Source organism: Engystomops pustulosus, chromosome 3, assembly GCF_040894005.1.
Source record: "Engystomops pustulosus chromosome 3, aEngPut4.maternal, whole genome shotgun sequence".
In the NCBI taxonomy this organism is placed as follows: Eukaryota; Metazoa; Chordata; class Amphibia; order Anura; family Leptodactylidae; genus Engystomops; species Engystomops pustulosus.
This window is the reverse complement of record NC_092413.1, coordinates 185,472,802-185,576,440: the sequence shown is the minus strand read 5'-3', so window position 1 is coordinate 185,576,440 and position 103,639 is coordinate 185,472,802. Positions and strand designations below refer to the sequence as shown.

General features: G+C 43.1%; 1 protein-coding gene across 1 annotated transcript; it reads left to right on the top strand.

Annotated features, from left to right (window-relative positions):
- Nucleotides 1-53,907: 53,907 nt before the first annotated feature.
- Nucleotides 53,908-103,318, top strand: GPC1 (glypican 1). Its single transcript, XM_072143315.1, has 9 exons — nucleotides 53,908-54,539; nucleotides 89,002-89,160; nucleotides 90,204-90,598; nucleotides 91,700-91,865; nucleotides 93,721-93,851; nucleotides 95,060-95,179; nucleotides 99,026-99,159; nucleotides 100,565-100,740; nucleotides 102,661-103,318. The coding sequence occupies exons 1-9, from the start codon at nucleotides 54,374-54,376 to the stop codon at nucleotides 102,864-102,866; spliced, it is 1,653 nt and encodes a 550-aa protein (XP_071999416.1). The 5' UTR covers nucleotides 53,908-54,373; the 3' UTR covers nucleotides 102,867-103,318.
- The last annotated feature ends 321 nt before the right edge of the window (nucleotides 103,319-103,639 follow it).

Below are 103,639 nucleotides of genomic sequence, written 5' to 3'. Positions count from 1 at the left end.
GGGTAAGGACTAATGTTAATTTGTGCCAAAACTTGTGCCTAAATGGAGATTTGCGCCAAATTGCAAATCAAGAATTCGGTCACATTTTGAAAACTAGTCTATGCAAATAATGATTTTGGCGTAAGCAGGGTCTATTTTAAAGTGAATGCACTGTCCTATGTTCATTTGGAAAGTCACAAAAACAGCATTTGTACCACAACTGTGCCAAAACAACACCAAACATAGACAAAAAAAACAATGATAAATCACCCTCAATATATCCATATAACATGGTGCAAATATAGCCTTAGTAAGACCTGCCATAGTTATACGTTTGCAGTGGTAACTAGATATCTGTGCTCATAATGCCAGACACATGAATATTGCAGCTGCCGGTACAGCTCGGAGGAGTCCAGGGACACCGGATTCAGAGTCGTGTAAATGAGTGACAGACTTCTCACCTATAAACACTGCGGAGAGCCCAGATATATACAGGCAACATGGATAGAGAGTCCCTCAGGGAGATTGTCACCTTGTTAAAAGATTTCACATGAGATGCATCATCCCCAGGGGGTTTCTATTCCTGAAATGAAGTCAGACATCCCTCCAGGCTGGGATTTGTGGAGAGCACACACAGGCCTGGGATAGTGAGTGGTAGGAGCGCAGTGACTGTGTACTAGGACTTTACTGTATTCTACAGAGAAAAACTGACCAGCTGTAATAATATTTTATTTAATTTTAAAAATTCTTAAGTTATGGCTTATTCTCTGAAGAGATAGATTCTACCATTGTAATGGACTTCAATAATCAAGTGTCACATAAGGTTGTTATGATGTTATGATGCTTGTTATGTCTGAGCTGAGGTGGAAAATTAGGAGAACAGGACTCATAACAAGATGCCCCCTACTGGTATTTGTTCCAGTTAGTCCAAAGCCTCATAACTGAATAGTCAGGATCGACATGCGCAGTGCTCTTATTGGGACTCATTTACTAAGGGCCCCACGAACCGCACTTTCGTCAGACATCCCGACAATTTCCATTTTGCGCCGCTGGGACAGGGATTTAAAAGGGGTTTTTGGCGCAAGCGATCGGATTTTGGCGCAATTTTGCTTTCATGCGACAGAAATCAGGGGACGGGCAGTTGGACGATCCAACGGATTCGGACAAACCGCGGTATTTAACTTCAAAATTGTGTCGCAAGCCAAGCACTTACATGCACCGGCGGGAAGATGGTGAACTCCAGCGGATCTGAGCGGGGAACCGACACATGCAGGAAATCGGGTGCACAATCTTAGTAAATCGTGGCACAGTGCATTCAGGACGGACAATGCACTTTCAGGAACTCCGATGGACCGGGTAAGTAAATGTGTCCCATTATCTCTTCTCTGGCCCTGTGTGTGTCTAAAGGGAGAACGCGCACTGAGCATGCGCCGCCAGCTGTGCACTTCGATGCCACATACCTCTGTTGGACCCCTTTTTGCACCCAGAGATGAATGTGTGTCCATTCTGCATCATTCATCTCTATGAAACTGACGGAGATTGTCGACGTGCTGCTCTCCGCAATCTCCATCAGCTCCATAGAGATGAATTGAGAAGATTGGACATTTTCATCTAACATCTTTAGTAAAATAAATAAACAATTTATCTCAGTTGATCATCCCACTACGCCAATATTTTATCATGCCCAAAATACATAAAGGCTCAGAGAACTACCCAGGCCAACCTATAATTTCGGGCGTTGATTCACTGACATGCAATTTATCTTATTTCATTATTAATATTATTTTTTTTGAGTTTTAAAAATTATTTTATTGAAAGTAATGAAAGAAGTCTAGAACTAGAAAGAACTTTGAGACAGCTTGACATAAGATCAACTCATCTTCCGGGAGATATTCTGCCAACGAACTACGAAAGTAACGTCTTATGATCCACTCAAGTTTCTTATTGATACATCATGTTAGTGGGATAACTATTTTGACCCCTCCCAGCTTCCATAGCATCAGAGGTTGCTTAGTATCTAGATACACACTAAGCCCTGTGAATAAACGTTACATATAATTTTGACCTTCTACAGAGCAAAGAGTCTGTCTTAGCTCTCCCCTCTTTACCACCAGCTTTCCCTAGGGGGCACAGGTCTTTCATCAGAGACAGAGTGACCAGAGAGATAGTGTGTAGCACACCTTAAGTGCTGTACACAGAACTCAGCAACACCCAGGACAAAGCTGCAGCTTCCACAATTGGACACAGCTACATCCCAGCCTGCATCTACTACCAGCGAACTACTCCTGAGGATCGCTCTCCAGGACCACTCCAGTAATCCGGAATATCCAACAATCCGGCATCTGTTACAAGATCCTTGCAGTTGTTCTAATAAAGAACCGTGAGTTATTTTGCACAACGTTGCCTCCGTCTGTTCCCTGGATAAGGCTGTACCACCAAGGGCTTCCCATCCATTACCTAGGGACATATATTACAGACATTAAGGGGTTGCCCCAGGAATATCAAGTACATCAGCCTCTCCCTCCATATTTCTTGCACACACCACCTGCTAGAGGGTAGGAGGCCCACAAAATTTGCCAGTCGGGGGTCCCAAATTTCCTATTGCCGACCCTCGGGATGACTGCCCACCAGATACGGAGTTCCCAGGTTTTGATCAGTAACCCAAATAAATAGATTTCCCCCTAGGCCCAGCAGTCTCCAGTAGTCACATAGACAGGGAATTGCTCTGAAATTTCCATCACTCCCATACTACTGAATAGAGCAGGATGGACAGCCCCAGCTCTCAGACCCTTTCCAGGTAACTCTTAAACTCTTAAATTGTCCACATTGCTCCATTTTTTGGGAAAAAATCGTTTTTGGAGACCTTCTAAAGTCTAGTTCCACTGTGAGGGCTTTGTTTTTTTTTACAGAAGATAAAGAGAACTTGTATAAGGATCATGGACAACATCTTAATCTTTATTATATGGTGATATATTTACAGAATCACAATACCAATACAAGGTTTACAAGGTTTTCATGAATTTACAGCTGCATCAATTTTCAACATTGGAAAAATATACCAAACTCTTATGAACTGTCCAAAATGTATTCACGGTTAGCAAACTGTAATCCAATATACAATGCCTCTTAATATTTTGCTGGTCATGTTAAGTTTCCATTTCCATAGCAAGCAGGGCCGTCCTTAGGTTTCAGTAGGCCCCTGGAAACAGAGCCTCAATGGGCCCCTTTGCAGTAAACTCATGTTGCAGCATTAAAAATTCTACTGTACCGTAAAATATTCCCTAGTTTAACTTACTAAACAGCCCCCTCATGGATATTTTATATAAAGCCCCCCTTACCCCCCATGGATTCCTTATGTACAGCCTTATGTGGTATGTGGTACCAGCACTTGCCTTGGTATGCCCAGGGCTGGCACCGGCCCTGATAGCAAGTCATGGTGGTGAGGAGCTTTTCTGGGGCCAACATTAAGGTTCTTAGTGTTTACAGTACATATAATGGGCAGTTCCACACAACGGGTCATGAAATAGTCAGCATATTAATGTTTATCTCCAGTGTTTTTTGCCTTCTTCCTCTAAGGCGATATTGATGCAGTGTAAGAAGACAAACAAATGCTTTCTCTGCCCAAGCCCCGTAATGTCTTAATGACTTGTGGTTTGTACATGATTAACTGTACAGAGAGCACATTATGGGTGCAGACACAGCACGGCGTGTCCCGGTTCTAGGGTAAATGTATGACACGGGGCAGGGAATCATCAGGTATGATGTATTTTTGTGGTATGATTTGCACTTACCACAGGACGTTGTATAATGTCTACATTAGACATGGTAACCACAGACAGCTGTGACACATCTGAACTCAAGCCTGACATAGTCTGATAAATGATTACTATGGGGCAGTACAGGCAGAAAGCGGAATGGATTCAGGACAGATGTGAGCCATGGCCGTGGTGCACATATACAGTCAGAAAGCGGAAGGGATTCAGGACAGCTGTGAGCCATGGTCGCGGTGCACATATACAGGCAGAAAGCAGAAGGGTTTCAGGACAGCTGTGAGCCATGGTCGCGGTGCACATATACAGGCAGAAAGCGGAAGGGATTCAGGACAGCTGTGAGCCATGGCCGCGGTGCACATATACAGGCAGAAAACGGAAGGGATTCAGGACAGCTGTGAGCCATGGCTGCGGGGCACATATATACAGTCAGAAAGCGGAAGGGATTCAGGACAGCTGTGAGCCATGGCCGCGGTGCACATATACAGACAGAAAGCAGAAGGGATTCAGGACAGCTGTGAGCCATGGCTGCGGGGCACATATATGCAGTCAGAAAGCGGAAGGGATTCAGGACAGCTGTGAGCCATGGCCGCGGTGCACATATACAGGCAGAAAGCAGAAGGGTTTCAGGACAGCTGTGAGCCATGGCCGCGGTGCACATATACAGGCAGAAAGAAGGGGGGGCGTGGCCTGATGCCGAACTAGGAGGACGTGCGCCGCGGAGCTCCCGGGACCCGGCACCCTATCACCCTTCCTAGGCAGCCATCCTCCACCTGTACCCCCTCCAGCCTGCTCCCCGGTGCCGCGGGTACCTGCCTCCACACTCCGGTGCCGGTATCGCGGAGGTCTCCGGCTCCGTGCGGCCCCCCCGCACTCCAGCTCCTGCAGCCTCCCACATGCCCAGCGCGGCGGCGGGACCATAGCCGCCCGACATCGCGGCTGCACACCGGAGCGGTGAGGGAAACCCCCCCCCGCCTCTGGACATACGGAGCCGCCGACCCACTTGTAGGATCGCGGCAGCGCTCCAGTCAGCCCTGCAGCCTGCCGGAGGCGCCACTATACTGGATTCCCCTGCGCTGCCTGAGGCCTAGGCGCGCAGGGTTAACCTCTCCCTTGCCGGACTGAAGCCAGGAGTAAGGTAGGGAAGTAATTCCCCTGCTGCTGCCCACTTCTCACCTGGGGACCCCAAGCTGTGCAGCCCAGCACTGAGTCCTCCATACTCCCAGTGACCCCCTGCCCGGGTTCTGTTTTATATTAACCCTTGCAGTGCCGCTGCAATTTCCCACGTGGGCCCTGATTCTATTTCTGCTAATTACTGGACGCTAGGCTCCTCGATTGTTTATCACTGGCCCCCTCTGCCCAGACGCCATGGGTAACCGGAGGAAGACGGCTAAATTGCTCAAAGCAGCGTCCGGGGTGTCTGCGCCTCCATCGGATGATGAATCCGTCCATGAAGATCCTCCATTCCAGTCCCTGGAACCCCTGGATGCGCAGGAATGCTCCACATCCCAAGCCGTTCTAGCACAGATTCAGTCGAACGCTGCCAAAAAGTTGGGGAGATTCTCCCGCACACAGCCCTGCTCTCCTCAGGGGTCCCCAAACTCCTCTCCCTCCCTCTTTGAAGGCTCCCAGAGCCCGCCACAGCTTGTAAGCTATGAAGAGGGCGCTGATCCGCCTGACGTGGCCACTGAACTGGACCGCAAATTTGCAGAGGTGCTGGCGGCCATTAACGGTTGCCAATCCAAACTGGTCACCAAGGTGGATGAGCTGCGACAGGACTTTGTTCTTTTAAGACACGATGTCCATAAAGCTAAAGAGCGAATCACCGAAACTGAGCACAGAATATCTGAGGTGGAAGATGTCCAGAGGCCTATGCCGACACAGATAAGAGAGCTTCAGCGCCAAATGTCTGCATCCATCGACAGAGCGGACGACCTCGAAAACCGCCTGCGACGGAACAACGTCAGAGTGGTCGGCCTCCCCGAAAAAGTGGAAGGGTCTGACCCTGTATCCTTTTTTGAAAATTGGCTCAAAAATTTGCTTCCTGCAGATACCTTCTCCCCGTTCTTCACAGTGGAAAGGGCCCATCGTGTGCCATCCCGCCCTGGCCCTCCAGGGGGCAATCCAAGACCCTTCCTGGCCCGGCTGCTGCACTTTAGGGACAGGGACTCTATCCTCAGGGCTGTCCGTACCAAGGGAGAAATCCTCTATGCCAACAGCAGAGTGTCCTTCTACCCTGATTTCTCTGCATCCGTCAGGAAACAACGCGCACAATTCACTGAGGTCCGTGCCCGTCTCCGTGACAAGGGGTATAAATACTCCATGATGTACCCTTCCAAGCTCCGAATTGTGGACGGACAGAAGACTCGATTCTTCACCTGCCCAACCGAAGCACTTCACTGGGCTGATGCAGCTCCACGGGCTCCCGCTGCAAGGCCCGCACCTCCTGAGTGACTGGACTCATATATCCTTTTATCTGATGAGCTATGACATTGCTGGACTTAGTCCTGTATTGATGCTTAGGGGTCCTAAATCATTGCTCTAATTTTCTAATATTGCTTTACATTGGGGCGCACGCCTCGTATATGGTGCCCCATAACTGATGTGCTATCTCTTTTGGTCAATTTGGCCTGTGCGCCACATATGGCACTTATTTCTCTTTCCCCTCCCCTTCCCCTTCTTTGTACCTACTCCCCCCCCCTCCCTTATCCTCTTACCGCTCCCCTCTACATATTACTCTTCCCTTATCCCCTCCTTTGCTCTCTTTAAACATGGCTGCCTAAATACCTCCTGTTTATATATACTCTGAGGGTTAGGGGTCCCGGGACAAATGGTGTAAGTTTGTCTTGAGTTAGGGACCACTGTTCTATTCTTTGATTGTTATTGGGTATAGGTCTGCACTACTGCTGTTAGGGTGTTAGACAGGGGGTTTATATTCTTGGGATTGTTAGTACAGTTCTGGTTATATTTGTTATGCTCACTGTTGTCTGTCTGTCTATGTCTTTGTGGTATGAAAGGATGAATGCTTGGTTGCTCACGTCTCCTTCCCCACACCCCTTTCCCTTCCGCTAAGATGTCTTCACTTAGGGTAATGAGTTGGAATGTGAGGGGACTCAACTCCAAATTCAAGAGGGCTCTGATGTTAGACGTCATTAAGCGTCAGGCCCCTCACATTGTATGTATCCAAGAGACACACCTTACGGGTCAGAAGGTCCTCTCTCTGAAGCGGGCCTGGGTGGCTAGAGGTTATCATTCCTCCTACTCTGTCTACGCCAGGGGAGTATCCATACTCATATCCAAAGCGCTTCCCATAGAGGTCATACAGGTAGCACCGGATCACTTTGGCCGGTACGTAGTCATACATTGTGCCTTGTGGGGCTTTACTTTCACTATAGTGTCGGTCTATGTCCCACCTCCCTTTGACCCAGCTGTATTGCACCTAATCTCCAGTAAACTTGCTTCTATGCCTCCTAGTCCGATCCTCTGCATTGGTGACTTCAATGCAGTCCCTAATCCCTCCCTGGATCGCACAAGCGGCCTAGACACAGGCTCGGTCCGTCTGAATGAGTGGCTCACTTCTCTAGACCTCGCCGATGTTTGGCGTAGTAAACATCCTCAAGAGAGAGAATATTCATTCTATTCCTCTGTGCACAAGAACTTCTCTCGGATTGATCTGGCCTTTGTCTCCCCTGATATGATGCAGCACGTTGATCAAGTATCCTATTGCCCGCGCAGTGCATCAGACCACTCCGCCTTGCTTATCAGTCTCCTTATAGGCCCCCCCAGCGACTCCCGCTTATGGCGCCTGCACCCGGCCTGGCTCCTATCCCCAGCGGTCCAGAGTACTGTTAGGGCAGCGCACAGCGAGTTCTGGGATGTACACTCAACCCATCCTGATCCTCTTCTAGTCTGGGACTCGTACAAGTCCTCAGTGCGGGGAGCATTCATGTCAGGTGTAGCTGGCCATAGGAAGTCATTAAATGCGCAGGAGGAAAGGCTGACCGCCGCTCTGGTGACTGCAGAAAAGGAGTATCTAGAGAAACCTACTCCGGGGAATAAAAAGACTTGGGCTCAGGCGCAGAGGAACCATCTAGCTGTAGTGAAGGAGCGCACCAGCAAGCGCCTGCAAGCCAGGGAAGCGTCCATCTTTGAATTCGGAGATAAAAATGGGAAGCTGCTTGCATATCTCTCGCGGGCTGAACGTCCGTGTGCTTCCGTTCCATCTATCCTTGACAGTAGCGGAGCCTTGAACACAGAACCCCGGGCCATAAACATGGTTTTTCACGAATTCTACTCTTCTCTTTACAGCTCCAGATTGTCCGCCTCTTCCGTCGAGATTTCCAGATTCCTTGGCAGTCTTCCACTTTGGAGGCTCACACCGGCACAGTCATCGGAGCTTGATGCCCCGCTCTCGGCGGAGGAGGTGGAACTGGCCATCCAATCGTTGCCCCCCGGTAAGACACCTGGACTTGATGGGCTGGGAGGTGAGTGGTATAGGGATAACTGTGAGACTCTGGTCCCCCATCTCCTTAGCCTGTACTCCGATGCGCTCGACAGCGGTTCCCTCCCTGATTCTATGCGAGAGGCCCTTATTGTAGTTCTTCCCAAGCCTGGTAAGGACCCTCTGCATCCCGACTCATACCGTCCAATTTCCCTCCTAAACTCAGATGTTAAAATACTAGCAAAAATTCTGGCAACAAGGCTTAATAAAGTAATATTATCCTTGGTTCACCCAGACCAGACAGGCTTTATGCCAGGGAGGGGAACTGACATAAATATACAAAGACTACACCTGAATATAGCAGAGGCAGAGAAGTCTTCAGACCCTGGGTTTATATTATCCTTAGATAATTGCAAGGCGTTTGATTCTGTGGAGTGGCCCTATTTGTGGACCCTCTTACCCAGGCTGGGTATTGGCCCTCGCTTCACAGCACTGGTTAGGTTATTGTATAACGACCCTAGGGCTAGGGTAAGGACCAATCTTAATATCTCACCTACTCTCCCTATGGCCAGAGGCACTAGACAGGGTTGCCCACTATCTCCCCTCCTCTTCGCACTTGCCATTGAGCCCCTTGCTGTGGCGATCCGTCACTCTGATAGCATTAAGGGCATTGCTAGAGGTTCTATCATTGAAAAGGTATCTCTCTATGCTGATGATACACTTGTATACCTTGGGGATGTGGGCCCCTCTCTGGAATCCCTTCTGTCCCTGATAGAATGCTATGGGGGGTTCTCAGGTCTCCGGGTTAACTGGGACAAATCGGCCCTCTTTCCCTTATCAGATATAGGGGTACACTCCCTTCCCGTCCCAGTCCAGGTGGTGTCCACCTTTAAATATCTGGGAGTCCAGGTGTCACGCAAGGTCCAGGCATATACGGAGTTAAACATCACACCCCTGATAGCTGCAACGGAATCGCGCCTAAAAGCCTGGTCCACTCTCCCCCTGTCTTTGTACGGGCGTATTAACATATTCAAAATGATCTTCCTCCCCAAATTTCTATACCTTTTCCATGCTTGTCCTATACTGCTTCCTAAGAGTCTGTTTAAACGCTTAGACGGCATTCTCAGGTCCTTCTACTGGCAGAGTAGCGCCCCGCGATTCAGTTTAGCGCTGCTTCAGGCTCCCAAGGCTAGGGGTGGACTGGCTGCCCCGGATCTGTATCTTTATTACCTGGCTTCCCAGCTAGTATATGCCCAGTGGTGGATAGATATAGACATGGGTAATGCAGCTACTGCACTGGCTGGTGCCCTGGTAGGTTCCTACGAGGCCCTTACAAACTTGCTGTACAGGTATAAGTCCCCATCTGATACCCCACTCCCCCTACGTACGGTAGCGGTGTGCTGGCGTAGGGCACAATCCCTGGTAGAGCTAAACAGCTCCCCCCCTCTCTCGCCTAGGACTCCATTGTGGCTCAATCCGTGGCTTTCTCACTTCCTCTCCCTCCCGGGCTGGACAATGTGGGGGGCGGCGGGGGTGAAATTTGTAGGCCAGCTCTTATCCCCGGAAGCAGAGTTACTCAGCTTTAACGAGATAAGGGAGAGACATACTGTACCCAATACGGCCAGCTTCCATTACACGCAACTGCGACACGCATTCAAAGCCCAATTCGGCTCCTTCGGCCTGACAGTGAAATTCTCCAAACTAGAGACTCTGATGAGTACCCCGGACCTCCCTAAGCCACTCACTCAGTGCTATGCTCTCCTACAAGAGCAAAAGTCCAGACCGTTTGATAGAGCCTGTGAACGCTGGAGACAGGATATCCCTGACCTGTCGGATGATGACTGGAGGGAGGTCGAACTGTCCTACTTCACATCTGTAGTGAGCGCGAGGGACTTCCTGATCCAATCTAAATTCCTCCATCGAGTATACTTCACCCCTGCTAGACTATTCCGTATGGGAGCAATGCCCAATGATCTTTGCTTTCGCTGTCAGGCTGAAGTCGGATCCTTCCTGCATTGTGTCTGGTCCTGCCCTAGGGTCCATGTCTTCTGGTCCGAAGTGCTGGAATTCCTAAATCTACACTTTGATTTCCCACGATTACTGTCTCCCTCTGTGTGTCTGCTCGGTATCATAAATGAAGTCATCAATGGCCACTATGACAAAATTTTCTTTAGGTTTGTATTATACTACGCCCGAAAAGTGGTGGTGATGACCTGGAAGGACCAGGAGCCCCCTCCATTAAAAAGATGGATATTACTTATTAACAGCGTCATTCCCCACTACCGGTCCCTGTATGTCAACAGGAAGTGTCCCCAGAAGTTTGACCGCATCTGGTCCAGATGGTGCGCGACTCCCCATACTGCCCTATAATCACATGTGATATATACTCCTCTCCATGATGACGGAGACTGAGCGTGCTGGTGTGTGTGTGTGTGTGTGTGACTGATTGTCTATGTGTCAATAGTTATTTGTGTTGTATCAAGATGTCTGGTTACAATATCTGCTGTCACTTATCGCGGTATATCCCTTAGTTAATATTGGAACGCAATAAGATCCTGTTCGTTACCACGGATGCTATTCAATTATTCTGTATTGTGGGGAAGAAAGTATGTAACAGACAATCTTGTTCTTTGGTTTGTTTATTGCAATTGTTAAAAAAATTTTCCAAAAATTTGCAAAAATAAATACTTTAAAAAAAAAAAAAAAAAAATACAGGCAGAAAGAAGAAGGGTTTCAGGACAGCTGTGAGCCATGGCCGCGGTGCACATATACACAGGCAGAAAACGGAAGGGATTCAGGACAGCTGTGAGCCATGGCTGCGGTGCACATATACACAGGCAGAAAGGGGAAGGGATTCAGGACAGCTGTGAGCCATGGCCTCGGCCACGGTGCACATATATAGGTAGAAAGCGGAAGGGATTCAGGACAGCTGTGAGCCATGGTGGCTGTGCACATATACAGGCAGAAAGCGGAGGGATTCAGGACAGCTGTGAGCCATGGCCGCGGTGCACATATACAGGCAGAAAGGGGAAGGGATTCAGGACAGCTGTGAGCCATGGCCACGGTGCACATATATAAGTAGAAAGCGGAAGGGATTCAGGACAGCTGTGAGCCATGGCCGCGGTGCACATATACAGACAGAAATCAGAAGGGATTCAGGACAGCTGTGAGCCATGGCTGCGGTGCACATATACAGGCAGAAAGCAGAAGGGTTTCAGGACAGCTGTGAGCCATGGCCGCGGTGCACATATACAGACAGAAAGCGGAAGGGATTCAGGACAGCTGTGAGCCATGGCCACGGTGCACATATACAAGCAGAAAGCGGAGGGGTTCAGGACAGCTGTGAGCCATGGCCGCTGTGCACATATACAGACAGAAAGCAGAAGGGATTCAGGACAGCTGTGAGCCATGGCCGCGGTGCACATATACAGGCAGAAAGCGGAAGGGATTCAGGACAGCTGTGAGCCATGGCCGCGGTGCACATATACAGAAAGCGGAAGGGATTCAGGACAGCAGTGAGCCATGGCCGCGGTGCACATATACAGGCAGAAAGCGGAAGGGAGTCAGGACAGCTGTAAGCCATGGTGGCTGTGCACATATACAGGCAGAAAGCGGAAGGGGTTCAGGACAGCTGTGAGCCATGGCCGCTGTGCACATATACAAGCAGAAAGCGGAGGGATTCAGGACAGCTGTGAGCCATGGCTGCTGTGCACATGTACAGGAAGAAAGCTGAAGGGATTCAGGACAGCTGTGAGCCATGGCCGCGGTGCACACATACAGGCAGAAAGTGGAGGGGATTCAGGACAGCTGTGAGCCATGGCTGCCGTGCACATATACAGACAGAAAGCAGAAGGGATTCAGGGCAGCTGTGAGCCATGGCCGCGGTGCACATATACAGACAGAAAGCGGAAGGGATTCAGGACAGCTGTGAGCCATGGCCTTGGTGCACATATACAGGCAGAAAGCAGAAGGGATTCAGGACAGCTGTGAGCCATGGCCGCGGTGCACATATACAGGCAGAAAGCAGAAGGGATTCAGGACAGCTGTGAGCCATGGCCACGGTGCACATATATACAGACAGAAAGCAGAAGGGATTCAGGACAGCTGTGAGCCATGGCCGCGGTGCACATATACAGGCAGAAAGCGGAAGGGATTCAGGACAGCTGTGAGCCATGGCCGCGGTGCACATATACAGAGAGCGGAAGGGATTCAGGACAGCAGTGAGCCATGGCCGCGGTGCACATATACAGGCAGAAAGCGGAAGGGAGTCAGGACAGCTGTAAGCCATGGTGGCTGTGCACATATACAGGCAGAAAGCGGAAGGGGTTCAGGACAGCTGTGAGTCATGGCCGCTGTGCACATATACAAGCAGAAAGCGGAGGGATTCAGGACAGCTGTGAGCCATGGCTGCTGTGCACATGTACAGGAAGAAAGCTGAAGGGATTCAGGACAGCTGTGAGCCATGGCCGCGGTGCACACATACAGGCAGAAAGTGGAGGGGATTCAGGACAGCTGTGAACCATGGCTGCCGTGCACATATACAGACAGAAAGCAGAAGGGATTCAGGGCAGCTGTGAGCCATGGCCGCGGTGCACATATACAGACAGAAAGCGGAAGGGATTCAGGACAGCTGTGAGCCATGGCCTTGGTGCACATATACAGGCAGAAAGCAGAAGGGATTCAGGACAGCTGTGAGCCATGGCCGCGGTGCACACATACAGGCAGAAAGCGGAAGGGATTCAGGACAGCTGTGAGCCATGGCTGCCATGCACATACACAGACAGAAAGCAGAAGGGATTCAGGGCAGCTGTGAGCCATGGCTGCTGTGCACATATACAGACAGAAAGCAGAAGGGATTCAGGACAGCTGTGAGCCATGACCGCGGTGCGCATATACAGACAGAAAGCGGAAGGGATTCAGGACAGCTGTGAGCCATGGCTGCCGTGCACATATACAGACAGAAAGCAGAAGGGATTCAGGACAGCTGTGAGCCATGGCCGCGGTGCGCATATACAGACAGAAAGCGGAAGGGATTCAGGACAGCTGTGAGCCATGGCCGCGGTGCACATATACAGGCAGAAAGTGGAAGGGGTTCAGGACAGCTGTGAGCCATGGCCGCGGTGCACACATACAGGCAGAAAGTGGAAGGGATTCAGGACAGCTGTGAGCCATGGCCACGGTGCACATATACAGACAGAAAGCGGAAGGGATTCAGGACAGCTGTGAGCCATGGCCGCGGTGCACACATACAGGCAGAAAGTGGAGGGGATTCAGGACAGCTGTGAGCCATGGCTGCCGTGCACATATACAGACAGAAAGCAGAAGGGATTCAGGGCAGCTGTGAGCCATGGCCGCGGTGCACATATACAGACAGAAAGCGGAAGGGATTCAGGACAGCTGTGAGCCATGGCCTTGGTGCACATATACAGGCAGAAAGCAGAAGGGGTTCAGGACAGCTGTGAGCCATGGCCGCGGTGCACACATACAGGCAGAAAGCGGAAGGGATTCAGGACAGCAGTGAGCCATGGCCGCGGTGCACATATACAAACAGAAAGCAGAAGGGATTCAGGACAGCTGTGAGCCATGGCTGCGGTGCACATATACACATAGCTCCCAACCGTCCCGATTTTGACGAGACTTTCCTGTTTTTCGTACCTCTGCCCCGCATCACGGGCAGCTATGAGATTGTCACGGATTCTCCCCCCAGGTCCCGCTGTGTCCCGGCACTGTGTCCGCATAGTAAATACTTTGAAAGTCTGAACTCACAGTACAGAATGGCTTCTACAGACATCGGGAGGGAATCCTTTTCAGAGAAGTGTCGGGCTTAGCGCAGAGCAGGGACCACGTCATCAGCTTCAGATCAGCATCTGTCCATATATGGTCACTGCATCTCCTAGGGTTCCCCAGAGCAGACATCGGGCAGGGAATCCTTTTCAGAGAAGTGTCAGCTTAGCAGAGAGAGCAGGGACCACGTCATCAGGTCAGATCAGCATCTGTCCATATATGGTCTCCAGGGCTTCCCCAGACACAAGCTCTTTATATAATTAAATTAAATAAAGTTTTGCCCAGGCTGAGATTTGAACCTGGGACCCTCTGCACCATAGACAGGAGCTTAACTAACTGAGCTATAAGCCCAGTTATACAGAGCTGAGGATTTCTGGTAACTAAGAAGTGTTATCTGCCAGTGTTACATTGTGATACAGACTAATGCACTGATCTATAGAGAGGGATCTTCTCAGAGATTATTATTGTAATTATTGAGACTATTATTATTATTATTATTATACATTTTATTATTTTTATTATTATGGAGATGATTATTAATAATGGTAAAAATAATAATAATCATCTCAATAATAATAATAATAATAATAATCTCCATAATAATAATAATAGTCTCAATAATTACAATAATCTGAGAAGATCCCTCCCTATATACCAAGGCAGTAAATCTGTGTCACAGTGTAACAAAAGACATAGTTCTTAGTTACCAAAATTCTTCACCTCGTTAATCACAGAGGCTATAGCTCAGTTGGATGAGGCGCTGTGTTATTATTGTATATGGACACTGCAGGTTCTGGGTTCAAATCCCAATGAGGATACTTCTTTTTTTTTTTTATTGAGATGATTTTTATTATTTTAATATGGCTAAAATTTGGGGCGTGGCCAGGGAGTGATTGGGGGTGTGGCTTAGGGGGATTTTGTCCCTCTTTCCTTTTCACAAATGTTGGGAGGTATGTATACAGGCAGAAAGCGGAAGGGATTCAGGACAGCTGTGAGCCATGGTCGCGGTGCACATATACAGACAGAAAGCGGAAGGGATTCAGGACAGCTGTGAGCCATGGCCACGGTGCACATATACACAGGCAGAAAACGGAAGGGATTCAGGACAGCTGTGAGCCATGGCCGCGGTGCACATATACAAGCTCTGCTTTCAGATGTCCTCTACTCTGCAAAGTTTATGGGACAAATAAAAGCAACTGGCTCAGACCGTGGATGACTGTGGGCAGCCTATAAATATAGGGTACAGGGTGAGTCACACTGTAATTGTCAAAAAAGAAGATCATATAACTACACATGCTACTGCAATCTGGCTTTAACCCTTTACATTGCTTTTATGTAAACCCGGTTGAAAATGCAATTCAACAATAAATACTGTAGTATCAAGCCTGGGCTTCTTGGGTCCCTTTAGAAATGTGTTCACTTCCCTTTTTACTTTTATTTGCATCTATAGGATTCACATCTAGGGTGCATCTATAGGATACAATAAGATCCTACGATAAGATAAATATTTACCCTAATGACAAATTTCATCCGTTTTTATGTATCAGTTGTTGAGAACCAAAACAGTTATAGGGGCTGCTCCGTAAGGTGGATATTATAAATAAGCTTTTGTGTTGAGAAGATTCTTAAGTACAGTTTTTTGCGGAGTTCTTAATAAGTTTTTAATCCCTGAAATTTTTTCAGAAGTACGGGGTTGTCTATGCCAGGTGAGGTTGGGTTGCAGCTGCCTCTTGATCCCCCATTTACACAATGGAACCGAAGTGGAGGCCAAGTCCGGAGGTGGCATGTGGCACAGTGAGATGTGATGCACACTGGAACCATCAGCTGAGACCTTAGATGGCATGTGAGGCAGAGATTGACGTTAACAGCATTAAGGAGAAGTCCTGAGATGTCCGTGACCACGGCCGGGAAAAGCACCTGACATATGTCGGGGACCAGAGCTGCTGGGTGGGCCCACTTGCGGCCACATCTTATTCCCTAGCAGCCTGGAAGTGCATGGGTGCTGGCACCGTAAAACGGCGCTCCAAGTGCTACAAAATGTCGGCCAGTGTCTCTGCACTGTGCGGCTGCTGGAAAGAGGACCCGAACTTCAGCGAAGGACTGAGTTGAGTATTACTTTATTCTATGGGAGGAGCCCTCATATAAAACATGGTGGGTAAGGAGGCTACATATAATTAATTCATGGGAGAAGTGGGGCTGAATATAATCCGCTGTAGTGTTCGGCTTCCTGTAGTAGATGCCTGTCTGGGACCTGTAGGCGACTCTAGACCATACTTACATTGAGGAGGCAGCCTGCATCGCTGTGAAGTCATCTGCAGGGACTCTCGTGGTTTGGGGCCCACTTACCACCACCCGGCAACACATGTGACCAAGTGACCCAACTATTGTCCTAGAGACTAGGGATTCTCCTTGGCCATTTGTCTAGGCCTATCGGTCTCCTGACCCTTGCAACCCCTGCGGCCCTGGCTGTTATAGGTCGTACATAATCAGCGGCCTCTATGCCGCCCTCTAACCCCCATATATTTCCCACCCCCCCCTGCTGGCCCTGTGGCACCAACTTGCACCCTCCTTTCAGCACCAGGGGATCAACGTCAGCAAGAGCTCCTCCATGCTCCATGCACGTTTGGGTGCAATAGAGCGTAGTATGGCTATATATAGTGATCCATTAGACAACCTAGGGTTAAAGTACCCTAGAAGGCCTGAAAAATTGTAGAAAATGAATAAATAAAGGTAAAAAAACTAAAAATTTAAATCACCCCCTTTCCCTAGAACTGATATAAAAATAAATAACAGTAAAAATCATAAACGTGTTAGGTATCATCGCGTCCCAAAATTTCTGAATTCAAAATATAATAACGGTTAAGCATTTAACCCTGTAAAGCAAAATATCGCCCAAATGTCTATTATGTCACTTTTAACCATTTTGCAAAATATAAATAAAGTAATAAAAAGCGATCAAAAGGCTGTTCATTCCTCAAAATGGTAACAATGAAAACACCATCTTATCTTGCAAAATAGGACGTCTTACACCGCTCCGTACACTAAAGTAAGAAAAGTTATTAGCGCCAGAAGATGGGAAAATGTAGAGACTGTTTTAATTAACAAAAATTACCATATTGAAATCAAATCTGATGTTTTTTTATTTTTAACATATGTGCATTGGAAGAGGGGTAGTCTTATATCGTGAGTGTATCCCAAACTGGAAAAGTTGGGGGTCGTCTTATACACCCAGTTGTCTTATACGTCGGCAAATGTACTCAGGATAACAAAATAACACATTCTCTAATTCATTGTTATTAACAAAAATACAGTATTTCACAGATATAAGTCCAACCTGTCTCTATCAGTCCTGCTGTATACAATTTCAGTTGCCCCTAGACACGACCCTGTAACTTCTGACTTAGGCTCAGGCACCATCTTGGATGAGATCGTGCAGATGAGATTTCTGTCTGTCTCTGCTCTGAGCCTGTTGCCACACCCCCTGCTCAGAGACACTCACTGATTCACATCCTGTCAGAACATGGTGAGCAGAGAGAGAGGATGCAAACTACAAGCTACAAGGAGATAAGTGATCAGGGGGAAGGGGAGGCAGGCACATAGCTGTGAGATGTAGAAGAGCCCAGAGTGTAACAGTGTAATGGTCTATCAGCTCCTGTGTAATCATCTCATGCATCTCTGATCTGTCTCATATCTCTTTCTATTTGTCGTCAGTGTGTTAGTAGAATGTCAGAAGCCAGATGGATGTGCATATACACCTGATGACAGACTCATTAGGGGACTAGGAGCCTTAAAATGTGCAATATCAACCAGGACTAGAAAATTTACATTATAGTTTGGTACATAGTTTGGAAAACAGTGTTTCATTTGAATTTCCATTGCAGCCATAAGAAGTACAAATTGTTCTTCCAAGTGACCATTTAATATGCTGAGCAATGTACAGGGAAGCTGTAATAAAATGTCATTTGTGGGGGAATTGACAAAACACTTTTTTTATTTAAAGAGGACCTGTCACTCAATTTATCGGCACTAGGAGCTGCTTACTAAATTAAGCAGCTCCTAGTGCTTGAGCAAACGCCGCAGTGTAACACTATCAAACACTGCGGCGGGGTACAATGTAATTCATGAGGGGGCGGGGTTGGGGCGTGGCTAGGGGCGGTGACAGCCACCTAGTGCACGGCAGTCACTGCCGGCCTATGGAGTGAGCAGGGCGGTCCGCGGAAAAGGCAGCACCTCAGACCACCCCCTCATGAATACATCGGACAGCTTTGCAAGCTGTCCGATGATTACACTGTACCCCGCCACAGTGTTTGATAGTGTTAGCGTTAGTAAGCAGCTCCTAGTGCCAAAAATTTAGGTGACAGGTCCTCTTTAATTTCTGATATTTTATTTTTTAACGTATGGTTGTTTGAGCCCTAGGGGGTGTAACGATACACAGACAACAGAACTAGGGTTTCTCTTGGAAGAGTCCGGAAGGGGGAGACTGTGGACCAGTGGCCCCTCTGGACCAAGTGGGATGGTCTTGCTGCGGCGGGGTGCCACCACTTCGTTCCACGGGTGCGACTAGGCCCGCGGTGGCAGCCAGGGAAGCGGGGGTGTAGGACACATTCCGAGCCTGGGATGACAACAGGAGTACGGCTTGGAAGGATGAGCTGGAACTCACGGTAGGCAAGCAGGCAGCTGGCACACAACCCAGGCGAACAGAAACGGATGTCCATGAAGGAGAGCTGGTGGCTTGGAGACATCTGGGAACACGGGAGCCACCAGGAACGTCTGGGAACGCTGGAGACACACAGGAAACAAGGAGGTGTCTGGGAGCACTGGAAACAGGAAAGTGTCTGGGAACGCTAATGGGCTTTCTCTTACTTAGGAGCAGCTTTAGGAAGCTTGGCCTGGAAACCCTGGAGGATCCTAGATGAAGATATAGAGAGGCAAGAAGAGAGGTGCCGGATTATAAGGGCGAGCCGGATTAACCAGAGCCAATCAGGAGGACGCTGGCCCTTTAAGGCGCGCATGCACCCTAGAGAGCGGGAATGCACGCGGCCTAGTGAGCGAGGATGCGGCCTAGTCGGGAAGAAGGAGCATTGGAAAGGTGAGTCCGGGCCAGGGGTTGCCACGCCACATGGAAGGGCATGGGTGTACGGATTGCGGGTGCGGCCGTGACAGGGGGTTTGATCAATTATGCAATATACTGGAGTACTTTTGTATCACGGTATATTGTGTTTTCTAGCAGTTCCTGTCTGCAGACTGCATCTGCTGGGTAAACACATAGATGCTGTGGGGGAGATTTATCATACATCGGTGCTCCGTGAGTGATCACATGGTGAAACACTGCCCCTCGGGTGCCTTCGGATACATCAGGAAGCTTCGGCCTCCTGATGAATTCGGTGGGGCGGCTGCGCTGGTGTACAAATCAGATTTGCGCTCTTAGCCTGCAATCGCTCAGCTTGAATGGTTGCAGGATGTAGCGAGTGTGCAGGTACATGGCAGGAACACCAAATGTCTATCCACTCCGCTGCCTGCGGAGCCCCCCCTTCAAGGCCCTTCACACCTACATGAAGTGGAGTTGGTGTAAAGTGAAAAAATAATTGCAATACCTGGTGGTTTGCAAGGCATTGCGATTGTTTCAGGGCTTCTACGCCAAAAAAAACTCCAGTGCAAATCCTGATTAATCTCCCCCGCTCACTCTTTGTTTTCCCTTCCCCTCAATAGCGTCTATGTAATCTGATGCCACTTTGAGCTTATGTCCATCTTGCTAGCAGGACAGCGTTCAGCAGGGATTTCTGAGAGAGAAAAACAGATTAGAAAGGAAGGAGTGATGATCACAAGAGCCTAAGTGGACAAGTAAAGACTTTACAAACCACTTAAGTGTATTCTAACATTTCCTAGTGTCACTTGCATGATAGATTTATGCAACTTTGTTAAAAAGTTAGAAACCATCTGAATACAGTATTTGATTATCACCAGTTGTGAGTGACGGAGGGGTCCGGTGGTGTAATAAAAAGTCACAAGACATGATACAGCAGAAAAGAGACAGCTGCTAGAGACTATCAAGACATTACTGAGGAACTGAGATGTACTGCCAAGTGTGATGAGGCCCATTAGGGCAGCTGAGAATGTTGTTACAGACTGCAAGGTCCATATGAAGAAGAAGCAGCCTGACTAAGAGAATAAAATGGATGTTCTGGCTACCCACTGGTGGCAGGTGGACCTGAGAGACATATAGTGGAAAGTGGATAAGGAGGAGCGTCCCTGGTCACAAAACAGAAAATCAGTGCATAAGCAGGTTACAAACCATTAGACGGGAGGAGGTGATGCACAAAAGAGTAAAGCAATGGTCATGTCATATTGCTGTGGCATGTGATGACCTTGAACATGCACTATTTGAAATGATTGATTGAGGGTGTAAACTTAAAGCACAACTACTTTCATTACCTGTCCAGCAGTTACCTTGTTATCCTCCTCGGTTTATCCCATCACTGCAGTAGCTCCAGTCTCCTCTGGTTGTACTGCTTATGTCTCTGATACAGTAGCTGCTTTACATGATAGATTCTAACTGCTGAAGGGGTGGGACTCCTGCTTCCTGCTCACTATGGAGAAGGGGAAGGTCATGAGATGCTGCTCTGTGTAGCAAGAGAGCCTTGTGTCTGCAGCTATGCGCATGCAGAAGTCTCCTGCAAATAGTGAGGTACAAAATCTTCCCTGTTCCCTTTCAGTCCCTACATCCCAGTCTGTGATCACGGAGAAATTTCTCAGTCTCTCTCTCTGCACCTCTAGCTTTATCATAGACTTCCCTGTATGACCCTTCCACACATCCTGGTCTATGGTCACCATCTACCTAGCAAGGAATTTGTTGCCCCTAATTTCTCACTCAGCACAGAACATCTATATCATGTTACTATTTTACTACTGGTTTCTTCACTTATTCCATGCTCCATGTCCTCCATGTGAGAAAAGCTGCCAAGCAAGTCACCATATAGATCATGTATGTACATTTTGCAGAGCTCGGTGGATTTGCTGTTATATTACTTCATGAGAGAACAGAAAGCATCATGAGACATGAGGGCAGCTTATAACTGACTTAGCTTTAAACAAAAAAAGGAGGCGATTAAACTTTGCCCACCTCACTGCTGCTGAGGGAGATGTCTGACAAGTAGCTTAGGACAGAAAATGCCATAACATGGGCAGCACAACATGGGCTTCATTCAAGGGGAACCACACATGAAAATTTGGTAAAAATCATTATGGCATTAAAGTTTCACTTTAAGTCATGGCACCCTAGAGATGTGCCAAAAGGAGATACTAATATACAGTTTAGTGTTTAGAATCAGATTGATTCCCTGCTGATTACTAATGTCAAAATTCTCTATTAGGACTATCATGTATCTCCATTTGAACCCTCTGTAATTGCCCAAGGAGCACAGTGGGTGGGTGGGGGGGGGATTGTTTATTTCATTTATGTCAGTTATTTGTCTCCAAAATGTCTTATAACTGTCATATCTTCTGTTTTGACCCAAATTTGCACCTTTTTTGACTGTTTCCAACAAAATTAGCGACTTTTGTACAACTTTTAAACTAAAAAGCTGCATATTCACTGCATGTGCCACATTAATGAAGCCGTGGGAGTCACCATAATAAAACTGATTTGTGCAATAGACAACTAAACAGCTTCTCGTTCACTCCAAGATCTGGAGTACATGTGTTTTACATGTCTAGTCTTTCATGTCCTTTGCTTTACCTGCACATGTCTAGTACAGGTATGGTTTGTAATACTGGGGGGAATTTATTTTGTCTTTTTATTTAGGGCAATCCCATGGTTTTTTATTTGTGCCCGTTCCAACAGAATTACAGAGTTGGTGCCACAAACACAAAATCAATTTTCCAGCACTCACAAATTTTTCTTATTTTTGGTGCTCAATTTGGGGCTAACTTTTTTCAAGACGCTTTTCCTGCACTTTTAGTTTCTCGACACCTATTTTTGGCTCACATTTAGACCAACGAAAGCAAGTCTACCAACTTCTAAACCCTTTTGTGGATGTGGAGTGTCATTTCTAAAGCCACTTTTTATTCTTGCAGTGCGCCAATGAATTAATCCCTTGTGACACACTGAAAAATCACAGTCTGAAAAAAAGACACTTAAGTCAGGCACCAGAAAACAGTACTTGCACCACAAATTGATGAATTCCCCTCATGGCTTCAACATCCGTAAAGGGAACCTGTCAGAAGAAACAGACCTAAAAAAAACACATTGGGGCACATTTACTAAGATTCCGCGGACCGAATTTCTGTCGAGTTTCCCAACTATTTGCGATTTGGGACGCATTTTACAGGGGGTTTTGGCGCATGCGATCAGATTTTGGCGCAATCGCACCAACTTTCATGCGACACAAATCGGGTGGCGTGGCCGTCGGACAACTGATTCGGACTAAGCACAGGATTTAGAATTCAAATTATGTCACAAGACATGTATTTACATACACCGGGAAGAAGATGGTGGACTCCGGCGGACCTCAGCTGGAAAGCGACACATGCAGGATCTCGGGTGCACGATCTTGGGGAATCGTGCCGGACTTCATCCTCGCCGGACAGTCCGGATTGGGATCGCGACATGACCGGGTAAGTAAATGTGCCCCATTGTTATCTAGCAGCTGAACACCTTCCAGATCCTGTTTCTCTCATGTTCCATGGTGGTGTCATTGCTTGTAAGAAGTTATGGAGGCGGAGAGTATAGCACTGAAGTCAAACCCCACCCCCCAAAATAAATGTCCCCTAAGCTATGATTGGCATCATGGACTAGGCATAAGGAGTGCCAAGTTGTAATGACCATGGACATTGGGACATTGTGAGGCAGAAAGAACTCTACTTCTGCGCTCTATGGGGCAGATTTATTTACCCGGCCCATTCGCGATCCAGCGACGCGTTCTCTGCGCTGGATTCGGGTCCGGCCGGGATTTATTAAGGCAGTTCCTCCGCCGTCCACCAGGTGGCGCTGCTGCACTGAAGAGCATCGGAACGCACTGGAATACACCGAGCCGGGCTGAGTGAGGGTAAGCGCAATTTTCGCGACACATTTTTTCTTTTTAAATGCGGTGGTTTTTCCGAATCCGTCGGGTTTTCGTTCAGCCACGCCCCCCGATTTCCGTCGTGTGTATGCCGGCGCCGATGCGCCACAATCCGATCGCGTGCGCCAAAATCCCGGGGCAATTCAGGGGAAATTGGCGCAAATCGGAAATATCCGGGTAACACGTCGGGAAACCGCAAATCGGGCCCTTAGTAAATGACCCCCAATGACTCTATAGTACCAATTTACATCTCCCTTTAAAGTTGATTTTCTATATGAGGTCGACACACTGGGCCATGAAATAAATATGATCATGATCCCCCTGATAACATACTGTTAGTGGTTTATTAGGTCACTCTCAGCTGACAGATTCCCTTTAAACACTCAATGTTTTGCACGTATTTTACTACCTGTCACAGTTCCTTTACATTTCTCTAACCTCTGCTCCGCTGCAAGCCAGATGACAGCTGATTGCTTTTATTTTTCATCAACATCTTATATAAAATTAATCAACCAAAGGAAAAGCTTGCAGAAGTTTCCACATGGCCCTAATATAAATATACAAAGGGAAAGATGGAAAATACACAGAAGGGTGAAACCACTTCTCTAGGCCTGAAATGAAAGCACACAGCCCGTGTTTTCCAAGTCGGGAAGCAATGAAATATTTAAGGTATGAAAGAACAGCATTTACTTAATTCATTTTTCTTGCAGAACCCTGTAATTTCCTGGTAATTATTGTTTTTAAAGGGTGGTATACAGAAATAGACGGGCCAGCTGAATACAAATTGTCTATTTTAAAGATTGAGGGTTTCTTAAATTCCATAGATTTCAGCACCAATGTCTGCCAAGGGAAAGGGTAGACTTGGTAAAATCAGAAATAGTTTCTAAAGCTTTAAATTACAGAGGGGCTGGAGAGATGAGCGGTGTCGTGTGAGAAGTGAGGAGAACATGCACTATGTAATTCATATGCTGACATAAGATGATAGGTTCTTCTCCGTGTGGTACATGGACTGGCATCTTACACAGGATGTGGCTTTACATTGTCTGAACCTGCAGTGTAGTCCGGACAGGCCCCGAGTGTTGGCGTTGTGTCTTAACCATTGAAATCACAGCGTTTGTAAGAAATGACAATTACGTGACAGCTGGAAAAACATTCTGGAATCATAGAGACATTTCAAAATGTCAAAATTCCTTAAACACTGTAGTTTCCCAGGCAGAAGAACAACTCCTTTTAAAACTTGAGATTTGTGAGATTGGTAACTGCTATCCTGCAAGAAAGGAAAAATGGATATCATGTAAGCGAAACCCATCGCAATAATCACTCGCATCACACTCGTAACGCATGCTGCCGGGAACGCACGGCCCGAACGCTGCACCGCGGGAGTGAACTGACATGCTGAGTTCACTCCCGCAGTGCAGTGTTCGGGCCGTGCGATCCGGCAGCATGCGTTGCGAGTGTGATGCGAGTTCATCGCATCACACTCGCAAGTGTGGAACGAGCCTAAGTGTGATCTGTATGCCTTATGTTACAGAGCAGGGATAGTTCACAGTGTCCTATCTGCAGGCAGTATTGTATAGAGCAGGATGAGCTAAGAAGATTGTACATAGTGTCCTATCTGCAGGCAGCATGTTATAGAGCAGGAGGAGCTGAGAAAATTTTACATAGTGTGCTATCTGCAGGCAGCATGTTGTAGAGCAGGAAGAGCTGAGAAGATTGTACATGGTGTCTTATCTGCAGGTGGCCTTTAAGGTGGCCTTAATTAGCAATCTCTCCTTAAGGAGAACACCTACTGTCTGACCCTGGTCAATAGCCTCTCACCCAGCCAATCCAGTTCCCTACACTGTACTAAGGAGACCCAACCAGGTCGAAACTGCGCTGTCTACAGTTGGGAGTCTGTTCCTTCTGGAATAGATAGACTGGTTTGGCTTAAAGGAAACCTACCATTTCAAATGGTAGGTTTAAGCTGCAAACACCGAGCACCAGCTCAGGGTGAGCCGGTGCTTAGTTTCGTTAGTGTTAAAACCGCGGTATCGCGGTTTTAACACTTTTTAAACTTTATAGCAGAAGCCGCTTCGGCGCTGCGCGCGACCGTGCGCGCGCAACGCCAGCGGCATTTCCTATGTAGTGCGCACACAGCGCCGAAGCAGTTTATGCTATAAAGTTTAAAAAGTGTTAAAACCGCGATACCGCGGTTTTAACACTAACGAAACTAAGCACCGACATCAGCTCACCCTGAGCTGGTGCTCGGTGTTTGCAGCTTTAACCTACCATTTGAAATGGTAGGTTTCCTTTAATCCCTAATCATATCTTTAGACTTCTTGTAGGTCATACTTAGTGTTAAGGGGGCTGCCTTTCAAGGTAGCAAAGGGAGGCATTGTTTTACATTTAACACCTTGGAAAACGTTTTTGCATACTTCATAGAGCAGGAGAGGCTGAGAAGATTGTACATATTGGGGGTCATTTACTAAGGGCCTGATTCACGTTTTCCCGACGTGTTACCCGAATATTTCCCTGCCAATTTTCCCTGTATTGCCCCGGGTTTTTGGCGCACGCGATTGGATTGTGGCGCATCGGCGCCGGCATGCACGCGGCGGAAATCGGGGGACGTGACCGAACGATTACCTGACGGATTCGGAGAAACCGCTGCATTTAAAAAAAAAAAGTGTTGCGGGACACGTGCTTACCTTCACCCGGAATAGGATTGTGAACTCCAGTGCGTTCCGATGCCCTTCAGCGTAGCAGCGACACCTTGTGGACGTCGGACGAACTGCCTTAGTGAGTCGCCAGAAGATCCTAATCCACCGCAGAGAACGCGCCGTTGGATCGCTAATGGGCCGGGTAAGTAAATCTGCCCCATTGTCCTATCTGCAGGCACCATGCTATAGAGCAGAAGGAGCTGAGCAGATTGTACATACTGTCCTATCTGCAGACAGCATGTTATAGAGCAGGAGAGGCTGAGAAGATTGTACACAGTGTCCTCTCTGCATGTAACATGTTATAGAGGAGGAGCTGAGCAGATTGTACATAGGGGCACATATACTAGGGGTCCGAAACGCGTTTTTCCGCCTGGTTTTCCGAATTTTACCTGTTTGCGCCGAATTGCCCCAGGTTTTTGCTGCACGCAATGGGATTGTGTCGCACCGGCTTGCATGTGATGAAAAACAGGGGGCGTAGCCGTCGGAAAACCCGACGGATTCGGAAAAATTGCGCTATTTAAAAAAAAAGTGTCGCTTGACACACACTTACATGCACCAGGAATAGGATGGAGAACTTCGGCGCACGACCTTAGTGAATCGCCGGAAGACTTGAATCCTCGCCGGAGAACGCGCCACTGGATCACGACAGGACCGGGTAAGTAAATGAGCCCCATAGTGTCCTATTCTGATGGATTTATGTGTGAAAGCAATGTTTGGTAGAAAAGTGTGGCGTCGGCACAGTCATTCTAATTTATTACATATGGATGGTAAGTGTTCTCATTTTCAGGCCTTTAGAGGGTATCTGGAGGCTATTCTCCTGTACTGCGGTGTGCTTTATATGAGCCCATTTCACAGAGGTATTCTTCATCACTACATACCTGACATACTTCATTCCCAGGAAGAAATGCTGACTTGTACTTCTTGCCATCTGGAAACACATGAATTGGCCACATCCACCTCCACAGACAGCCAATTATACAGTAACTTAGAGCTACCCACAAGACCAGCTGCCTCAGCTATTTCCAGGCCGCTCATGGGATTCTTAGTGTACGCTTCTCCTATGGGCTAAACCCAGACAGCAGAGGAGTGTAATGTGTGCGGCTCTGCTCAGGAACACACTGCTGCTGCTGGGAAACAGACTGTGACCTCAACAGTGGGACAGTGAGCTGCAAATAATCAGGAAAGATTAACATTTGGTCATGGTATTAACCCCAAATCAACGTGTTAATCTCAGCAACGCTGACAATCCAAAGGGGTTAAAACTCACCCAGCATGAAGTGGCTGGAGAGGACGCATTGGCAAATATGGCTGCTGTCTAATCCAGCTCTCATTTGCCAAGTATATTTGTTATATAGCGGGCAGAGAATCCACTGCCATGACAGTTCCTATTCGCTGATTAGTGTGAATACACATGCAACAAAATTATGTTACACAAGTTTACGCTGTAGAAATCCATCCCATATAAATCAATGACTTTGTAAATAAATTCCTGTTTAGATGAAATACAAAACAAAGCTGACGATCTGTGTAACCATATCTTTGTGTGATGTGTTAGTAGCAGCAGGACTGTGATAAATGGATTTACATTCCATGATTGTAGCAAGTCCAAGTGGAATCCATTTTCTTAGATGTCTGCATTTAAACTTCGCTCCTCCCCTCTGCTGTAATATCTAACCAGAAGCCTGCAACATTGAAAGACATATCATTGCTGTCAGACAACCTAAAGCTGCACTGAATACTAAATTTTTAATGGATCAATGCAGAAGTGCATTAGGAAAAGAGCCCACAGGTCCTAATTTATTAGAATGTCCAAGAGCAAAACATTTCTAGTTGCACATGGAAACCAATTAGAACTCACATTTCATTTTATAAACTGCTGTAGGAAAATGGCTCCTTGCACACGACTATTGTTGGTCTGTAAAAACTGAACATATAGTACCCAGATTTCACAGACCAACCACAGTGCAGAGGATGGGACATAGTGATATATGATACAAGGAGTCCCCCCCCCCCAAGTGCAGTACCAATCTTATCATGATTATAGCAGGTAAGCAGGGACTCCTTGTCTCATATATAACTATGTCCTGTCCTGTCCTCTGCTTCTGTCCTGTCCTCTGCTCTGGGGTTGGTCCATGAAATCCTGCCAACACAGGGCTCTTTTTTCATGCGCCTACCATGGCTGTGTTAATCCAGGCTTAAGATAACTGACTTACCTACCTTGTTTTTATAGCGGCAAAAATTGTGGACTCCATGCAGAATTTCCATCAAGGTAAGTGAGTTTGATGTGTGCAATTTGCATTAAACCTGTATTGTGTCGTGTGCTGGCTGGAACATCCAACCCGCACGCTTACAACGCGCATCGGAACTAACATGCTGGGTTCAGTTACGGTTTATTAGCATTTGGGCCTGACATTCAAGTCAGCACACAATGTGAGTATGATGCAAGTTGTACATGCAACACCCCTGCCAACGCATAGGCAAGGTGGTAGTTGTGGAAAGCACCCTCTCCATGTCCGGATATATCTGGGGAGCTTAGTGATTGCAGTTGTAGCCACTGTCTCGTAAGGCAAGAGTTAATAATACATAATGCTGTTGTCAAATGATGTTCTTGTAAAGCAAGCTGGAAGCTGAGTGGAGAAGTGCTACCACCTGATCAAGGGAGTATATAAACCCCTGGTGGACGGGAGCACATGGTCTGAAGTCTGTCTTAGTCTCAAAGAGCAGTAAGGAGAGAATCAAACCTCATGGTCTGCCTGCGATAGCAACCGTCTTTATACAAGGAATCAGAGAAACCTTCTGTTGTCGTTTGGCCGTTTCCTGTTGTCTGCTGTTGAATAAAGAACTGTAAGTTAATTTGCACAATGTTGCCTCCGTCTGGTCCATGGATACAACTATCTACCACCACGGGCTTCCCCATCCATCACCCAGGGAGAAATCAATACATTAGCCTCTCCCTTCTTATATCTTGCACACACCACCTGCTGGAGACCTGCCAGGCTGTAGGTCAACCCTCCGATGCCCATACCAAGCACAATGACCACAGCGTGCCCAAGGCCGCACTAGCCAGCCACTCCGGTATTTTGGGCCCCAGCTGCCTCCAGGCCCCGTCAAACTTGCTCATGAACAATAGGTCTAATACAGTTGTGTGTTCTCCTAAAAGACGGTGTACCCTTCTGCAGGTCACTTTGAGAGGTTTCATTTGTGGCAGGTAAATAAAATTGTCTGTATCTCAACCCCACAACGTTGCTTCTGTAAATTGCAAGAGGTTATCCTTCAACCTAGTCTCCTATCTAACCCTCTACCACCCAACCTCTTATATTCCTAATCTTATCTGACTCTGCCAGCTGATGGTTGTCAGGACGCACAGGCATAAGTATTTATACACCAGATTGGAGACCATTTTTCTCAAATAACAAGTTTAGTCCATAGGTTTAATGAGCTAGGAAATTTGGCAAACTCTGTTACCACACCCTAGTATTAGAAAATGATGCTATGCTCTGCGGATTACAGAGATCTTCAGCCCTGATTCATATCCACGGTGAGAACTGATCAAAGTAATATGCCAACCATGAAATGATTCCCACTTATAAGACAGATGAAATAAGTGTCAAAATCATTTTAGCCAGCGTTACCCTGTCATACTCTCTCTTAAAATAATTCACAGCAGAAGTGAAAAAATGGTTTGATTCCAAACACCAGAATGACTGTAACCTGTATTATGAATCTAGACGACCCCTCGCTTGACATATTATCCCACATCCTTACATTCCCAGTGCATCGCATGGATCCGCTGGCATCTCATATTGTCACTGTCATCAGAATATGATATCTGCTGGAGGAAACACCATTGTTCATCACAGGTCTAGAATGTGAGCAGCACGGTAATCATGGGGCGGCTGAGAAGACCCTCCTCCTGCATCTCCTTACAGCACACGCAGCCTGCATCGCTCTTCACCAATGTCAACTAATACATTCAAGAAGAAAAAGGTTTTCAAGCTGATCCAATTTACAATGTCACAATTAAAGGTAATATGTCACCAGAAAATGGCCTGTTGTGTGCAGAAAATATTCATTGCATGTCAAACATCATTTTTAAGAATTTATTCAAATTGTTCATGTGGTTTTCTGTATTAAAATATACATTACGCAGGTGGACAAAATTGTTGGTACCCCAGGTGAAATGAAAAAAAAAAACCCACAATGGTGACAGAAAAAAAACTTGCATTTGACTAAAGTAAAAATAAATTACATTTCTGTGAAAATGAACAAATGAAAGGCAGACATTGCTTTTCAACCAAGCTACCACAGAATTATTAAGTATATAGCCAGCCCCCTGCCCCATTATATAGCCAGCCTACCCCCAGTATATACCCAGCCTCCTGCCCCAGTATATAGCCAGCCCCCTGCCCCATTATATAGCCAACCTTCCCCAGTATATACCCAGCCTCCTGCCCCAGTATATAGCCAGCCCCCTACCCCATTATATAGTCAGCCTTCCCCCCAGTATATACCCAGCCTCCTGCCCCAGTATATACCCAGCCCCCTACCCCATTATATAGTCAGCCCTCCCCTAGTATATATCCAGCCTCCTGCCCCAGTATATACCCAGCCCCCTGCCTCATTATATAGCCAGTCTAATTATATAGCCAGCACTCTGCCTCAGTAAATAGCCAGCCAGCATTTCCCCAGTATATACCCAGCCTCCTGCCCCAGTATATAGCCAGCCCCCTGCCCCATTATATAGGCAGTCTAATTATATTGCCATCCCTCTGCCGCAATATATAGCCAGCCAGCATTTCCCCAGTATATACCCAGCCTCCTGCCCCAGTATATAGCCAGCCTTCCCCCAGTATATACCCAGCCTCCTGCCCCAGTATGTAGCCAGCCCCCTGCCCCATTATAAAGCCAGTCAGCCTTCCCCCAGTATATAGCCAGCCCTGTGCCCGATTATATACACACAATATTATGACAGCTCTGACTGATGTCACGGATCAATGAGAAGACCTGCGGGGGGTGTTGGAAAGGTGATTATTGACATTCTTTTTTTTGAGTTTTTTGTGCTGAAACACCATATTTTTTAGGTACAACTTTATTTCATTTTTTGCTTATGCAGTGCACTACGAGTAGATAAAAACCATTGAGTTGAGCAGGTTGAGTATGTGTCCTGCTGCTCCATTCAGTACTATAGGTTTTTATGGGAAATTGCAGAGCACAGCACTTTGTTTCCTCCAGAATTCTTGTAGATAGTCATTTAGAGTCCTGGAGATAATCAAGCACTGTGCTCAGCAATTTCCAACATTCCTATACTACTGGATAAATGTTTGTCTTGCCACATATTCTAATAGTGAGAATGTCACCTCCATTTTCCACATTGCTGGGTGTCCTATGTGATCCTCTTGTGATCCCAACTGTTGGACTTCCACCGATTAGATTGTTATCCCCTATCCTGTGCTAGGCGATAGTATAACCCCATTAATATTAAGGTAAATATATCCTGTAGCTTATATTTATTCACATTGGGTGAATCTTTTCCACCACTTTCAGGGTAAAGGGATAATAATGTGGGATTGTCAGGGTTGTTAGTGGTTCTGGCTCATCCGGTCAGCTGAGAAAGTAGTCACAACCTTATGCTATTCCAACTGTACTTGGCTTATTATAGGAGTGATGTAAGGGCAGACAAGGATCAGCAGACCTTGCACAATCTAGACAGTCAGTCGGGACAGGACACAAGGGAACAAACAAGTTACATTAGATAAAGAGATCCAAAACAACGGCAGCTATTATGTCAGGATGTTCAGGATTTAATGAAGCAGATTAAACAATTGTCATTACGTCCGTGCAATAACTTCTTGTGTTTGGCCCTGTCTCCTGCCAGCTTTCACCCTTCTTCACATGTGGTAAGGTGGCCACAGATGGAGAGGTACTGGAAGTGACCACGTCTGCATCCTCCCCCAGCGCACAGACACTGCTCTCTATTTTTGCTGATGGATAATCCCGCAGAAGCAGCTGACTTCCAGGCACACTGGGCCTAGCAGCTGACTAGCAGAAGGACTGATCAGAGATAAAATGCAGACTGTAGCACAGGGCTCCCAGTCCACTCATAGCATTTCACATCATTAGGAGGTTTTCAGCTGTCAGCCAGATAACATAATCACATTCTGCACTTGTAACCCTTTCTGCTTTCATGTAAAGATGCCCATAGATGATAGATAACTGCGGGCTGATAGTTGTATGGATGCCACTTACCAAGTATTTTCACCTAATAACATGATGAGAAGTAGTTGGCGCATAAAAATTGCTTGCAAACAGCTTTAGAATGCTGTAAAATATCTATAGCGAGATAGGAAGATATGGCAATTTAATAACAGTGTACAAATACTTTATACCTAGGCCTGTAACCATGACAAGTGGGTATCCTAGCAAGTCACACGTCCATAGAAAAATGGCGTAGAAGCCCAGAAATCATCTCAATTGCTAGCGAAACAGCCTAGGGCATGGAGTAGGGGGCATGGAGGGATGTGAAGGAATCACAGCCGATGAAGGAATGGACAAGCCTTCCTGCCCTGTGCCTGGGCACTAGTTGCACAAAGTTCACCTGGTGTAAAAATAAACGCTGCGCAGCCCTGCCCAGAGATACATCAAGACGCAGAATGGAGGGGTGGGGATTTTAATCACGAAGAGAAATAAAACATGCCCTAGTTGGGACCATTTCTTCTGAGCATTTGTCCAACAGTAGCCAATGGAGCACATTTACTTACCCGGTCCGCGGAGTTCACTGAAAGTGCATTGTCCGACCATAATGTACTCTGCCGCGATTCACTAAGATCGTGCGCCCAATATCCTGCATGTGTCGCTTCCCTGCTCAGGTCTGACAGAGTTCACCTTCTTCCTGGTGCATGTAAGTGCATTGTCTTGCAACACAATTTGAAAGTAAAATCCGGCACTCAGTCCGAATCAGTCGGATCGTCTGACGGCACGTCCCCCGATTTGTGCCACATGGAAGCCACCGCAGCTGCGCCAAAAACCGATCGCGTGTGATACAATCCCAGCGCAGACACCAGCAAATACCTGTCCAAGCCGTGCATTCCCCCAAAAAAGTGCAAAGTCCGACACAAGTGCAGCGCATGATCGTTAGTAAATGAGCCCCAATTAGTCAGTATAAAAACAGATACAACAAGGATACAGGTTGCCCATTATAAACAGTCGGATGCTGATCAGATACCAATTTGGCCTTGAAAAAAAATACTTGAAGTTATAGCATGGAGGGCTCTGGTAATACCCCCCAGCGTCCTTTTGGCATAATTTTAAAAGTTGATTTTTAGAAAGAAATATACCATGAATAACAAATATAAGAAGATTACCACAGTCATATTGCCTGGATCTATGAGTAAGTGCCCCTGGTTCATCATGCTTGAACTTAATGGTAGACTAACTTTAAACTGCACATGAAAATTTTTTTTTGATGAAATACATTTTTATTAAAGACTTAAATCAGTTTCCGTTTTTTCAGTTTTTAAAACAGAGACATAAAAAGCAAATAAAACAAAAAGAAAAAAGAACAATACAGCAATGGAAATATGGAATATTCAATATTCAATGGAAAGCCTACGTTCCTAATCTAGCCCACCTCTAAACAGTCTATCTGTACTCCTGTGAATAATAATTCCAGTAGTGGGTCACTACATAAACCAAGCAATTTCAGGAAAGTGCACTGATGATCTTGTGTGATGGGATTTCAGCAGCATTTAGTCCCCCTATGGCCCCAGCCTAAACTTCCATGCACACGAACATGCATTTTGGCCATGTGTTAGACAAGCATAGTTGTTGCACGATTATTTGCCACATATTCTACTGCATCCTAAAATTAAAAGGGTATTCCCTCACCTGGGCATTGAACTTTAATTTAATTTATCTGCCATATATATATATACATTTCATTAATTGGATGTTATTAAAAAATGATAATGTGTGAAAATAATTTCCCATAGATGTATTCATATGGTCCTTTAGAAATTGAGGACAGCTGTCCTTGGATACAACCAATGCTGCTAGAATGAATGCACATAGAAAACAGTAGTTCTCATATGAAATGACCATGATTTACGACATATTCAATATTCAATTTTATTGTTATTGGACATGGAACCGTGGTGGGTGAGATCTCTTCAATGCCCTGCTGCATAAAGGGGTTGTACAGCAGTACAGTGAAACAGCGCAACAGCTGCAATCCTGGAATATGAATCCTAAAGGTACTTAAAGGTATGGTAACATCTTAGGGAGCAACAAGGGGTCCGACAGAGGTACACTGGACCCCCTGTTCTCCCGATATCTGAGGGTGTCACCAATGAGAACCCCACCGATCACCAAGTTAGATACTACCCTGTGGAAAGGACCTAAATTTTTTCCTAGGAAAACCCCTCTAAGTAGTCCAAAAGACATCAGATCTTCTATATTTGGACAAACTACATGCACAGGTAAGCATTAATGGCTATGGATATCCTTACCAATATTGATGCTTTTTATAAACCCTCTCATTGAATAAGCTGAATTTTCACTGGAAAACAAAGATCTGACCTGTTTTGGATTTAAAATCCGTACCCTAAGAAAGTTCCCACATCTAAAAAAGCTGCATTGGCTACATGAGCTATTAAAGGAAGTCTACCAGGAGTTATTACCATGTGTGTATAAAAAGCGTTAAAAACAATGAGACTTTGAAAAATGTATTAATATTCCACTGTTGTACCTGGAGTGGGGGGGGGGGGGGGTTTCCTCATGCTGCTAAGATTGATCTCTACATTCAAACATTTCACTAGCACTACCTCTACTGTTATATCTAGCCAGAAGTATGTTATTGCTGTTACTCATAGCAGAGGGGAGGGGTTACTGTAGCAGTTTATTGTAGAGATCTCATGCACCCTTGTGCAGCTACAATCCTGGAATATAATGAAGTTTCTGAAAGTCCTGCTGCTACTAATACAACACACAAAGGTATGGTTAAACAGATAGCCAGGACTGACTACTACCCAACATGGTTCATTAGCACTATATTGTGTGACCGGTATAACGTTTCTTCAACTTGTCTATTCTAATTGTCTTGATTGTAATATTATATCTAGTGTCCTTCTGGCTATGTGTTCACCTGTATTGTGATATTACTACTACAGGAATGGCTATGCACTTTTTTTGTCCACCAGGGATTATTTTAATGGGCTGGTTTTTAATCTCGGTGATCTTACGTTTGTAACTTTTGTGTATTATTCATTAATAAAACATATATTTTGTCAAAAATTGTTGTCTACTTAATTTGATGGCTTTTATGAGGTCTGGATATAGGCATAATACTACAACATGGTCCGCAGCTACTGCCCATCTAATTTATCCTTATCTCTCCGCTGGTTACCCATTGCACAGCAAATTCAGTTTAAAATACTAACCATGATTTACTAAGCCGTCCACAACCTGTCCCCTCTATATATCACTGAACTGTCAAGGTAATACAGTTCCACGCGTATTCTCCAATCATCACAGGACCTACTGCTTCACTCTATTATCATCCGTTCTTCTCCAGGACGTCTCCCGTGTATCTCCCATATTCTGGAACTCTCTACCAAAATCTGTCAGACTGTCCCCCACTTTCCAAACCTTCAAACATAACCTGGTTATGTGGTTATGCGCCTGAAATCATGAATGTGTAGCATCCCCGCACTGGTCCGACAGAGTTCACCAACTTTTTTGTGGTGCACCTTTAACATAGGGCGTGCAATACAATTAAATTCCATGCTCAGTACGAATCAGCTGGACCGACCAACGCCCCATCCCCTTAATTTGTGTTGCATGGAGGCCAACGCAGCTGAGCAACAAAAGGCCACAATCCCAGCGCACACACTTCTTAACTTGAATACCTGTGCAAGCAGTTTTAGTCATGAAGAACGTGAACAGTCCGACTAAAGTGTGTCGCAAAGCCCTTAGTAAATGTGCCCCAATAACTTTACTGCTAAGTTCCAACACCTCGTGTCTCCATCTACCCTCCAATACAGATTGTGAGTCCTCATGGGCAGGATTCTCCTTCCGCTGCTTCCACATTTCTGTTGTTTTTGTATTTATTGCTAATGCTGTGAATTTATCACATTGAAATCTGCCCAAATATTTTATGTACTGTAATCCTATGTGTATGTAGAGTATAAAGGTTTCTTCTCTACTTATCAATAACTTTAAGTGCTGTTCACAATAAGCGATCAATATTATGGGAGCATTTAGGACAATTGCTCCACTAGCTAAACTATTTACCGTATATACTCGAGTATAAGCTGAGACCCCTTATTTTAACACAAAAAAACTGGAAAAAACGATTGACTCGAGTATAATCCGAGGGTGGGAAATGCATTGGTCACAACCCCAGTATATAGCAGGCCCCCAGCCCCTGTAGTATATAGCCAGCCAGCCCCCTGTAGTATAAAGCCTGCCCACCCCCTGTAGTATATAGCCTGCCTGCCCCCTGTAGTATATAGCCTGCCCGCCCCGTGTAGTATATAGCCTGCCCGCCCCTGCCCACAATATAATGCATGTGGGAAAAAAACTAAAAGTTTACTCACCTTCAAGCGCCCCCTGGCAGGTCCTCTTCTACCATTCTCGGCTCCGGCATCGGCTCCGTGTCCCCGCACGGTCCATTGCAGGCACCATGACGTCAGTCGCTTAATAGTCATGATGCCTGCGACGGACTGGGACATGGAGCCAATGCCGGGGCCACGATGTATGGAAGAGGACCTGCTGGGGGGTGTCGAAAGGTGAGTACACATTTTGTATTTTTTCTTGACTCGAGTATAAGCTGAGTTATGGTTTTTCAGCACATTTTTTTGTGCTGAAAAACTGGGTTTATACTCAAGTATATACGTTAATTTATCTCTAGAAATCCCTGTGTTTCATATAATGCTTTTCCATTACCATTAGCTGGAGAGCACTTGAGTACTGCAGATTAATTCTCAAAGCCATTCCAATAAACAAACAACATTAAACTGTGGATAATACTGGTCAGACACACAGGCTTAAAGTTTTACATCTATGGAAAAGCTTAGTTAACACTTAGATAACACAATTGCACTTTACATACATAGTCTACAAGCAGGTAGTGCAAGACAGGTGTTACCTGCAGATACAGCACCATTCCTGCACATGGGATTTGCGGCTAACGATATTCACTATTGTGACTTTCTATGAGCTATTCTTAAACTAGACCATCATATTTCGAATGGTGGGCGTCTCACTATTGGCACCACCAACGAACTAGCATAGTACTTATATGTCACAGGTGCTCATGCGACCCATCTACCGGGTCGCAGGCGCACCCATGCCCTTTTCTGCTGCTCCGGGTCCCACTCATCTCTCCACGATCCAGCGATGACTCTTAGGAGGCGGGGATGCAGGTGGCAGCTTCAAGATATTTGGAGGGCCGGTGTGCCGATAATTGGCTCCGGCCGGCCAGCCATACTGCTTTGATTTCCAGCCCCTTCCTGTGCCCCCTGTCGGATCTTTGTGCTTCACAGCCTTAGAGAAAGCTCCCTAGTGATTATCCTGCATTCCTGTGTCTCCTGCGTTCCTGTGTATCCTGCTCCCATGTGTTCCGGGTCCTGAGTTCCCGTGTCCTTTCTGTGTTCCTGTGTTCCCGTTCCCATCTGCCTGGACCTCCCGTTGCTGACCCCGGATTGGACTTGACCTTGCATCTCTGCCCTGCCCTGACCCTGTGCCTGGACCTGACCACAAGACTGTCTCCTGCTGAGGTACCTCGACCTCGGCTGCCACTGCAGGCTAGTTGCACCTTTGGAACGACCTGGTGGTACCCTGCCACAGCAAGTCCAAACCGCTTTGCGACGGGCTCTGGTGAAGACCAGGTGCCACTTAGACTCTGGTCTCAGGTGTCTCCCGCGGTGGTCCAGTGGATTCACGCATTCCGAATCCTGACATTGTAGCTATTAGCTGCAAGAAAATCTATCACCAGGATGAAGGATTATAAACCAAGCACACTGATATACTGGTGTGTGCCCCCTCTGCCAAGATCTGCACTTTTTTTAGCTTCTTATGTCCTTGTTTTAAAGAAAAAAAGGCTTTAAATTATGCAAATGAGCTTTGCATATTTTTGCGTCTTTTTAAGAGCCTTTTTTGTAAAAACCAGGGCTTGAGAAGCTAAAAGGAGGCTAGATCATAAATAGTAAAGTCAGAGAAAAGCTCTTTAAAGTAAATTATTTACATTTTTTTAGTGTGCATCCTTTTAGATAAAATGACCTCTAATCCACCCATTGCTAGCAATTACAGTATTTTGATGTATCAGGAAATTGGCTGTATAAAAAGAAACAGAAACTGTTCATATCTAAATATAGAATGCCAAGCAGTGCCACAGGGCGCATAGAAGAAGATCTAAAAACAAGTTGTCTGCCAAAAAGAAAGCGTGCCCATCAAATAACATTTAATCATACGTGGCATCTCTTGCCAACCCATATAAAGTGTTTGGATAAATGGAAATATTCTGATCACTGAGCAAGTCTGCCCTGAGAAAAAAAGATGTTTTAAGCATAATTTGGAATTATCACAATGAATTCCCTCTGGCAATTCTATGGAAATAGGAGAGGTGGCACTTCCACCTCTGTAACACCCATCTTTGGTCAAAGTAATTATCCATGACCACTTTTCCTCCATTTCTCCAGCCACCTCTTAGCTGAAGCTGTCAATGTCCCGGGGAATTCCAGGAAAAATTAAATATTTAAAGGGAGTCTATCAATGCTCCAGCTATCACCACCACCACCACCTCCTGCCATAGTCATCAGTTCTGTGCTTCAGGTCAAACATCTGGACAATGATAAACAGTAAAGGATAACAGGAATAATAACAGTATAATATTGGAATGTCATCACACTTCTTTTGTCTGTATAAAGAGCTTTATGGAGCTTAATGGATCCAATTCTTCTACACTATGGGGTAAATTTACTTACTCGTCCAACTGAGTTCACCTAAAGTGCATTGTCCGACAATAATGCACTCTGCCGCGATTCATGAGGATTGTGCGCCCGATATCCTGCATGTGTCGCTTCCTTTTCATGCTGTATGTATGTGCATTGTCTTGTGACACAACGTTAAATCCTGCGCTCAGTCCGAATCAGTCGGATCGTCTGATGGCACGCTCCCCGATTTCTGTTATGTGAAGCCAGCGCAGATGCGCCAAAATCCAATCACGTGCGACACAATCCCAGCGCAGACACCTGTTAAATACCTGTCAAAGCTGGGCAAATCCCAAAAACGGGGAACAGTCCGACGAAAGTGTGGCCGCGACCCTTAGTAAATAAGGCCCTATGTAGATCCACACTTGATTGAGTCCACATGATGTTGTAGATTCCTAGAAGTGCCAAATAGAGTAAGATAGACCCATAATGCAGCTCACACGAGTAGGTAAAATCTTTGTTTTTAGTACACTCACAAAAGTCATGGAAAATCAGAGCTTTTCATAAAAACAATCCTAGAGAAAGTGCTGGCCAGAGTTAAAAAATAACAACATTGGATGACAATGTCTTCATTGGAAGTGGTAGCTTGGTGTTTCTTTTCGGCAATTAAAGAGGATCTAGCCTCCCCCTTCCCGAGCCAAATACAGGAGAGGCCTCATGGACACCACTATTTGCGTATCACCAGCAATAAGTAACGGACCACTTAGCATTACTCACCAGGCTGATGTCAATTGGAACAGACTCCCCAGACCGCAAGGATAACTAGGAAAAGGACCTGTCCTATCTTTGTGCTCCGTGCCTCACCGTTCCATGAACGTGCCCAATAGAATGCTATAGTGCCAAAAGTTAGCCACTGTTTAGATGGCTAGCTCGTGGCCTTAGAACATGGTTATGTTCGTGAGACCTAACACCACCATGTAATAGATGCCGTCACTCCACATCACCTGCCATAGTAATAGTATCTAGCGTATGCGCAATGTTTGGGCAACCACATTGTGGATAGACCAGACCCTATGACTTTATCAGGAGGTGTGAGATGGTGAAAGAAGGCCTGGGTAACTGCAGATAGAGGATGGGAAGACACACAAGAGCCGTTCCCCAAGAGCCATGTGCCCAAACCTTATTATAACATATATCTTCAAATGTAATTTCCTGGATAACACCAGGATTGTCTGCCAGCATAAAGGTGTGTTTGGGAGATACATAAGGGCATCTATTACATGGTGCTAGCACTATATAACTGGGGAAGACTCGCTTTAAAGGGGTTTCCTCATGAAATTCTCAAATTTCAATCCCTTAGTGATATTAACACAATAAAGATCATTTTTAACCTTAAACTTCACAATTTTACTCAGTTTTATTGCTGTTTTAGCTTCTATCACTCAGTGATGGTCAGTGTAAAATTCCAGGATGTTGGGTGGGCCTCTCTAAGCAGACACATTATTATCAATCTAGTTCTGTGAGCTAAAAATGTGGTTAGATTATCTGGGTACAGGGTTTATATACACTTTCATTTAGCTTCTGAACATTGTACTAGTATCTGACACATAGAAAGATGATGAGATCCATGAGATGCATATTACACACAATGACAGTTAGCTCTCCTACATCTCTGCTATTCCACAACACGCTGCTAGATCTGTTGTGCCTTCCTCTCCCTCCCCAGATAAGAAAACTTATCTGTCTGTAGCTTGTGTCTGTGTATCAGTGAGAGCCAAGTCATGGAATGGGAGGGGCTAGAGGCAGGGAGCAGAGAGAGAGAGAGACGGAAATTTTAGATCATCAAACTGAAAACCAAGATGGCTGCCGACCCAGAACTCAGAAGTTACAGGGTCCTGTCTACCACTGAAATTGTGTACACCAGAACTGATAGAGACAGGTTGGACTTATATCTGTGAAATGCTGCATTTTTCTTAATAACAATGAATTAGAAAATGTGTTATTTTGTTATCCTGAGTACATATAAGAAACCTGTCTTCATGGCAATACCCCTTTAAGCAATGGATATGCACTGGATTTACAGCACAGCTATCCTTGTCACAATCAATATTACAACAGACTTACATTTAACTCATGCAGATTTTACTAGAAATTTACAAAGGATTTTGGTGCAGAATTGTGTCACAATCTGTGGCAAAGAATCCACTAGCGAAAATCTGTACTAGCGGCAGCTATATCAATAGTCTCATTTTAATAATATTAATACAAAGTAACTACTGGTAACTTTGGATCAATATTAATTTTAATTCAATTAATTAATTATTTATTATCATATTTGTTATATGTTTAGTTTGAGAACGTGAAGCATTTTCCAAGTTTTTTGATTTAGAAATTAGCAAAATATTTAAAGAAAAAATACAAATCTAGTCTCAGGAAGAAATCCCTCATATGTCAATCAGATTTCCCGGTGACATAGTTCAGTTACACAGAGCAAATGTGAAGACGCTGCAGCTGTCAGGGAGAGACATCGACTGTCAGTGGGTAAAATGTTAAGACAAGAAAGCGCATTGTAGAAGTGACATAACTTCCATATGCTACAGAAGGCTGTCAGTATTACTACACAGTACACGGGATCATTTGTCTATTATAACACGCCATTTTACAGGAAAGACGCTGCATTGCTGAATATATCGCTCTCATAGTGTAACAGGTCCTGTCATCTTTTCTAATGAACCATAAATACTGTATATTAAAAATTTAGAAAGTTTTACAGAACAAGAAAAACATCTGTATAGTCATTCATATATTCATTTATAGGCATTTGATATGTCATCATTATATACATGCACTGACCACCATAAAATTCTACATTTTGGGTGTGAACATTGATGTGGACCCTTATTTGTATTCACACATTATGCCTATGGCTGAGGAGAAAACACAGATGAGATATCGACAGATATAGAACTTCAATAATTGACAACTTGGTTGAGAAATTAACTATTTTAAAGATTTTTGCACATTATTAATTCATGCTAAAGCTTTTTTGATGACGTGTTCTACTGTAGCGGTAGCTCTCCCACCTAAAGCCTACCTGATGTATCTGATGGATCTATTAGCCGCCATAACATAAGATTCTACATTTTTTGCTATTGACACAAAGTCTTGTGGACACACTACGAGGGATACTCATTAATATTGTCCCACGGTCCGTTATTTTGGCACCCAAATTGTGCGGTACATTACACTGGGATGTTAGATTGTGGCGCAGGGGTTTAATGAATTGGTGGAAGACCAAAAAGGGTCTGAACAAACTCCACATTTAACTTGGTAGACTAGCTTATTTTGCAAGACAAATTGTGCCGAAAAAGGATCAGAAACCTAGAAGTGCAGTAAAAGTGATGGAATTCCAAAGCTGTCCCTAAATTGAGCAGCCAAAAAAAGGTGTGAATGTCAATATTGTGGCACCAACATCTCATAAATATGGTGCACAAGGTGCAGCAAGAACAAAAAAAATCTGTCAAAAAACTAGCGGAAGGCCGATAATAACCGACTCCTCTATGGTAACACAAGTTATTGGTGCTGGCATTTTCCCTAGGATCATTACTCTTCATTGATGGGGGTAAATGGTGGCTCACATGCATGGTCAGCATTAAAATGGAGCTGGTAGGGGGTGAAACCCGGACTTCTGCTTGTCCGGCTGCTGTGGCTGTTACCAGTGGGAATCAGTGTGTGGGTTTAGGTACCGAATCAAACCATCTGGATGGGTTTGGCCAAACTCAGCTAACCCCAGCCTGAAAAGGTTCGCTCATCCCTAGTTGTCATGCCATTTCCAAACAATTTGAAGTTCATCATTCTACAGTGAGACACATTATTCATTAGTGGAAAACATTTAAAACAGCTGACTCTTCCTATATGTGATCACCCGGGCAAATTCATCCCAAAAGCACAATGTGCAATTACAGTACAATTAGCAAAAGATTGGACACGTTTGGAAGGTTTGCCAGGAGAAGGTCTTTTCTTTCTTAAAAAAACATGTCAGTACAAGCTTTGTAAAGGGGAGATGCTTGGCCGTAATGCACTGTGCCACATTTGACCAAATTTAACACAAAATATCAGCACAAAGCAGGGTGAAGATTTGGGCTCCTTTCTAAGTCTGGACACCTTGCAGTCATCCTCTCCAAATATCAAAATATTCTTGAGTGAAATGTATGGCCATCTATCCTACAACTTAACCTTGGCATCAACTCCTGTGCCATGCAACAGGACAATACATTGGAGCACATTAGCAAACCTACAACAAAAAGTCTTAAACATAGAAAAGCTGAGGTTTTCCAATGACCCAGTCCTAGTCCAGAAATCACCTTGATGTGAAATGTTGTGTCCTGACCTTAAAGGGGTTTTCCCATGAAGCAAAGTTAGGCCCTATCCATGCTAATCAGCACTGAGACCCCGCAGATCGTGAGAACGAGGGGTACGACCAACCCCTCGCGGCTTCTCAGACTAATGGAGCAGACACCTGTGCCTGACCGTTCTGCTCCATTGATGTCTATGGAGCTGATGGAAATTACCGATCTCTGAGACCCCCACTGATCATTAAGTTAGGCCCTATCCCTAACTTTGCTTCCTGGGAAAACCCCTTTAAGAAAGCTGTGCCTAAACCTATGCCTACAACCTCAATGACCCGAAGCATGAGTGGGCTGGGTTCCTCCGGAGAAATAAGAAACCAAGTACTACTTACTATTCCTACTGAATGTGGTTACTGATTCATTGGGGGAATTTAGTTATTCTCATATGGCTTTTCCAGTTTTTATTACGTTTGAGGACCGTTTAAGGACATAGATATATACATAAAGATAGAATCCAATGAGGGCATACTCTCTTTTTCCCATGACTGTATATAGCTGACACAACCACACAGTACATGTTGTCAGGACGTCCCCAGTCATTTATCCATTAATCATGTAGCAGATAAATACAGCTCAAAAAGGCCAGACTTAGTGGAAAGATGCACAATATGACATGAATTAGGGTCTGTAAGCTGTCATAAGCCGGGCTTTGAAGTAATGTTTTTTATTTGCTTTCCTCCTCTAAATCCATCTTGGCCCACATTCGCTCATATGGTAATACAAAATCAGGACACAGGTCTGCATCTTGTTACATGGGTCCAGTAAGAATATTTGCATGAAATCAAGTCATATGCGCATTATGTTGTTTTTGTTTAGTACTAGGATCTACTTTCTCTAATCTGGTTACGATGGACATATGGGGATCACAGTAAGAATTTATAGCGGCGGTGGCAAGCGCCACAACAGCCACAGGCGCTGCGTTTCTTCTACTACTCAGCTTATGAAACTTAGTGGCTTCAAAGCGACGATCACAGACATCTGCAGAGATCTTTCATATTGCTGTACACCACAACAGCTGCAGCATTTGCATTCTGTACAAGGGAAACAACACTATTTCCGAACACCACATTTTCTGGGTTAAGGTATACTCCAGCTGCTATGTTAGAAGACCCCGGGGGTGTGATTGCTGAATGTTAGTAAATTTGCTGACAATCAGAAATTATTCTGTTATTATGAAAACAGAATTACATAAAATCATGAAAGCTGGGATTTTACTAATCTTATATATGCCCATCATGTATTCTCAGTCCATATGTATGAAAGCAATATTTACATATACATGTATCCAAAATCTTATCCACAGAATAGATTCTGATGGGGAAACCTCAAGGCATCTGATTCCCTCGTTACGTCTTATTTCTAGTATCAGATTGTGCTTATAAATGATAATGATATCAGTTAAAATAAACCCATAACATCACATATAATCCTACTCTATCCATGGATTAAATAGACACTACAGAGACTTTAAAGGCAACTTTTTATGCGAATTGTGAATATTATTTATGTTGCCTGTACAAAAACCAAGCCTTAAAATACCCCATAAGTGTAGCAAATATCTCAATACAGGCAGTCCCCTACTTAAGAACACCCGACCCCTAATTACAAACTGACCTCTGGATGTTGATAATATAATGAGCTTCAGCCCTGGGCTACAATGATCAGTTGTAACAGTTATCACAGGTGTCTGCAATTAAGATTTATTATTAATCCTGGTTCTTATGACAATCCAGCATTTTTAAAATCCAATTGTCAAAAAGAACAAAAAAATATTTGGCTGGGATTACAATTATAAAATACATAGTTCCAAGTCACCTACAAATTCAACTTAAGAACAAACCTACAGAACCTATCTTGTACGTAGGACGATAGAGTCCCCCATATAGGACTTTTGTCTGTAATTTCGTACATAGTTAGTAGCAGAGGCATATTTAACATCTACTCCAAACTGGATGTAAATTTGTACACATTTGTTTCACAAGCTGTTACACTGTCTCACCCTCCCTGTGCCATCTCCCCCCACTCTGTGCTGAAATTTCCTCTGCTGCAGCTGAGAGATTACAGAAGGATGAGGGAGGGGGAAGTGCTGAGGAAGCAGGGGGAGGATGGGACAGCTTGTGAAGACAGAGCACAGAGGGGCTTATTCTGGCTCATAAGCATAATTTTAAAAGTTTATTTTAGAAGGAAGGAGGATGGATAACAAATATAAGAAGATTACCACAGTCACGGTGCCTGGATCTGTGAGTAAGTGTCTCTAGTTCATCATGATGGATTTTAATGGTGTGGGATCATAAATGGAGTGATATAGTTTGTACCATATAGCAAGGATGTGGGTAGGCATCTCACTTCCCAGTTTTTCAGTTTGTCCTGAGAGAACGAGTTGCATCCAACCCCTGTGTGGCCCCATGTCCTCCATTGGCCCTATGCATAGGTTTGGTTATGTGTAAAGACCCCTGGCTGTATGGCCCAGTATATTCTGATTACAGGAAACCCATTCTGGGACTTGTTTTCCTAGTTGTTCCTCAACACTTCCCAAATAATCAAGAAGTTTGCCTCTCAAATATGCAAGTAACACTTAAAGCCGTGAAATATGGGAAATGCGATGATTTAGCAGTTTGTGAAGTGCATTTTAACACTCCTGACACAGATTTCCATTGATGAATATTCATAGACATTTAGCTTTTCCTCTGCATCCTATAACCAGTTACATGCAGAGTAATATGTCTAGTCATTTGTAATACTAAACTTACCCACACACAAGAGGTCAGAGTGCAGAGGTCATCAGGGGATATAACCAGGTCCCAGTCAGTGTGGACAGGTCAGAGGGCAGTATTCTTTCCATGGAGTCTAGTGTCTGTGTCTTCATATATTTATATCTCCCCAGTAATAGTTAGTGACTGCTTGGGGATGAAGGTCGGCTAATTCTTGCTGCCTGTGACAATCGTTGCTTCGGTTTTCGCTGCCTTGTCACTTTTAGTGATGCATGTTTCTTGAACAGAGCTGGAAATACTGAACTTGCATAAACTGCTTGTCCTAAAATCTGTGTTATCTTTAGGCAGACCTGGGGTGTTAATGTAATATATCAGCACAGTTGGCTCAGATGCCTATACTAACACTATGGGGGAATTGCAGATAATGTAGGATTTTTATAGTAAACATCAGGGGCTCTGAATGTTTGAACAAATAACCTGGTTCCACACAGAGATAATAAATATATGTTAAACACAAGAGAAAAACTTGTAAATCTTTGCACATACATATTTCAGTGTGAGATGTAGCGCTCAGTGTTTTAACTTCCTGGACACTTGCGCACCTAACGGCGGGATAAAATGTTTAGAGATGAATTCTTTACTTAGGTTTCACAATGTGCTGTGGCTACCTATCTACAAAGGGGGCATGTGCTGTGGCTAACTATCTACAAAGAGGGGCATGTGCTGAGGCTAACTATCTACTGTGGGCATGTGCTGTGGCTACCTATCTACAGGGGGCATGTGCAGTGGCTACCTATCTACAGGGGGCATGTGCAGTGGCTACCTATCTACAGGGGGCATGTGCTGTGGCTACCTTTCTACTGAGGGCATGTGCTGTGGCTAACTATCTACTGGGGGCATTTGATGTGGCTCTCTATCTACTGGGGGCATTTGATGTGGTTACCTATCTACAGGGGGCATGTGCTGTGGCTACCTATCTACAGGGGGCATGTGGTGTGGTTACCTATCTACAGGGGGCATGTGCTGAGGCTGTTGTTTAGAGATTAATTCTTTACTTAGGTTTCACAATGTGCTGTGGCTACCTATCTACAAAGGGGGCATGTGCTGTGGCTAACTATCTACAAAGAGGGGCATGTGCTGAAGCTAACTATCTACTGGGGGCATGTGCTGTGGCTACCTATCTACAAGGGGGGCATGTGCTGAGGCTAACTATTTACTGGGGCATGTGCTGTAGCTACCTATCTACAGGGGGCATGTACTGTGGCTATCTTTCTACTGGGGGCATGTGCTGTAGCTACCTTTCTACTGAGGGCATGTGCTGTAGCTACCTATCTACTGAGGGCATGTGCTGTGGCTACCTATCTACAGGGGGCATGTGCTGTGGCTACCTATCTACAGGGGGCATGTGCTGTGGCTACCTTTCTACTGAGGGCATGTGCTGTGGCTAACTATCTACTGGGGGCATTTGATGTGGCTCTCTATCTACTGGGGGCATTTGATGTGGTTACCTATCTACAGGGGGCATGTGCTGTGGCTACCTATCTACAGGGGGCATGTGGTGTGGTTACCTATCTACAGGGGGCATGTGCTGAGGCTGTTGTTTAGAGATTAATTCTTTACTTAGGTTTCACAATATGCTGTGGCTACCTATCTACAAAGGGGGGCATGTGCTGAGGCTAACTATCTACTGGGGGCATGTGCTGTGGCTACCTATCTACAAGGGGGCCATGTGCTGAGGCTAACTATTTACTGGGGCATGTGCTGTAGCTACCTATCTACAAGGGGCATGTGCTGCGGCTATCTTTCTACTGGGGGTATGTGCTGTAGCTACCTTTTTACTGAGGGCATGTGCTGTGGCTAACTATCTACTGGAGGGCATGTGCTGTGGCTACCTATCTACAGGGGGCATGTGGTGTGGTTACCTATCTACAGGGGGCATGTGCTGAGGCTGTTGTTTAGAGATGAATTCTTAACTTAGGTTTCACAATGTGCTGTGGCTACCTATCTACAAAGGGGGGCATGTGCTGAGGCTAACTATCTACTGGGGGCATGTGCTGTGGCTACCTATCTACAAGGGGGCCATGTGCTGAGGCTAACTATTTACTGGGGCATGTGCTGTAGCTACCTATCTACAGGGGGCATGTGCTGCGACTATCTTTCTACTGGGGCATGTGCTGTAGCTACCTTTCTACTGAGGGCATGTGATGTGGCTAACTATCTACTGGGGGCATGTTCTGTGGCTACCTATCTACAGGGGGCATGTGCTGTGGCTACCTATCTACAGGGGGCATGTGCTGTGGCTACCTTTCTACTGAGGGCATGTGCTGTGGCTAACTATCTACTGGGGGCATTTGATGTGGCTCTCTATCTACTGGGGGCATTTGATGGGGCTACCTATCTACTGGGGGCATGTGCTGGGACTACCTATCTACTGAGGTGCATGTGTTGTGGCTACCTATCTTCTGGGGTATGTGCTGTGGCTACCTATCTACTGGGGAACATTTGCTGTGGCTACCTATCTACTGTAAAATATTTGAATAAGTGTTTCAAACTGGATGGCAAACTTTTAGTCAGGGTATAAAGGCGAGGTACCTCCTAACTTCGCAAATCCACAGCCCATGCAACAAGTTAATACCACCAACAATGAGCTCTAAGCTAGTAATACAGAAAAGACTGTTATCCCTACAAAAACTTACATAAAAAGCTTCACCATGCAATCAGCAAAAGGAAAAATAGATTTTTGATACTCATCTTAGTCCATTAGTTCTTTTCTTATCGTTAAATTGTGTAAGCCATACCAGACACATTTGCAGGTTGTTCACCGAGAGCCCCCCATACTGTGTGACGTTTTGGAGGACACGCCTCATTCCTCAGAAATGCATGATCAAAGCACAGGTAAGTTATATTAAGGAATCTCATTACATCATTTGGTGAAATCATGGGTGAAATGATGTCATGAGATTCCTTAATATAAGCTTACCTGTGCTTCGATCACGCATGTCTGAGGAAGGAACCGTGGCCTCCAAAACAGCACACGGTATGCGGACTAAGAAGGGTGTTAAAGACTATTTTTCCTTATGCTTATTGCATGGTGAAGTTATGTTATCTACTGGGGGCATGTGCTTTGGCTACCTATCGATTGGGCGCATGTGATGTGGCAACCTTTCCACTGGGGGAATGTGCTGTGGCTACCTATTTACTGAGGTGCATGTGTTGTGGCTACGTATTTACTGGGGGCATGTGCTGTGGCTACCTATCTTCTGGTGGCACGTGCTGGGGCTACCTATCTACTGAGGGGATGCACTGGGGCTACCTATCTACTGAGGGAATATACTGGGGCTACCTATCTACTGGGGGGCCATGTGCTGCGGCTACCTTTCTAATGGGGAGCATGTGCATTATGTATGACTCTTATTGAATTACATTTTAAAATATGTGGCACTCATCACTCTCTCAGCCAAAAAGGTTCCCGACCCCTGTTCTAGAAGGTGCATCAGGTTCTAGAAGGTGGATCAGGCTGAATAAATTAATTTGGCCATAGGGCTGGTAAGTAAACATTACTACAGTACTTAAAGTGCAATTAACTTGTAACAAAATAGCATAAATAAATCTACAGAAATGTGTTCCTGTGTTCTTCTTTTCCTTCCTTTCTTCCTTGTATAAGCAGTTTGTGTATATCAATTTTCTGTCTTCTTCTCTACTCACAGCTTAGAGATAAAGGAACATGATAAAGTGTCTAATGACTTAACACCTTACAGCCAGTCCCTGGATAGTCTCTTCTCAGAGAGCTGAATCATCAAGGGACATTTAGGTATATAAGTAAAGAAAGAGATACCATTACCTTTCTTATCTGTCTAAAGTGAATGGAGCTTCAACAGGATTTCAGATACACTACTCCCTGCAGGAGCAAGAAGGAGCAAAAAAGAGAAGAACAGAGAAGATGCTTCACTTTATAAAATATATTACACAGTTTGCTCTATTTAAGTCAGGTGTTATAGTTTTTACCTGTTCTTGATACAGTAAAGCCTTTTCTATCGTTTAACTATATGTGCACACCTCACCGGCTGTTTTTGTGTAGATAATATAGAACTATAGACATTATATGATAGGTACATGGAAGATATAAATTTGATCTATGTGACATTATACATGTTCCTATATTATATATGACATTATACACTGCTCCTATATTATATATGACATTATACACTGCTCCAATATTATATATGACATCATACACTGCTCCTATATTATATATGACATCTTACACTGCTCCTATATTATATGTGACATTATACACTACTCCTATATTATATATGACAATATGCAGTACTCCTATACTATATATGACATTATATACTGCTCCTATATTATATATGACATTATACACTGCTCCTACATTATATATTACATTATACACTGCTCCTATATTATATATGACATTAATTACTGCTCCTATATTATATATGACATTAATTACTGCTCCTATATTATATATGACATTATACAGTGCTCATATATTATATATGACATTATATACTGCTCCTATATTATACATGACATTATACACTGCCCCTATATTATATATGACATTATACACTGCCCCTATATTATATATGACATTATATGCTGCTCCTATATTATATATTATATTATACACTGCTCCTATATTATATATGACATTATATAGTGCTCCTATATTATGCATGACATTATATACTGCTCCTATATTATATATGACATTATATACTGCTCCTATATTATATATGACCTTATATGCTGCTCCTATATTATATATGACATTATACACTGCTCCTATATTATATATGTCATTATACACTGCTCCTATATTATGTATGACATTATATACTGCTCCTGTATTATATATGACATTATATACTGCTCCTATATTATATATGACATTATATACTGCTCCTGTATTATATATGACATTATATACTGCTCCTATATTATATATGACATTATATACTGCTCCTATATTATATATGTCCTCCACTGGCCTCCACTGCTTCTATATTATATATGACATTATACAGTGCTCATATATTATATATGACATTATAAACTGCTCCTATATTATATATGACATTATATACAGCTCCTATATTATATATGACATGATACACTGCTCCTATATTATACACTCACCGGCCACTTTATTAGGTACACCTGTCCAACTGCTCGTTAACACTTAATTTCTAATCAGCCAATCACATGGCGGCAACTCAGTGCATTTAGGCATGTAGACATGGTCAAGACAATCTCCTGCAGTTCAAACCGAGCATCAGTATGGGGAAGAAAGGTGATTTGAGTGCCTTTGAACGTGGCATGGTTGTTGGTGCCAGAAGGGCTGGTCTGAGTATTTCAGAAACTGCTGATCTACTGGGATTTTCACGCACAACCATCTCTAGGGTTTACAGAGAATGGTCTGGAAAAGAAAAAACATCCAGTGAGTGGCAGTTCTGTGGGCGGAAATGCCTTGTTGATGCCAGAGGTCAGAGGAGAATGGGCAGACTGGTTCGAGCTGATAGAAAGGCAACAGTGACTCAAATCGCCACCCGTTACAACCAAGGTAGGCAGAAGAGCATCTCTGAACGCACAGTACGTCGAACTTTGAGGCAGATGGGCTACAGCAGCAGAAGACCACATCGGGTGCCACTCCTTTCAGCTAAGAACAGGAAACTGTTAAATAAAATAATTATTTTGGCCATAGGGCTGGTAAGTAAACATTACTACAGTACTTAAAGTGCAATTAACTTGTAACAAATAAATCTACAGAAATGTGTTCCTGTGTCCTTCTTTTCCTTCCTTTCTTCCTTGTATAAGCAGTTTGTGTATATCAATTTTCTGTCCTCTTCTCTACTCACAGCTTAGAGATAAAGGAACATGATAAAGTGTCTAATGACTTAACACCTTACAGCCAGTCCCTGGATAGTCTCTTCTCAGAGAGCTGAATCATCAAGTGACATTTAGGTATATAAGTAAAGAAAGAGATACCATTACCTTTCTTATCTGTCTAAAGTGAATGGAGCTTCAACAGGATTTCAGATACACTACTCCCTGCAGGAGCAAGAAGGAGCAAAAAAGAGAAGAACAGAGAAGATTCTTCACTTAATTAAATATATTACACAGTTTGCTCTATTTAAGTCAGGTGTTATAATTTTTACCTGTTCTTGATACAGTAAAGCATTTTCTATCGTTTAACTATATGTGCACACCTCACCGGCTGTTTTTGTGTAGATAATATAGAACTATAGACATTATAAGATAGGTACATGGAAGATATAAATTTGATCTATGTGACATTATACATGTTCCTATATTATATATGACATTATACACTGCTCCTATATTATATATGACATTATACACTGCTCCAATATTATATATGACATCATACACTGCTCCTATATTATATGTGACATTATACACTACTCCTATATTATATGTGACATTATACACTACTCCTATATTATATATGACAATATGCAGTACTCCTATACTATATATGACATTATATACTGCTCCTATATTATATATGACATTATACACTGCTCCTACACTATATATTACATTATACACTGCTCCTATATTATATATGACATTAATTACTGCTCCTATATTATATATGACATTAATTACTGCTCCTATATTATATATGACATTATATACTGCTCCTATATTATACATGACATTATATACTGCTCCTATATTATATATGACATTATACACTGCCCCTATATTATATATGACATTATATGCTGCTCCTATATTATATATTATATTATACACTGCTCCTATATTATATATGACATTATATAGTGCTCCTATATTATGCATGACATTATATACTGCTCCTATATTATATATGACATTATATACTGCTCCTATATTATATATGACCTTATATGCTGCTCCTATATTATATATGACATTATACACTGTCCCTATATTATATATGACATTATATACTGCTCCTATATTATATGTGACATTATATACTGCTCCTATATTATATATGACATTATATACTGCTCCTATATTATATATAATATTATACACTGCCCCTATATTATATATGATATTATATACTGCTCCTATATTATATATGACATTATACACTGCCCCTATATTATATATGATATTATATACTGCTCCTATATTATATATGACATTATATACAGCTCCTATATTATATATGACATTATATACTGCTCCTATATTATATATGACATTATACACTGCCCCTATATTATATGTGACATTATATACTGCTCCTATATTATATATATTATACACTGCTACTATATTATATATGACATTATATACTGCTCCTATATTATATATGACATTATACACTGCCCCTATATTATATGTGACATTATATACTGCTCCTATATTATATATATTATACACTGCTCCCATATTATATATGACATTATATACTGCTCCTGTATTATATATGACATTATATACTGCTCCTATATTATATATGACATTATACATTGCCCCTATATTATATATGACATTATATACTGCTCCTATATTATATATGACATTATATGCTGCTCCTATATTATATATGACATTATATACTGCCCCTATATTATATATGACATTATACACTGCTCCTATATTATATATGACATTATAGACTGCCCCTATATTATATATGACATTATAGACTGCTCCTATATTATATATGACATTATACACTGCCCCTATATTATATATGACATTATACACTGCCCCTATATTATATATGACATTATACACTGCCCCTATATTATATATGACATTATACACTGCCCCTATATTATATATGACATTATACACAGCCCCTATATTATATATGACATTATACACTGCCCCTATATTATATATGACATTATACACTGCTCCTATATTATATGTGACATTATACACTGCTCCTATATATTATATACTGCTATAAATCATTATATACTGCTCCATGCTCTCACACCCTTCTCTCCCAGCTCTCGCCCTGCAGCCCCGCACCCAATCAGCGCGCACATGACATGAGGTCATGCCGGGGAGTGCGGGCGCCGGTGATTGGCTGCTCCGGTCAATGTGCTGTGTGCAGCGCTCCGCGGCAGCCTCAGTGTGTGCAGGGATCGGGCAGTGAGCGCATCTCCATCCTCTGCACTGGAGGCAGCAGCAGCTCAGCCTGGGAGACACCATGGGGGAGGACCCTGCCGCTCTATAGCCTGCACCCATAGGTGATATCACTGGATGTCCTGGCCGGGCACTACAGCTCTAGGATTACTACTCCATAGAGGACTACACCCACATCATCGCGGGGCTCAGCACCCTCCTCCCTGCTCACTCCCTGGACATGCCCTGCTGTATCTCTATATCCCGGGGCTCCCCTGTGCCGCCCATGACACATGCACGCTCGGCAGCCACATACATGATGTGCTGCTAGCTGCTGCCTCCACGTCCCAAGGGCTTTTCTCCTGCTGAACTGTGCATGTTGCTTCCTTTGCCTGTGGTCCAGATTTTCTACTTCCACAAGTTTCTTTCTTGGGCGCTCTGAGTAGCCCATCCGCTGGGGACATGGAGTGGCCCTGCAGGTATTCCTGGTGGCATCTTGGAATTGTCTTCTTTGTGCATTGGGCAGCTGGAGAGATGGGGAACAAAGCCAAGAGCTGTGAAGCAGTGAGACAGGTGTATAGTGCCAAGGGCTACAGCCTAAGCGGGGTCCCTCAGTCAGAGATATCAGGTAAGTGCTGCTCTGGGGTATATAATGGGGTTCATGGCCCTGAAACTACAGTCTGGTGCCCCCTAAATTCCCATGTATGATTATTCTAGCAGGATGGGGACAACCGCTGCAAAGGGTTACATTGGACTTGTACTGTATTGTAGAGGACCAGAAGATGAGGTTCAATATGTGTATCTCCACCCCATACCATGGCATCGCTTGTCTGTACTGGCTCGGTATGATCAGCCACATCCATAATGAGTAGGAGAGACTAAGATTGAGCCATGAATTTTAGGTCATAATGGATCACATTGAGGGCACTTTGGATGAGGCCTCTCCCCTTGTTCTCCTGTAAGTGCCTCATCAGTAGAAGTAGTGTCCTTGCTTCCAGGTCACAATCATTCCCTGGAAATTGGTTTTGCAGGTCGTTGTCTTGATAGACCGGGTAATGGTTTAATCCTCTAGAGCCCCGAACAGTCCTCGAGCCTCTTAATGATGTCTTTGTCCAGGGTCTAATCATTGAATATTGTGAAGGAATGTTCTTCCTAAGATCCCATGAAGCTGATACATTGTAACAAACCCCCTGTCTACTTGGTGACTAGATTTAGGCTACTTTGTGATCTGGCTGCTATACCTGTCATGGGTGATACATTGTAGCAATATCTCAAGGGTATAAAATTCTTTGGTGACATGCCATATATCTCCTCCAAGTATGCTGCAGCTTGACATGTTTGGTGAGCTATCAGAAGTATCTCACCTGCATGCCCGGCCTGACATCTCAGGAGAGTTCTCACAGATTATTTGGTGCCCCTGATTGACGTTTTATAGGTGTGTTCTCTATGAAGATGTGTACCCAGCCTGACAGCTCTTCTCTAAGTTCTCTGCAAGCATTCCAGGTGTGTGTAGAAAGCTAACCCACAACTTGGGTCTTGTTCAGACATGTTGGTATCTGCATTAGGTTGATCTCAGGCTAGGGTTTGCTATAGCACTGAATATAGATTGTAAAGATATAGATACACCTTTTCTCTGATGCCTGAAAGTGGAGGCAAATTGGACACCAAGTGATGTGTGATGACCATGTTACAAGGATGTTCCTGCACGTTACGTGGCCTTTGTGTATGGTGCTGAACCCTATAAATGGCTGCTAGACAGTGTTATGAGCTAGAGGTCAGCTTTATGAGGAGTCCGTGGTCATTTGAATGATTTATAGGGCTGATTTATGGTTTTGAAAACTCAGTCGTAAAATAGTGCCTTTTACATTTTTTCGGTTTGCATCAGTCATTATGGTGTATTTTTTTCCAATTGCTCCAGTGAATGGAGTGCTGCGATGATATGCCTCATCCTATGTATAGATGTCTCTGCTTTCTTCTTATCCTGGGGCATCCCAGTGTCCCCGTTTCCCATGAATGGCCTGCAGCTATGCGTGTGATGTACTAGCTGGTCCTACTGTGAGGTACCATCAGCCATACCACATCTAAAGGGACGGGTTATGGACAGCTTCTTTTAGTTATATTGATTGATATGAATTTGTTTGTCTGACAAATCTGGATGGGGGGGGGGGTTGAAGTTCACCTCTTGGCTCCCCGATTTCGGTGTATCCTAAAGACTAGAGTTCTAGGATTAGTAGAAGTATTTTGCATTGCAGTAGTTCCATGGCTTTGTGCCACTTCCCCACCACTTTTTCCTCATTGCTTCCGTATTGTTGGCATATACCTTAGCGTTCTATAAAGAATGTAATGACTAGCATTATAACCGGATCACAATGTAGAAACACTCTGGACCCTTATAATCATATAAAAATAACATAAAAATCCCATGTAGACATTCATCCTTGGTTGGGTTTGACCCAAAGACCCCAGCGCTGCAAGGCAATAATGCTAACCACTGAGTCACCACATTGTTAACCCTTGGCAGACATGTCCATTTCAATATACTTTGCAATTTACACTACGGCACCGTACATTTGACTTTCCTTGTCAATATGATATAGGTAAGATAACAGTAAGATCTGCACCCTGTATGTGGATTATTTGGTGCAGGTTTAGTAGCTTGCACATCTATATTCCTTTAGCCCGGCTGTCCAGTTTGCAGTCCTCCAGCATGATAGTGACAGCAGGAGGGCTGGTGATCAGCAGCAGGCAATGATATGTTATGGCAATGCTGGAGATCAAAGCTTCTGCTGCTGGTAATCTTTTCCTCTTTAGGTGTTGCTCCTGAGAGTAGCTGACATTTACAAGGGAGAGTTGGTTAAGCTCACTCAGATTGCCCAATGCTTTATTATTCAGATTTGGGAGAAATTTGAGCTCTTTTCCAAGGTTTTACTATGTGGATGGAGAGTTCGGTAAACCTGATCACACTTTTTTCCAAAAACAAGATGTAGCTTCAGATTGATTTATGAAGAAATATAGCTTTAGGGGAAAACAGAGATGAAACAAGCAAATAAATCTGTAATCGAGGAAGTGATCAAGGGTATGAGGTTTCTCCCTGAGGTTATCAAAGGAGTGAGTACAGGAGAGGGGAATGTGTGAATCATTGGCTGTAGAGTGCCTGAGGATTGGAGACAAGAGGTGAGACTTGAAGGATTTGGAATAAAGAATCAAAGGACAAAGACGAGACCTATACAAGACCTGAAGAAGGTGTATAGGGGGCTCTGACCCTTCCATAGCCTCCGGATCTATGGTTATATGAACTGTCATTCTGAGTCATTCTTATAACATAGAAAAAGTTGTTACAAAAAATAAAGGGTTGGTTATGGGGAGAATTTTTGAGAACAATATGTAAATGCAGGCAATGATCAGGACCTTTACTAGTGGAGTCAACATTTATCTCTGAAGGATCTCATTGAATTGAAAGTAGAAGAGTCTGGTATCAGATACTGATCTGCGATTGTTACCTAATGGAATACAATAGCAATAGTCTAAGCCCAACATATGTATAAATAAAGAACATAGAGCTATTCTGGATTTTGGTTAAAACCAAGTCTATTTGGTCAGCTATTTTCAGTGCTTTCATATACTTGCTTAGAAAGTGGCCACGCATGAGCATCAAACTCGCCATTCAGCCTGGTTGTGTGAAGAGGGTCATTCGACCCCAAAGGTGGGAACTGCATCTACCATGTATTTATGAAAGATGGAGGATACATCGGGATGTTCCATTAGACATGTCTCTGCATGTATATGTCCATGTACCTTCCTTTTATCCTTTCCTTGTTCTTACCATGCTTCTCTTTCTATATATACACAACATGCTGTTCCTCACGGCTTTAGTCGATCCTATTGGCGTCATCCACTATGTCTCTCTCTCAGAAGCCCCTCTTATTTATCAGTGCTCAGACATGTAAACAAAGATCCACTGAGAGTTTGCAGACAGCACTATAGTAAGTAGCAGGAATGCTGAATCACTTGATGAACATTCAGGGATTATTATAAAGGCAGTAAAGGCCCATGGGAAATTTATGTAAAGAGTGGCCAACCCCTTTTACGTTTCCTAAGTGGAAGAAAGTTGAAGCCCTCTGCCAGTATTTTGAGCAAAAACTGGTGTCAGTTTATTGGAGCCTTGCCCATACAGCATGCATCGGCCCACACATGGACCTTTCGTTAGTTGCATTAGATTATGCCGGAGGATTTCTCTATTTCTTCTGTTTGGTGGCCTGCCACAATTTCCTCCAACTACACAGCCCTGGTTTCCTGGTCACTCTAGCAGTGCCACGATGAGTGTGGCCATTCCTTTCCAGTGCCTATCTCTCTGATCTGTAGTGGAGGAGTTTCACTACTTAGGATGTACATAAAGTGCAGCACACATTTATCTCAACTAAAATCTTGAAAGAGGACGCACAACTGTGTCTGACAGGCCACATGAGGCCCGACAAGCCTCAAGTTGCTGACCCTGCTGACATTCAGCGAGTGCTTGCATAACTGATGTAGGCCAGGTAGTGGTGAGTAGAGGTGAGAAGTCTTCACTGCTCCTGGTCGTCTCCTTTTGCCCTTCTCAGTGTCTGCACTTTGTATATCCACCGGTGTCAGAACCCAGAGCAGCCTCAGGAGAGGACCCAGGAGTGGTAAGTACTTGTCAGCTGTGCTGTACTGTTCCTGGGTCTTTTCCTGCTCTGGGTCCAGATGGCGCTGCATCTAGGAGTCACCAGTATTAGTAGTTGTATGGTCTCCAGTGTTATTATCTGCTCTTGGGTCTGCACGATTATTGTCTGCTCTGAATCTTCTATTTATTGCTGTACTGTGGTATTTCATTTCTGTGGGGACATTTTTTTCTAAATGTAATATTTTAGCTATGCATTGGTGCATTTGGGTACCGCTTACTGGTGCAGTGCCTTAAGGTTGAGCAGTATGACAATGTGGCCCTTGGAACAATAAATGTTATTCACCTCTGGCAGACAACCATAGACCAGGAATAGAACTGACATTTAAGGACATTTAATATATTTGTGGACTCCACAGCCCTGGTTTTCACACTCTAGGGATTGAGTATCTGCCATGCATCTAAGGCAAGCACCCCCTGCAGTGGCGGATTTCACGGGATTGACCACAGTGGAGAGAACCAGACTCCGAGCATCATAGTGATATATGATACAAGGAGTCCCTGCTTTCCTGCAATACAATAGCTCCAAACTGTGATCATGATTACAGCAGGGAAGAAGGAACTCCTTGATCATATATCAGTATGATGCTAGGACAGTGTGGTCAGTCGGTAATTCAGTATACTGTTTGTTTTGTGGCTTATTTCTATCTCGCCTATAGAAGCCAGTTTCTGGCTGTAAGGGTTAAAACATCCCATGTACACGAGTTGGGGTTTCTGTACACCCAGACAAGTTGTCCATGCGATTAAGTGAACATTCACGAATCATGAATTTGGAATTTCCATAATAAGCAGATATTTGCGCAGAGGATTTTATTAAAATGAATGACAAATAGCGCTCGCTGCTTCTTTTCCATTACTGTCAACATTATCCACATTTTCCATTTTATCCATGACACTGCGGATCATTATATCCCGTAACCCAGTAACTTACAATATAGACTCGTCCAGCCGCGTTGTTCTCCACAGCGGCAGTGAACTAAGCTGTGTTAGTAAACAGAGGGCACAGATGCGGCTTCTATGTTTAGGAAGCCCCATGTTTTATTCCATCCAACCACAATGTGGATAAACATCCCAAAGTAAAATCCAAGCACAGACTTGTCGGAGATTTTATATCCCTGGTATGTGAATCCTAAGTCATAAGCAATGACCTTGGTCTAAACATCTGTACATTGCTACACATATCTGTATAACATCCGTGCGTTTTATGTCAATGGGATACAGAAACTGAAGAGTAGTTCCCGGAAGGGTTTTCCTAGAACTGCAGCAAGTATTTCTGAATTATTAAGACTGAAGACCATTACTCTTATCTAAGAACCGTATAACTATAATTAAACACTTCTAACAACACCAAGTAGTCAATGTATTTGCAGATTTCTAGGAGGAATTACAGAGCCACGGCACAAAAATATTCACAGATATCAATGTTATTATTAAGTAAGGTGCTATGTCTTTAAGAAAGAGTCCATTGCACTTCTGTGCCAGCAATATCTATTAAGGAGCTATGGAATATTTCTTTCCTCTAATCTGAACTGCCTTACATTATCTAGATGGATATACATTATATACTGTAAATGGCTCTTGGGATATATCCAGCACTGACATCCCATGGATAGCATCTGGACCAAACACAACTTTGGGAAGAATGGCTATTATCATAAAGCTGATAAGATGGAAATAGTGCACTACTGTCTATAGATTCTTCTATCTGCCTTCCAGTTGTCATGTTATAACCAGACAAACACATATGAGGTTTATTACCCGTATCTATGTTTCCTCACGGAAGGGACCAGATGATGTAAGTGATTGTAGTTTATTATGTCCTTCACGTAAAAAAAAGTATTAATATAACAATATGAGGCATCGATCCTCTCTTGTTCCTTGTACATGTATATATTAATCCATAATATACATTTAAAGAGGACCTGTCGCCCTCCAAAACGGCACTAGGAGCTGTTACTAAAGTAAGCAGCTCCTAGTGCTGAAAGAGATGCAGCAGAGTTAAACTGCTAGCGTTATCAGAAACTTCCGATATCGCTAACAAACATTGTTGCGCTGTGCACTACAAACGCCGGACCGCTCTCAAAGCTGCTTACTTTAGTTCCGTTTTTGAGGGTGACAGGTCCTCTTTAATATGTTTACTGGGTGTAGCCAGTTTTGGTGTGGAAGAGGGAGAATGGAAACACCCAATTTTTACATTTTAAGAGGAATAATAGAGGATCGGCATAACCTATAGTCATATATGGGTAATACAAGAAAGGTGACATGTCTTAGGCCTCACTCGCGGTGCGGTGAGCACAATGCGTCAAAATGCACCATGATGGAGCCGGGTGGCCACACTGCAAAATATAGAGCAGGTCCTATTCCTGCCTCAATTTCCATTGCAGCTACTCGGCTCTGATAGAGATATGAGGGGCAGGTAGAGGCCTTACATTGGAAATGAATGTCATCTGTACATTGATGTTACCACACTTTATAACATTGTGCGGTCATCTTGTATCTGGTATAAAATACCAAATGACTGTGGCTACTTACTGACAGTCACCCATCCTGCTGACTGATCATATTGATGAGACAAGATACTCACTCTATGTTCAGTTTTGACAGGAGTATGACCTGATACATATCTCCGATGTGTCCTGTGAACTAAGCATATGTCCACAAAATGCCCTTTTAGCAATGGCTTAGTGGTTAGCGTTACAGCCTTGCAGTGCTGGGGACCTGGATTAAAGTCCCAGGGTCAACATCTGCAAAGAGTTTGTATGTTCTGACCTTGTTTGCGCAGGTTTCCTCCAGGTCCTCCAGTTTCCTCCAAAATCGAAAACATACTATTAGGTTGATTAGATTGTGAGTCTCATTGGAGACAGGGACTGATTTGGCAATCTCTGGGCAGTGCTGTGTAATCTGTGTGCAATATATAAATAAAGGAATTATTATTATCAATTATTATGACTTCACTGGCAAATTTTTTTCCCCATACTGCATTTAAACGATGCAAGACAACGGGCCCTGATTACCGATCACTTGTGTTTTCATAGCAACACATGCGATTAGGCCAAGGCCTGCCCCCGTACCTTTGTGCCGCGTTTGTAACCACAGCGCAAGCGTTACATTGGACCGCACCCTAAGTTTTCACCACAAGACTACGGTGACATATAACCCACAACGTTCCATCAAAAGAGAATTTCCAAACCTAGGCCCAAAATGTGAACAGCAGCATACTTCATGACAGCATTTATGGGTTGCCTGACAGAAGCCGTATGGATGAGGATGGCAATGTACTGAGTAGAAGGCCTTGATGTTCCCCTGGGATTCAAAAGCAAGACCCAAGAGACTTGATGTTACCTCAGACCCTGTCTCATTATCTCACATGAAACATAACATATGCCAATTCTTTTCTTCCCAGGACATCTAGTGCTGATGTGCACTGGATCAGGTATTTCATAGAAAGCCTTTAACTGGTCTATTCACCCCTGGAGCAGAATGTAAGATTAATGGCGCTAAGCCACCAGGAAACAAAGGGACCTGTCAGCTATTGTACTAGTGAGCAGACACAAAAAGTAACAATGCCGGGTGGAAACTCAAAAGGAAGAGGTATTAGCGGTAGAAAGAGACAAGTACTGAATGTCGGACAACACAGGCCTCTGAGAAATTGATTCTTGTGAATTTTTAGCCCCTTGAAGAGAAAGGGGACATAATGGTGACAGGGCAAGCCTAACCAGACGGCTTCCTGAGGGCGAAACCCAATAAGCCCCTCATTTTGTCTTAGATACTGAATAATAAAATATTGTCACATTAACGGTATCTCAAAGAAATGACTATATTGCCTATGGCTGAAGACTGACTTCATCTGAAGGCGCTGTGGAATGGAATAACTACAAAAAAAGGGTTAATAATTACCCCAAAAATCTGCCCGCTCTGAAGGGTGCGCACCTGCTTGTCTGGCAAATGCATTGTGAAGGGCGCACACGCTTTATAGACTCTGGAAATACCCCCACAAAAGCATCTATAGAGGAGCCGCCATCGGAGTAGGAACAATAAAGGTGAAGACGTCCCTTCAGTGCTTTCACACTTTTTAAAAAAAATAATGTTATGAATACAGGGAAAAGTTTTTTTGTGAATTATCTGTGTTTTATAGGACTAGAGGAGGTTAGATAACCATTTCCAGGACTATAGGTAATGGAAACATCAGTGCGGACCGAATTGATTCTGGCCTGAACCAAATCTTTTGAAAATCTATTTTTTATGACAGTTTTTCTATTATTATACATATGTGTTGGTGTATTACAAGGGCTTGGTCTCTGGGACAGTTACATGTGTACCTCTGACTGGCACATTGTAATGGGCATTGTTCCTGACGGAGCTACATGTTGGCATCGCTTTCATTTCAGCAATTTAATATGCAATATTTAACTTGTTGGCTCCATATCCCTTTACCCATATTATTTGTGCATGGTACATCTCATGTTAATGAATAATAGTTCTTCCTTTATTTATATAGCGCACACAGATTATGCAGCGCTGCACAGAACTTGCCAAATCAGTCCCTGTTCCCAATGGGGCTCTCAATCTAATCAACCTACTAGTATGTTTTGGAGTGTGGGAGGAAACCGGAGGACTAGGAGGAAACCCAGAAACCCATGCAAACACGGAGAGAACATACAAACAGATGTTGATGTTTTTTTACTACTGGCACTATTTTGCCAAGGTTATGTTCACATGCCTATGGCTTGTAAAGTATGTTTTATTAAACAATCTTTAGCAAACTAAGGCTAAGACACAGATTTCTTCCATGGATGTATTTGTTATACGCCCCTTTGTCATTCTACAACGTACTCATTAACCAACATGAATTTTCATTTAGTTGTGTAGTACTGAAGGTATGAACATAGCCTTACGAAGACACTACAATACAGGTTGTATGAGGCTGAAGAGATGGCCTTGGAATGATAATATGGGATGAGGTTAAAGGGAACCTGTCACTAGAATTTACCCCCTTAGGCAGGGTGTCATATGCAAATAGGGTGAGAAGAATCATGTTTTGCCTGAGATGAGGCACTTTTAGGGTATGGAATATGCAGGCACGTCACTTCCGACACCCATACCAGGGGTAAATGCTGGTGACAAAGTTACTGTGGCCTGTATATTTATGCCAACGGATCCACAAGTAGAAGGCATCAAGGGGCAAAACAGCAAAGACTGATCAATATGTATAGATCCTCGGTGGAGCTCAACTTTAAAAAGGAAGATGCAAATGCACATAGCGAAGAAACAAGCAGTGGCACTCACCGGTCGGATGAAAAAATAAGTGGATTTTATTGTTCCATGTGGCAGTGCAGGGAGGACGCCAATCACGGCAGGCAACTGGCCGTTTCGCGCAACTATGTGCTTTCTCAAGCCTATGACTGGTCAAACTGTGTATTTGCGTGAAACAGCCCGTCGCCTGCCGTGATTGGCGTCCTACCTGCACTGCCACATGGAACAATAAAGTCCACTTATCTTTCATCCGACCGGTGAGTGCCACTGCTTGTTTCTTCGCTATGTGCACTTTATTATTGTCCATGCCCTGAAGCAAGCCATTTATCAATCGCCAGGAATAAAGGGGTTAATGTGTGATTTTTTTACATTCTTGTTACTCAAGCTGGCACATATGGTGGTTGGTAGGTCCTCAAAATATCTACACATTGTGTACGTTTTCTCGTTTGGCCTGGAGATAAAAGCCTCATTGCAGTCTCGGAGGGAATATTGTGTAATAGGCAACATTTTATGAATAATATATGAGATCACATGTGTTTTGTGCGATAAAGGTCACTAATGGTGCGGTAAAGTGGCTGTGAATCGGGCGCTGGAATAGGGACCATAAGCCTCACGTGATCCTCCAGCGTAACGTGCTGCTATCAGATGCTTCCTTAATAAGGTTGCATGCCTTTGAGACGTATGTTTGGACAGACACTCAGATTTTATCTGGGGAATGTGGACAGGTTTTCCCAACACATCCAGTCAATGATAGAATACACATGTCCTGAGATAGATCCCCAGTCTGCTTTGATGATCAGGTGCATGGCATATGCCATTTGTGTGATGTAACCTTCTATAAACAATGCATCATTGTCACCTGTGGATACAATGATATGTATCAGCGGAATAGTGGGATTATAATTAGAACATATCCCCGTATTAATGTTTGGGAACATACACAAGTAAGACTGAGCTATCCCTTGCATTATTTATTTAGTGACAGTCGCCCTTGGGGGCATCTGCCGCACAAGCAACTCCCTCATCAATATTTCTGCAGTCTAAACAGCAAGCATATATTATAGTCACACACTATACAATGGAGTGGGGGAGGTAATACAATAGGCAATGGATCCTTATATCAGTGGAAATGTGCATCATTTGTATGGAGAGGTGGGTCACAGGTCATGGAGTAATTCACATGGAACTATTCTTTGATATTTCATGCATCTGGCCATCTTACATGATAATGCAGATACACCGAAGCATGAATATCTAGATTCAGTTCCATTTTGTAATCCTTGAATAATCACAGTCAGGATCACTACTGTGGAAAAAAACAAATGCTGCCATTAAAGACAACCTGTCATCAAAAACTTACCTAATACGCCACAACCAGCATCCAGGCTGGCATTAAGGGGCGGCAAACTGGGCATTTACCCAGGGCTCCTGTGCTAAAGGGCCCCACCTGCATGTGGACATTTGTGGGCAGAGAATTTGTTGCTCTTTTAATACCCCTTGGTTGAATGCCTGGGTGCAGATGCTTATCATTTATCTCCTGTCTATATAACTATCATCTATCTGTCTAGTTATATCTCTCTCTCTCTATAATGTGTCTATTTCATATATATATGTGTGTCAATCTAACCATTTATCTACCTAGCTTTTTATATATCTATTCATGTATGTATCTTCTGTATCCTATTGTCAATCAATCTATCAATCAATCTTCTATCATTTATCTACCGTATATACTCGAGTATAAGCTGACCCAAGTATAAGCCGAGGTACCTAATTTTATCACAAAAAAGGGAAAACCTATTCACTCGAGTATAAGCCTAGGGTGGGAAATACATTGGTCACAGCCTCCAGCCAGTTTAAAGCTGACCAGCCCCCTAACCCCCTTATATAACTAGCCAGTACCCTTCTCTCCCAGTATATAGCCTGCCAGCCCCTACCCCCCAGTATATAGCCTGCCAGCCCCTACCCCCCAGTATATAGCCTGCCAGCCCCTCCCCCCAGTATATAGCCTTCAAGCCTCTGCAGTATATAACCAGCCCATCCCCCCAGTATATAGCCTACCAGCCCCTGTAGTATATAACCAGCCCATCCCCCCAGTATATAGCCTACCAGCCCCTGTAGTATATAGCCAGCCAGCCCCCCAGTCTATAGGCTGCCTGCCAGCCCCTGTAGTATATAATGCCATAATTAGGGGTGTGCGTTACACCTGAAACGCGTAGGCTGGTTACCCACTCTTAGATATACGGTGGTGTTTTATTGAGGATGGACTGCGTTTTATGATCTTGGATTCAAAAATAAAGAAATTTGGAACTGAAGATTTCTCTGTGCTGGAGTGAATTATATTTCATGTGCACCTGTAGTATATAGCCTGCCAGCCTGACTTCAGTGCTAAACTCTCTGCCTCTATGAGTTTATGGATCCAATTTACATCTCGCTTCAAGTGATTTTCAGGCTGATTCCTCCACACTGGACCATGATGAAAACATGATCTAGAATGTGGTAATCTGCTTTACAACATACTGGGTGGGGTTTATTAGGTCTGCTGACAGGTTTCCTCTGACTATGCAGGCTTTTCATTCAAAACTGTTGTGGTCCCAGACATCAGACCCCCCTCCCCATAGTGTAAAGTAAGTGTAAGTTAGCAAAAGCGTAAGTTTCCCTGTCTCATGTAATATATGATTGGTCTGGGTCCAACAATAACTAGTTTCATAGCAATTGATACCTAGCAGTGGTCACAATAATATGGAAAGGGTGTTACTTTCATGAGACAACCCTTCTCTCACAATATGTGAGGAGAAGCATATTTGTAAGGGTAGAGGTTCTTACAGCGGCTGCCATGCTACAACGGCACGTGGAAAGAATCCTAGAGAGTTGCATTGGCCACACAATGTTGTGAGAAAGGCCTCATGCACTGAAACGTTGTCTGGGAACGTGTGCTAGCCATTGTTTCAACTCCTATCATACTACTCCCAACATTTCTATAGGATCTTACACACCCCTGTAGTTTCCACGACCATGTGTATCAACTCCCCGAGGCCCACAACTCTGAGCAGGTCCTGTTACTGCCCAATGCTGTGACTAGGGCAATCATTCCTCCCGTCATTGGCGTGTGAGCAGACTTCACACACACTGTCCATTCCTGTCCATAAAATGGCCGCAGATGGAGATCACATGACCCTCCATCGGCAGCCATTTTATGGACCGGAATGTCTGGCTGATGAAGTAAAAGACAGGAGGATCCACTTTACATATCAAGAAAGCGAGGCAGAACTATTAATAGATGTTTATTGGTAAACTACCTAATATTCTGCCCCACACACTTACACACACATTACAAATACATGAGGTAAAGTGGCCAACCCCTTTAACACCTTGTTAACATCTACACCGGCCTACTACATAGTTTTATCCTGTCTTGGCATTTCTCTGCCAGATCAAAGTGCTGGTATTTATAAGTAAATAGAGTTTTTCTTCCATATTAATACTGTGAATAAAATTACCTCAGAACAAGGAGACATGGCTGCATGTTTACCATTATTTCTACACCTCACCGTGTCCAGAGAGCTTATATTAATATGGCATATGCATTGTTGCCTTTGGGTTACACCCTGTATATGTGACTTGTACCCGTCCTAGTCCCTACCAGCTTTATACACCTGGGTGCGTTCCCTATGCTAGTGCTGACACTTTCATGTCCCTGTCTGTTCACGTGTAACCTGCCTGCAGGCTGCAGAGCTGCTTCCCCTTCACTCCTATTTCAAACCCTTTTTATGACAATTATTCTGTATTTTGAGAACTGTCTGGGAGGTTTTCTTGAAGAATGGAGCGATGAAAGGCGAGCAGAATGGCTTTTGAAGTCTTTCAGTGTGAGCTAATGGTGTCTGCATGGCAGGGAGCTGTAGACTGGTGGATGAGGTCATGGAAATCAATTTGAAATGCAATTTGTGATATAATAGGAAAGCCGAGGGCTGAGTTATGGGTCATATTTATGGATCTTGGGAGCAGCTAATTATTGGTGGTTCTATAATTCCTCAGCGCTTTTTGTAATGAAATGAAGGTCTAAGTGTTCGATCTATAAATATGAGGGACAAGCGAGCAGAAAGCTGGCACTCGGGGAAGAGCACGGGTGGGAATTTCCAATCTGGTGGCCTCTAATCTAGTGTCAGACTGTGGGGAAGAGTTCAGGCCACTTAAGTGGCATTGAATTGTTGAGAATAGTCAAATATTAACGTGAGTGTTGAGGAGGTCACCAGATGCATTAGTGGTTAACTTTGACTTCTGATACTTTAATCCGATAGCTCTGTTGTCTACGCAAAAAGGCCTACAATGAACATGATTATCATAACTGATGATTTTAGTCTAATAGATTCCTTAAAATTTTGCCTCTTTGGTCTTATCATTTGATCGTTTTGGTCTAATAGATGCTCAATCTTTGGTAATTTTTGTCCAGGAAATGCATTTCGTTTTTTTTTTGTCAAAATTCAGATTTGTCAGGCAGTAGCAGACCCCTCTTTTACCAAGAACCGCCAATGGCCACCCTTCCTTGGTTCTAGAGAGTTCCCAGTGTTTGAACCTCTATCAGTCCACTAAAAAGTAATTCAATTTTTTTCCATGTCCATTTTTTGGCATTGCTTTTGACCTTTAGGATTCCCAAGTTGGAGAGAGCCAACTAACTAATGCATACTTTTTTCTATAGCTGGTCATCTATCCACTCTCCTATTGAAATAAGGCAAGGTAGAACTCAATACAAAGACTCCTTCACATACACTGAGCATACGTTTCTCATCATTGAGCCAACACTCCGACCTTATCATATGTGCTCATCAGAAGTGGCCATGAAGAAATAACTAACAAAGTTTGAATTCTATAAACTTACAAGTGAGTGCAAAACCTAGACCTCATTTGTAGGGGTTGAACACCAATTTTCCTATTGTGTTGATAAATGCTGGAGACCCTTTTTAATTATACCATTAAAGGGGATCTACAACTTATCCAACCACTACATTCCACTGGCAACATGTTTTAGAGAAATGCCCTATGATTTCAAAAACACCTATTTCATTTTGCCGATTTTAAGAAATTCCCATTTTAATCTATATGCTAATGAGACAGTTGGCGCACCTGCGGCGTGTCCTCAGGAACCATAGCGCTGCTATCCCTGCCTAGACCACTTACTTCTATTTAATGTAAGCAGGAGATTTGTCTTGTGTTGACACTGGATGAAGAGGGAAGTGATTTTACTGTAGGTGGGAATAGAAGTGATCTGGGTGATGAGGACATCTTGGTGTACCAACTGCCGCATTAGCATATGGATTAAACTGGGAATATTTTGGAAATGGCATAATGGACAGATATGTTGAAGATATCATGGAAAACACAATGCATTTGCTGCTAGCAAATTATAAACCTTAGTAAAGGTGGTGTACTCCAATGAATCTAAGACTCCCACACATGAGGCTAATCTCAATCCATCCTAAGGCTTTACATATGACTTCTGAAAAACTGTAGATGTTCCCCTGGCATCTTAGTACAGGCAGTCCCCGGGTTACATACAAGATATAGGTTCTGTAGGTTTGTTCTTTAGTTGAATTTGTATGTAAGTCTGAACTTTATACTTTATAATTGTAGCTCCAGACAAATTTTGGTCTCTGTGACAATTGGATTTTAAAAATGTTGGATTGTCATAGGAACCAGGATTAACAATAAAGCTTCATTACAGACACATGTGATATCTGTTATAGCTGATCATTGTAGCCTGGGGCTAAAGTACAGTAAATTACCCACATCCAGTGGTCCGTTTGTAAGTTGGGGTCGTATGTAAGTTTGGTGTTCTTAAGTAGGGGACCACCTGTACTCACATTTGCTTGTTGCAAATACTCATAGGAGACTCCTAGATTTCACTTCTTGGCTCCAGCATTTTTACATAACTTTTTGTATTTTCCCTCCACCATCTTTAGTTTTTTGCACGCCTTGCCCTATCTTTTGTGTTCTCTTCCCAGCGCCTGGTATCTAAGCTCTGTCTCCCTCTGTACTGATGTAGATCTGAGAGCGAGCGGGGAGGACATTCCATCTGTGCAAAACACGTCGCTGCTCGTTCAAACACAAATAGCTGGGAAAAAGAGCATTACACAGATTTCTCAGGGCTGTCAGCGCAGATACCTCTTCCACTTGCATTCAATCAATCTTCTACATTGCATTGTTAACACTTCAGCTCCGGGAATTTCTAAAATACAGTATTTTTGTGATGCGTTTCTATGTAGCCAACAGCAGGGTGGACAGAAGAAATGTGTCCTCTACATTGTCTTCTAATGCAAAAAGTCATGGAGATATGGGGAAGAACTGGGGGCTCATGTCAGCACAGGGAATTGTGGTATTGATTTCCAATTATATTTACCAGTCTTTTCTATAGTTAAATATGATATCTCATAGTTGAAATGAGATGCATCTTAATAAATTTGGAGCATCGTTGGCTGTTCTCACACCACTGCAGATTCATGACACAAGTTTTGGCCGATTTCTATCTGTCGGTCTACGGTAGACCACACCCTCCCTGCTAAAGCTTGACAACATTTCTACTTATTTTGGGAAGTTAAAAATTGACACAAAGTTAGTTTATCCCCTCTCCCCAATTTTGTCTTTTTTTTTTTTTTTTTTTTTAGGCCACACAGCTGATGTGAATAATATCTTATCCAGAAGCTACAGATTTAATCTTTTGTAGCAGAAGAAGGAATATTCCCAACATCTTCACTTTGGCCGATTTCGAACAAAAGCAATAAACCTCTTTGATAACAGCGCTTTTATTTGGAAAGTAATTTCATGAAGTGTCCTCTGTGACCTTAAAAGTAGCTTGATATGTGAGAATGATGAAAATAATTGTTAGTCCAAATTGTATGATAAGATAACTAGGGCTTTCCTGTTCTTTCCATTAGGCTGCAGAGATGGAGGTGACCGGAGCAAGAATTAACTAGTATTTCTATGCAATCCAGATGTTGTTAGACAGTAAGACTAATTTATGTTCTCTATTATTTGGGCCTGATTCACACCTGTGTTCAGGCCGCTGTTTTGTCACTGGAACGAATCCAGAAGTGTTTCGTTAGTCCATGGATTTCAGTGGACTTTTATTGGCTTCCATTAGTGTCCATCTGCAACACTTCTGTTAGGCTTTCATTATTTGGGGGGGATTTTTCAGGACTTGTATGCCAGTTTTCTGGTGTACAAGCCCAGAAATAATCACAATTACTAGTGAACTGCTATTACCATATATACTCAAGTATAAACCGAGGCACCCAATTTTACCACAAAAACTGGGAAAACTTATTGACTCGCGTATTAGCCTAAGGTGGAAAATTGAGCCGCTGCTGCTCTCTAATAAAATGTCCAGTGGTCTCCTCTCAGTAACGAAATGCCCAGCAGAGCTCCCTCCTAATGAAGGTCCACAGCAGCCTCCCCAATTACTAAAATGTCCAGCCAAACCCCATTTAAAAAAAAATAAATAAATGTTCTTTGCCTCTGGTGCTCACGTCCGGCTTCATCTCCCCCCAGCAAATGTTCGGGTTCCCAGCAGCACAGACAGGCGCTCTGCCTGCGCGCACACTAGGACGTCTAGAGGCAGTTATACTGCTGCGGCATAGTGTGTGCCCATGCAGAATGCCGAAGACTGGCTGCGGGGAAAAGAGGAAGCCGAGGTGAGTGCCATAGGGGTAAGTACTAGGTCTATATTTTTTTTATACACTCAAGTGTATGGGGCTGAGTGGGGCTTTTTCAACACAGCGAATTGAAAAAATAGGCTTATACTCAAGTATATACAATAATTGTTATTCTTTTATGTCAACTCCAAGTGGGCATAAATGGGGCACAGCCGGTGGTAACGTAGCCCAGCATGGAGTGTTTCCGACCCGTGCCTGCAAACTTTGATTACTGAATGTTAAGTGCTTATTGTGTGCCAGGCTTGGCTGGTATAGAATTGTATGCCAGCGCAAGCCTCCGTCTGGATATATTAGGAGCCCATGGCCTTCTGAAATATCAGGTGTCACTGGAGGGGCAGGGACGTGATGAATGTCCCCCTATAAGGGGAAATTCTAGCAGAATATTTCAGCGCTATTTTTCCTTTTTCCTAACAGAAGTGGTTCAAAAAGAGGCCAAATGTAACAGAATCAATGTAGCTGTTAGACCTTTGTTATTACCTTTTTAGTAATGGAAGATAATAATGGAGGCCCGGATTCGGACTTGGATGACGTGCTGTGTTCTGTTTCTGCTGTTATATATATACTCCTATATATCCTTTCTATGTGCAGTAATCTACATGACTGAATGGAGCAGTAGGATAGTAAAACCAGACGTAACCTATGGACAAGAGGGGTGCTGTCTCAGAGGGTATTCCAGTCACTTCTTGCTGAATGATGGGGGTCCTTGGCATAGGACATTCACAGAGCAAGAGAGCAGGGGTCCGTTGTATCCAAAATGAATGGAATTGCAGGTTGTGCTTTCACATTGCCGCTCCATTCACTGTATATTCACTGATGGAAGTTGGCGAGTACTGAGATGGTAATCTCCATAAGTGCCATAGATTATTAATAGTATAGCAGGAAGCATGTGCAAACAGCTACTCTATTTATTTTGGGGTACTATGGACTCCCCACTCTTACGATCTCTGCGGGTCCTGCCACCCATTAGCGTATTATCTTCTATCACGTGTACAGAGAATAACTTTTTGTGACAAACAAATACTCCTTTAAGGGCCACCCTTTTGTATGATATATATAGCGCTTATGTTTTACCTACTGAAGCTGTACAGCAGAATAAAATAGTCTTCTGAATCCCATGTCAAAACCCTTCACAAGAGCTGAAGTACTGTTTTTTGCAAATAATTGGAAGGCATTTACTTTTTCCCACTGGACACTCATTTATCCTGAAAGTGAAATGCGTTAGGTTATCCATTGAATTAGAGGAGTGAAGTGTACTTCAGATGAAAAGATTAGTTGAAACAAGAGGTCAGCATTCAAGTTCAGCGCGAACAGTAATGAAAAGAAGAGCAAGTCACACATTATAATTACTAGTTAACAGAGATATCAAGGCAGAGTTAAAGGCGGCCGGCAGTACATTGTACGTGCCCTGTAGCCATTGGTGCTGAAAAGACTGCCAGGATCCGAGTTACATAAGCCAGCTTTGAACATTGAAAGGTGGAAAAATGTTTGTCAGTGGATCGATGAAAAGTAGGAGAACACATTGTTAGGTACTTGGTTTGTACATGATTGGTTTCCATGGGTAGATGTTATGTCATTGACCTTTGTGGAGTTAAGATCAACAGAAAGACTAGGGGCCCCCATCAAACACAAAAATTGGGTCGTCCAATGTCCCTGAGGATTCCAAATGTTTGAAGAAATCATGTACATACTCAACCTACATAACTATATTTGGTGGTGTCTAGTCCCACTCCCAAATGCCAGAGGAAAATAAATCCCAAAAATATTGGGATCATTTGTGGCTATTGCCATACCAAATGTTTACTGTACTCCAAACTCACAACTGGTCATTGTATATTAAGATGGACTCCAGTATCTGTATATTAGTCTAGCTGCACAGCACTTGTTTTTTTGGGTAAGGGGTTACAGAAATGTCCTGGATTGTAATCAGCCTTCCCAACTAAGTTCCAAGCTATGACTCCAATACCTAGTTATTTAACCAAAAAAAAAGTTGCAACCTCAACTACTCTGATAGATCTTGCACCCCCCCTCTCACCATGGCTTCATGACTGAGATGACTGAGACACACTTCCCACTGCCTGCTAAGCTGTGGCTCATCATGTTTCTCCAAGTCTGACCAGGGGGAAGAGATGGAAGTGGACTCTCCTTTCTTAAGGTGCTCACTGCCGTGACTGCTCCCATTATCATGATTATCATGTGCATCCCACCTAAAGAGGTTTTCGAGAGGTTGCCGCTCTCTTACTTAGTCTTCTGCTGCTGAATGGACCACATTTCACTTCCTCGACGTCACAAGTGCTGTCCAGGGGCCACCCATTGTCTGAAGTGGGAGCCAAGTAGGGTAAGTAATGTTTCCTTTTTTGCCGCCGGGTCCCCGCAGGTTATTCTGGTATTCCTGGAACACCCCTTTAACTTTACCCCACCCAGCTAAAACCTCCATTACGATGGCTTGTGTTATGGCTCAGCCTGACACTCCTGTCCATGAAACATTTTTAGTAGGGTATTTGTTTAATTGGAGCAAACTGTATGACCTCATATTTTTTCCACAGAACATTAAACTGGTTGCTACATTATTATCACTTTGTTTTTTTACAAGCAGTAGTTAAAGTTGGCTGTATAATTTTTGGGAACCGGGTTGCAGTCTGGAAGGAGGCTCTATGGATCATTGTCCATCTCTTGTTTAATTTGGCCAACTTCTGTATAATTGGGAAGGGCGGGGCCCTGTGGCCTGTTTATAGCAGAGTTGGCATTAATTGCTGAACAAATGTCAGGCCACACTGTGAAATGCCTGTACTTGTTGACAATGGCTAATTTTAAGGAGTCATCCATCATACATGTGGAGATGTCAACACAACCAAAAATAGGGCCCTAAATAATAACCTGACGGGATTCTGTACTAAAGGACAATTCCGGGAAACTGTTTTACAAGACGAAAAGAACTTGGGGGAAAAAAACATTTTGTAGATTCTAATTAGAAAAGTCGAATCTTTAGACTTGGATTTCTTATTTTATTAGCTTCCTCGTTATGGAAACCCTTTTAGGCTCCCCATTTATTAAGACTCTTTCTCCTCGTATGGACCATTCCTGGTGATCTTTTTCTCTCTTGATGTAATAGAAATCCGCTGACTTCCTGATGAGCTTGTGATTGGATATAGTGTTTATACAATGCTACCAATCCAAGGAGGCAGAGCTGCAGGGGAGGGGGCAGCAGGCTAGACCAATCAGAAGACAGGAGGTGTGTCTCGGGCTACCAGACACTCCGAGCAGCTTCGGTAGATAAACTGTAGTCACGGACCTAAAGGATCTAAAATAAGAAGCAGCCAAACAGTAAGTACAGAGGAATAATAAAGTATTGGCTATAAGTAGTGACTTTTATGTTATTAGTTGTTGATTAGACAATTCCTTAAATTCACATGGCAATCAACTATATATGTATACAGAGTGGTCATTCCAGGTGGCACCGTGGCTTAGTGGTTAGCATTACAGCCTTGCAGCACTGGGAACCTGGGTTCAAGTCCCAGGGTCAACATTTGCAAAGAGTTTGTATGTTCTCTCCGTGTTTGCGTGGAGGTCCTCCGGGTTTCCTCCCACAATCCAAAACATACTGATAGGTTGATTAGATTGTGATCTCCATGGGGACAGGGACTGATTTGACAAGCTCTGTGCAGCGCTGCGTAATCTGTGTGCGCTATATAAATAAAGGAATATGATGATACAGGGCATCATGCTGGGGTATTAGAAGACAGACAAGTCCTGGCACGTACAAGTGAAGCTCAGTTCTTGCATTTTCGGCACAGATGTGCTCTTCACTGAGATCTCATTGATAAACGGTCACTCGTGAAGCTGTGAACGTGCACAATTACGGAGGAGAAGGCGGCAGCGGGTCTAATTGGCATCCTAATGGCACAATCCGTTTAAAAGTGGCAATTAGCAGTGGCTGTAAAATCACTCATCTTATCAAGGTGTAGGGAGGAGGGGGGGGGGGGGTTGCATTTCTTTAGTTCAAGTATTTCTGAATCCTGTGCAAAACAGTCCTCGACCCAATTTAATGTAATCGCTGTGATCTGCTCTCCGTATTCTCAAGATAAAAGGTCTAGGTTTTTGTATCACCCAAATTAGCTGCTTATTTAATAGATTAACATGTATGCAAATGTATACATTACTGCCTTTAATGTTAATGGTAAAATGTCTTAACATTATGGTGGCTTAGTGGTTAGCATTACAGCCTTGCAGTGCTGGGGACCTGGGTTCAAGTCCCAATATCAATGTCAATATCTGCAAAGAGTTTGTATGTTCTCTCTGTGTTTGCATGGGTTTCCTCCAGGTCTTTCGGTTTCCTCCGACACTCCAAAAGATACTGGTAGGTTGATTAGATTGTGATCTCCATTGGGGACAGGGACCAATTCGGCAAATACTGTATATTCTCTATGTGCTATATAAATAAAGAATTATTATTATTATTATTATTATTATTATTATTAGAACATTTCATTTCTGGACATTACATGATCCAGAAAATCAGATAATCTTACATTTATTTCCTATGCTAAATTTCAATATTATTTGTAAAGTCACAAGGCCTGGGTGAGAAAAGCAGGGAATCTTTGCTGCCTGCTCTGCCGTAGTTTTATACTCTATCAAAGATGGCGATAGAGTTGGATAAAAAAAGCTGCATCGGGTAACTGGGGAAATCCGGTTTCCTTGTATATTTCTAAATATTTCAGGGGAACCTGTATCACAGATAAGGCAGAAATACAAATTTGTCTTTATGTACACCAATTTTTTCAAGGGTTTTAAACACTTTGAAAGCAAATTTAACAAAAGGGCGTGGCTTTGTTGGAAAGGGGTGTGCACCATTTTGTTGAGGTTTTTCTTGTGTAAACTAAGAAGTTAAACTATACACTCTTAAACACACCTTGATAAATTTGGTGCAGTTTGACGTGTCCGTTTAACTGTGTGTATTTAATAATAATAATCTTTATTTATATAGCGCCATAATACTCCGTAGCACTTCTCAAATCATAAGTGTATTTCCGGTTCTGTAGCTCACAGAAACACAAGTCTGATGCAATATAAAAGATGAGACACTTATCTTTAATATGATACCTAAAAAGTTCTATAGAACCCAAGATGTGGACGTCAGAAGGGAAGCTCTCCCACTGGTTACTAAAAGTGAGAAATCTAGAAAAGGAATTGCTGGTCGCTTAGCGGGAAAAATCTGCTGGCATTGTCCCAGTTTGGACTGTCATCCTATTTTCTGTCCAGTAATTTGGAATAGATAATCTAGCGCCTACCTCATACAGTTGCATCAGGCATTAAACTAAAAATTTGTAGTCTATGAATTCAAAAAATTTCAGAAGGTATTTATCAGGGTTTCTGCTAGTTGCATATTTGGGTTTTGCACAGCCCCTTTAGGCCCCCATGTAAAGGCTGATATGGACTGTATCCCATTCATACTGCATAATCCAATTTGACCAATGTTTCCATCCTTTTTATAGAATGGGAGACGGTCGTGCCCCCTGTGAAACCTTCTTACACCGTTCACATTATGAGACTGTTCATTAGATTTGCCTTTTTAGTGCCGGTCTGTGACAGGATGTATGTGATTATCCTTTCTCTGGGATGTAGCCGCCATGCATACAATATCAGGCCATTGATTGCGAGAAAGAATAACAGCGAATTCAATGATGGGTCTCTACGCCCATGCTCTATACTCTATCGCCGGATAGAGGCTGCACTTCAGGGTCAATCGGCGAGACAGCCTTCCCCGCTTTCTAATTCACCAAGGGTAACAATGATTGCTTGATTAATTACAGTATACAATACAAAGAGACAACAAGCGGATTGTCCGGCCATGCTTTTCATCTGCTCGCCCCTCTTCCCATGTCAATCTGCCTGGCTATGGGTTTGGCGGGTTTCTACTGCCTCGTAGAGAGAGTCATAAACAGTCTAATACAAGGATTTTGTGAGTCTCGAGCACTCCCAGGAGCCCTGATTATATAAGGGATGGCAGGGTGCCCAGCTCTACTGTCCTTGCTGAAAAGTCTTAGTAAGTTTTTTTTTTTTTTCTGTAACTTAAGACAAGTTTAATACGTTTTGTAGATCCTTAATTTTTCATTATACTTGAGCTCCTAGAACGCCGGCCAAACCACAAGAAGTATTTTATGTGAAGCGTTAAGACTGTAGCAGCGTCCCGGTGCCCTAGGGGCCCAAAGGCTCCACTGCCCCTTAACTGAACAGCAGGTATATAATGGGCAATGTAGAGATGTGATAACAAATCATGGTAAAGTTACGGATATTTCACCATACTACAGTGCTATGACGGCGCGGTCACTGTGAATGTAGTGAAGCAAACATTCTCCGCAAATATTAAATTTGGGAATGGGAATAAAATGGCACACACAGAGTTTACAGTTGTCAAGGATTAGTTTTTTTAAAAATGTATACATCCCCGGGGGCAAAAAAAAATAGAGCCCATCTCTGCTCTGCACCGCACATCACCAATGGCCCCTGTTTGTATACTGAATATACTCTACAAAAGATGATGGCTATAGCGGGTGTGTGCCCTGTCAATGTGATGACCCTCTGTAAAATAAATGGAGGGTGGACAACTCCTTTAAAGGGCATCTACAATCAGGATGAAAGACTGTATGCAAATGAGCCTGAGGTGCTCCAGGCTCCATAGGTGTTAATGGAGCCTGGAGCCCCTCAGGCTCATTTGCATACAGTCCTTGTGATAGATGCCTTTCCAGCACTTTATTACCCTTAAAACATCACCAAGAACCTAATCAAAATGGTAGTACCTACAGCAAGTGACCTCTCTCTATATGTAGTGTATTCTGGTTATTATGGCCTACGTAAGACTATGCTGTCATAGTCAGATGGATGGGCCTTGTCCTCGGAAGGTATGCTTTATACAGTATGTCTACCTCCCTGGGTATACCACACAAGTCTATGCTCATGATCTAGCATCAGACTAAATCCAATTAGACATTTCCCCTGCCATTAGTTCACACTGACCCTTAAGGGGGTTGGGCTCAGAAATAAAAGGGACATGCCTACACCCAGTCCCCATGACACTCTGATAGTGTCGATTTTGGTCCCTGCCCACAATCAGAAGTATCAGAGTTGCAGAACCTGATTGGTCCAATGAGTGACCTCCTTCACAGGACTTGGTGTCCCCTGGAAAATGGATCATAACCACCTAAACTTAGGGCACTGTGAATATGAGGGTTTTTTGCTTATCCCAGCCCACTGAAGGATAGACCAGCAATATATTGATCATGAAATGGCCCTTTGCATGTTCCTTATCTTTTCATTTCCTGTCATTTTTCTATTCTCTATCACACCCCTATAGTTGACAGGTAACAGGTCACCATATTTTTCTAAAGCTCAATGAAAAAGTGGGTAAAGGCTGCAGAAAACAACAAAGGGATTACGTTTATGTTAAATCATTTACGGTATATCTTAAAGGGTCAGCTTCTGCCATCACCTGCGCAGCATTGATATAGACTTGTTAAAGGTCATCTCAAGGAAACGGACGGTGCTCGTTCTCTACAGCGGCCTTAGTAGATAGGAGCACTTGTAATGGATCTCTCTCTCTGCCTGCACACGCGTGGTTAATTACAGATAGCGGCGTCTTCTTAATTGATTGATGAGCTATTAAAAGCAGTTCTGTTTTCTGTTTATGTTGATAGACTCAAAACAATTGTCTCTGTTCTGTTCCTGGTCCCTTTGGGACTCTGCCTTATTAACAGCTCGTGCACCCTTGGAAATGTGCCCAGGCAGGTAACGGCGGCTCGGTATTGCGTGTGTGGATTATTCACAGAATTAATTACACATATTGTTGTGTGGAGGCGAAGTATTAGGGTTCCTTTTTAGAGCCAAATGAGTCCCAGAGTGGGGAGAAGAATAAAGCTTCCCCGCAGGATAGACCTTCTAGATAGACCTTCTATTCTGATGATTGCCTCTGAAACGCCATCGGTAGACCAGGCTGGATTTACTTGGCTTAAAGTGAAGAAAGCATTTCCAGGAATTTAGGCTGGAAAGAAAGAGAATGTGCCGATACAGAAGAGGTGGATATTACAGGACATCTAAACCAGACCTAAAGAGATTGGAGAAGCATTGGAGCAGTGGTGCTGAAAGGATCTTCTTTAGTCCAGCCGTAAATAAAAGTGATATGTTTGCTAGCAAAGCGTTAACAGAGTAGGTCACTGCTACTTATTTCCTAAAAAGAAAGGTGAATTGGGCATTTACCGTATGTTTGTTGATATCCTTACTCAATACACATCAAATCGTAAAAGGATCAGGCCAAAGCTAGTGGAATCTACCAATTTTAATATTATTTAGAATAGTTTTAATAGACGCAAAAATTGAGACTACTATGTATGTTCATACCATGCATCCAAATGATGTGTATCTTGGGCATACAATAGTTTTATGGCTTTTCTTTTTTTTTTTTTTTTTGTATAGTGTCCAATAGTCTTCATATGAATCTGAACATGTTTTGTCCAACTCTCAAAGTCCAGATGGAAAATTCTCTTAAAGTATTGCTTGTAGGAGAGAATCTCCTACTAGGGAGTCCTACTACAGCAATGCACATAGACTTTACAATAGGATCCTCCATGCCATACATGAACTGTGTACAGGTCTCTTTTAATGTGGACATAAAGATTTGACATAACTTGAATCTGATGGGTCGTGAGCAATAATACAATGTGAGAAACCTCAACGTAAGGGCCATTGATTATGAGAGGGGGCTGAGGCTTGAGCGCTGTCATTAGCATCGTGATGATTAATCTGTTCATTTGTGGGACACAATTATTCTGAAATGATCCTTCACTAATCAAGGAGATATCATTTGCCATTTTTTAAGAAAAATCATTATGTCTATTGCCGGCTTAATGTATGCATTCATACAAAGGCTGGATCAATAGAGAGCATATTAAAGGGCATCTGTCACCAGGGCAGATCATTTCAATTTAAGTTAAGTGCTGATCGGAAGCCCTGAAAGGTAGAAAGCGCCATAGTATAAAAGAGCTTGACCACTTTGGCCAATCAGAAGGTCTATGTGATTCAATTTAATTCCCTTAAAGGGACACTGTCGCCATATTTTATCCCATTAAAGCATTCGCCCCTAAGGTAGGGTATGAAATGTCCTTATGTGAAATCTTACCCCTTTACCTATAACAATTCTTCCCCAAAGGCATGTAAAAATCAGTCTTATATTGGCTAAGATTAACCAAATTTAGAGGCTGTAGTTTGAGTGTCACTTTGGTTCTATAGCACCTACAAACTTTTGGTGTCATATTAAAGATAACAATCTCATTTTCCGAATCGTACCAGGTTTGTGGTTTTGTGAGCTACAGATTTGGAAATGGAGGAAGATAAATATTTTTGAACTGAAAAATGTGAGCTACAGATAAAGATCCAGATTTGTCTATTTATTTAACTGGCAGTGTCTCCAGCTCTGTAGCTCACAGAAGCACAGACCTGAGATCTGAAAGATGACATTTTCTATCTTTAATATGGCAACAAAAGTGTTTTTAGGTTCTATAGAACCAACTATAGGGGCATCTGAAGTGTCCTTCCCCCTGCAGCTGCTACATTTGATTCATCTCAGGTAAAATATGAATCTTCTCTTCTCATTTTCACATGACTTTGGAGGAGATTTTTTTTTGTAAACTGGTCAGCTTTCACACAAAAGAGGATTATAGAAAATACATTTCATACCCTACCTGATGGGGCTAGTGGTTTAATGAGGTAAAATCATGTGACCGTTTTTTTTTTTTTTTAAAGTTTGTGGATAACCTGAGGGGTCCTTTTAGGGAATTCTGAAGTAAATGTAAAAGTTAAAGTGTTCTGTCTGCCCTCTTGAATGTAGGGACATACTCTGCAGATTGTATTATATGGGATTTTGATTTTCAATATGCAAAGTATGGGGTTGCGTAGCGAGACTGTCAGCTCAGTGGTCAAGATTGAAGACTGAATTTTACAGTGTACAGTACTGAAGATTGTGCTGGAGTACAGTATAAGTGATCTCTGCAGGTTCATGCCCTGTGCCTATAAGTTATTGGTATATCATTCCCATACATTACCGAAATAGCCTGGCTGCCCTGTCACTGCGCTCACCTGCAAGGCTGCTCCAGGAGAATCACTTAAGGTTGCTCTCCGTTCCACTATGGTTATGGATTTTCTATATATGTGGAGAAATCTATATGGAAAGTTCTCTGTACAAATACAACTCCTAAATATAAAAAAAACTATGTAAGCAGTATTGTCTTTTAAGGTTGTTCTATAACAACAAAATATAGAAAACCGTGAATGCTCCTAGATGATATAACCTGGTGTAAATTATTGATTTCTTGGAGGAGCATGGTCTGGAGTAAATTGGAAACATTAATGGAGCAAGGACATAATATGTCCTTGTCTTTCTGCTTCTCTAAAGAAGCACAAATGCATTTTCTAAGGACATTTTTCAGTATCATAGGAAGCTGTCAGTGCGGCAGATACCAGCACAGATATATGTGTGTGTGTGTGTGTATATACCGTAATATGTATGTATATATATATACAGTAATTGTAGGATTGCACTTATATGATGTATCTTTATACCTGTAACATCTCCTCAAGTGAATATAGGCCATTAAATTATCTTCTTTTTAGGTATTTGACATTGTATTACCATCTTCTCTTTATGTAGCTATAAACCATGTTGTATTGCTATCTCCTCTTTATAAATGTACAGGCCATGTTACATTACTGTCTCCTCATTATATAGGTACAGGCCATTGTATTACCATTTCCTTACTATAAATGTACAGGCCATGTTACATTACTGTCTCCTCATTATGTAGGTACAGGCCATTGTATTACCATTTCCTTACTATAAATGTATAGGCCATGTTACATTACCGTCTCCTCATTATGTAGGTACCGGCCATTGTATTACCATTTCCTTACTATTAATGTATAGGCCATGTTACATTACCGTCTCCTCATTATGTAGGTTCAGGCCATTGTATTACCATTTCCTTACTATTAATGTATAGGCCATTGTATTAACATTTCCTTACTATAAATGTATAGGCCATGTTACATTACTGTCTCCTCATTATATAGGTACAGGCCATTGTATTACCATTTCCTTACTATTAATGTATAGGCCATTGTATTACCATTTCCTTACTATTAATGTACAGGCCATGTTACATTACTGTCTCCTCATTATGTAGGTACAGGCCATTGTATTACCATTTCCTTACTATTAATGTACAGGCCATGTTACATTACTGTCTCCTCATTATGTAGGTACAGGCCATTGTATTACCATTTCCTTACTATTAATGTACAGGCCATGTTACATTACTGTCTCCTCATTATGTAGGTACAGGCCATTGTATTACCATTTCCTTACTATTAATGTATAGGCCATGTTACATTACAGTCTCCTCATTATGTAGCTATAAACCATGTTGTATTGCTATCTCCTCTTTATAAATGTATAGGCCATGTTACATTACTGTCTCCTCATTATGTAGGTACAGGCCATTGTATTACCATTTCCTTACTATTAATGTATAGGCCATGTTACATTACAGTCTCCTCATTATGTAGGTACAGGCCATTGTATTACCATTTCCTTACTATTAATGTACAGGCCATGTTACATTACTGTCTCCTCATTATGTAGGTACAGGCCATTGTATTACCATTTCCTTACTATAAATGTACAGGCCATGTTACATTACTGTCTCCTCATTATGTAGGTACAGGCCATTGTATTACCATTTCCTTACTATAAATGTACAGGCCATGTTACATTACAGTCTCCTCATTATGTAGGTACAGGCCATTGTATTACCATTTCCTTACTATTAATGTATAGGCCATGTTACATTACAGTCTCCTCATTATGTAGGTACAGGCCATTGTATTACCATTTCCTTACTATAAATGTACAGGCCATGTTACATTACAGTCTCCTCATTATGTAGGTACAGGCCATTGTATTACCATTTCCTTACTATTAATGTATAGGCCATGTTACATTACAGTCTCCTCATTATGTAGGTTCAGGCCATTGTATCACCATTTCCTTACTATTAATGTACAGGCCATGTTACATTACCGTCTCCTCATTATGTAGGTACAGGCCATTGTATTACCATTTCCTTACTATAAATGTACAGGCCATGTTACATTACTGTCTCCTCATTATGTAGGTACAGGCCATTGTATTACCATTTCCTTACTATTAATGTACAGGCCATGTTACATTACTGTCTCCTCATTATGTAGGTACCGGCCATTGTATCACCATTTCCTTACTATTAATGTACAGGCCATGTTACATTACTGTCTCCTCATTATGTAGGTACAGGCCATTGTATTACCATTTCCTTACTATTAATGTACAGGCCATGTTACATTACCGTCTCCTCATTATGTAGGTACAGGCCATTGTATTACCATTTCCTTACTATAAATGTATAGGCCATGTAAACATTACTGTCTCCTCATTATGTAGGTTCAGGCCATTGTATTACCATTTCCTTACTATAAATGTACAGGCCATGTTACATTACAGTCTCCTCATTATGTAGGTACAGGCCATTGTATTACCATTTCCTTACTATAAATGTACAGGCCATGTTACATTACAGTCTCCTCATTATGTAGGTACCGGCCATTGTATTACCATTTCCTTACTATAAATGTACAGGCCATGTTACATTACTGTCTCCTCATTATGTAGGTACAGGCCATTGTATTACCATTTCCTTACTATTAATGTACAGGCCATGTTACATTACCGTCTCCTCATTATGTAGGTACAGGCCATTGTATTACCATTTCCTTACTATTAATGTATAGGCCATGTTACATTACAGTCTCCTCATTATGTAGGTTCAGGCCATTGTATTACCATTTCCTTACTATAAATGTACAGGCCATGTTACATTACAGTCTCCTCATTATGTAGCTATAAACCATGTTGTATTGCTATCTCCTCTTTATAAATGTATAGGCCATGTTACATTACTGTCTCCTCATTATGTAGGTACAGGCCATTGTATTACCATTTCCTTACTATTAATGTATAGGCCATGTTACATTACAGTCTCCTCATTATGTAGGTTCAGGCCATTGTATCACCATTTCCTTACTATTAATGTACAGGCCATGTTACATTACTGTCTCCTCATTATGTAGGTTCAGGCCATTGTATTACCATTTCCTTACTATTAATGTACAGGCCATGTTACATTACTGTCTCCTCATTATGTAGGTTCAGGCCATTGTATTACCATTTCCTTACTATAAATGTACAGGCCATGTTACATTACCATCTCCTCATTATGTAGGTTCAGGCCATTGTATTACCATTTCCTTACTATAAATGTACAGGCCATGTTACATTACTGTCTCCTCATTATGTAGGTTCAGGCCATTGTATTACCATTTCCTTACTATAAATGTACAGGCCATGTTACATTACTGTCTCCTCATTAAGTAGGTACAGGCCATTGTATCACCATTTCCTTACTATTAATGTATAGGCCATGTTACATTACTGTCTCCTCATTATGTAGGTTCAGGCCATTGTATCACCATTTCCTTACTATTAATGTATAGGCCATGTTACATTACAGTCTCCTCATTATGTAGGTACCGGCCATTGTATCACCATTTCCTTACTATAAATGTATAGGCCATGTTACATTACAGTCTCCTCATTATGTAGGTACAGGCCATTGTATTACCATTTCCTTACTATTAATGTATAGGCCATGTTACATTACCGTCTCCTCATTATGTAGGTACAGGCCATTGTATTACCATTTCCTTACTATTAATGTATAGGCCATGTTACATTACTGTCTCCTCATTATATAGGTACAGGCCATTGTATTACCATTTCCTTACTATAAATGTATAGGCCATGTTACATTACTGTCTCCTCATTATGTAGGTTCAGGCCATTGTATTACCATTTCCTTACTATTAATGTACAGGCCATGTTACATTACCATCTCCTCATTATGTAGGTTCAGGCCATTGTATTACCATTTCCTTACTATTAATGTACAGGCCATGTTACATTACTGTCTCCTCATTATATAGGTACAGGCCATTGTATTACCATTTCCTTACTATTAATGTACAGGCCATGTTACATTACCGTCTCCTCATTATGTAAGTACCGGCCATTGTATTACCATTATGAAGGTTTAAGCCATATTGTATTAACCTCCTCATAAAGCAATAGACCATGAAGTAATACTGTCTCCTCCTATGGTTACAATCATCTTCTTATCCTACCATTGTTTTACCATCTCAATGGCCAGACTTTTCTAGTTACATGATTTTCTGGGAGTCTATGTGTATATTATTGCCCCCATTTTCCTATGTGTTTACAGACTCAACTGAAATGGTGTCCGTATTGATTTTCCACAAGTCCTACATATTGTTGGCTTTGGATATAACCACACTTGGCCCTCATGCACCCAAACATTAATTTGGTCTGTGTTATATCCATTAATTTCTAGGGGGCTCATACCCACATATCCGTGAGTGTCCCAGAATTCGGAGCAGATCCTATTCCTGCCTGTGATTCTGCTGTTCAGACAAAAACAATGGAGCGCAGATGACACTGGTGTGTATGTCTGTGTTAGCTAGCAACTGCCCACAATTACATCATGTGACCCTTCTAGGGATGGGGACAGTTATTGACATCATTTACAAGACTTTCCAAAAAATGGCAATGACATATCGACTGCAAAAGAGGACCGCTGATTCTCTAGGCACGAGGCCTTATGTTGGATCCACTCCAGATGTGTACACTGAATGCAACAGCCAATGGAGGATTTTTTTTTTTTTCTTCATTAAACATCACTTGTTTGGGTTGTTTCTTCATTTCTCTATTAATGAAGCCATATAATTGAGTAGAAACTGACTGCATTGATGTTTTGAGGCAATTCCACCATTAATATAATTCTTATCAAAGATCTTTCTCAACTTTCTTATATGTTAGGTTTTTTTTTTCTTTTTATTCGGAATAACAGGCTGACATTCTATATGATATTTAAAGAAAGGTGCGTTCCTGTGAAATGGTCTCCCGGTAGCGGACGCAGTTATTTATACAGCGGTGCACAGCGCAGGGGAGACGCGCACATTTATCCCACTGTAAAGTGAGGGCACGGATCAAACGGAATCCGAGATGTAACAGCGAGAAGGAAAATGTCAGACAAGGTGCAGCTTTTGTCTACAGGAAGATTCTCGGCTCCCAGAATTCATTTTTCTTGAGACTCTGACCTCACATTTCATTAGGATTTAATAAAGTTCCTGTGTAATGATATTGTGCTGAGTTCCTGCGCAGCGGCCGGCGGTAGGCACGGGATTCTATTGGATCAAAGGCCACAATGAATCGTCTCATAGATAATTGTCCTTGATAATTTGCTTCAGACGGAGGCTGCTGCGGATTTGATTCTATTAATTGACAAAGAAATATTGTAATGTCAGAGAGAGAGGAAAAAAAAAAAAAACCAACGTCTGGTGATGACAAACTGTCTAAGGGGAAATTAAAATCAACACATCTCTGTGGGTGGATTTAATTAAACAGAGACGGAGCTTGTGCCTCCAATAATCTGTGTGTTAACACTTACCTACCTGGGAAGCCACTCATAGCATGGAACAGAACGCAAGCCTCCACCTTCAACATCATTCATTAGGTATAAGTAGTTGACATAAAGTATATAATGCCCTCCATTTACCCTGTAGGCTCTTTACTAAAATGGCTGCTGCTGGTTAGTCCTAGTCATGTGTAGCGATAAGATAACCCATGTTGGCACAAAGGGCACCAGTTGGCAGACTGTAAGGGTGGGTGAAAGCCAAGAATGGTTCCCCACTTCCTGAAAGGGAACCGGTGACCGGCTTCTACCTCACTAAACTACTACCCCCCTCAGGGGTAATCAATGTAATTTATAGAATTCCCTCTTTTATGTGAAATCTTCCATTTTTGCATTTTAATTAATTGCTCCCAAAGTCCTGTGAAACTGTCACTTTTCCTGTGAGATGAGTAAATTTGAGACTGAGCATTGATTTGGAGGCGCCAATTTTTGGTCTCATCTACATAGAAACATGCTTTTGACTTCATGTTATAGATAAATAAATATTACCGTATCTTTCAGGTCAGAACTGGTGATACTGGTGATGGTTAAAGAAATAGTTGGGAGTATGAGCTCCATATAAAAATCCAATGGCAACCTTTTTTTCTCTAGTTCTGTTGCTCATCTTTAATATCACGTCAAAAGCATGTTTCTAGGTAAGAGGGAGCCGAATATATGGTCATATGAAGTGACGCTCCCCCTGCAGGCGCTAAAAGTGACTCGTCCCAGGTAAAAAGTGACTTCTCTCTGCTCATTGCATATGAGGTGCCTTTTTTTTTTCTTATCTAGAGCTAAATTGGTATGATTTAAAATAAAAGTGGAATTCTACAAAATATATTTTATACCCTAACTGAGGGTATAGGTACTTAGTAGTAATTTATGTGTGCAAAAGTTGGGGACAGAGTGAATTTAAATTCAATTGTATGAGCCTACTTAAAACGTGGTTACAATTAATTATAGTAACAAATGGTTCATAGGGGCAACATTTATGTATTATCCACAGGGCGTATTGCACGCTCAGGCTGGCCTGGGTGACAGATTATATGTGTATACAATTTGTATAATACTATGCCAATGTATCACTCCAGTGCTTTCCTATTAGATGGGAGAGGATTCTGTATGGATTGTAATTTTTTCAGTAACCTTAGTTATATTTGGGGTTAAGAGATTTCATTGTAATGTTAGAGTATGTGGAGTATAACTAGCTCTTGTAAATGGTATCTGTTTACATTGTTGTTTATCTATACTCCTCTGTGTAGGTGACAACAGTGCCACTTTAAGACCGGGCAGCAGTAAAATTGAGTAATATGCAAAGATTTCCTTAATTTGTTTAGGGTTCACTCTTGTAGTAGCAGCCATTGTTAATGGATCTGATCCGTGGCTTTAGGGCTCCGTTCTGATTTATACATTGGCGTGGATTCCTAAATACAATTGCTGTTGGCTGGTTCTGGTGCTGTAGTATAGAAATTCATTAATCTGAGTAATGTCTGCATTGTATTTATAAAATATTTTGTACGTCATTTGATAAATTTAATGTAATCTTGCTAAAACTGGTTCCTGAGGTAAAATTCTGAAGTAAACTCTCCCCTTCATTAAAATGTGTGATAATGTACTGTTTTAGGTGCTATTTATGGGGTCATAATTTTTTGGACACCTTTGGTGTAGTTATGGTGAATCTGAAAGGAGCAGACAATTGAATGAAATGGTGAAATTCTTCTTGTGAATGTTATGGCGACAGACAGGTCATGCTTGTGTTTGGTCTTCTAGGTGAACACCTGAGGATTTGTCCACAAGGCTACACCTGCTGCACCTCCGAGATGGAAGAAAACTTCTCCAATATCAGTAAAATGGAGTTTGACAACTCGCTGAGGGAATCCAGCCTGTCCGTCCAGGGCCTGCTCATCACACAGAACCGGAACTTTGACAGTAAGAACATTTTCTCTAATACAATTCACCTGTATGGTTCCATAGAAATCATCCCAGGAAATGAGAAGCTAGAACTACAGGTGATCAGAAATAAACCTTATATTCCAAATTAAACGCTCAGGCGTTATGAACATGGTCACAACTCAGAAATCTTCGTCTTTTGAGAATTGTACTAGATAGAAGATCAAAAGCAGTAGATGTGTAATATGCCTATGACTATAATATTGGCACATAAACTGCAGTGATGATGGTTTTCCAAAAAAATTTGCAAATTTACAAATCCTCAGCAGAATTTACATCAGTTTGGTTCTTCCCAAATTTGTCGAATCTAGTCCCTTACACTGGGACAGGAGTGTAACCTACATTTGTTACTTTTTTGAAAAGTCGCACGTCAAGTTGTCTGAGGTGGAAAATGGATTGGGTTGGGACAACTTGTGTACATTGGGCACAAATTGGCAGATGCAACAATTGTGCGGCATATTGACGGCAAAAAACTGTATTAATTAATTTCCCCTGTGCGTCATATATCACTACGAATCCTGTCTGCACTGTGGCCTGTTCGTGAAACGCCCCACTGCATGGTCCATGATTTTAGGACCGACCACAGTCATCTGAAAGAGCCATAAGGGTGTCATACATCATGGGGGGGATTTGACATGCCTCCAACTAGCAGACCCCAGTGATCAGACACTTATGCCCTATGTATGCTGTAGGTGGGGAGTAAGGGGCTTTTGTGGGACAACCCCTTTAATACAGGTTTTTAAACCAATATACACCATTGTATACGTGTAATCTAATAGCATATTCATGAATAATTACAATATGTGTCTACACAATAGGACAAAACAGACAAACATGTCTGCTTCCATGTAATGCCAACATATTAAATCACAAAGATACCGGAAAGTTAATTATACAGCAGTGATGTTGATTAACATAAATCTGGATAATCCCTTTAATTAAAGCAAATGACAATCCAGGCATTGAAAGCTAAGATCTTGTGTCATAATGTTCCTTATGGATAATTTCTCTTTCCTTCCCAGGATACTTCCAGGACCTGTTGAATAAGTCGGAGCAGATCCTTCTGGACACGTTTCCAAGCAAATACGGGGAACTTTACACCCAAAATGATGGGAAGATATTCAGAGACTTGTATGTAGAGCTGCGCCAGTATTACCGCGGCTCCGGAGTCAATCTGGAGGAGGCGCTGACAGAGTTCTGGAGCCACCTAGTGGATAGAGTGTTCAAGGCACAGAACTCACAGTTCACCTTCACTGACGATTATTTGGACTGCTTGGCCAAGCAATATGACCAGCTGAAGCCATTTGGGGACATTCCACGTGAAATGAAGTTGAAAGCGACCAGGGCATTTATTGCTGCCCGATCATTTGTCCAGGGGCTGAGCGCTGCTGCTGATATTGTCAGGAAAGTCACCCAGGTATGTAGCCAAGCTCCAAATTATTTATTAGTTTACAGTCTACCAACATCTCATTTATATATTGGTATGTGCCATTCCCTCACACTATTCTCTTCACCTTCCTATATCCCTGGATGGGCCGGTGTCGCCATAGGGTCTGAATATGTATGTGGTTTACATGAAAAATATTCAATGAGTTTAAGTGGAGTTATCAGTGCCCAAAGTTTTAGCCTTTAATGGTACCTAGGAAGTCTGAGATAGGACACTATGTACGACCTGCAGAGCTCCTCCTGCTCTATAACATACTGCCTTTAGATGGAGCAGAATTTACATAGTGTCCTATCTAAAGGCAGTATGTTATAGAGCAGGAGGAGCTCTGCAGGTCGTACATAGTGTCCTATCTGCAGGCAGCATGTTATAGAGCAGGAGGGGCTGAGCAGATTGTTTATAGTGCCCTATCTGCAGGCAGCATGTTATAGAGCAGGAGGGGCTGAGCAGATTGTATATAGTGTCCTATCTGCAGGCAGCATGTTATAGAGCAGGAGGGGCTGAGCAGATTGTATATAGTGTCCTATCTGCAGGCAGCATGTTATAGAGCAGGAGGGGCTGAACAGATTGTATATAGTGCCCTATCTGCAGGCAGCATGTTATAGGGCAGGAGGGGCTGAGCAGATTGTACATTGTATACTTTCTGCAGGTAGCATGTTATAGAGCAGGAGGAGTTGAGCAGATTGGTAATTTCCTCCTGTTGCCTTAGTGACAACCATCTCTCTATGCACAGTTATACACAGAATGTGGTCATTCACTGTTGGAAAGGACAAAAGTAGCAATGTAAGATACTAGTCATATTTATGAGTCCGCTGTATTCGTGAGCATAGTACTCCTTCCGTCCACCTCTTTAGTGACTGGGCAGTGATAAGTGCATACCTGCTCCTTGGATTTACCTGGGGTCTATAATCCCTGTGAGTGTTATGCTTCTAAGGGCAGAATTTGGCGCAGTGATCCCTCCTTCAGTTTATTAATCTGATGCCGCCCCTTTAAGCCTAGCACTAGGTATATCAACGCATCCCTGTTCTGCTTGGAGGATTCATATATATACAAAACTATATTCCTTCTATGCAGGTCCCTATGAGTCGAGAATGTACCCGTGAAGTTATGAAGCTCATGTACTGTCCTCTATGTCGTGGCCACTACAACGTCAAACTCTGCGATAACTACTGCCTGAACGTCATGCGGGGATGTCTGGCCAACCAAGCAGATTTAGACCCCGAGTGGAGGAATCTGATCGGTAAGTGAAAATCGGGGTCATCTGACTATATAGGCGGTCCCCTACTTAAGGACACCGGACTTCCAGACGACCCCTAGTTAAAGACAGACCCCTCTGCCCACTGTGACCTCTGGTGAAACTCTCTGGGTGTTACTATAGTCCCAGACTGCAATGATCAGCTGTAAGGTGTCTGTAATGAAGTTTATTGATAATGCTTGATGCAATTACAGCAAAAAATTTGGAAACTCCAGTTGTCACTTAGGTAATGATCTTATGATCATTGGGGGAAGTCGGACCATCGCCAGTCAGCTAGTTGCTCCCTATTCTGTGGATAAGGGATAACTTAAATACTTGGTACAGCCCTTTTAAATGGTCAGAAACTTTTTAACAAACTATGGATAAATCACCAGTACAAGTGATCACAAGCAACTGAGTAAATTATCTGTAGAGAAGAGGGGACAAGACGTTTGCATCGGCGGCCATTGAACCGCAAACGTTGGGTCTGCTCGTCTCTTCTTTCATCCTCCATGTTTTCCTTGCCCCATCCTGGGAATGTATTTGCCGTTTAAAGAAAATCTACCATCGAGATCCATCATGATAACCAGGGGCACTTACTCGTAGATCCGGGCACCGTGACTGTGGTATCTTCTTATATTTGTTATCCGTTGCTTCCCTCCTTCTAAAATCAACTTTTACAATTATTCTAATGAGCCAAAAGGGCTCTGGGGGGTGTTACCACAGCCTCTTAAAGCTTCTGATTCAGAGGCTGTTAGAGGACTGCAAATTATAGATACAGACTGGGGAGATGCCAGAAAATGAAGATTACATGTCATATAATGACCAGAAATAGTGTTACTCCTTGTGGACTACTGACTTTTGGAATGTGTCTTGAAATGTGAAGTAGACTTTAAGAAGTTCCTCTATTCAGGGACTACCGGGTTCATTGTTTCCTCCAGTATAGAGACTGACTTGTACAGGCCTCTATTGTAGCTCAGTCTCCTTCATGTGAACTGAGGATAATTCATAAATATTTAAAGGGACATTTCCATCTGATAACCAGCCAATCCCCATAAAATAATAATTCATCTTTCCTACTAATTCTACAAGTTATTAGTTATATCACCCGGGAAACCTATGAATAACTGGGAGTTACTTTACATTTTTATATTGAAATATGAAGATACATTTGTTAAGGTCAACTATACACCACTAGGTATTACACTAACCTCTCTGGTGTAGCCTATCATTTAGCAGGAAACCTGATTATTCAGTTGATATGAGGATCCCTACTCTTAGCCTGGGGCTATACACCTAGTAGTTATTCACATGAGACCCGGGGGTAAAAACATCTCCTGATCAGTCTAAATAAAATTGACACTCCTGGACCCATAGAGATAAATCAGATGCTTGAAGTGTATAGATTGTTACCCATTGGCCTTGTGTGGATTGACTATACAGTTTAGAGATTGGAGATGTGTATATTAATAAATGTGAGGTTGCGCTGAGACCCTGAGAATGAAATCATTATTTCGACCATAGATAATGACTAGAAGACCTCATGGCCACCATTGATTACACATTACTGAGATGCCGTCACAGCACATTGACTTTTACACATGTGTATCCTTGTTTCTTTTTCTTACCATTGTAACCCAAGGTCTAACTACACGTAGCAACCATACAGTTCACGAGCATAGTAACTTTACATAAAGCAACACGTTCTAGGCAACCACAGGGACAGGGATGAGGTCATTCAGACGATACTTGTAAAATGTATTCCCCTCGTGTGCTCTAGTTATAGGATAAAGAAGGATGATAATATTAGAGGATGTATATGATGAAAGTAATAGGGGCTGTCTGTCCATATTTTCCATAGAATCCTTATTACTGGTGGCCGGCAAGTTTAATGGAGTCGCCGGCGTGGAGAACATTATAGGAACCATTCACATCAAGATCTCAGAGGCCATCGCCCATATGCAGGAGAACAAGGAGGTCATAACAAACAAGGTGAGAGATAAACAGGTACAGTGGGTGAAATTAGTATTGGATCCTGGTCGATTTTGCAAGTTTTTCCACCTAAAATGGAGAGGTCTGTTATTTGTATTTTAAGTAAACTGCGAGAGACAGAATCTAAAAAGAATCCAGAAAAATTCCATTGTATGATTTTTTTTTTAAATAAATAATTAGCATTTTATTGCATGAAATAAGTATTTGATCCCATAGAGAAACAGAACGTAATATTTAGAAGAGAAACAAATGACAGAGGTCAGACGTTTCCTATATTTCTTGTCCAGGTTTGCAGACACTACAGCAGGGATTTTGGCCCAGTCCTTCATACAGATCTTCTCCAGATCTTTCAATTTTCTGGGCTGTCACTTGGCAGCATTGAGTTTAAGCTCCCTCCAAAGATTCCGGTCTGGAGACTAGCTAGACCACTCCAGGACCTTGAAATGCTTCAGGAGGAGTTGCCCTCCATAGTTACCCTGACTGTATGTTTTGGGTCATTGTCATACTGGAAAACCCAACCATGACACATCCTCAATGCTCTTACTGAAAGAAGGAGGTTTTCATCTAAATTATTGCGATACATGGCACTCTCCATCCTCCCTTCAATACAGTACAAGCATCCTGTCCTCTTTGCAGAAAACCACCCCAAAATGTGATGTTTCCAACCCCCATGCTGCATGTTTGGGACTGTGTTCTTAGTGTTGTACTCCATGTGTTTTTTCATCCTCAAAACCCAGCAAGTAGAGTTGATACTAAAAAGATCTATTTAGGTCTCATCTGACCACATGACCTTCTCACATGCCACCTCTGGATCAACCAGATGGTCAGTGGAGAACTTTAAACAGGCCTGGAGGGCATGAGCAGGGGGACCATGCAAGCCCTGCATTATTGTAATCCATGAGGTTGTAGTGTGTTACTTACGGTGATCTCTGCGACTGTGTTCCCAGCTGGCTGCAGGTCATGGACCAGTTCCTCCTGTGTAGTTCAGGGTTGATTCCTGACCTTTATAACAATCCTCCTAACCCCACAAGGTGAGATCTTGAGTGGATATTATGTAGATAGGACACTTCTCTTCTTCCTGACATGGCACCCTGCAGGCAGATAGCGGTAGGATATTAGTTGGCCGGCTGGTGGATGGGGTAGGTAGTTTGATGATGATTTGTTCTTTACATTTTCTTGACCTTCAAAGTCTGTGTTGTTTTCTACAGGTCTTTAAAAGTTGTGGAAATCCTAAAAAGGCTAATAAGGGCGCCAAAACAGAGGAGAGAAAGAGGAAAGGAAAAGCAATTGCAGAAGATAAATCTACAATCCCCAGTATGGATAACATGGTGAGTGACCTATGATCAGACTGCTGGAGCCAAACATAGACATCTATCTATCTATCTATCTATCTATCTATCTATCTATCTATCTATCTATCTATCTATCTATCCATCGTCATGCACTGGTAAGACACATTGGTACCAGACAAGATTGAAAGGTTCAGATATTTTGGAAGTGTATCTGCAGCCAGAGGTTGCACTAATTTTTTTTCCGGCAGAGTTAATACTTGAAAAACTTTGCTGGTGGGCTGGGTAGGGCTGATATAAACAATATACCGTTAATAACCACCTCCGGCGCTCCCGTGCCCCTGTTTGTTTACAGGGGCACAGCACCACGGCTCCGTCAGTTTTCGGTGGCAGGGCATGCCCACGCGTCCCCATATCCCAGCGCTGTACGAGGTGCTGGTACAGGAGAAGATAATGTTTGTATGTATTTGTATAGCAAATAGTTGTATGTAGTGTATATGTAAGTATATGCATTGGCCCACATTTATCAAAAATAGTGCAAACTATATGCAGTTTGCCTGCAGAGGGTGCCATGTGAGACAAATTCCTGAAATGTGGCGCATGTTCTTCACGAATCTGGCGCCCCCTGCACTGCTCCAACAGAGTGCACCAACTTGTTTGGGTTCAGCTTTAACATAGGGTGTGCAACACACTGTGGACTCTGCATGATAAATGTGGCGGAGGGTCCGACTCTGCACCGGAACGCCCATTTCAGTACAGAATAGTGCAGCCGTGACCCAAATGTGTCGCAGACACTTCCTTAATACATGTGCAAGAACATGCAAAGTCAGACAGAAAACTGGCGCAGTTTTTTATTTGTATGTTAGCAAATAAGTATGTATGTGCATTTTCTGTGCATATGTGTAAGCATCTTTCTTCTTGTTCTGTATATGTAGGTACAAGTGCAATGATGTATACAGTATATGTAAGCGCATGAATCTATGTATGAAGTGTTAGTATTTTAGTAAATGTATAACCTGAGAATGTCTGTGTATTTGGTGTATAAATGCCTGTGTATTGTACATATGCTTGTGTTCTAATATCTCCACTGCACTTATACACTGTATATCATTACATTTATAACCAAAGTGCACGACAAAGGGAAGATTTGTGTCTATTACCAGCTGACACGCACAATTTCCTGACATGAACCTAAACCCAAGTGTAGCAATTTCACGAGTAATCTAGATAATGCGGCTGTCGGCTCTGCCCGGCCCGGATCATTAGTGCACAATGTTGATGACATGTAACTGAGAGTTTATTTCCAGACTCCCATCCAAGCCATAAGCTGCGGTGAGGAGCAGCCAGGATGCCTCGCAGTACGCAGCAGTGTGCACCCGCTTTGCTCTGAGCAGCAGTCTGTTATTCTGTTATTTTTGGCCTCTGAATAGCCGATCCTTGCAGAATACATCGCACTGACAGTCTATGGCTTACTGAGAACATATTAACAACTGACAGACTGCACGTTATATAATAATTATTATTATAAGCTTATTCCCAAGTGTTCCCGTCCTGAGCCAAGATGTAAAGGGCAAATTAGTAAGTGCTGAAAAATGGGCAGAGAATACAAAGAAGTGCAACGGATTTTAGGGCACATTAGTTTGTTGCTGGTTACATAGCGATTTGTTCACAGATGTTAGAATTGTTTTCTTTTTTTTATGCTTGATTTCCCCCACTTCTAAGAAGCGATAGGCCGGACCATATTCTTGGAAATGTGCATTTGTCTCTAGGAATGTGAATGGTGATTATAGCATCCAAAGCCTTTGTTTTCCTAGTGATGGCCTATAGAGTAGGCCTTGGAAATACCGTATATACTCAATCATATGCTGAAGCATTGAATTTTAGCACAAAAAAATGGGAAAACTCATTGACTCGAGTGGCTAATGCAGCAGCTACTGGTACATTTCAGAAATAAAAATAGATACCAATAAAATTACCTTAATTGAGGCCTCACTAATAAAATGTCCAGCACAGTCTAGCATACAGCAGCAGCAGAGGAGGAGGTGCAGAGAATTACACGTCCTAGCACAGCCTCCCATACTGCAGCAGAGGAGAAGGTGCAGAGGATTACACGTCCCAGCACAGCCTCCCATACTGCAGCAGAGGAGGAGGTGCAGAGGATTACACGTCCCAGCACAGCCTCCCATACTGCAGCAGAGGAGAAGGTGCAGAGGATTACACGTCCCAGCACAGCCTCCCATACTGCAGCAGAGGAGAAGGTGCAGAGGATTACATGTCCCAGCACAGCGTCCCATACTGCAGCAGAGGAGGAGGTGCAGAGGATTACACGTCCCAGCACAGCCTCCCATACTGCAGCAGAGGAGAAGGTGCAGATGATTACACGTCCCAGCACAGCCTCCCATACTGCAGCAGAGGAGAAGGTGCAGAGGATTACACGTCCCAGCACAGCCTCCCATACTGCAGCAGAGGAGAAGGTGCAGAGGATTACATGTCCCAGCACAGCCTCCCATACTGCAGCAGAGGAGAAGGTGCAGAGGATTACATGTCCCAGCACAGCCTCCCATACTGCAGCAGAGGAGAAGGTGCAGAGGATTACACGTCCCAGCACAGCCTCCCATACTGTAGCAGAGGAGAAGGTGCAGATGATTACACGTCCCAGCACAGCCTCCCATACTGCAGCAGAGGAGAAGATGCAGATGATTACACGTCCCAGCACAGCCTCCCATACTACAGCAGAGGAGAAGGTGCAGAGGATTACACGTCCCAGCACAGCCTCCCATACTGCAGCAGAGGAGAAGGTGCAGAGGATTACACGTCCCAGCACAGCCTCCCATACTGCAGCAGAGGAGGAGGTGCAGAGGATTACACGTCCCAGCACAGCCTCCCATACTGCAGCAGAGGAGAAGGTGCAGAGAATTACACGTCCCAGCACAGCCTCCCATACTGCAGCAGAGGAGGAGGTGCAGAGGATTACATGTCCCAGCACAGCCTCCCATACTGCAGCAGAGGAGAAGGTGCAGAGAATTACACGTCCCAGCACAGCCTCCCATACTGCAGCAGAGGAGAAGGTGCAGAGAATTACACGTCCCAGCACAGCCTCCCATACTGCAGCAGAGGAGGAGGTGCAGAGGATTACACGTCCCAGCACAGCCTCCCATACTGCAGCAGAGGAGGAGGTGCAGAGGATTACATGTCCTAGAGCAGCAGAGAAGTAACATGTCCCTGCATCGTCTTCCATACAACACCTGCACCATGGTCACTGTCAGGAGAGGAGGAGGAACTGGCCGGGAGCTGCAACATGCCACACAGATTACACAGCACTGTACAATTGCTCACAATTTAATCAACCTACCTGTATGTTTTGGAGTGTGGGAGGACCGTGCAAACATGGAGAGAACATACAAAATCTTTGCAGATGTTGAGCCTGGGACTTGCAAGGCTGTAATGCTAACCACTAAGCCACCGTGCTGCCCACTCTTTCCATACCTAGAGAATATTTCCCTTGATCATTGAGCTCTCTGAGGAGATGGGACTATCCAGTAAATCTGTAAAGTCATTAGACACTTCATCAGGTTCATTTCTGTCTCAGCTGTCAGGGGATGCTGGACAGAAAGGTGATAAACTGCATAAGTAAGAAAGTATAATGAAGTATATCATAAACTTTCATTTTATCTACACATTTTCTTTTGCATTCCTGCCAAAACTTTAGCTGCGCTTTAACCCCAAGGGTTTGCCTGATGTCTTGAAAATGGATGAGACTAAGAAGGGTCATAAATAACAAAAACATGTCATTATTTTGGTCCTCTAGGTTGACAGTAGGCAGTTTTTACTCTGTAAAGAAAATTACCAACTCAGATTAGTAATGAACATCACTTTTCTTTTCAGGTTTCGGATGTAAAAGTCATGCTGGCTGAAATCCAAGATTATTGGGTGTCTCTACCAAACATATTCTGCAGCGAGAAGGTGATGGCTGGTCCGGGCAATGAGGACAAGTGCTGGAATGGAATGGCCAGAGCCAGGTCAGGCTGCTTGTGGTATAGCCAGGGGTTGGGGTTTTCATGCATTTCCTCTGAACTTTATCATTTGTGACTTTCTATTTCTGTGTTTCCCATGTTTTGACAATTCTTGGGCCGTGGGACCTGGCTGCTGTTATTTCTAAAAAAAAGATTCATCCTTACTGCTACATTTTTACAGCATTTTGCACAGATTAAGCCATCAAAAAAAGAAAAATTTTGACAGCAATTAAAAGTTTGCAGGTGGACACACACACACACACACACACACACACACACACACACACACACACACACACACACACACACACACACACACACACACACACACCTCTGCTACAGTCATTCCCTCACATTGCTCTATTACATTCATTCACTTACACATCTCTGTGCACACAATCAATCACACAACTCCGCTACATAGACTCACACACACAGCAGTGCTTAATACCCAGTCCTTGTGTACTTCTTTTCCCATTCCCTAGCTCCCTCCCAACATGACTATTAGTAGCAACATGAAGGTGGTTTAGGACCTTACAGTGATGCAAGACGCATGTGATCAGTCATGTTCTTCTTGCATCATGTTCTTCAGTTAGGTCCTAAACCCCCTTCATGTTGCTGGTAATAGTTGGTGATGGGAATTCCGGATCTTCTTAGTGAGCTGGATCATTGGGCTCCGCTCACTAAGAAGAGCCGGCTCTTCTGGCTCCTGAACGGCTCAGTCAGTCACCCCACACAACACCACTTTTAACCCGCTTTTATTGGGTTAAAGGGGGCGTGGTGAGCCGTTTAGGGTACGGGTTAGTTAACCATCGGCTCACTGAGGTGAGCCGTCTCACATCGTTCACGCGAATGAGCCGGCTCTTTATGACGGCTCGTTCGCCAACGACCCATCACTAGTAATAATAATGACGGTCCGGGCAGGGAGAGGGGGAGAGCGATGTCTCTGTCTCTGCTAATGAGTAAAATACATTTCAGTAATCCCGGACACTGGGCAGAAGGGTCCGGCAGTGCGGGAACCTCCTGAGCTTCAGAGTATAAGATGAAGGCACTTTTTAGTAAGAATCTTTCTTGCATAGAAGAGTGTCTTGTAGTCAAGGAATGACACTATATAAAGAAGATTCAAGTTTTTCACACATTTTTGTCGTTTTGTTTTTGTTACATCATTGAAAGGGGAGTAAAGTTGCACAATTGTTGCAGTTTTCAAAAGCCGCCCAACATAAATATGTCAGAATATATATACAAGTCTACAAAAACAGAAAACTGGTCAGCACAGATTCCTCTTTCAAAAAAAATAACAAGATTATAATTTGGATGCACACAAAAAAATACCGTCAAAAAGTTGCTAACATTCTTGTGCAAGACCTTTAACAAATGACCCCCATTAAGTTTGTGAATTGTTTTTCCTTAGGTACATGCCTGAGCGTATGGGCAGCGGACTTGCCAACCAGATAAACAATCCCGAGATTGATGTGGATATTACCAAGCCTGACATGACCATCCGTCAGCAGATCATGCAGCTGAAGATTATGACTAATCGTCTCCGCAATGCCTACAACGGAAACGATGTTGACTTCCAAGATACAAGTAAGTGAACGGCACAGAATGTAATTCCAGAGTTTTATGGTGATCCGAAAGGAACACAGAGGATTGACCTTCTCCTTCTCATCTAATCAGAGATTCCGTGTCTTGGGTCTTGTAGTTACCTACATGTTCTCCTCTCATTGATCTTGAGGTTTGCTTTTCTCTCCTGAGATGGTCGATGAAATGAGCGCATGTTCACCTGCGCTGAACCTACTGGAATATCTTAGGGGGTGGTATAAATAGTTAATCTCTGGTATAGATATTTTTAGAGTCACTTTGTATATTGTAGCAGGGCGGTTCTCCTTAGCTTGCATCTGATATTGTCTAGATTTATATTGACATTGATTCAGGATAGTATGAAGATCTTTGAACCGCCAGATATTTGCAATCTGTAACTCCCTAATAATACCCCTCAGTCCCTAGCAGAAAAAAAACCTTCCTATCAAGTCCAGTAGGAGAGGCTTAGTAGAAAACGTTACCATTATAGAAATGGTGAATAGTCCTGAAAATTCCATGCATCAGGGTTTGAGCGCCTGTCGATGCATCAGGGTTTGGCCGCCTGTCCTGGACATATTGCCGGATTGGTTGCCGTTACAGGTTTGATCAGATATTGATATTCAGAGAAATATTCCTGGTTCGATGAGGAGTCACATGAGGAGCCCACAATGACAATGTATAGCTCTGAAACAAAATCAACGGAAAAAAAAAAAGAATATATAGACTTAAGGACGATCCCTAGTTAAAGACGGACCCCTCTGACCACTGTGACCACTGGTGAAGTCTCTGGATGTTACTATAGTCCCAGACTGCAATGATCAGCTGTAAGGTGTCTAATGAAGCTTTATTGATAATCCTTGTTCCCGTTACAGCACAAAATTTCTGTAGTTACAATTACAAACTACAGTATACCAAATCCGATTTGCATACAAATTCAACTTGAGTACAAACCTAAAGAACTGATCTTGTACATAACCCTGGGTCTGCCTGTATAAAGAACAACATATACGGTAACTTATGTAACAAATAGAGGTGCAAATGGCAGATTGTTACAGGAAATTCAGAACTCGGGCTACACCATCAAAAACACCTCATACCATGGAGCGGGGAGAACCCTTTAGTTTCCTCTCCAAATTCTTAGGAGCCTGCATGCATTCAGCAATTTGAGTATAGATTAATAGATTATTATTATTATTATCTTATTACACCCCCTAAAGCATGATATAAATAGATAGAAATATCGATGACCTATCCTAATGGCCATATTTACAAAGAGGACCTTTCACCTTCTCAGACACGTAGTGATGAACAAACCTTGCTGTGGTGCTTTCTTCCCTAGTCCCTCAAGTCTGGCATACATGTTGGGCTCTTCTTCAGTACACTCCCAGGTCCTGTCAGCTGCCTTCTGCTTGCCAAACACCGCCAATTAGGATCCAGGAGCGCAAGTAGACAGAGTCATCTCATTATGTTCATCTAGTGTGATCAAACTGTGCACGTTCACAGCAGCTTCTCTGACCCTGTGCCATCAGCAACAGACAGCCTCAGAGAAGATTGTCGTAGCATCCCCCCCCCCCCCCCTCTGCTCAAGCGCCTCCTCTCTGACAGCGGTGAGGATTACTAGGGCCAGATAAAGGACTCAAAACTAAATAAAATTCAAAGTGCCCCCGAATCGGCGAAACAGGCCCTACATAAAAGTATGTCAATCACCTCATGTGTAAGGTGGTGAACGGTCCTTTTTAAGCCTGGAAATCCCCCTTTAAGGCATTGCGATGTACCCAGGACCTGCCAGTAGTATAACTGGTTGCCTACTGTAGACGACTCCACCCAATTCCGATTATCTATCCACCCTATCTTCATCAGGTTTGGTTGCAGTGCTTACCGACGCTATGTATAATGGAGCACTAACCTCTCGGCTTATCTCCGTAGGTGATGACATCAGTGGCTCGGGGAGCGGAGACGGCTGCACGGATACGGTGTGCATCAAGACAGTATCTGGAGACTCCTCAGTAATACACACACAAACGCATGTAGTTTTTAAAGATAAATCGCCAGGCTCGAATGGAAACGCCAGCTCCTGGAATCTATCGCTACTCCTTGCCGCTTTGCTTGTGGCGCACTTTGCCAGGTGGTAAACCCTGCGAATTATAAAGGGAATTCCCTGAAATAAACTGGACCTTCTTCTATATCTGGAAGTAGATGAAAATGGAAAGGAAGCGAGTGCTGGAGACCAGGCGTCTAGAACACTGTGCTCCTCCGCCGGCTCAACCTGTCTCCATACCTGTACATTTTTCTTTTTGTAATTGCGTGTATTTTATTTTCGGATACAGATAAAAAAAAAACATATCTGGCTGTTTATTTTTTTTCCTTTGGTTGATAGGAAAAAAAAAAAAGTTATAAGTGACATAAAAAACTTCACTAATATCGTGTCTCTTTTCTAAAATTAAAAATAAAATGCGAAAAAAATTGTAAAATGTTAAATATTTATTAGTGCAAAGACATACTGTTCTATACATATACAACTGACAACACAAAGAAGCAATGTATGCAATTTTCCTTGTTTCTATATAAAGTACATTTTTCTTCATATCCGTCACTGGGAGTTTTTATTTTTTTTTTTCTGTCGATTCAGCAGAAATTCTGGAGTTCTGAGCATCACCACAGATTTCTGTTTAGATAACTATTATGTGGTCCAGTAAGCTGCGAGGTTTGCTACAATTGGGACGAAGTATCCGTAAAACTAATAAAGCATTTTGCTGAGTAGACGCTTTACCACATTTAGGCCGTTTTACAGGGAAGGTTCACCTCTGCCCCCAGACATCCTCTGTGTAGTCACAATTTCTTTTATCTGTACCATAATCAGATATGGATGGAAAAATCTGTGCAGGATCTGACTACGCAGGGTTTG

Bases quoted from the DNA above. Each gene is read 5' to 3' on its own strand.
- GPC1 (XM_072143315.1), top strand. From the start codon at position 54,374: ATGGAGTGGCCCTGCAGGTATTCCTGGTGGCATCTTGGAATTGTCTTC. The intron at 89,161-90,203 runs GTAAGAACATTT...TTTCCTTCCCAG, and splicing joins ACAGAACCGGAACTTTGACA to GATACTTCCAGGACCTGTTG. The intron at 95,180-99,025 runs GTGAGTGACCTA...TTTTCTTTTCAG, and splicing joins TCCCCAGTATGGATAACATG to GTTTCGGATGTAAAAGTCAT.